The 102,477-nt window shown below is 41.7% G+C and overlaps 3 protein-coding genes across 4 annotated transcripts; 1 reads left to right on the forward strand and 2 right to left on the reverse strand.

Annotated features, from left to right (window-relative positions):
• Positions 1–22,699: 22,699 nt before the first annotated feature.
• On the reverse strand, positions 22,700–34,879 carry LOC132151554 (gastrula zinc finger protein XlCGF57.1-like). Its single transcript, XM_059559741.1, has 3 exons — positions 34,861–34,879; positions 34,379–34,535; positions 22,700–24,318 (listed from the first exon to the last, which is right to left on the reverse strand). The coding sequence occupies exons 2-3, from the start codon at positions 34,482–34,484 to the stop codon at positions 22,700–22,702; spliced, it is 1,725 nt and encodes a 574-aa protein (XP_059415724.1). The 5' UTR covers positions 34,485–34,535; positions 34,861–34,879.
• Positions 34,880–44,786: 9,907 nt separating this feature from the next.
• Positions 44,787–66,126, reverse strand: LOC132138742 (gastrula zinc finger protein XlCGF8.2DB-like). Of its 2 annotated transcripts, none has more exons than XM_059547704.1 (3): positions 65,978–66,126; positions 65,664–65,820; positions 44,787–45,922 (listed from the first exon to the last, which is right to left on the reverse strand). In XM_059547704.1, exons 2-3 carry the CDS (start codon positions 65,767–65,769, stop codon positions 44,928–44,930), a joined length of 1,101 nt encoding a protein of 366 aa, XP_059403687.1. In that variant the 5' UTR covers positions 65,770–65,820; positions 65,978–66,126; the 3' UTR covers positions 44,787–44,927. The 2 variants fall into 2 exon arrangements, with proteins under 2 accessions (XP_059403687.1, XP_059403696.1); XM_059547713.1 differs by having other exon boundaries at positions 65,897–65,994.
• A 21,464-nt stretch (positions 66,127–87,590) lies between these two features.
• LOC132153643 (gastrula zinc finger protein XlCGF52.1-like) lies at positions 87,591–93,596 on the forward strand. The gene is made up of 3 exons (XM_059562698.1): positions 87,591–87,723; positions 92,229–93,425; positions 93,562–93,596. Exons 1-3 carry the CDS (start codon positions 87,639–87,641, stop codon positions 93,594–93,596), a joined length of 1,317 nt encoding a protein of 438 aa, XP_059418681.1. The 5' UTR covers positions 87,591–87,638.
• The last annotated feature ends 8,881 nt before the right edge of the window (positions 93,597–102,477 follow it).

Raw genomic sequence — 102,477 nt, forward strand, 5'->3', positions numbered from 1 at the left:
ACAGGACATCGACCTCAAATGTTGCAAAAGCAGAACTGTTAAAATCATCAAGGACTCCATCCACCCCAGTAACCATATTTTCACTTTGCTGCCATCTGGTAAGTGCTTCCGTAGCCTGATGGCAAAAACTGAGAGACTCAGGCCATCCTTAAAAATTTCTTGTATGCCGTAACCCGACCGACCCTGTCAATTTAAGACAGACTCAATTTATTTTATTTTTTTGCTTTTAGTCCGACCGACTTGCCAATTGTACATTTGCGTTAAGACCGACCAATTTATTTTTACTCTTCAAACAACTAATACAAAAGCAATAAAATAATATTATATTTAAGTATTGTAAATATATAAATTTCCTAGGCCTACATACAAACGAAGACTATCTTCTTTAATAAAAAAAACCCTGTGACGTCATCTATGTTTACACTATTGGTTAATGGATGTCACACTATGGCCTGTGCGTTCGCTTCGTCTCATTCTCATTCACTGTCAGAGTCAACGGTTCACGCTTGGTAATGATGGCTGCGGCTGCAATAAACAAAATGTTCGCTGTCACTGTTCAAAGTCATACGGGTTCGGGCACCATAATAAATCAAAAAAATGCATTAAAACAGCTCGACACCGCTTTAACTTGGCACGAAGTTATGGAAAAACTGTGCCCAGATCTTTTCCCGACCCTTCTCCCGTCTAGTCTAAAACCGTGTCCATGTCGACTGTCACTTTATGTGCGAAAATCTATTGCACGAATCGATTGGACCAACCAACACAAGTTTCGAAAACGAAAATAGGAAATTGATTTTAACGACCTTCTCTCGGAGCGCGTCCAGGTTTTTTTTTTTTTTGGAGCGCGTCCAGTTTTTTTTTTTTTTTATGCGTCACACAGCAACTGCAGCTTCGGAAACACACGCATAACAGCAAATACTACTTCTGCACAATGTTTCTCTTTTTACGACAGAAATGTGAATTCTGCCGGTATTCAGACAGTCCCATGCATACAGATACAGATTCGGGCTAGAATCGCCTAGGGCTGTCAAAATAGCTGAAAAACTAAATTTGAAGTTTTTACTTAAATATGATCAAAATTAAAATTGTATTCTAATTTAAAATGCATAATTTCAGTTAGGGTGAAGAAAAGCTTTTTGCTTCTCTTCTGAGGCCTCAAGATAGCGCATCGAGCTAAATATTACTGCACGTTTATTCAAAGCATTAGAATTAATGACTGTGAAAATACAAAATAATATATATATAATAATGTTTATGAACCAATTATTATTAATTAAGTTGCTTAAAGAACTATAAACAAAACAGTGTCATGTATACATGCATTGTTAAAGAGTAACTAAACCCTAAACCAACTTTTTTTAGTTAATGAGCTGTAAGAATGGGGCTTTATTAGTGCTGTTCATTGATTCGAGTAATTTATGACATTGGAGTATAAAGTGTTTTATTTCTACAATATATGGTGTAAAAACGTCTGAGTGCTGCCCTCTTCAGGTTGAACAGTGGCTATTGCAGTTGATTTTTCCTATTGGATGTTTGCTGTGGCAGGTGAAGTAAGCGGTGGCAGGTGACGTATGCAGTTTCCAACTCACCACGCCCCTCGGTACGAGCTACCACACCCTTGACAGTATAAAACCATCTTGTTCCGTCAAAATCACTGTAGTGAGTCAGGAGTTGGAATTGCGAGTATTGAAAACGACCAGATAGAGTATCATAGCATCTATTTAGCATACCATTTAAATAGTTATTTATATTATTTTGTGTAGTCTATGTAGTTAATTAGCATAGTTGTTATTATAATGTTAGTATTGTTAGAAACATAGTTAGTTAGTAGCATAGTATTGCATCAGTTAGGATAGCTTCAAGTAAGCGTAGATTTATTTACAGTGGTCAGGATGGTACGTGCTGGTTACTGGTTGCAACAGCATGGACTGTATAGTTTTCCAGCAGACTTGAAAATTAGGCGCTGGAAGACCGCAAGTTCCTGCCTAGAGCTAAAGTGTGCAAACTGCATTTTACACAGGATTGCTTCTCCAACGCAATGGAGGTGGAAATGGGCTTCTCTACACAGCTCACGCTGAAAAGCTATGCGGTGCGGGAGTTAAGACTGCAGTTTGAGCCAGCGGCTCGAATTAATATGGCTCAGGCCACAGACACCTCGACATCCTCCACTTCAGGTGAAGGGGGGGAGAAAAGTCCTCTACTTCAAATGATAGCTCTGTTGCAAAGCTACTTGTGTCACTACAGTAACTCTCCATTTTAGCGACTCTGACAGCAGCTGTCAATCAATCAGTCACGGCGGGTCTCAGGTTCACGCCCCACACGCTCAGCCCCGCCCTCGGTTCATCCCCTCTATCTCCGCTGTGCTCTGCCCACTTTTCAGCATTTTTTAAAATATTGCCAGTGGGTGGAGTCAAGATCTGACCAGGGGTTTAGTTACCCTTTAAATAAATCAAAAGGGTAGAAAACCAGTCACACAGAATAATATTTTTTCATTTAAAAACACGAGATGCAGTGGGATGGGGAACAAAAACCCAACAAAGTCTTGAGATATTTTTAGAAAATTAAATTAAATACATTAATTTTGTGTGACATTAATGTCTTTTTAAGCATGCCTAAAATTTGAATGCAATGTTTTTGCAGTCGAATGTGGGTTTTTAATTTAAATTAGACAAATATTCAAAATTAAAATATTTTTTGACAGCCCTAGGATTGCTTATGCGATTTTTTGTTGTTGTTGACATTTATAATCGTAAACACAGACATGTTGAAGCCTGCAGTAAATGTTTTGCATTATGGCAGTCCACTCTGCTTATTGTTTTTCAAAAATGTTGCACTCTGGCTTGTCATTGTGCACGTAACTTCACGCCAATAAATCATCAGAAATATTGGTCTTTACATTCGTCCTGCCTTATTTAGACATGCAAAATCGATTTTACAATCGATTCGATGAACACTTGTCACTCAAATCAAACGGGATTTTTTTTTACAAAAGTGCCGACCCAAGAAAGCAAAGTAAACGGTAGGTTGTATTTGTAGGTTGCATTGATACCTAGCGATACTGGTAACTGTACCTCATTTTTTTTCTTCTCACCTGAAAGTCATGAAATAAACATGTTTTTGACAAAGATTTTAATTTATTTGTGGTCTATATAGGGCACAGACTAAATACTTGGGGTTTCAGGTCTGACGACATCACGCGGGCGTGGTTTCATCGCAAGGTCAAGGAGCATGCGCAGTTCACACGCTCTATGTGAAGCCCGCGAAGTTGTTAGTATTCTAAGGTTTGTTTAATTTTCTCTGATTTTAAATATGACTGATCTGCCATCTGATGTTAAATATTAAAAACCGCGAAGGAGTACTTTTAATGAGTTAAAGTTTGACTCAGGTTTGGTGTGTGTGTGTGCTTGGTGTCTCAGGTTTTGTGTGTGTGTGTGTGCTTGGTGTCTCGGGTTTGGTGTGTGTGTGTGTGTGTGTGTGTGTGCGCTTGGTGTCTCGGGTTTGGTGTGTGTGTGTGTGCGCTTGGTGTCTCGGGTGTGTGTGCGTGGGCTTGGTGTCAGGGGTTTGGTGTGTGTGCGCTTGGTGTCTCGGTTTTGTGTGTGTGTGTGCGCTTGGTGTCACGGGTTTGGTGTGTGTGTGTGTGTGCGCTTGGTGTCTCGGGTTTTGTGTGTGTGTGCGCTTGGTGTCTGGGGTTTGGTGTGTGTGTGCGCTTGGTGTCTCGGGTTTTGTGTGTGTGTGCGCTTGGTGTCTGGGGTTTGGTGTGTGTGTGCGCTTGGTGTCTCGGGTTTGGTGTGTGTGTGTGTGTGCTTGGTGTCTCGGGTGTGTGTGTGTGCGCTTGGTGTCTCGGGTTTGGTGTGTGTGTGTGTGTGCGCTTGGTGTCTCGGGTGTGTGTGTGTGTGCGCTTGGTGTCTCGGGTGTGTGTGCGTGGGCTTGGTGTCAGGGGTTTGGTGTGTGTGTGTGTGTGTGTGCGCTTGGTGTCTCGGGTTTGGTGTGTGTGTGTGCGCTTGGTGTCACGGGTTTGGTGTGTGTGTGTGCGCTTGGTGTCTCGGGTTTTGTGTGTGTGCGCTTGCTGTTACGGGTTTGGTGTGTGTGTGTGTGCTTGGTGTCTCGGGTTTGGTGTGTGTGTGTGTGTGTGTGCTTGGTGTCTCGGGTTTGGTGTGTGTGTGTGTGTGTGTGTGTGTGTGTGTGTGTGCGCTTGGTGTCACGGGTTTGGTGTGTGTGTGTGTGCTTGGTGTCACGGGTTTGGTGTGTGTGTGTGTCCTTGTTGTCTCGGGTTTGGTGTGTGTGTGTGTGTGTGTGCATGCGCTTGGTGTCTCGGGTTTGGTGTGTGTGTGTGTGCGCTTGGTGTCTCGGGTGTGGTGTGTGTGTGTGTGCGCTTGGTGTCTCGGGTGTGTGTGTGTGCGTGGGCTTGGTGTCAGGGGTTTGGTGTGTGTGTGTGCGCTTGGTGTCTCGGTTTTGTGTGTGTGTGTGTGTGTGTGTGCGCTTGGTTGTACAGGTTTGGTGTGTGTGTGTGTGTGTGTGCGCTTGATGTCTCGGGTTTTGTGTGTGTGTGCGCTTGCTGTCACGGGTTTGGTGTGTGTGTGTGTGTGTGTGCTTGGTGTCTCGGGTTTGGTGTGTGTGTGTGTGTGTGCGCTTGGTGTCACGGGTTTGGTGTGTGTGTGTGCGCTTGGTGTCACGGGTTTGGTGTGTGTGTGTGTGTGCTTGGTGTCTCAGGTTTGGTGTGTGTGTGTGCGCTTGGTGTCACGGGTTTGGTGTGTGTGTGTGTGTGCTTGGTGTCACGGGTTTGGTGTGTGTGTGTGCGCTTGGTGTCACGGGTTTGGTGTGTGTGTGCTTGGTGTCACGGGTTTGGTGTGTGTGTGTGTGTGCTTGGTGTCACGGGTTTGGTGTGTGTCTGTGCGCTTGGTGTCACGGGTTTGGTGTGTGTGTGTGTGTGCTTGGTGTCTCGGGTTTGGTGTGTGTGTGTGCTTGGTGTCTCGGGTTTGGTGTGTGTGTGTGTGTATGTGTATATATACATAATTTTTTTTCAGGATTCACAGATGAATAGAAAGTTCAAAAGTACATCATTTATTTGAAATAGAAAGCTTCTGTAAAACTTAATTACAGTTCGAAGGTTTGGGGTCATTAAGTTTTTTTTTTTTAAATGAATGATACATTAAATAGATCAAAACTGACAGTAAGGACGTTACAAAATATTTAAATTTAAAATGTTTTTCTTTTGAACTTTCTACTCATCAATTTTTATATACAAAATTGTTAGTGTGTATATGTATATATATATATATATATATATATATATATATATAATGAGAGAGGGAGAGACACAGACACCAAAATACTGTTGTGAATGTGAATATGCATCTACAGTAGCTGTAACATTGTTTCACATTGGAAATGTTTGGTACCACAATGAGGGTTTAACAGCATAAAATCAGTTCTAATGCTGATCCAGGGCAGGGTGCTAACACTGCTTGTAAATTGCAAATTTAAACCATTGCTTTACCCGGGCGTTAAAATGGCAGTAAACCAGAGTTAATCACAGTGTGAAAAGCCCTAAAAAGGTTAAATTAAGACAAGTTGTGGCCGTGCAGTCTTACCAGTAATACAAAAGCCCCACAACTGTTTCCATCTTCTTGCAATGCAGAGCAAAGACTACCATTTCCCCAGAATCCTTGCAATACCTGTGTCTTCCTGGACCTCACAGCCATATACTTCCTAAGAACAATTAATGGAATACATTAAATAATTTACCAAGTCAAAATTAGCATTTCTAATGTTTCCTGATCAATTTGGCCTAGTTCAACTTAAAGGATTAGTTCACCCCAAAATTAAAATGATTTTATTAATTACTCACCCTCATATCATTCCAAACCGGCAATATCTTTGTTTATACAGAACACAAATAAAGATATTTTTTATGGAATACAGTTTCTGTCCCTCCATAGACAATAAGGGTACTACCACGGTCAAGGCACAGAAAGGTAGTAAGAACATAGTTAAAACATTCCATGTGACATCAGTGGTAATCACAGTAATGTTCCGAAGCTACGAGAAAAAATTTTGTGCATAAAGAAAACAAAAACTACTTCATTCAGAATTTTTTTCACACACACAAGTTATACTACATTTATATAATGTCATATAACGTGCACACACACACACATACACCATCAATGCTGAAAGGTATATCCAAGTTCTAGAACAACATATGCTCCCATCCAGACGTCATCTCTTTCAGGGAAGACCTTGCATTTTCCAATGCCAGACCACATACTGCATCAATTACAACATCATGGCTGCGTAGAAGAAGGATCCAGGTACTGAAATGGCCAGCTGCAGTCCAGATCTTACACCCATAGAAAACATTTGGCTCATCATAAAGAGGAAGATGTGACAAAGAAGACCTAAGACAGTTAAGCAACTAAAAGCCTGTATTAGACAAGAATGGGACAACATTCCTATTCCTAAACTTGAGCAGCTTGTCTCCTCAGTCCCCAGACGTTTGCAGACTGTTAAAAAAGAAGAGGGGATGCCACACAGTGGTAAACATGGCCTTGTCCCAACTTTTTTGAGATGTGTTGATGACATGAAATTTAAAATCAACTTATTCTTCCCTTAAAATTATACATTTTCTCAGTTTAAACATATGTCATCTATGTTGTATTCTGAATACAATATTGCAATTTTAAACTTCCACATCATTACATTGTTTTTATTCACAATTTGTACAGTGTCCCAACTTTTTTGGAATCGGGTTTACAGACAGACAGACGTATACGTATATACACACATATACACATACATACATACATAACAGAACAAACTGAGACCGACTCAATCCAGAAGAACTTAATTCTTAATCAACTTAATTAAATCTGCATTTGGTGACCATCCTTTGCATTTAAAGCAGCTTTTGCCCTCGTTGCACTTGAGCAGAGTTTCTCAGGTAGCTTTTCTAGTCAGCAGCACTGCACCAAGCGGGTTTTGGGTGAACTATCTCTTTTAGATAACGTCTAAATAACAATATAATGGCAGACAAAAACAGGCAAAATCAAATTCTATTAGAGTGAAATATGTAAAGTATGATACTACACCAAAAAAAAGTACAGTAACATTACTTAAGAGTTTGAGGATTCTAGGTCTTACCTCCACATATCTATGTAGATATCATTATTTCCTGAAAGCGAGTCCATTATGGATACTTCCATCTTTGGAACATCTGCTACCAAAAGTACCCAGTGATTGCCTCTCACATGGATTGGAAGGAAAATCCATTTCATTTGAGAGAACACCACCTTAAAATAAAAAGGACATCAAGAAAAAGACACATACTGACAAGAAAATACTTTCTGTGCTCGAAATGCCTTACCATCATACTCCTTACTATTTCTGCAGTATTGAGTATATATATTGTGCATAGTATGCACATTTTCTCTATCTCTATCTATAAATGTAACACTTTTATATGTACATAAATACATGTTACTGTAAACTACAAACTACAAACTGTCATGCTGTGCATCTAAAGACAATATCGTTAGCAGGACATAAATTGTACCTCTAATCCCTACGGCACGTTTCTGATAAAGTCAAGTGATGTATATCTTTATAGAGTTTCAAAGATATTAAATAATAAGAAGAATATAAATACAATATTGAAATTATGCAAGCAGAATTCAATTCTGCTGTAAAGCAGAAAAAAGATATGGAGTGTCTATTTACTTTAAGTGCAAGTAGCCCAATTTCTGTAGCCCAATATCTGTAGTTTAGAGAAAAACCCGAACAACATGAGTAAGCAATTTTCTTTTACCAAAATCTAATGAAAAGGAATGCATATTTCTTCTAAGTTCAGCTTAAAAACTAGTTACTACTACCAGTGCTAATGTGTAAAACAAACATGGTAAGATATGCACTAATCATAATCACCTTTTCAAACATCCAGGAGTCAAATCTGTCACACTCCCAAAGTAGAGGCATGTAGGTAGAAATATTGAAACAGTGATATCCAGTGTTGGTTTTGGTGTTGTTTTCGAGCTTCAAAATGTCCAAATATGCATTTATCACCTGTGACAAACCACAAAGAATCTTAGTTTTGAAGATTTTACTAAGCTTATCCCTCCCTGATATGAAACATTGAACCTATCATGACACCTAATTCTACCTTATCATTTAACCAGTGAGGATGTTTCAGAGTTTCAAGATCACAGCTCCCTAACACCTGTCCACACACAGACAATCTACCTCCACTGTCTACCTCAACACTCTCATGCTTGTTCAGCCTCTGTCAAATAACACCACATTTTTAAATTTCACGTGCAGTAACACCTAAATTAGTTACATACCCATAGTTACAGTATAAGTGTATAACATTTACCTATTACTCACCTGGCAAATCTATTGTAGCACAGTCTGTCAGCGAGTTTTCTTTCAAAGAACCAGACTGGTCACCCTTATCACCTGCAACTAAATAATCTGCAATGGATGACATCTTTTAAATTGGACACAGACAATAACTGTACCCTCAATGATCTTACCACCGTTTCTTTTCTCAATTTTTCTTCTTTTGGTCCTCAACATTCTTCTTTTCTGGGTTGGGAGTACACGAAGTTTCAGCTTCACATCATCTTTCTTGCTTAGAAGTGGTAGAGCATCTTCCTTTAGAACAGAGCATTTTATCTTTCCTGCAAGCGCACACACACACACACACACCAAACCCGAGACACCAAGCGTACACACACCAAACCCGAGACACCAAGCGCGCACACACACACCAAACCCGAGACACCAAGCGTACACACACACCAAACCCGAGACACCAAGCGTACACACACACCAAACCCGAGACACCAAGCGTACACACACACCAAACCCGAGACACCAAGCGCACACACACACACACCCGAGACACCAAACGCACACAAACACCAAACCCGAGACACCAAGCGTACACACACACCAAACCCGAGACACCAAGCGCGCACACACACACCAAACCCGAGACACCAAGCGCACAGACACCAAACCAGAGACACCAAGCGCACACACACACACACCCGAGACACCAAACGCACACAAACACACACACACACACACACCAAACCCGAGACACCAAGCGCGCACACACACACACAAACACCAAACCCGAGACACCAAGCACACACACACACCAAACCCGAGACACCAAGCGCGCACACACACACCAAACCCGAGACACCAAGCGCACACACACACACACACACACACACCAAACCCGAGACACCAAGCACACACACACACCAAACCCGAGACACCAAGCGCGCACACACACCAAACCCGAGACACCAAGCGCACACACACACACACACAAACACCAAACTTGAGACACCAAGCGCACACACACAAACACCAAACCCGAGACACCAAGCGCGCACACTAGGGCTGCAACTAACGATTATTTTGATAATCGATTAATCTGTCGATTATTTTTACGATTAATCGATTAATCGGTTTATGTACTTATATTTTAGTTTTTTTCCATTTTTTCCCCAAGTAAATTATTAATAAATGGTCTTTATCATTCAGCATAGATTTAAGAGATTTTAACCATTTTGCACTGTCATATCCTCATCAAAAATATACCTGGAGTTGTTTTATTGTGTTAGTAATCCTTTGTCAAACTCTTCTGCAATCAGAACACTGACCCATACTCTAGCTAATTTCACAAGGAGATTTCAAATGGAGATTTCACCATGGCAGTCCTTAGAGCTCCTAAAGTAGTTTAACATCCCGAACAAAGCTTATTAAGGAATCTTTCAGAACATATTTTCACGAAGAATAAGGATAAAACAGAATAAAATTGCAGTGCATTGTATTTTATTATTTACTGGGAAAAAGCTTTATAGCTTTTGCTGTGAAATTGTAAACAATCCTTCAAAAAAGTGCCAATGGCATGAAACCTGAATGGAACTCACAATTTAAAGTAAAATCCATCAGAAGGTTGTCCAGAAAAAAAAAATAGGACACACACAAAAAACCTGCTGTGTGAAAAAGAGCAGTGAATACTTAGAAAAAAAGTGCATTTCAAATATCTACATTTACCTCTCTCATTCAGTCATAATTAGGCTGCACGACTGAATTTTGAACTGGTAAACGACAAACTGATCACAGAACATGTTAGTAAAGCTTTAAATGTTAACTGTTAAAAAGCAATGTTATCAGCTTTTATGACTAAACATTTGCAAACAACATTGTACTGGAGAATCTACACAAATGAAAGTCTTAGGGGCCGTTCACAAATCGCGCCTAAAAACGCGTGGAAAACGCTAGGCGCACCGCTTTCTCCTTCTTTCCAAAGCACTCGTGCAGTTGCGCCCCTGAGGCGTCTGCCTTTGCTAAGCAACCATGATGTGCTCTCTCCTTGAAGACGCGGAAATTTCAGCAAAGGATAAATGGATTTGCAGCTCAAAAATCGCTTGCAGTAGCTCTGCTACTAAATTTATTTCAAAATGGAAATCCATATACAACTATGATCAGCTGTTCCTTTCATCTTGACTGAGCTTTTAACGTTGTTACGGGAAAGGATGAAGCTGATTGGTTAGTTCTTGTCACATGACCCGCGGTGCGGTTGCTACATTCTGAAAAGTTGAAATGTTTTTAACTCGATGCGGCGCGGTGTTGGAAATAACGAACTTGAGCGCGCAAAGTGCGATATGTGAACGTCCCCTTAAACAGTGCAGTAGTGCAGAGTTTACAGGTTACTCTTCTTTTTTAAAGGCTCAATGTAAAGTACTCCCACATCACGCTGAATGCTGCAGACATAGACATCATATGATGTCTATGGCTGCAGAGACACTGTTTGGGAAGCACGTGACATAAAACAAGCCAAGCAATTGGCTATTCGTTACTTCACCTGTTGTACTGGCTGAGTAAAACCTACGGTGGCTCATTACTGCCACACTTTGGTCACCGCAGATTTGAAATATGCACGAAATGAGCCGCTTACGGCAAATAAAAGTTATTTAGCAACGAATCGATGACTAAATTAGTTGACAACTATTTTAATAATCGATTTTAATCGATTAAATCGATTCGTTGTTTCAGCTCTAGCGCACACACACACACCAAACCCGAGAGACCAAGCGCACACACGCCAAACCCGAGACACCAAGCGCACACACACACACACACCAAACCCGAGACACCAAGCGCACACACACACACACACCAAACCCGAGACACCAAGCGCACACACACACAAACACCAAACCCGAGACACCAAGCGCACACACACACCAAACCCGAGACACCAAGCGCACACACACACACAAACACCAAACCCGAGACACCAAGCGCACACACACAAACACCAAACCCGAGACACCAAGCGCACACACACAAACACCAAACCCGAGACACCAAGCGCACACACACAAACACCAAACCCGAGACACCAAGCGCACACACACAAACACCAAACCCGAGACACCAAGCGCACACACACACACCAAACCCGAGACACCAAGCGCACACACACACACACCAAACCCGAGACACCAAGCGCACACACACACACACCAAACCCGAGACACCAAGCGCACACACACAAACACCAAACCCGAGACACCAAGCGCACACACACAAACACCAAACCCGAGACACCAAGCGCACACACACAAACACCAAACCCGAGACACCAAGCGCACACACACAAACACCAAACCCGAGACACCAAGCGCACACACACACACCAAACCCGAGACACCAAGCGCACACACACACCAAACCCGAGACACCAAGCAAGCACACACCAAACCCGAGACACCAAGCACACACATACACATACCAAACCCGAGACACCAAGCGCACACACACGCACACACCAAACCCGAGACACCAAGCGCACACACACACACCAAACCCGAGACACCAAGCAAGCACACACCAAACCCGAGACACCAAGCACACACACGCACACACCAAACTCGAGACACCAAGCGCGCACACACACACCAAACCAGAGACACCAAGCGCGCGCACGCACACACACACACCAAACCCGAGACACCAAGCGCGCGCACGCACACACACACCAAACCCGAGACACCAAGCACACACACACCAAACCCGAGACACCAAGCACGCACACACCAAACCCGAGTCAAACTTTAACTCATTAAAAGTAGCCTACTCCTTCGCGGTTTTAATATTTAACATCAGATCAGTCATATTTAAAATTATCAGAGAAAATTAAACAAACCTTAGAATACTAACAACATCGCCGCTTCGCGGGCTTCACATAGAGCGCGTGAACTGCGCATGCTCCTTGACCTTGCGATGAAACCACGCCCGCGTGATGTCATCAGACCTGAAACCCCAAGTATTTAGTCTGTGCCGTCTATATAGCCTGCATCAAAATGAGGTTTGCAATTATGCGCCCAAAGGCATGGGTTGAAGAACCAGTCAGTGACGTTACAATATGCTAATTTGTTTAAATTCATACCTACGTCATCACCATCACCAAATTTTCCATTTATTTTTTACATTGGAACTTGAAAAAAATAAATAGACCAACCTACCAACACTTTTATTTTTTTTAACTGTTACTGCAAACCAAAATATTTTTACGGATGGCCTGGAGGAGTTTCTTTCACCTGGCCAGCAGGCTCCTAAACTCAAAACCAGCCTCTTAACATCTTCATGTCTCCACTAAATATTCACTTTATCAGTAAGATCTTCATCATTCACTACCTCACATCGACATACTGACAGTGTCAACCTGTTTGTACAGTTGCCTCTTTTAATTGTGTGACGAATACAAATCTTGAAGAAATGTTCCACAATACAAGCATTTTAAATGGTACTTCACGCATTAAATTAATTGATGCCAATATTTTTGTCATCACCTGTTTAAGGCAAACAAAAGTCATTGAATGCACTTTTAAGAATGTTTACATTAGGTAAAAATAAACCAATTTATTTACACTGTGCTGGATTTATTTGCTACTAAAGATAGGCCTATGCCATGATTTTATATAAATTTCAGCATAACAGATTGTCTGTTCATGGTACAGAATATAATGTAAATCTACAGAACTTTCTGTTTTAAAGTTTAGAGAAATATCCACAAATTTAACAAAAAATGTCCTGGTAATTTTCTGCCAGTACATTATTATTATTATTTTTTCAACAGTGTGGATTATCTTTGCTAATTTTGTTTAATGAATTCTACTACTGGAACCTGTTGTTTATACAGCTTGTAGAATAAATAAATATTATGAAATTCCTGATCTTATGTTTTAGAAAACCAAATAGGAGCAATAGTCTGGAAACATACGCATTTTTCCATACTGAGCTTTATTGCCTTAAATATTACTGGGTCTGGTTTGAAATGTTAGATTAACTCCAACCCCGGTCAATAAAATCAGTCAAAAATATCTGTTTTGTCTGGCATTCAAACAAGCAGTCAGCAGTTATCTAATACCCAAAACCTGTTAACATTAAGACTTGTTCCCAGGACGTCTCGGTAACGTCCGTAACCCTCGTTCCCTGATGGAGGGAACAGAGACGTTATGTCGAACGACATATGGGGTCTCACTTGGGAGGCCAATCATCTCTGAGTTTAAGAGAAAACGCCAATGAAAATTGGCTAGTGGATTTAACATACCTGAGCCACTCCCCGTGCCAACGGGTATAAATAGGGCGACAGGTGCATCCACTCATTAGGTTTTACGCTGAGGAGCCGAGAACGTGTCCCGGCAACAGCGACCTTTTCAAGGTTGTGGCATGGGGACATAATGTCTCCGTTCCCTCCATCAGGGAACGAGGGTTACGTACGTAACCGAGACGTTCTCTATCTGTCGGTCACTACGAGTTATGTCGAACGACATATGGGGTCCTATGGAAAACGCCACAACCTGAACACCCTCACAACCTTGTGGCGCTGCAATTGTCGACAAGCCCTGGCGTGCCACAAAAGCTACGCTTAAGGTCGTAACCTTCCCAAAGCCCCAGCGCAAATTCACTGATCTTGGTACCGAAGGGGCCAAAGGGTGAGTACATCGCTGCTGGAGAAGGCCGCGCTGCTGTTCCGCCCACATAAAGTTAATGGAAGGGATTTCAACCTTTCAGAGAAAGATTGCATCAAATCTTCCCTATTTGTTCTTTCAGCTTGGCAAGACAATGGGGAAGCGAGCCTTAGGAAAGGGTCACTACGGAGACCACATCCTGCCCTTAAGGAGGTGATATGTGGAGATACTGATATGGACTGACCCAGGGGGCAGTACTACATAGGGAAGGAGTCTCTGAGGCAGGTCCTACCTTAGAGTAGGGATGGAACAGCTGCCAGAAGAGACTGACAGAACGGGTCTGTCAAGGGAAGACACGGGTTTGCCAAGAGGGAAACCTTACCATGGAAAAATACACATATGGGATAACCCGTAGGGAATCAAGCCATATGGACACCTAGCCCAGTACAGGGGCCGACCGGAGCTCCGGGCATGCTAACACCAGTACTGGGCCTGGCGACAAACTGCTCCGCCAAGTCTGACTGCCGAGGGTGCTGGAGAATGCTCGACCAGGGTACGCCAACCGGGGAACTCTACTGGGAGAAGAAAGGCGCTCACATCCCCATGTTAGGAGGAATGGCACCACAAGCTCGACACCCAGCCAGCCCTTCCCGCCAATAACCTGTTACCCAAAACACGGGAAGAAACTGGCTCTACACGGAGGTTGTAAAACCTCGCAAAGGTGTTGGGTGTCACCCAGCCCGCAGCTCGACAGATGTCTGCCAGAGAGGCGCCGTGCGCCAGCACATAGGAGGAGGCCACACTCCATGTGGAGTGGGCCCTTACCCCCAGGGGGCACGGCTCGCCTTGGGAATGGTATGCCAAGGCGATGGCATCCACTATCCAAGTGGGCCTATCTCCGCTTGGAGACAGCCTTCCCCTTCTGCTGACCTCCAAAGCAGACCAGGAGCTGCTCAGAGCTTCTGAAGCTCTGGGTGCGGTCCACGTATATGCGAAGCGCTCTTAGCGGACACAGCAACAGCAAGGCTGGATCTGCCTCCTCCAGGGGCAGCGCTTGCAGGTTCACCACCTGGTCTCGGAAGGGAGTGGTGGGAACCTTGGGCACGTATCCCGGCCGGGGTCTCAGGACAACGTGAGAGTAGGCCGGCCCGAACACAAGGCACTCTTCACTTACCGAAAATGCTTGGAGGTCCCCGACCCTCTTGATGGAAGTGAGCGCGATCAGGAGCGCTGTCTTGAGAGACAGAAACTTAAGCTCGACTGAATCCAGCGGCTCAAAGAGACCCCTCTGAAGTCCTGTCAGGACAATAGCAAGGTCCCAGGAGGGAATCAGGGGTGTCCTAGGAGGATGTAACCTTCTGGCACCCCTCAGGAACCTAATGATCAGGTCATGCCTCCCCAGGGACCGGCCGTCCACTGCATCGTGATGGGCTGCAATGGCAGCCACACACACTTTCAGGGTGGAGGGTGACAGCCCACGCTCCAACCTTTCTTGCAGGAAAGACAGCACGACTCTGACCGGGCATCTCCGGGGGTCTTCTCGGTGAGAAGATCACCAATTCGTGAACAGACTCCACTTCAGAGCATAGGCCTGCCTCGTAGAGGGGGCTCTAGCCTGAGTAATAGTGTCTACCACCGCTGGGGGCAGATCACTTAGGTCTGCCGCGTCCCGTCCAGAAGCCACATGTGGAGGTTCCAAAGATCTGGACGCGGGTGCCAAATGGTGCCAAGCCCCTGAGAGAGAAGGTCCCTTGCACCAGGGAGGGGCTGTCACGAGGAGCATGAGTTCCGAAAACCAGGTCCGGGTGGGCCAGTAAGGCGCAACCAACAGGACCTGTTCCTCGTCCTCCCTGACCTTGCACAGCATCTGTGCATCTGCGCAGCTCCTGCATCAACCTCGGGTTGGTTCTACCCTCGTGCATTTGTTAAAGTTTTGGCTTGGTGAGTTTGCAGGATAGCCATGGCATGCAGAGCAGAGGCAGCTCGGCCCGCCGCACTGTAAGCCTTGGCAGCGAGAGCGGCCGACAGCTTACAGGCCTTGGGTGAGAGGCGCGGACTATTCCTCCCAATGGCGGCGTTTTGCAGACACAAGTGCACCGCAATCGCACTCTCCTGCTGGGGAATGTCGACGCACCCCTAGCTGCCGTGCCATCGAGGGTAGTGAGGACGGAGGAACGAAATGAGCTGCGTCCAGCCATAAAAACGGGCCATCCACGACTACATCACTTCCCCATGCACATCCGGGAAGAAAGGAACCAGAGCAAAACGCGGTTGTGAGCCGCGCTCTACACCGAGAACCAATCAAACAGCCATGAGCATTCAGGGCTGGGCGGTGCATACACCTCCATCCTGATGCTCACAGCTGCCCGGGCAAGCATGGCTGTCAACTCTGGGTCCAATTCGGCAGTGGCGACAACACCCGAGGGGGGCAGCCCAGACGAATCTTCATCCACAGAGGTCAACAGCCCATCCCCGATGCTGGAATCGACATCTGATCCCCGGCGGCAAACTGAATGACCCGTTGGGACTGCCATAAGACAGCCCAGCAAAATCACCCAGCAGCCGCAAGGGACAAACACTGCGGAAGGGGTAAGAGGTCTGTGGGGCGTGGCCCGGCGGAGAAGCTCTCACTGTCACCTTCAAATCTCCCAGAGCACTAGCCGGCGATCCTCTGCTCGTGGCAGAGAAACCGGAACGGGTAGTGACAGAGGGGTCTGCTCCTTTCCCTTTAAGAAAGGAGAGACGCGATCACAGCGTTGCCATGGTCACACACGCAGTGTGTGCATGAACCGATCGTGGCCGTTGTCAGAGAACAGGAAACGACCGCATCCAGAAGGATGTGGACGAAACGGCGTCTTTAAAAAGACACGAATCGTCTGTGATTTGCTCTTTTAGGAAATCTGCTCTCTTAGTTGAAGCGCCCAGGGGAATCGCTGAAAGGGACACCACTGTTTGCGCCGTACCGCCAACCAGAACAGCTTCCCGACACAGCAGATGAATGGCTTTGTGGAGTATAACAGCTTTCATATAACCACTCGGCTCCGAAGCAAAAATCTAATGAGTGGATGCACCTGTCGCCCTATTTATACCCGTTGGCATGGGGAGTGGCTCAGGTATGTTAAATCCACTAGCCAATTTTCATTGGTGTTTTCTCTTAAACTCAGAGATGATTGGCCTCCCAAGTGAGTCCCCATATGTCGTTCGACATAACCCGTAGTGACCGACAGATAGGGAACTGTCTTTATCAGTCAGAAAGTTGATTATGAAAAGGCAGACAAGGGCAGAATCAAGTAAGGAAGTAATGATGATAAAAATGACCAGCAAAAATAAAAAGAGTGTCATTATACCAAAAGCCGTAGCAAAGGTAAATTACTGCTTTAGCTTTAACAGTGACGATAAAGGGGTCATATGATTCGATTTCAAGTTTTCCTTTCTCTTTGGAGTGTTACAAGCTCTTGGTTTAAAAAGATCTTTAAAAACACAGACTAAAGTATCAAATCCAAAGAGATATTCTTTATAAACGTTAAGACTTGTCCACACCCCCCTAAAGCAACTCGTTCTAACACGCCCCACATCTCTACTTCACTGTGTGGGAAGAACAGCATAACACCGCCCAAATGTTCACGCAAAGAAAGGCTGTAACCGCTGCCATGTCGTACAGATGCTGTGTGTTTCACTGTGAACAGTACTGCCAACTTCGCTGTGTTTCCACTGTCGGGCTAAAAGCGGGCGTGTGGAGTGGTTCTGAACAAAGGCAGAGTTTCCCAAGAGGGTCTGGCCGCAGGCTCGCACTTGCACTCTCAGACTTGCATTCTCAGACTTGCACTCTCAGACACTTGCAGTTCCGCTAGTGACATCACTTGCAGTCTTCATTTTTTATTTTTGTTGAATTTTTTTATTACATTTGTTTGAATTTCCCAACATTTTATAACAGTAGCCAGGAGGCAAAGACAAGAAAAAATAAACTAAATTACATTGTCACTTGCAATCTCTACTTGCACTCTCCGCTACCTGTGACGTCAATTGCAATCAACACAAATCGTGCATGTTGCCAATGGAGACAAGAAACGGTGGTGGTGATTAAACGATTAAACTTAATTTAGTACTATAACGTACAGGGTCCTGCAAGAAAAAGACAAGACTGGCAAATCCGTGGCTAGAACACCAGAATATGAATGCTGGCGCAAAGTCTCACGCTAAGCGTAGAAAAAAACATTTAACATAGCTTAATATATTAAGATGCTATTAAATTATCAAATTAAATATACAGTTCATTAATATAATAAATATGTATATAATATTTTCCTCACATACCGCAAAATGTGGCATAAAGGACTAAGATGATGAAGGCCAAACTCAATATGCTTCTCTACATTATTAAAATACATAACTAATATGTACAGGCAAGCACGTGAGCCCAGAATAAGCGCAACATGCAAAGTTCCGCATTAAACATTTTTCCATATAGAACTGTCTACAGCTCATTAATATCACTGTCTTTGTCCATTAACCTACATTATGTGTTTTATTTATAATGATTTTCTATAGGAGGAAAACGTTTAATGTACAATTTAACGCACTGCGTTCTGTACTTTCAAGACAGGACATCGAGCAACGGAACCCCCAAACCACCTCACAGCACTGCCGGTTCTCTCACGGATACGTTTAATAAATTCACCCTTCGGGGAACTTACCCTCCTTCTCGTGTAGTGTTCTACTTCATCCTGCCACACTGGTGGAGAATGCGGGCAACACAGTGAAGTGGACACCGACGACCCTACCCCTCACTGCGTGCAACAATTGGTTTAGATTTCTTTGTTTGTTTTTCCCTCACGGTCTCTACCTGACAAATCTTCTCTGGCTCCCCAGGTGGCGCTCCTCCCCCGACGATAAAAGAGCTGCTAAAACATCTCACCAAAGTGAGCATCCACCAGCAACAAATCATGGAATACATGGCCTCCCGGCAGGGGGAAACCGGCCAGGAGTTTGCCGCGCTCCGCCTGACCACAGCCCCGCAAACTCCGCTACCTGACCCCCGTGTCCAAGCAACCCAGCTGCTGCCCAGGATGACCGCCCATGATGACGTGAATGTACCTTCAGATGTTTGAGACCGTTGCTTTGAGGGAGGAGTGGCCCAAAGAAGATTGGGCCCACATCATTGCACCCCTGCTCACGGGAGAGGCTCAGCGTGTGTACTTCGTGCTCCCCCACGGAGCTAAGCACCTCCTACGAGGACATATGAAAGGAGATCCTGAGACGAATGAGGTTGTCACCAATCAGCGCCGCCCAACTGTTCATGAGTGGACCTTCGACCCATGGCAGCCACCTCGGGCCCAAGCCGCTAGCCTCTCTCGTCTGGGTCAACACTGGTTGCTGGCCGGGGGTCCCACCGTACATCAGGTTGTGGAGCGCATCCAAGACCAAGCTCTTGTCCGGCAGTGGCCCTACCGTGTCCTGGAGGCTCGGCGACATGCCATCTAGGAAGAGGTATAGGAGATGCTGAGGTTAAGGGTGATCGAAACATCGCACAGCCCATGGTCCTGCCCCATCTTCATGGTCCTGGAGCTCGACGACACCCTACGCTTCTGTAACGACTTCCGCCGCCTGAAAGAGGTCTCCAAGTTTGATTGCTATCTGATGACCTGCGTCAACGAGCTGCTGGACTGGTTGGGAAGGGCCCGGTTCATATCCACTCTTGACCTCTCCAAGGGCTACTGGCAAGTCCCACTGACGGAACAGGCGAAACCTAAGACGGCCTTCTCCACCCCAAGCGGCCACTGGCAGTTCCGGGTCCTTTCCTTCGGCCTCCACGGGGCCCCAGCCACCTTCCAACGGCTCATGGACGTCCTCCCTCGGCCGCACCAGGCCTATGTGGCGGCCTACCTTGACGGCGTTGTGATCCACTCGGAGACCTGGGAGGACCATCTAGAGCGGCTCCGGAAGTGTCATCTGGCCCTAGCCGAAGCCAAGTATTTGGGATATCAGGTGGGTCGCGGCCTGATCCGACCTCAGGAGAAGAAGGCGACAGCTATCCTCCCGCGGCCCACCTCTAAAACACAGGTACAGGCCTTTTTGGGGTTGGTGGGATATTATCGCTGCTTCATCCCTAACTTCTCCTCCTTAGCTTCTCCCCTGACAGACATGACCAGGAAGGGGCAGCTGGAGAAAGTCGTGTAGAACTCCGGAACAGAAGCAGCGTTTCTCAAGATCAAGGCCGCCCTGATGACGGAAACAGTCCTCCCTGCCCCCGACTTTAACCACCCCTTCCTGTTGTAAACCGACGCGTCCGACACTGGGTTGGGAGCCGTTTTGTCGCAGGGTCACGACAGTGAGGAACACCCGTTATTACCTCCTCGACCGCCACTTCACCCTCCTCACGGACCAGTGGATGGCCCGGGCAAAGGAGACCATCGCCAGGGTGACACGGTGGTTCCTGGCGCTCCAGGACTTTAGCTTCACCCTACAACATCGGGCGGGGACGGCCAACGCTGACGGAGTCTCCCGCCTGTGGTCAGCTTTCGCAGGTCTGTCAGGCTCCACTCCCCACCCTCCCCCGATCTCCCCACTGCTCCAGAGGTATAGGAAGACGCTTAGGGAGGGAGTGCGACACGTGTCTCGAGCACTCATCAGCGTCACTCAACATTTTCTCAATATGTTGAGAAATTCAAACAAAAAGTAATAAAAATAATTGACAAAATAAAAAATAAAGACTGCAAGTGACGTCGCTAGCAGAAGCACAAGTGTCTTAGAGAGCAAGTCTGAGAATGCAAGTCTGAGAGTGCAAGTGCAAGTCTGCAGCCAGACCCTTCTTGAGTTTCTTTGCGTCCGCGATAAATATAGAAATTATCATTCATTCTAAATGTGATGTATATAGATTACTGTGAGTTCAAATAAACAGAAACAGACTCGACTGAAGAGCAGACTGTTCATAACGCTTTATTTCTGTGTGACTAATTTTCAGTCCTGATGCTTCGTCATGACTAGAGCTTATCGTAACATTTACGTCACACGCTTGAGGTATTCAGCCAATCATAATGTACCAGATAGCTGGCCAATCGGAGCACACCTCACTTTTCACTCGCTTGTGAAAATCAGCGTGGTTCAGGAGACAACAGTCTACAGTATGAGGAAAATAATTTTTTTTAACCTTAAACTACATAAACATTTCATTACACCAAATACACAAACTAATGTTCTTTTGATCAACCTCGTATGATCCCTTTAAAAACCTTCAATGGAGACATTCTCTTATCTCTTACTTAAACTTATATTCCTTGAAACCGCTCAACACAAGATCATAATGGAGGAAGAAAAATAACAATAGCAATAATTTTTTAAAAATATTTATAAAATATACAAACACCAAAAATGACAATAAATTCATGAATATAAGAAAGAAAATAAAACACAAATGTAGGGTGGCTCTCCTGAAGCCATGCACACACACACACAGGTAGGGCTGACATGATAATCGATAAATCAATGATATTTAGCATGACAAAAAAAATGAGCTCGATAATATTTTCAGCCGCGATAATTGTTTTCTATTTTTATTTAAATAATGTAGCATGTCATGATGTGGTATGTGGTTAGTCTGGAGCGCAGCCTGTGGTCAGCCCGCGGTAGAAAACACCCTCTGCGATGGCACAGATGTCCCGGGAATAAAGAGAGAATGTCTCGCTAGAGTGACCAGCTTTGGGAAGTGCCTTTCATTTGCGTCGCAAGCGATACAGCATTGTACTTGCTATTGTACTTCATTTTAATACCACGTAACATATTTTGCAAGTAACTTCGTTGCCCTTTTTGTCGAAATTGGCCTTCTTTTTTGCTCGCTTCATTTGGCTTGCTCAGCTTAATACGTCTGTAGACGTACGCGCGCTGTTTTCTCCATTCCAAAGTGCTCATGCAGTTGCCCTCCTGACGCGTCTGTCATTGCTAAGCATCCATCTGCTGCGATATCCATTACAGAAAGGACATTTCAGTAATGGATTTCCACCACCGAAAAACCCTTGCTGTAACTCTGCGACAAGATTTATTTACGGAGAAGAGTAAAAAACTCTGCAGTTCAAAAACAACGGGTATTTTCACCCTGAAGGAAGCTGATTGAGTTGGTTCTTGTCAAATGAGCTGGTGCGCTCTTGCGTCATTCTGAAAAGTTGAGATGTTTTTAACTAGAGCGCGCATACCGCATTTAAAAAAACGAAATTGAGCACACAAAAAGTGATATGTAAACGGCCCCTTTATCGAGCTCCTTCATCGGTCAAATGTTTACTTTCGGTTAACGGTTAAACAGTCAATATAAGCATCCCTAACTGGCATATAAACATAATATAACATACAAAATTAAGTAATTTTAAGCCACACAAAGTCAACATGTTGGTATTTCCCCCTCTGAAACTGCCATAAAATAAAGGTTTATTGATCTTTGAAAAGGTGTACCTGCATTTTTATGCCATTATCATTATATTAGTTGAAATTAGTCTTAGAATGACAATAATATAGTTTATCGCAATAATTTCTTGGACAATTTATCGTTCAGCAAAATTTGTTATCATGACAGGCCTACACACAGGTTGCTACAAAGACTCCTCAGAGCACCAGATCTGAACATGTTTTATTCGTATGACTGAGTAGAGAAGATAATCGGATGAAACTCTTTTCACAGAACTGTCAGTGATAGGGCTTTTAGCTAGTGTGAACACTCATGTCTTTTCAGGTGAACACTTGTAAGGTTTTTCTCTGGTGTGAACAGTCTGGTGCCGTTTCAGTACATAAAGGCTAAAAAAACTCTTTCCGCACTCAGAGCAAGTATGGTCCTTCACACCGCTGTGTCTTTTCAGGTGTATTTTTAAACAATTCAGATGTCTAAAGCTCTTTGCACACAAATAACACACGTAAGGCCTCTCCTCTGAATGGGTTTTCATGTGGTGCCTCAGGTTATCTGGCCTAAAAAACCTTTTACTGCACTGGTCACAGTTATAGATCCTGTCTCTAGAATGATGGAGCAGATGTACTTTGAAAACACTTAAGTTTCTGTAACTCTTCCCGCACTGTGCACAGGTGTGCAGGTTTTGTCCTGTGTGGATCTTTATATGATCATTAAGTCGCTGTTTTCGTGTGAAACTCTGCCCGCAGTGATCACACGAGTGCGGTTTCTCTCCGGTGTGGATTCTCATGTGTTGATCGAGGCGGTGTTTTTGTCTGAATCTCTTTCCACACTGACTGCATGTGTGCGGTTTTTCTTCAGTGGTTTCACTCTCTCCAGCGTGGATTCTCATGTGTGTATTGAGGTTTCCTTTATGTCTGAACTTCCTCCCGCACTGATCACACATGAATGGCATCTCTCCGGTGTGGATTTTCATGTGAATATTCAGGTTTCCTGTATTTCTGAACTTCTTCCCACAGTGAACACATGTGTGTGGCTTCTCTCCAGTGTGGATTTTCATGTGATCATTCAGGTTTCCTGTATTTCTGAATTTCTTCCCACAGAGATCACATGTGTGTGGGTTCTCTTCAGTGTGGTTTCTCCTGTGTTGATCGAGGAGGTGTTTTTGTCTGAATCTCTTTCCACACTGACTGCATGTGTGCGGTTTATCTTCACTCTCTCCAGCGTGGATTCTCATGTGTGCATTGAGGTTTCCTTTATGTATGAACTTCCTCCCGCACTGATCACACATGAATGGCATCTCTCCGGTGTGGATTTTCATGTGAATATTCAGGTTTCCTGTATTTCTGAACTTCTTCCCACAGTGATGACATGAGTGTGGCTTCTCGTCAGTGTGGATTTTCATGTGTTGATTGAGGCGGTGTTTTTGTCTGAATCTCTTTCCACACTGACTGCATGTGTGCGGTTTTTCTTCAGTGGTTTCACTCTCTCCAGTGTGGATTCTCATGTGTGTATTGAGGTTTCCTTTATGTCTGAATTTCCTTCCGCACTGATCACACGTGTACGGCATCTCTCCGGTGTGGATTTTCATGTGAATATTCAGGTTTCCTTTATTTCTGAACTTATTCCCACACTGATCACATGAGTGTGGCTTCTCGTCAGTGTGGATTTTCTTGTGACTGGCAAGGTTTGCTTTTTTATTGAAAGTTTTCTCGCAGAGATCACATGCGTGTGGCTTCATTCCACTTTCAAATTTTATGTGAAGATTAAGACTTTCTTTGGATGTGAAAATCTCTCCACACTGAGGGCAAATGAAACATATTTCGGGTCTTGTTTCCCACGAGGGACTCAAGGATGTTTCATCAGTTTCGATGTCATGATGTTTCTTCCCTTCTTCAATCACTTCATTTATCTCCTTAATCTCTTCCATCAGGTCTAAATGAAATAAAACAATAATAATTTTCATTAAATCATTCAAAATGCCAAAAAGACCAAATATAAAGGGAAAATGGGAACGCTGACACATTAGCAATAAGTATGATCATTTTGATGAATTAATTTGAACACTGTATGCTGATCATTGGATTATTATTTATAATAACATTACAAACCCGATTCCAAAAAAGTTGGGACACTGTACAAATTGTGAGTAAAAAAGGAATGGAATAATTTACAAATCTGAGACATTTTGAGACATTTTGAAATGTCATGCCAAATATTGGCTCATTTTGGATTTCATGAGAGCTACACATTCCAAAAAACTTGGGAGAGGTAACAATGAGAGGCCGGAAAAGTTAAATGTACATATTAAGGAACAGCTGGAAGACCAATTTGCAACTTATTAGGTCAATTGACAACATGATGGGGTATAAAAAGAGTCTCTCAGAGTGGCAGTGTCTCTCAGAAGTCAAGATGGGCAGAAGATCACCAATTCCCCCAATAAAAATAGTGGAGCAATATCATAAAGGAGTTTCTCAGAGAAAAATTGCAAAGAGTTTGAAGTTATCATCATCTACAGTCCATAATATCATCCAAAGATTCAGAGAATCTGGAACAATCTCTGTGCGTTAAGGGTCAAGGCCGGAAAACACGAATTCCAAGGGAAGTGGCCTAATGGTTAGAGAATCGGAGTCGCAATCGAAGGGTTGTGAGTTTGAGTCTCAGGCCGGCAGGAATTGTAGGTGGGGGAAGCGATGTACAGTGCTCTCTACACCTTCAATACTACGACTTAGGCCGTTGAGCAAGGCATTGAACCCCCAACTGCTCCGCGGGCGCCACAGCATAAATGGCTGCCCACTGCTCCGGGTGTGTGTTCACGTTGTGTGTGTGTTCACTGCTGTGTGTGTGCACCTTGGATGGGTTAAAAAGCAGAGCATGAATTCTGAGTATGGGTCACCATACTTGGCCGTATGTCACTTCACGGGGCATCCAGTAAGGTTTTGAAGTGAAGTGATATTCAGGCCTTTAGACGGCACTGCATCACATACAGGAATGTTACTGTAATGGAAATCACAACATGGGCTCAGGAATACCGTTGCCGTTGTTGGCTAAAACTCTGTAGGTAAAAAAAGAAGCCATATCTAAACATGATCCAGAAGCACAGGCGTTTTCTCTGGGCCAAGGCTCATTTAAAATGGACTGTGGCAAAGTGGAAAACTGTTCTGTGGTCAGACGAATCAAAACTTGAAGTTCTTTTAGAAAAACTGGGACACCATGTCATCCGGACTTAAAGACAACCCAAGTTGTTATCAGCACTCAGTTCAGAAGCATCTCTGATGGTATGGGGTTGCATGAGTGCGTGTGGCATGGGCAGATTACACATCTGGAAAGGCACCATCAATGCTGAAAGGTATATCCAAGTCTCTTTCAGGGAAGACCTTGCATTTTCCAACATGACAAATGCCAGACCACATACTGCATCAATTACAACATCATGGATGCGTAGAAGAATCCAGGTACTGAAATGGCCAGCCTGCAGTCCAGATCTTTCACCCATAGAAAACATTTGGTGCATCATAAAGAGAAAGATGTGACAAAGAAGACCTAAGACAGTTGAGCAACTAGAAGCCTGTATTAGACAAGAATGGGACAACATTCCTATTCCTAAACTTGAGCAACTTGTCTCCTCAGTCCCCAGACGTTTGCAGACTGTTAAAAAAGAAGAGGGGATGCCACACAGTGGTAAACATGGCCTTGTCCCAACTTTTTTGAGATGTGTTATCTTATTTCCCCATAAAAATGATACATTTTCTTAGTTTAAACATTTGATATATCATCTATGTTGTATTCTGAATAAAATATTGAAATTTGAAACTTCAAATGTTTTTATTCACAATTTGTACAGTGTCCCAACTTTTATGGAATTGGGTTTGTATTTGCCCTGAAGCTCCAGTACAGAAGAGTTTAATCAATCAATTATTGACCAAGAACATGAAAACGGTGTTTAGAACAGGAAGCATATAGAGCAAACACCATCAGCTAGGACTGCAATTAATCAAAAAACTTTAGATTTCAATTTCTAACAATTATGAAAATACAATAACTGAGATAAAACAATTAATAATTAATTAGAATTAGAATTTTTAAGGGTGGGATTCGTGGGATATGTCTCATGACATTCATCTTTATATGATGGAATCACATTCATGAAAACCAAAAGAAGAAAGCTTTTCAGGGATTTTCAACAGGCTTAAACTGTAAAAGATGCAAGATATCTAGTGCATTTGTCACAGGGAGGAAAATTTTACAGCAATTAATAAACACCTTATTGATAACATGGTAAGGGGTGTAAAATTAAATTAAATTAAAATTGCTTTTCCTAGGCAGACATGACAAATTGGTCTAATATATGTATAAGATTGCTCAAAAAGGACATAATGACATAAATTAAAAGCAAATAGAGCTGAAACAACGAATCGATTTAATCGATTAAAATCGATTATTAAAATAGTTGTCAACTAATTTAGTCATCGATTCGTTGCTAAATAATTTATTTGCCGTAAGCGGCTCATTTCGTGCATATTTCAGATCTGCGGTGACCAAAGTGTGGCAGTAATGAGCCACCGGAGGATTTACTCAGCCAGTACAACAGGAGAAGTAGCGAATAGCCAATAGCTGGCCTCGTTTTATGTCACGTGCTTCCCGAACGGCGTCTCTGCAGCATTCAGCAGGATGTGGGAGTACTTTATTTTGAGCCTTCAAAAAAGAAGATTAACCTGTAAACTCTGCACTACTGAACTGTTTAAGGGACCGGTCACATATCGCGTCTTTTGCGCGCTCATGTTCATTATTTCCAATGTAGGCGCGCAGTATGCGCGCTCATAATGGAAGCGACGCGGTCGCGACGCACCCGTTTTTCCAGGCGCGTGCACACCGCATCGAGTTAAAAACATTTCAACTTTTCAGAATGCAGCAAGCGCACCGCGGGTCATGTGACAAGAACTAAATAATCAGCTTCATCCTTTCCCGTAACAACGTTAAAAGCTCAGCCAAGATGAAGGAAACGCTGATCATAGCTGTATATGGATTCCCATTTTGAAATAAATTTAGTAGCAGAGCTACTGCAAGCGATTTTTAGAGCTGCAAATCCATTTATCCTTTGCTGAAATTTCCGCGTCTTCAAGGAGAGAGCACGTCATGGTTGCTTAGCAAAGGCAGACGCCTCAGGGGCGCTTCTGCACGAGCGCTTTGGAAAGGAGGAGAAAGCGATGCGCACAGTCTATGGGTGCGCCTAGCGTTTTAGGCGCGATATGTGAACGGCCCCTAAGACTTTTATTTGTGCAGATTGTCCAGTACAATGTTGTTTGCAAATTTTTAGTTGTAAAAGCTGATAACATTGCTTTTTAACAGTTAACATTTAAAGCTTTACAAACATGTTCTGTGATCAGTTTGTCGTTTACCAGTTCATGATTCAGTCGTGCAGCCTAATTATGACTGAATGAGAGAGGTAAATGTTTAAAGATATTTGAAATGCACTTTTTTTTTTCTAAGTATTCACTGCTCTTTTTCACACAGCAGGTTTTTTGTGTGTCCGTTTTTTCTGGACAACCTTCTGATGGATTTTACTTTAAATTGTGAGTTCCATTCAGGTTTCATGCCATTGGCACTTTATTCGAAGGATTGTTTACAATTTCACAGCATAAGCTATAAAGGTGTTTCCCAGTAAAAAATAAAATACAACGCACTGCAATCTTATTCTGTTTTATCCTTATTCTTCGTGAAAATATGTTCTGAAAGATTCCTTAATAAGCTTTGTTCGGGATGTTAAACTACTTTAGGAGGTCTAAGGACTGCCATGGTGAAAACATTATTTGAAATCTCCTTGTGAAATTTGCTAGAGTATGGGTCAGTGTTTTGATTGCAGAAGAGTTTGACAAGGGATCACTTACACATAATAAAACAACTCCAGGTATATTTGTGATGAGGATTTGACAATGCAAAATTATTAAAATCTCTTAAAAATCTATGCTGAATGATAAAGACCCTTTATTAATAATTTACTTTGGGGGAAAAATGGAAAAAACTAAAATATAAGTACATAAACCGATTAATCGATTAATCGTAAAAATAATCGACAGATTAATCGATTATCAAAATAATCGTTAGTTGCAGCCCTAAAAGCAAATAACATTTTGAATCCTAAACCAGTAACACTACAGTTCTGTAGTCTAATCTGAAGGGTGAACTCAAAAGACATAAATCACACAACGAAGTCATTTATGAAGATTAGAATCCACTGTAAAAAAAAAAGAAAAAAAAAAGTGATTTTGCCATCATATAGACAACATTTAAAGCATAAACTCTTTATTACCACATTCAGTGTTATGGAAAAGTATCATGACAGAAATTAAAAGCAACAATTTGAAACCAGAAATGCATCACGTAACTGTGAGAGTAAATAATAATTATAATTAAAAATATATAATAAGTACTATGCACCCATTTGTAAGGAAGGTTGTAAATTAACGAATTACTCTATCCAACGCTGTCACGTCACTGGACAAAAGAACGAACAGCCCGAAAGATGAACCAATCAATTCTCTTTCCGGCTCAGACTGACACAGGTGAATTACTACTAGCAGAACAGAACCTGGGCATTTTTGGGGACTTCCAATAATGGCGGAGCAGCGCTCAGTCGCAACCACAGAGCGGCTTGCTTAATAACAGTCTTTTTGCCTCCCAACTTGGCTTTTAACTACGTTGGAACTACATTATTGTTGTCTGTAAAATTTTTACACCACATTATGTCAGAACAAAACCAAAATAGGAAACAGAAACATAAAGGCAGAGCTGAGAGCTGAAGCTAAGGGACCACGACTACGTCGTTAGCCAAAAAGAGAACAACGGCGGGAAAATGGAAGTTGATGACGATGACCCCTTAACGGATTCGGAGGTTGTAACCCGGGTTGAGAGCCCCTCTTCCAGCCCTGCTTTAAAGGTAAAAAGGAAAGAAAAAAGCGACTTGTCTCTAGAGATTGTTCAGGCTAACATCCTGGCTGCAGTTAACCAGCGAGCTGATAATCTGGAACTGATGGTAAGAGACAAGTCAGGCATCGAAGAGCTAAAAACTTCCATTAATTTTGCCTTCGCTGAAACTGAAAATCTGAAAAATGAAAACAAAAAAGTTATCTGAGCTCTGCAGCAGTCATGAAAAAACTATAAAAAACATGGAAATTCGGCTGACTGAGACTGAAAGATACAGGCGGAGATGGGCTTTAAGGCTATATGGGCTACCAGAGGAAAGGGAGGAAAATGTTAAAAGAAAGGCAATAGACATTTGTCAGCAAATAGCCCCTAACCAAAATATGAATCAAGCCATCGATGGCGTGCACCGAATTGGAAGGAGGGATGCCAGTAACACACACCCTCGCTCCGTGATTATCCTCTTTGCCTTCCGCACAGCGAGGGATTAAGTCTGGAAAAATGCACGAAACTACACTTTTCTGAGGGAGAAGAGGCTTCGTTTCGGAGAGGATCTCACTCAGGCTGACAAGAAGACCCGAGAAAGGCTGTGGCCCCGCATTGAAGAAGCGGGGAAACAAGGAAAGCGAGCTTTTTTCAGAGGAACCCGTGCCTTCATTGAGGGTGTGGAGATCCTTTAAATTGTTTCCTGCTGAACCACACTAAGAATTTGTTGAAAACTTTGATCTCGTGCCTTCTCTGTCTGTTGCTACTTTAGAGGTTCAGGTTACGTTTATGTCTCTTATAGGCTACCTATGGTGGATGGCTATATCTGCATATATGGTTAATCTCCATCCTCTCTCAGGGTTTTGTAATATAATATTTATATTTTATATTAACCCAGTTAGTCATTTGGAAAGAACAGAAGCACTCTGTATTTACTTTAAATGTTCCAAACTCACTTTAAAGAGGCAGAAGCTGTTATTGCTTAGGTTGTTTTTTCTCTCATAAAGAGAATTGTTCTTTAACGGTTGATGAAATTACTTTCTTTAAATGCCAGAGGACTACAAAACATTGTTAAAAGAAAAGCCATCCTTATTTTTTGTAAGGACTACTATGCTGATATTATTTTCATCCAAGAAACTCATTCATGTAAAGAGGACGAAAAGTTATGGAAGAGTCAATGGGGAGAGGACATTTGGTTGACTCACGGATCCAAGCACTCAGAAGGGGTTGCTATCCTCACTCATAAATTTAAAGGAAAGGTTCTTAATACCATAAAGGATACTGATGGTCACTGGATGGTTATTATAACATGTTTGGAAGATGCATTTTTTATTTTGGTCAACATCTATGGGTACTGCTCACATTCACAAAATTCAAAGTTATTGGAAGAGTTGGACTCTGTATTAAATGAGTTGATGTCTAAATATCCTGTAGCTAAAGTAATTTTGAGCAGTGATTTTAATATGGTTATGGATAACCAATTGGACAGGTACCCACCAAAACATACTCCAAATTCAAAAAAGTTAATTGACTTTACAAATAGGCTGGATCTAATTGATATATGGAGGAAAAAAAATACGTTGTTGAAAACATACACTTGGAGCAATAATAACCACAAGTTACAATCCAGGATAGATTTTTGGTTGATTTCGGCCGATTTAGAGCCTCCCATTGAGTCATGCACTGCTTCTCCGGCTGTTCTAACAGACCATAAGGCCATTTCTTTAGCTATTCAGGTTAGCAAGGAACAAAGAGGGAGATTTGCTAGCGGTTACTGGAAATTAGCTGGAAAAGGAGCTTTTGTAAGGTCGCGTAGGAATTGGATGGAGCAAGGTGAGAAAAACAGTAGATATTTCTTTAACATGGAAAAAAGAAGAAATGAAATTAATTCTATAAGAAAACTTGACATTGGAGAAAAGATTAGCGATGACACTAAAGAGATATCAAACTATGTAAGTGCTTTTTATGAAAAACTTTACTCAAAAGATATTCATCTCAAAGACCCAAAAGAAGTCTTAAGCTTGATTGACTCTACTAACTGTGTGGATGCAGAATATAATGAAATATGCTGTCAGGATATAACTCTTGAGGAGATTATATGGGGAATAACTCATTTTAAAAAAAACAATAAATCACCAGGCTGTGATGGTCTGACCTCGGAGATTTGTATAAATGTTTCTCTGAGTCACTAGGCAAATTTCTTCTGGCTGTCTTCAAAGAATCTCTTGATAGAGGGGAGCTTCCTCCTTCTCTGAGGCAAGGTGTCATAACACTTATCCCAAAACCTCACAAAGACTCTTTTATTAATTGAAAATTGGCGTCCCATTACATTGCTAAATAATGACTATAAGATTCTAGCATCTATCTTAGCAAAACGTCTCAAATCTAAATTACACACTTTAATTGATGAATGCCAGTCTGGTTTCATGAAAAATCGTCACATAGCCAATAACATTCGCCTAGTTTTACATCTGATTGAATACAAAGACTTCTTAGATGATGAACACCTTATTTTATTCTTAGACTTTCAAAAACACTTCGACACAGTAAGCCACAAATTTATTTTTGACACCTTAAACTTTTTAATTTCGGTAAGAATTTTATTAATGCTGTGAAAACTCTGTACATGGGAGGAAACAGCTGTGTTAAATTGGCTAATGGAACCTCACCCAGATTTTACAGAAACAAAGGTATCCCCCACGGCTGTCCTACTTCACCTCTTCTATTTTTGATTGTAGCTCAAATTCTCTGTGATTTAATTCACAAGAGTTCATTCAAAGGAATAACATTAAATGAAAGGAGAAATAAAAATTTCACAGCTGGCCGATGACACAACCTTGTTTCTAAAAAATGACTCCCAAATTGGAGTTGCACTAAATGTCTTAAACCAATTTTCTGAAAGCTCAGGCTTGAATCTAAATCTTTCAAAATGTGAGCTCTTTTCTCTGAAAAATAAACATTCGGGTCAAATATATGGCATAAATATAAATAATTTAGTAACATATCTTGGAATAAAAATAGGTCAATCAAAAGTTGATGACAGAAAGTAATATCTCTTTACTACACAACTTTATTAATAAAAAGTTTGACTCCTGGCTTGCACGAGATTTATCTACGTATGGCAGGGTTCTTCTTTCTAAAGCAGAAGGTCTCTCACGAGTAGCATATTTATTCTCTTCAATTGAAATACCTAAGTTACAATGTGCCATTCTAGACAAACTATTGTATAACTTTATATGGAGGAAGAAACACCATAAAATTAGGGAAAACATCTTGACTAATAAAATTGAAGAGGGAGGTTTATCGGTAATTGACTTCTCACTCTTCAATGAGATATTAAAAATAAATTGGATTAAAAGATTTTTTGAAAAATCCCAACAGTTTATGGAATATTGTGCCAAACTTTATTTTTGAAAAACTTACATTCTTGCTTCAATGCCCATACTCCATCAAAAGAGTGCCAGTAAAACTATCCAACTTCCATAAACAGGCTCTAACTTGTTGGTCTCTTCTATACAAACACAATTTCTCCCCTCACAAATGTTCTATATGGAACAACATGAACATCATATATAGAAACAAGACTCTCTTTATAGAAAACTGGTTTAAACATGATATTCTACTGGTATCCCAATTATTAAATAACTCAAATCAAATTTTAACTTATGACGACTTCACCCATAAATTTAATTTCCAGCCCCCAAGAAAAGAATTTGATATTGTAACCAAAGCTATACCCCAAGGGATCATCACCCTACTTAGAAATGAGACAGTTTTGGATCAATTTAATAAATCTTTCTCCAGCAATGGTTTCAATAAATGGTCTATCGTTTCTAGACAGAAAATTTAACAACAAAGTAATAAAAACCTTTTATGTGCAAAATCTATCCCTGCCTCCAGATACAAATGGCCCCCCTTGTATGAAAATATTAATTGGAATAGAGCATGGAATAACCCACATACATTTTTAATTGTGAAAGAAATATCATTTAAAATTCTTCACCATTATTACCCCGTAACAAAATTATCTGTAAATCCATCCCTACTGTAGACGAAAAATGCAGTTTTTGCTTTATGGAAACAGAAACGCTACACCATTTATTCTATATTTGTTCATATAGCTCTTCCCTGTGGAATGATATAAAAGGTTTTAATAATTTGGCTCAAATATACATTTATCTAATTTTGATATTTTCTTTTACTTTTCTGACTCAAACTCCTCTTCACAATATTTAGTCAACTTGATAATTTTGCTTGGAAATTTTTTATTCATAAATCCAAGTTTATGAAAAACAAACCTCTTTTTAGTGTTTTTAAAATTGACTTAAATTATATTGAATGTATTTCTGGATTAGAGGGTAAATCAGCATCAAAATGTGTGAAATAGTTATCTGGGTTAACTATATAATTTAACTGATATCTAATGTTTTATACTCTGGCAATGCACTTTTGTTGTTAATTATGTTTATGTTTAATTTGTTATATTGATATGTATTTATCTACTGGCTATGTATTTTTTTTTTACTTTTATTTTTTATACGTTATGAAGATATGTTCTGACAAACTGTAACAATTGTATTTGACTATAAAAAAAAGAACAGAACCTATACTGCGCATGCGCGACTGAACGAATCACTCCCCGAGACGACTCGTTCTTCCCGAGTCACATTAAAGATTCGGTCTAAATGAACGAATCGCTCAAGAACGACACATCACTACTTCCATCAGCGCTGCTGCAGCAAAACACACACTGCTGCTCACATCAAACATTTTTATCAGAGTATTATGACCAGTACTCAATTTGACCCTGTTCTGGAAAATGTTTGAGTTTCAATTTTTGCATCCTGGAAGATTGTTTTGAAACATCTGGCATGTACAGTGCATTAGATCGTAACAGTGAGCGCTGTGCGGGTCATTAAAAACAACATTAATATTATGTGCTTGTACGGTGTCTTTTGCGACGGCGTCGAAAGCGTCTTATTATATCATTATATTGCAGCTCTATCATATAATCTGACTCCTCACTCCTTCAGTTTAACTGTGTTTCACACACATCTGATGAACTGTTTGAGGAAACACAAACACAAACCTATCTTTTCTTCGATGACCTCCTGCTTGATCCTGCAGGACTCTGCTTCTGCTTCATTCATGATCTCTGTGTGATCTTCAGGAGATGAAAACACTCCAGCGTTCATTCATTCATCAGTCAGAGACTGAGAAGCACACACACACCGAGGGATACACACCTGTCAGAGGGAGAAGAATCATTTACACCTGTTTGAACTCACGTGTCGCGCATACACAGCACTTAGACAGCATTACTTCTCCTCACAGATCACTCTTTCGATCAAGAGACATACACACGAACACAGAAGTCTGACTGAATGTAACAGTGTTGCTCACATCGCTGCTACACGATTATTCCGGTCAGCAGACACACACACACACACACACACACACACACACACACACACACACACACATTTAGCAGTGCACCACACGAACGAGCACGTGAAGAACTGCTTTAACGAGCGAACTCTGTTAACTGTATGAAGTGTGTTTACCGTCAACCGCTTCTCACCTCAGAAGAGAGCCGAGGCGCGACGCGAGGTCCTTCTTCTTCTTCTTCTGTTGTTTAAATGGCGGTTGGCAAACCAACTAAAGGTGCATTGTCCGCCACCTACTGGATTGGAGTATGGAGCACTACTTGGTTGAATATACTTGGTGCAAAAAAAAATATTATTATTAATAATGATGATAATAATAATAATAATAAGAAAAATAATAATAATTTATATTCTTTTTACCAGTCCTGTATCCTTTAAAAATGTAAATAATTTCTTGTGTATTATATAATTTGGTCCTTCTCCTAATGTTTCCTTAAGTGAATAATTTCTTACACCCCTATTTAGTGCCTGGACTAATTCAAGTCTTTCTCTATTGTATGCTTTACATTCTAGTAATATATGATTTACTGTTTCTGGATATCCACATTTTTCGCAATTACCAGTTTCAGGTTAACTATGTTATATAAACTTTGATTTAGTGTTGTATGCCCAATATGTAATCTTGTCATTAGCACATCCCTTTTTCTGTTATTAACAGTTGTTCTTTCCACCCCCACATTTCTTTGTATACTATACAGATGTCTTCCTCTTATTTCATTGTCCCATATCCTCTGCCACCTCTTTTTCACTTCAGTCCCAATCAGCCCCTTAATTTCAGCTTTACTCATCTGTACTCTTATATTGATCTCAGGACCTTTCAATGACTCCTTTGCCTTCCTCATTCCCCTTAACTCCGACATGGGCTGGTACCCAAGATCAAGTATACTTCGTGCGTCTGCACACTGTCTGCATTATGTCCTTACGGTGCGCGTACACGAGGTGAACGATGAGACAGCAGCTACTGCGTGTCGAGCTCGTCCGCCTTTGAAAGTTGTGTAGACACGGCTGTGTGCGCGGCGAGATGGACTTTTATTTGAATGTGGATTTTTATTTTAAATAAGACGAATATTCGAAATTCTATTTTTTTTTGACAGCCCTAGAATCGTCTATGCGATTTTTTGTTGTTGTTGACATTTCGAATCGTAAACACAGCCATGTTGAAGCCTGCAGTAAATGTTTTGCATTATGGCAGTCCCACGAAAATGTTGCACTCTGGTTTGTCATTGTGCACGTAACTTCACGCCAATAAATCATCAGAAATATTGGTCTTTACATTCGTCCTGCTTGTTGTCCGTGGATTTACCTATATTTGGTGTTATTTGCCGTATAAAACTTATTTAGACATGCAAAATCAATTTTACCATCGATTCAATGAACACTTGTCACTCAAATCAAACAGGATTTTTTTTTTTTTTTTTACAAAAGTGACAACCCAAGAAAGCCAAGTAAACGGTCTCTCATTTGTAGGTTGCATTGATACCTAGCGGTGGATGCAAGTAAAACAGTATAACAGTACCTCATTTTATTTCTTCTCACCTGAAATTAATGCAATAAACATGTTTTTGACAAAGATTTGAATTTGTTTGTGGTCTATATAGCCTGCATCAAAATGAGGTTTGCAATTATGCGCCCGAAGGCACGGGTTGAAGATACAGTCAGTGACATCACAATATGCTAATTTGTTTAAAATCATACCTACATCACCATCACCAAAATGTTCTTTTTTTTTTACATTGGAACTTGAAAAAAAAAAAATATATAGACCGACCTACCGACCCTTAAAAAAAAAAAAAACTACTGCTACCGCAAACCAAAATATTTTTAAGGATGGCCTGGAGGAGTTTCTTTCCCCAGGCCATCAGGCTCCTAAACTCAAAACCAGCCCCTTAACATCTTCATGTCTCCACTTAATATGCCAAGCTACGAAGTCCTTACCAGGTCAAGAAAATATGATCATATTACCCCAATTTTACAGTCTCTGCACTGGCTACCTATGAATTTCCGTATCTGTTACAAATTATCATTACTTACCTATAAGGCCCTAAATGGTCTAGCTCCTGCGTACCTAACTAGCCTTCTACCACGCTACAACCCATCACGCTTCCTAAGGTCACAAAACGCTGGACTTTTGGTAGTTCCTAGGATAGCAAAGTCCACTAAAGGAGGTAGAGCTTTTTCACATTTGGCTCCCAAACTCTGGAATAGCCTTCCTTATAATGTTCGGGGTTCAGACACACTCTCTCTGTTTAAATCTAGATTAAAAACGCATCTCTTTCGCCAAGCATTCAAATAATGTATCTCTTAAATTGTGAGTGTAGTTGCATCTGATCAAATGTGCATTCTTATTCTTTAGCTTGGGTTAAACTAATTAACTTTACTCTGTTGGATCAGCAGCTATGCTAATGATGTCTCTATATGTGTCTCTGTTTCTGCTGGGATCTTCATCCCGTGGTAACTAGGATTTACACAAGCTTCAGTCTGGATGGAGAACACCTGAGAAGAGATGATGCTGACCCTCAGAGGACCTCAGATGATGCTAACCCTGAAACAACAACAGAACTAACAAATATTGCTATAAGTGTGACTGCATCATATAATAATTACTAATTATTAATAATATTAATAATGTTCATCATCTGACTACGACTTGTATACATTTTTCTACAAATCCTGTCAAATGTGCACAAACTGACAGTCACCACTTATAAGCTGTTACTAAATATTGTAGAAACATAATTTTCTGTAAAGTTGCTTTGTAGCGATTTAAATTGTAAAAAGCGCTATACAAATAAACTTAAATTGAATTGAATTCACTTTATCAGTAAGATCTTAAATGATACTTTACACATTACATTAATTGATGCCAATATTTTTGTCGTCACCTGTTAAAGAAAAACAAAAGTCATTGAATGCACTTTAAAGAATGTTTACATGAGGTAAAAATAAACCAATTTATTTACACTGTGCTGGATTTATTACTTATTTATTATTTATTACTACTAAAGATAGGCCTATGCCATGATTTTATATAAATTTTTTGTTCATGTTAAAATTGTCTGTTCATGGTACAGAATATAATGTAAATCTACAGAACTTTCTGTTTTAAAGTTTAGAGAAATATCCACAAATTTTACAGAAAATGTCCTGGTAATTTTCTGCCAGTACATTATTATTGTTATTTTTCAACAGTGTGGATTATCTTTGCTAATTTTGTTAAATGAAGTCTACTACTGGAACCTGTTGTTTATACAGCTTGTAGAATAAATAAATATTATGAAATTCCTGATCTTATGTTTTAGAAAACCGAATAGGAGCAATAGTCTGGAAACATAAGCATTTTTCCATACTAAGCTTGCCTTACATATTACTGGGTCTGGTTTGAAATGTTAGATTAACTCCAACCCCGGTCAATGAAATCAGTCAAAAATATCTGTTTTGTCTGGCATTCAAACAAGCAGTCACCAGTTGTCTAATACCCAAAACCTGTTAACATTAAGACTTGTTCCCAGAACTGTCTTTATCAGTCAGAAAGTTGACTGTGAAGAGGCAGACAAGGGCAGAATCAGGTAAGGAAGTAATGATGATAAAAATGACCAGCAAAAATCCAACAAGTGTTATTATACCACAAGCCGTAGCAAAGGCAAATTACTTCTTGACAATTTCAAGTTTTACTTTCTCTTTGGAGTGTTACAAGCTCTTGGTTCAAAAAGAAGATCTTTAAAAACACAAAGACTTAAGTATCAAATCCAAAGAGATATTCTTTATAAACGTTAAGACTTGTCCACACCCACCTAAAGCAACTCGTTCTAACACGCCCCACATCTCTACTTCACTGTGTGAGAAGATTAGCATAACACCGCCCAAATGTTCACGCAAAGAAAGGCTGTAACCGCTGCCATGTCATATAGACGCTGTGTGTTTCACTGTGAACAGTACTGCCAACTTCTTTCAGTAGCCATGTTTCCACTGTCGGGCTAAAAGCGGGCGTGTGGAGTGGTTCTGAACAAAGGCAGAGTTTCCCAAGAGGGTCTGGCCGCAGGCTCGCACTTGCACTCTCAGACTTGCATTCTCAGACTTGCACTCTCAGACACTTGCAGTTCCGCTAGTGACATCACTTGCAGTCTTCATTTTTTATTTTGTTGAATTTTTTTATTACATTTGTTTGAATTTCCCAACATTTTATACCAGTAGCCAGGTGGCAAAGACAAGAAGAAATAAACTAAATTACATTGTCACTTGCAATCTCTACTTGCACTCTCTGCTACCTGTGACGTCAATTGCAATCAACACAAATCGTGCATGTTGCCAATGGAGACAAGACGCTGTGGTGGTGATTAAATAATTAAAACTAATTTAGTACTATAACGTACAGGGTCTTGCAAGAAAAAGACAAGACTGGCAAATCCGTGGCCAGAACAGCAGAATATGAACGCTTGCGCAGTCTCTCGCTAAGCGTAGAAAAAAAACATTTAACATGGCTTAATATATTAAGATGCTATTAAATTATCAAATTAAATATACAGTTCATTAATATAATAAATATGTACAAAGTATTTTCCTCACATACCGCAAAATGTAGCATAATGGACTAAGATGATAAAGGCAAAACTCAATATGCTTCTCTACATTATTAAAATACATAACTAATATGTACAGGCAAGCACGTGAGCCCAGAATAAGCGCAACATGCAAAGTTTCGCGTTAAACATTTTTCCATATAGAACTGTCTACAACTCATTAATATCACTATCTTTGTCCATTAACCTACATTACGTGTTTTATTTATAATGATTTTCTATAGGAGGAAAACGTTTAATGTACAATTTAACGCACTGCGTTCTGTACTCGTCTGCTTGCCTGTACGGAGTTGATCCTTTTAAAATCACTTAATGCATTTCATAATGCATGTTAATATTTGCTGGTCTGTATATACTGTGACAAGTGCCCTGAGCGCCCTTCAGTGTCGCCCTGGCAACGGCGCAGACACACCTGCGCCTACTCATCACGGGTTGAGTGGCCACATCTGCGTGTCATCAGCCGCTCCACATATAAACCTCACAAGCCGGCACAGAGGTGAGAGATGTCTCCACGAGAATCGGCTAACATTGTCTTTTCCTTTTGCCATAGAAAGCAGCGTGTGACCGCCAGCCCCAACGTCACAGGAGAGCACCGACCCACACTGCACTAGAGCACTTTCAAGACAGGACGCCGAGTACCGAACACCCAAACCACCTAATAGCACCGCCAGTTTTCTCACAGATACGTTTAATAAATTCACCCTTCGGGGAACTTACCCTTCCTCTCGTGTCGTGTTCTACTTCACCCTGCCACACTGGTGGAGAATGCGGGCAACACAGTGAAGTTAACACCGACGACCCTACCCCTCACCGCGTGCAACAAGTCAATTGGTTTGGATTTCTTTGTTTGTTTGTTTTTTCCCTCACGGTCTCTACCTGACAAATCTTCTCTGGTTCCCCAAGTGGCACTCCTCCCCCGACGATGGAAGAACTGCTAAAACATCTCACCAAAGTGAGCATCCGCCAGCAACAAATCATGGAATACATGGCCTCCCGGCAGGGGGAAACCGACCAAGAGTTGGCCGCGCTCCGCCTGACCACAGCCCCGCAAACTCCGCTACCTGACCCCCGTGTCCAAGCAACCCAGCTGCTGCCCAGGATGACCGCCCATGATGACGTGAATGTACCTTCAGATGTTTGAGACCGTTGCTACGAGGGAGGAGTGGCCTAAAGAAGATTGGGCCCACATCATTGCACCCCTGCTCACGGGAGAGGCTCAGTGTGTGTACTTCATGCTCCCCCACGGAGCTAAGCACCTCCTACGAGGACCTACGAAAGGAGATCCTGGGACAGATGAGGTTGTCACCAATCAACGCCGCCCAACTGTTCAACGAGTGGACCTTCGACCCATGGCAGCCACCCCGGGCCCAAACCGCTAGCCTCTCTCGTCTGGGTCAACACTGGTTGCTGGCCGGGGGTCCCACCGTACACCAAGTAGCGGAGTGCATCCAAGACCAATCTCCCCATTACCTGTGTGCACGTCCACTCACCACCGGGAACCATCGTCCGGCAGTGGCCCTACCGTGTCCCGGAGGCTCGGCAACATGCCATAGAGGAGGAGGTACAGGAGATGCTGAGGTTAAGGGTGATCAAACCATCGCGCAGCCCGTGGTCCTGCCCCATCGTCGAGGTTTCCAGAGCTCGACGGCACCCTACGCTTCTGTAATGACTTCCGCTGCCTGAACGAGGTCTCCGAGTTTGATTGCTATCTGATGCCCTGCGTTGACGAGCTGCTGGATCAGTTGGGAAGGGCCCGGTTCATATCCACTCTTGACCTCTCCAAGGGCTACTGGCAAGTCCAACTGACGGAACAGGCGAAACCTAAGACGGCCTTCTCCACCCCAAGCGGCCACTGGCAGTACCGGGTCCTTCCCTTCGGCCTCCACGGGGCCCCAGTCACCTTCCAACGGCTCATGGACGTCCTCCCTCGGCCGCACCAGGCCTATGTGGCGGCCTACCTTGACGACGTCGTGATCCACTCTGAGACCTGGGAGGACCATCTAGAGCGGCTCCGGAAGTGTCATCTGGCCCTAACCGAAGCCAAGTATTTGGGATATCAGGTGGGTCGCGGCCTGATCCGACCTCAGGAGAAGAAGGTGACAGCTATCCTCCCGCGGCCCACCTCTAAAACACAGGTACGGGCCTTTTTGGGGTTGGAGGGATATTATCGCTAACTCCTCCTCCTTAGCTTCTCCCCTGACAGACGTGACCAGGAAGGGGCAGCTGGAGAAAGTCATGTGGAACTCCAGAACAGAAGCAGTGTTTCTCAAGATCAAGGCAGCCCTGACGACGGAACCGGTCCTCCGTGCCCCCGACTTCAACCGCCCCTTCCTGTTGCAAACCGGCGCGTCCGACACCGGGTTGGGAGCCGGGTTTTTGTCGCAGGGTTACGACGGTGAGGAACACCCGGTGATGTTCATCAGTCGAAAGCTGACCCCCGCAGAACAGCAGTTCGCCACCGTAGAGAGGGAAGCGTTGGCCATCAAGTGGGCAGTCCTGGAGCTCCGTTATTACCTCCTCGGCCGCCACTTCACCCTCCTCACGGACCAAGCTCCCCTGCAGTGTATGTCCCAGGCAAAGGAGACCAACGCCAGGGTGACACGTTGTTCCTGGCGCTCCAGGACTTTAGCTTGACCCTACAACATCGGGCGGGGACGGCCAACGCCGACGGACTCTCCCGCCAGCTTTCGCAGGTCTGTCAGGCTCCACTCCGCACCCTCCCCCGATCTCCCCACTGCTCCAGAGGTATAGGAAGATGCTTAGGGAGGGAGTGTGACACGTGTCTCGAGCGCTCATCAGCGTCACCCTGGCAACAGCGCAGACACACCTGCACCTACTCATCACGGGGTGAGCGGCCACATCTGCGAGTCATCAGCCGCTTCACATATAAACCTCGCAAGTTGTTGTAAAATGTTGAGAAATTCAAACAAAAAGTAATAAAAAAAATTAACAAAATAAAAAATAAAGACTGCAAGTGACGTCGCTAGCAGAAGTACAAGTGTCTTAGAGAGCAAGTCTGAGAGTGCAAGTGCAAGTCTGCAGCCAGACCCTTCTCAAGTTTCTTTGCGTCCGCGATAAATATAGAAATTATCATTCTTTCTAAATGTGATGTATATAGATTACTGTGAGTTCAAATAAACAGAAACAGACTCGACTGAAGAGCAGACTGTTCATAACGCTTTATTTCTGTGTGACTAATTTTCAGTCCTGATGCTTCGTCATGACTAGAGCTTATCGTAACATTTACGTCACACGCTTGAGGTATTCAGCCAATCACAATGCATCAGATAGCTGGCCAATCGGAGCACACCTCACTTTTCACTCGCTTGTGAAAATCAGCGTGGTTCAGGAGAAAACCGTCTACAGTATGAGGAAAATAATTTTTTTTAACCTTAAACATTTCATTACACCAAATACACAAACTAATGTTATTTTTATCAGCATCGTATGATCCCTTTAAACACCTTCAATGGAGACATTCTCTTATCTCTTACTTAAACTTATATTCCTTGAAACCGCTCAACACAAGATCATAATGGAGGAAGAAAAATAACAAAATAGCAATAATTTTGTAAAATAATTATAAAATATACAAACACCAAAAATGACAATAAATGCATGAATATAAGAAAGAAAATAAAACACAAATGTAGGGTGGCTCTCCTGAAGCCATGCACACACACACAGGTAGGGCTGACACGATAGTCAATAAATCAATTAATCGCATGACAAAAGAAATGAGCTCGATAATATTTTCGGCCGCGATAATTGTTTTCTATTTTTATTTAAATAATGTAGCATGTCATGATGTGGTATGTGGTTAGTCTGGAGCGCAGCCTGTTGTCAGCCCGCGGTAGAAAACACCCTCTGCGATGGCACAGATGTCCCGAGAATAAAGAGAGAACGTCTCGCTAGAGTGACCAGCTTTGGGAAGTGCCTTTCATTTGCATCGCAAGCGATACAGCATTGTACTTGCACAACTATTGTACTTCATTTTAATACCACGTAACATATTTTGCAAGTAACTTCGTTGCCCTTTCTGTCGAAATTGGCCTTCTTTCGCTCGCTTCATTTGGCTTGCTCAGCTAAATACGTCTGTAGACGTATGCGCGCGCGTCATTTTCTCCATTCCAAAGTGCTCGTGCAGTTGCCCTCCTGACGCGTCTGTCATTGCTAAGCATCCATCTGCTGCGATATCCATTACAGAAAGGACATTTCAGTAATGGATTTCCACCTCCGAAAAACCCTTGCTGTAACTCTCCGACAAGATTTATTTATGAAGAAGAGTAAAAAACTCTGCAGTGTTTTGGTGCACCCCGTTTTTCACAAACAACAGGTATTTTCACCCTGAAGGAAGCTGATTGAGTTGGTTCTTGTCACATGAGCTGGTGCGCTCTTGCGTCATTCTGAAAAGTTGAGATGTTTTTAACTAGAGCGCGCATACAGCATTTGAAAAAACAAAATTGAGCACACAAAAAGACGTGATATGTAAACGGCCCCTTTATCGAGCTCCTTCATCGGTCAAATGTTTACTTTCGGTTAACGGTTAAACAGTCAATTTAAGCATCCCTAACTGGCATATAAACATAATATAACATACAAAATTAAGTAATATTAAGCCACACAAAGTCAACATGTTGGTATTTCTTGCTCTGAAACTGCCATTAAATAAAGGTTTATTCTTTGAAAAGGTGTACCTGCATTTTTATGCCATTATCATTATATTAGTTGAAACTAGTCTTAGAACGACGATATTATAGTTTATCGCAATAATTTCTTGGACAATTTATAGTTCAGCAAAATTTGTTATCATGACAGGCCTACACACAGGTTGCTACAAAGACTCCTCAGAGCATCAGATCTGAACATGTTTTATTCGTATGACTGAGTAGAGAAGATAATCAGATGAAACTCTTCACAGGACTGTCAGTGATAGGGCTTCTAGCTAGTGTGGACACTCTCATGTCTTTTCAGGTTTCCTAAAATACTGAATCTCTTGTCACAGTGTGAACACTGGTAAGGTTTTTCTCTGGTGTGAACGGTCTGGTTCCGTTTCAGTGCATAAAGGTTAAAATAAGTCTTTCCGCACTCAGAGCAAGTATGGTCCTTCACACCGCTGTGTCTTTTCTGGTGTGTTTTTAAACAATTCAGATGTCTAAAGCTCTTTGCACACAAATAACACACGTAAGGCCTCTCCTCTGAATGGGTTTTCATGTGCTCCCTCAGGTTATCTGGCCTAAAAAACCTTTTACTGCACTGGTCACAGTTATAGATCCTGTCTCTGGAATGATGGAGCAGATGTACTTTGAAAACACTTAAGTTTCTGTAACTCTTCCCGCACTGTGCACAGGTGTGCAGGTTTTGTCCCGTGTGGATCTTTATGTGATCATTAAGTCGCTGTTTTCGTGTGAACTTCTTCCCGCAGTGATCACACGAGTGCGGTTTCTCTCCGGTGTGGATTCTCATGTGTTGATCGAGGCGGTGTTTTTGTCTGAATCTCTTTCCACACTGACTGCATGTGTGCGGTTTTTCTTCAGTGGTTTCACTCTCTCCAGCGTGGATTCTCATGTGTGTATTGAGGTTTCCTTTATGTCTGAACTTCCTCCCGCACTGATCACACGTGTACGGCATCTCTCCGGTGTGGATTTTCATGTGAATATTCAGGTTTCCTGTTTTTCTGAACTTCTTCCCACAGTGAACACGTGTGTGGCTTCTCTCCAGTGTGGATTTTCATGTGATCATTCAGGTTTCCTGTATTTCTGAACTTCTTCCCGCAGTGATCACACGAGTGCGGTTTCTCTCCGGTGTGGATTCTCATGTGTTGATCGAGGAGGTGTTTTTGTCTGAATCTCTTTCCACACTGACTGCACGTGTGCGGTTTATCGTCATTCTCTCCAGCGTGGATTCTCATGTGTGCATTGAGGTTTCCTTTATGTCTGAACTTCCTCCCGCACTGATCACACGTGTACGGCATCTCTCCGGTGTGGATTTTCATGTGAATATTCAGGTTTCCTGTATTTCTGAACTTCTTCCCACAGTGATGACATGAGTGTGGCTTCTCGTCAGTGTGGATTTTCATGTGTTGATTGAGGCGGTGTTTTTGTCTGAATCTCTTTCCACACTGACTGCATGTGTGCGGTTTATCTTCAGTGGTTTCACTCTCTTCAGTGTGGATTCTCATGTGTGTATTGAGGTTTCCTTTATGTCTGAATTTCCTTCCGCACTGATCACACGTGTACGGCATCTCTCCGGTGTGGATTTTCATGTGAATATTCAGGTTTCCTTTATTTCTGAACTTATTCCCGCACTGATCACATGAGTGTGGCTTCTCGTCAGTGTGGATTTTCTTGTGACTGGCAAGGTTTGCTTTTTTATTGAAAGTTTTCTCGCAGAGATCACATGCGTGTGGCTTCATTCCACTTTCAAATTTTATGTGAAGATTAAGACTTTCTTTGGATGTGAAAATCTCTCCACACTGAGGGCAAATGAAACATATTTCGGGTCTTGTTTCCCACGAGGGACTCAAGGATGTTTCATCAGTTTCGATGTCATGATGTTTCTTCCCTTCTTCAATCACTTCATTTATCTCCTTGATCTCTTCCATCAGGTCTAACTGAAATAAAACAATAATAATTTTCTTTAAATCATTTAAAATGCCAAAAAGACCAAATATAAAGGGAAAATGGGAACACTGACACATTAGCAATAAGTATGATCATTTTGATGAATTAATTTGAACACTGTATTCTGATCATTGGATTATTATTTTTAATAACATTACAAACCCGATTCCAAAAAAGTTGGGACACTGTACAAAATCTGAGCAAAAAAGGAATGGAATAATTTACAAATCTCATAAACTTATATTTTATTCACAATAGAATATGGATAACATATCAAATGTTGAAAGGGAGACATTTTGAAATGTCATGCCAAATATTGGCTCATTTTGGATTTCATGAGAGCTACACATTACAAAAAAGTCGGGAGAGGTAACAATAAGAGGCCGGAAAAGTTAAATGTACATATAAGGAACAGCTGGAGGACCAATTTGCAACTTATTAGGTCAATTGACAACATGATTGGGTACAAGAAGAGCCTCTCAGAGTGGCAGTGTCTCTCAGAAGTCAAGATGGGCAGAGGAGGATCACCAATTCCCCCAATGCTGTGGTGAAAAATAGTGGAGCAATATCAGAAAGGAGTTTCTCAGAGAAAAATTGAAAAGAGTTTGAAGTTATCATCATCTACAGTGCATAATATCATCCAAAGATTCAGAGAATCTGGAACAATCTCTGTGCGTTAAGGGTCAAGGCCGGAAAACACGAATTCCAAGGGAAGTGGCCTAATGGTTAGAGAGTCGTACTCGCAATTGAAGGGTTGTTAGTTTGAGTCTCGGGCCGGCAGGAATTGTAGGTGGGGGGAGTGCATGTACAGTGCTCTCTACACCTTCAATACCATGACTTAGGTGCCGTTGAGCAAGGCACTGAACCCCCAACTGCTCCCCGGGCGCCGCAGCATAAATGGCTGCCCACTGCTCTGGGTGTGTGTTCACTGCTGTGTGTGTGCACCTTGGATGGGTTAAAAAGCAGAGCACGAATTCTGAGTAGGGGTCACCATACTTTGCCGTATGTCACTTCACTTCACTTCAAAACCTTACTGGATGCCCATGATGTTCAGGCCTTTAGACGGCACTGCATCACATACAGGAATGCTACTGTAATGGAAATCACAACACAGGCTCAGGAATACTTCCAGATAACATTGTCGGTGAACACAATCCATCGTGTCATTCACTGTTGCCGGCTAAAACTCTGTAGGTAAAAAAAGAAGCCATATTTAAACATGATCCAGAACCAGAGGCGTTTTTTCTGGGCCAAGGCTCATTTAAAATGGACTGTGACAAAGTGGTTCCACACTCCTCGAGAGAGGATGGACTCTTCACCACTCTGGAGTTGCCCATGGTGCGAGGCGGCGGGCTGGTGTGGGTTTGCTTATAGCCCCCCAGCTCAGCTGCCATGTGTTGGAGTTTACCCCGGTGAACGAGAGGGTCGCTTCCCTGCGCCTTCGGGTCGGGGATAGGTCTCTCACTGTCGTTTGTGCCTACGGGCCGAACGGCAGTGCAGAGTACCCGGCCTTCTTGGAGTCTCTGGGAGGGGTGCTGGAAAGTGCTCCGACTGGGGACTCCGTTGTTTTACTGGGGGACTTCAACGCCCACTTGGGCAAAAACAGTGACACCTGGAGGGGCGTGATTGGGAGGAACAGCCCCCCTGATCTGAACCCGAGCGGTGTTCAGTTATTGGACTTCTGTGCTAGTTACAGCTTGTCCATAACGAACACCATGTTCAAGCATAAGGGTGTCCATCAGTACACCCTAGGCCGTAGGTCCATGATTGACTTTGTGGTTGTTTCATCCGACCTCCGGCCATATGTCTTGGACACTCGGGTGAAGAGAAGGGTGGAGCTGTCAACTGATCACCACTGGTGGTGAGTTGGATCCGATGGCGGGGGAGGAAGCTGGACAGACTCGGCAGACCCAAACGTACTGTGAGGGTCTGCTGGGAACATTTGGCCGAGTCTCCTGTCAGAGAGATCTTTAACTCCCACCTCCGGCAGAGCTTCGACCGGATCCCTAAGGGAGGCTGGAGATATTGAGTCCGAGTGGACCATGTTCTCCACCTCCATTGTCGAAGCAGCTGCTCGCAGCTGTGGCCGTAAGGTCTGCGGTGCCTGTCGAGGCGGCAATCCCCGAACCCGGTGGTGGACACCGGAAGTAAGGGATGCCGTCAAGCTGAAGAAGGAGTCCTATCGGGCCTGGTTGGCTTGTGGGACTCCTGAGGCAGCTGACAGGTACCGGCAGGCCAAGCGGACTGCAGCCCGGGTGGTTGTGGAGGCAAAAACTCGGGCCTGGGAGGAGTTCGGTGAGGCCATGGAATAGGACTATCGGTCCGGCGCCTCAGGAGAGGGAAGCAGTGCCCTACCAACGCTGTTTACAGTAGAGGTGGGGAGCTGTTGACCTCAACTGGGGATGTCGTTGGACGGTGGAAGGAATACTTCGAGGATCTCCTCAATCCCGCTGTCACGTCTTCCATTGAGGAAGCAGAGGCTGAGGGCTCAGATGTGGACTCGTCCATCACCCAAGCTGAAGTCACCGAGGTAGTCAAGAAACTCCTCGGTGGCAAGGCACCGGGGGTGGATGAGATCTGCCCTGAGTACCTCAAGTCTCTGGATGTTGTGGGGCTGTCTTGGCTGACACGCCTCTGCAGCATCGCTTGGTAGTCGGGGACGGTGCCTCTGGGATGGCAGACCGGGGTGGTGGTCCCTCTTTTTAAGAAGGGGGACCGGAGGGTGTGTTCCAACTACAGGGGATCACACTTCTCAGCCTCCCTGGGAAAGTCTATGCCAGGGTACTGGAGAGGAGAATCCGGCCGATAGTAGAACCCCGGATTCAGGAGGAACAGTGTGGTTTTCGTACAGCCGTGGAACACTGGACCAGCTCTATACCCTCTACAGGGTGCTGGAGGGTACATGGGAGTTTGCCCAACCAGTCCACATGTGCTTTGTGGATTTGGAGAAGGCATTCGACTGTGTCCCTCGCGGCGGCCTGTGGAGGGTGCTCCGGGAGTATGGGGTCCGGGGCCCTTTGGTAAGGGCTATCCGGTCCCTGTACGACCGGAGCAGGAGCTTGGTTCGTATTGCCAGCAGTAAGTCAGACTTGTTCCCGGTGCGTGTTGGACTCCGGCAGGGCTGCCCTTTGTCGCCGGTTCGGTTCATGATTTTTATGGACAGAATTTTTAGGCGCAGCCAGGGGCCGGAGGGGGTCAGGTTTGGTGACAACACGATTTCATCTCTGCTCTTTGCAGATGATGTTGTCGTGTTGGCCTCATCAAGCCAGGACCTTCAGCATGCACTGGGACGGTTTGCAGCCGAGTGTGAAGCGGCTGGGATGACAATCAGCACCTCCAAATCCGTGGCCATGGTCCTCAGTCGGAAAAGGGTGGCTTGCCCACTTCAGGTTGGTGGAGAGTTCCTGCCTCAAGTGGAGGAGTTTAAGTATCTTGGGGTCTTGTTCACGAGTGAGGGAAGGATGGTTGACAGACGGATCGGTGCAGCTTCTGCAGTAATGCGGTCGATGTACCGGTCTGTCGTGGTGAAGAAAGAGCTGAGCCGCAAGGCGAAGCTCTCGATTTACCGGTCAATCTACGTTCCTACTCTCACCTATGGTCATGAGCTTTGGGTCATGACCGAACGGACAAGATCCCGGATACAGGCGGCCGAAATGAGCTTTCTCCGCAGGGTGGCTGGGCGATCCCTTAGAGATAGGGTGAGAAGCTCAGTCACCCGGGAGGAGCTCAGAGTAGAGCCGCTGCTCCTCCACATCGAGAGGGGTCAGCTGAGGTGGCTCAGGCACCTGTTCCGGATGCCTCCTGGACGCCTTCCCGGGAAGGTGTTCCGGGCGCGTCCCACTGGGAGGAGACCCCGGGGAAGACCTAGGACACGCTGGAGAGACTATGTCTCCCGGCTGGCCTGGGAACGCCTCGGTGTCCCCCCAGAAGAGCTGGAGGAAGTGTCTAGGGAGAGGGAAGTCTGGGGTTCTCTGCTTAGACTGCTGCCCCTGCGACCCGGCCCCGGATAAGCGGAAGAAGATGGATGGATGGATGTGGCAAAGTGGAAAACTGTTCTGTGGTCAGACGAATCAAAACTTGAAGTTCTTTTAGAAAAAAATGGGACACCATGTCATCTGGACTAAAGAGGACAAGGACAACCCAAGTTGTTATCAGCGCTCAGTTCAGAAGCCTGCATCTCTGATGGTATGGGGTTGCATGAGTGCATGTGGCATGGGCAGCTTACACATCTAGAAAGGCACCATCTCGCTGAAAGGAATATCCAAGTTCTAGAACAACATATTCTCCCATCCAGACGTCATCTCTTTCAGGGAAGACCTTGCATTTTCCAACATGACAATGCCAGACCACATACTGCATCAATTACAACATCATGGCTGCGTAGAAGGAGGATCCGGGTACTAAAATGGCCAGCCTGCAGTCCAGATCTTTCACCCATAGAAAACATTTGGTGCATCATAAAGAGGAAGATGTGACAAAGAAGACCTAAGACAGTTGAGCAACTAAAAGCCTGTATTAGACAAGAATGGGACAACATTCCTATTCCTAAACTTGAGCAACTTGTCTCCTCAGTCCCCAGACGATTGGAGACTGTTATAAAAAGAAGAGGGGATGCCACACAGTGGTAAACATGGCCTTGTCCCAACTTTTTTGAGATGTGTTATCTTATTTCCCCATAAAAATGATACATTTTCTTAGTTTAAACATTTGATATATCATCTATGTTGTATTCTGAATAAAATATTGAAATTTGAAACTTCAAATGTTTTTATTCACAATTTGTACAGTGTCCCAACTTTTATGGAATTGGGTTTGTATTTGCCCTGAAGCTCCAGTACAGAAGAGTTTAATCAATCAATTATTGACCAAGAACATGAAAACGGTGTTTAGAACAGGAAGCATATAGAGCAAACACCATCAGCTAGGACTGCAATTAATCAATTAATCAAAAAACTTTAGATTTCAATTTCTAACAATTATGAAAATACAATAACTGAGATAAAACAATTAATAATTAATTAGAATTAGAATTTTTAAGGGTGGGATTCGTGGGATATGTCTCATGACATTCATCTTTATATGATGGAATCACATTCATGAAAACCAAAAGAAGAAAGCTTTTCAGGGATTTTCAACAGGCTTAAACTGTAAAAGATGCAAGATATCTAGTGCATTTGTCACAGGGAGGAAAATTTTACAGCAATTAATAAACACCTTATTGATAACATGGTAAGGGGTGGAGATTCGAAAGAATGATTACTTTTATCTGTATGACCAAAAATGAATTGGGTTAAAATCCTGTTGAGTTAAAAGTTACCCAACAGTTGAGTTAATTATTTATATTAATTAACATCAGTATTTTTATATAAAATTACTTAATACAACCATATTTTGAAACTACTTTGTTGTAAATTACAGATTTTATTTTAATATGCAAATAACACATTTACAAATATATTTTAAAATATTTTATTTAAATGTACAAGAATGTGTAAAAAAACTGACATTTTCAAGATGTACAAATCTGTCAATTCGTATTCATATCAAAACAAACAAATGTGCAAATACAGTTCACAGCTATGGCCTAATGGTTAGAGAGTTGGACCTGTAACCCGAAAGTCGCAGGTTTAAGTCTCAGTTCTGGCAGGAGTTGTAGGTGGGAGGGAGTGAATGAACACCGCTCTCTTCCACCCTCTAATACTCATGGCTGAAGTGCCCTTGAGCAAGGCACTGAACCCCCAGTTGCTCCCCAGGTGCTGGATATATAGCTGCCCACTGCTCTGGGTGTGTGTTCACTTCTCACTGCTGTGTGTGTGCACTAATGCAGAGCACCAATTCCGAATATGGGCTACCACACTTGGCAAATGTTACGACTTTCAAATAAAATGAACATAACATATAATAATAAAAAAACAAATATTAATCATAAAATCAAGTAATAATGATTAAAAAATATACTAGCTGCTAGACCTATTGATGATCAATAAAATAAAAGTTTTTCACTGATTACTAAATACAAAGTTTTTAAGGAGGAAACAGTGTGAAGAAGGAACTATTAAACACTGTGGGTTACAAAAACTCTCAAATGGGAGCAGAGGGCTTTGGGTAGTAGATTTCATATACAAAGAAAAGTTTGAAACAGATCGACTGCTTGTAGTATCGTCTTCTGTTCCATCGCCTCCCCGTTTAAAGTAATAAAAACTTGGGAGGAGTTTTCCTTGTCACCAAGCACCAGGACATGTGGATTCTGGCTTGTCTCGTGATTCAAGTGCAGCACTAATTAGTGCCAACCTTAAAAGAATAATAAAAAAAAAAAAAGTACAGTTAACATGCATTGTGATGATATTTCATTGATACACTCACTTTACAAATTAGTGAATATGAATGAGTTAAAAGTTACAGCGAATTTAAATTGGTTAAAGTGATAATTCACACAAGAATAAAAAATTGTCAATTTTTTTTTTGTACAACGTGTGTCTTATACAAAATAAATAAAGATGATTTGATTACACAGGGCACTGTAATTTTAAGTGTTGCTTTTACTTACAGGTTGAATGTCAATGAAGGACCGCTTCATTTCTGTGTATGATGTGCACACCAATTTTCCATTTGTGTGGTATGGTGCAGATGGCAGGAAGGGTTTTAAAGACAATTTCTGCATGAAGGCCTTTAAATTACAAAAGTACAGAGAAAGCACAAGTAAAAAACACTAAGCTTACAGTTTAAATTTTTTCAGTCTTTGTGGGGATCTATTATCATTTGCACTAAGAGACAGACTAAACCAGTTTTCACTCCCTCCAGAAAATTTGTGGCAATATTTGCGGCTAATGTGAGTAAATTTTACCACCCTTTACCCTTTAACTGATTTGGACTTGCAGGGAGGAACAAAAGTACATTGTAAATGAAAGGAAGCTTTGTTGGACGGAATGCAATAATACACTTATTTCACCTCATTTGTCTTTTTTCATAATTTTAGGAAGTCATAAGTCTAAGTAAAATGAAAACCTTATGTATCATTATTTAAATGGGTTACTTACCTTGAAATGTTTCAATTAACAGGCAGAAATTCTATTGTTGCATTTTTTCCTTTACGAAAAAGTCCATTGTCTAAAACATAAGTATAAACACATTTAAAAAACATGTCAATCAATTAAGCTTCATAAGGGAAATTGCTGTAATTATAGGGTATTCTGATAGATGCATAACAATATTCAATATGAATAAACCATAAAAACACTATTACTGTACAACTGTACTGCGTTTGAGCTCCGTCACTATATTCTTATTATCGACTATTTTTAACTTAAAAATCAATTTTATACACCATCGTTTCCGTTTATATAACGTGTGAATATATCCTCTATTGTATTCTACAAAAAAAACAATCAGAGCGCCTCGCTATCACTAGTTTTATTTTGATCTCCCGGGTCCGCTATTAGCTTATAGCCCATTAGCTTCAGCGGCGTGGTTGCTGCTAACTGCGCTTACATTGCTAATACTCTATTCACACACATTACCACTGCTGTACTCACTGTTACTTGCTTTAATGGCGGATGTATCTCTACCTTTGATTGCAGGTGGGGACACGCTCGAGCTGCATTCTGTGCAGCTTGAGGCCGTGGGGAAGCAGATTCGCGACCTGGAGGAAAGGCAGGCCCAGCTGAGAGAGCGGAGAGCTGCGCTGGAATCATCCCGGGCTGACGCTCACAAGTCCGGGGTAAGTATACAGCGTGCTGCTAACAGTCCCACCACGTCTACTCTGTGTGTTTCTGTGCACAGGCCCGGTGCACCCAGGACGCGATCTTCCCAGATGTCCTTCACTCCGACGCCGGGACACCACGGACCCTGGGTGCATCCACAGCGGAGGACGCGAGGCGGGCCCCGGGCGACGACTTCTCCTCCTCCTGCCTTCGACATCTCCATCCGGAACCGATTCGCTCCCCTCCGCGAGACAGGACGCGACGCTGTGATCATCGGAGACTCCATCGTCTGACACATCCGTGCTACGTTAGCCGAAGGTAAAGTGCACAATCATTGTTTGCCTGGTGCTCGTGTTCTCGATGTTTCTGCGCAGATACCCGCGATCCTGAAGGCCGACGAGAGCCCCAGAGCGGTCGTGCTCCACGCCGGGGTTAACGACACCACGCTGCGGCAGACGGAGACGCTGAAGAGGGACTTCAGCAGCCTGATCGAGACGGTTCGCAGCATGACGCCCGCGGCGACAATCGTCGTGTCAGGACCACTGCCCACGTATCGACGAGGACAAGAAAGGTTCAGTAGACTTTTTGCTTTAAATGAATGGTTTTTGTCATGGTGTAAATAACAGAAACTGCTATTTGTTAATAACTGGAATCTTTTCTGGGAGCGTCCTAGGCTGTTTCGCGCTGATGGCTTACACCCCAGCAGAGTCGGAGCGGAGCTGCTCTCTGACAACATCTCCAGGACACTTGGCTCCATGTGACTAGTAAGACAATTCTCAAATAACTATTATGATGACTTTTGTTCCACCCGCTTAAATGATAAAAGTACTTGCGCTGTACAATCTATTAAGCCTGTGTCTGTTCCCCGAATAGTGAGGTCAAAATATAAATATAAGGTAGGATCTAGAAAAAATCTTATTGGGATTAAACCAGAAACATGTAAAGTAAATGAACAAAAACTATTTTTAAAGTTTGGGCTCATAAATATTAGATCACTCACACCCAAAGCAGTTATTGTAAATGAAATGATCACAGATAATAGTTTTGATGTACTCTGCTTGACTGAAACCTGGCTAAAACCAAATGATTATTTTGGTCTAAATGAGTCTACTCCACCAAACTACTGTTATAAGCATGAGCCCCGTCAGACTGGTCGTGGCGGAGGTGTTGCAACAATATATAGTGATATTCTCAATGTTACCCAGAAAACCGGATACAGGTTTAACTCTTTTGAAATACTTCTGTTAAATGTTACACTGTCAGACATGCAAAAGAAGTCTAATGTATCTCTTGCTCTGGCTACTGTGTATAGACCACCAGGGCCGTATACAGAATTCCTAAAAGAATTTGCAGATTTCCTCTCAGACCTTCTAGTTACAGTTGATAAGGCGCTAATCATGGGAGATTTTAATATTCACGTTGATAATACAAATGATACATTAGGACTTGCGTTTACTGACCTAATAAACTCCTTTGGAGTCAAGCAAAATGTCACCGGGCCCACTCATCGTTTTAATCATACACTAGATCTAATTATATCACATGGAATCGATCTTACTGCTATAGATATTGTACCCCAATGTGATGATATTACAGACCATTTCCTTGTATCGTGCATGCTGCGTATAACTGATATTAACTATATGTCTCAGCGTTACCGTCTGGGCAGAACTATTGTTCCAGCCACCAAAGAAAGATTCGCAAATAACCTGCCTGATCTATCTCAACTGCTATTTGTACCCAAAAATACACATTAGACGAAATGACTGACAACATGGGCACTATTTTCTCTAATACATTAGAAACTGTTGCCCCCATCAAATTGAAAAAGGTTAGAGAAAAACGTACTGTGCCATGGTATAACAGTAATACTCACTCTCTCAAGAAAGAAACTCGTAGTCTTGAACGCAAATGGAGAAAAACTAACTTGGAAGTTTTTAGAATTGCATGGAAAAACAGTATGTCCAGGTATAGACAGGCTCTAAAAACTGCTAGGGCAGAGCATATCCACAAACTCATTGAAAATAACCAAAACAAGGTTTTTATTTAGCACAGTGGCTAAATTAACAAATTACCAGACGCCAAATGATTCAAATATTCCACCAACGTTAAATAGTAATGACTTTATGAATTTCTTCACTGATAAAATAGATAACATTAGAAATACAATAGCGAATGTAGATTTTACAGCGTCTAACACTTCAGTTTCATCCATCGCACCCAAAGATAAACTGCAGTTCTTTACAACTATAGGACAGGAAGAGCTAAATAAACTTATCACTGTATCTAAACCAACAACATGTTTATTAGATCCTGTACCCACTAAATTACTGAAAGAGTTGTTACCTGTAGCCGAAGAACCGCTTCTCAATATCATTAACTCGTCGTTATCTTTAGGTCACGTCCCAAAACCATTCAAGCCGGCGGTTATCAAGCCTCTTATTAAGAAACCAAAACTAGATCCTATTGTACTGGCAAATTATAGGCCTATTTAAAATCTTCCATTTATGTCTAAAATTTTAGAAAAAGTTGTGTCTGCTCAATTGAACTCCTTCCTGCATAAAAATTATCTGTATGAAGAATTTCATAGCCCCACCATAGCACAGAAACTGCACTTGTTAAAATTACAAATGACCTGCTTCTTGCATCAGATCAAGGCTGCATCTTATTTCTAGTCTTACTTGATCTTAGTGCTGCGTTCGACACCATAGATCATGACATACTCATAGATCGATTACAAAACTATACAGGCATTCAAGGGCAGGCTCTAAGATGGTTTAGATCCTACCTGTCCGATCGCTACCATTTTGTTTACTTAAATGGGGTGTCATCTCATTTATCATCAGTAAAATATGGAGTGCCACAAGGATCCGTCCTAGGTCCCCTTCTATTTTCAATATACATGTTGCCCCTTGGTAATATTATTAGAAAATACGGAATTAGCTTCCACTGTTATGCTGATGATACTCAGCTATATATCTTAACGAGACCAGATGAAACTTCTCAATTATCTAAGCTGACAGAGTGTGTTAAAAATGTAAAAGATTGGATGACAAATAATTTTATCCAATTAAATTCGGATAAGACAGAGATATTAATTATTGGACCAAAAAACACTACACAGAATCTTGTAGATTACAATCTGCAACTAGACGGATGTACTGTTACTTCCTCTACAGTCAGAAATCTGGGTGTTATATTAATCAGCAATTTGTCTTTTGAAAATCATATTTCCAATGTTACAAAAACTGCATTCTTCCATCTTAAAAACATTGCCAAGCTACGAAACATGTTATCTGTTTCTGATGCAGAAAAACTAGTTCATGCATTCATGACCTCTAGACTGGACTATTGTAATGCACTTCTAGGTGGTTGTCCTGCTTCGTCAATAAACAAGCTACAGATAGTCCAAAATGCAGCAGCTAGAGTCCTTACGAGGTCAAGAAAATATGATCATATTACCCCAATTTTACAGTCTCTGCACTGGCATCCTATTAAGTTCCGTATCAGTTACAAATTATCATTACTTACCTATAAGGCCCTAAATGGTTTAGCTCCTGCGCACCTAACTAGCCTTCTACCACGCTACAATCCTTCACGCACCCTAAGGTCACAAAACGCTGAACTTTTGGTAGTTCCTAGGATAGCAAAGTCCACTAAAGGAGGTAGAGCTTTCTCTCATTTGGCTCCCAAACTCTGGAATAGCCTTCCTGATAATGTTCGGGGTTCAGACACACTCTCTCTGTTTAAATCTAGATTAAAAATGCATCTCTTTCGCCAAGCATTCGAATAATGTATCTCTTAAATTGTGAGAGTAGTTGCATCTGATCAAATGTGCATTTTTATTCATTAGCTTGGGTTAAACTAATTTTACTTTGTTGGATCAGCAGCTATGCTAATGATGTCTCTATTTTGTTTGTAACTAGGATTTACACAAGCTCCAGTCTGGATGCAGAACACCTGAGAAGAGATGATGCTGACCCTCAGAGGACCTCAGATGATGCTAACCCTGAATCAACAAACAGAACTAACAATTATTGCTACATGTGTGACTGCATCATACAACCCGAATTCCGGAAAAGTTGGGACGTTTTTTAAATTTTAATAAAATGAAAACTAAAGGAATTTCAAATCACATGAGCCAATATTTTATTCACAATAGAACATAGATAACGTAGCAAATGTTTAAACTGAGAAATTTTACACTTTTATCCACTTAATTAGCTCATTTAAAATTTAATGCCTGCTACAGGTCTCAAAAAAGTTGGCACGGGGGCAACAAATGGCTAAAAAAGCAAGCAGTTTTGAAAAGACTCAGCTGGGAGAACATCTAGTGATTAATTAAGTTAATTGATATCAGGTCTGTAACATGATTAGCTATAAAAGCTTTGTCTTAGAGAAGCAGAGTCTCTCAGAAGTAAAGATGGGCAGAGGCTCTCCAATCTGTGAAAGACTGCGTAAAAAAATTGTGGAAAACTTTAAAAACAATGTTCCTCAACGTCAAATTGCAAAGGCTTTGCAAATCTCATCATCTACAGTGCATAACATCATCAAAAGATTCAGAGAAACTGGAGAAATCTCTGTGCGTAAGGGACAAGGCCGGAGACCTTTATTGGATGCCCATGGTCTTCGGGCTCTCAGACGACACTGCATCACTCATCGGCATGATTGTGTCAATGACATTACTAAATGGGCCCAGGAATACTTTCAGAAACCACTGTCGGTAAACACAATCCGCCGTGCCATCAGCAGATGCCAACTAAAGCTCTATCATGCAAAAAGGAAGCCATATGTGAACATGGTCCAGAAGCGCCGTCGTGTCCTGTGGGCCAAGGCTCATTTAAAATGGACTATTTCAAAGTGGAATAGTGTTTTATGGTCAGACGAGTCCAAATTTGACATTCTTGTAGGAAATCACGGAAGCCGTGTCCTCCGGGCTAAAGAGGAGGGAGACCTTCCAGCATGTTATCAGCGTTCAGTTCAAAAGCCAGCATCTCTGATGGTATGGGGGTGCATAAGTGCATACGGTATGGGCAGCTTGCATGTTTTGGAAGGCTCTGTGAATGCTGAAAGGTATATAAAGGTTTTAGAGCAACATATGCTTCCCTCCAAACAACGTCTATTTCAGGGAAGGCCTTGTTTATTTCAGCAGGACAATGCAAAACCACATACTGCAGCTATAACAACAGCATGGCTTCGTCGTAGAAGAGTCCGGGTGCTAACCTGGCCTGCCTGCAGTCCAGATCTTTCACCTATAGAGAACATTTGGCGCATCATTAAACGAAAAATACGTCAAAGACGACCACGAACTCTTCAGCAGCTGGAAATCTATATAAGGCAAGAATGGGACCAAATTCCAACAGCAAAACTCCAGCAACTCATAGCCTCAATGCCCAGACGTCTTCAAACTGTTTTAAAAAGAAAAGGAGATGCTACACCATGGTAAACATGCCCCGTCCCAACTATTTTGAGACCTGTAGCAGAAATCAAAATTGAAATGAGCTCATTTTGTGCATAAAATTGTAAACTTTCTCAGTTTAAACATTTGCTATGTTATCTATGTTCTATTGTGAATAAAATATTGGCTCATGTGATTTGAAAGTCTTTTAGTTTTCATTTTATTAAAATTTAAAAAACGTCCCAACTTTTCCGGAATTCGGGTTGTATAATAATTATTAATTAATAATATTAATGTTCATCTTCTAGCTGATTATGTCTTGTATAAATTTTTTCTAAAAATCCTGTCAAACGTGCACAAACTGACAGCCACCACTATGGAATGATATTGCGGACATTATTCAAAAGGCATTGCAAATTGTATTTGCAATTGCGTTTTCAATTTGTGGACGCATAAAATGTGACATAATCCAAACGCAAATGCAAATCGCGCATTACCGTTTTCATTTTCGATTAAGTGAACGCACGGTGTCTGCCAAATTTAAAATGGAAATGAAAAGTCCGTTTGCAATTGTGTTTTCCATATCTTACGAGCTATGAGCCTGTCATATTTAAATAGCAATATTAATTACCACATTTGCCTTTTCACTCTCTCTGCACTGTGCATGTAAACTGCCAAAACTCAAATGGAATCGCAATACCTTTTGCATTTGAATTTCCAACGTCTACACGGAAACCTGTCAATCAAGTGACAGGGGTGGGGCCATTTTATTGGGCGTGTTTGCATTGGGAACTGAAGATCGTACTAAAATGTACCATGTTTTTACTAGGGTAAATATAAGTTAACGATAGTGTTTATAATTAAGCCACAGTAGCCACAAATGTACAGTTGTCTGAGATGTTATGAAATGTTCCTTAATATCATGAACCATAAAATGTAGTCAGTGTTCTGCTATTGTTTATTTTCATAATAGGTAAAACACAGGCCACACGTTAAGATGGTCACAGATCTGGAGCTGATTCAGTGTAGCTTGGTAGCTCAGTGGTTAGTGACTGTCATCTCTAATGGCATGCCATCTTTTAGCGCGTGTTCGAAACCCGGGCCAACCCAGGCGTTCTTTATTTTTTTGTTTATCCTACTAACTTCACATTGAATTATGTCACATTTTATGCGTCCACAAATTGAAAAAGCAATTGCAAATACAATTTGCAATGCCTTTTGAATAATGTCCGCAATATCATTCCATACACCACCATAAGCTACTACTAAATATTTTAGAAACATAATTTTCTGTAAAGTTGCTTTGTAACAATTTGTATTGTAAAAAGCGCTATACAAATAAACATGAATTGAATTGAATTAATTAGTGCTGGTGCACTAAGACGAATATTGCTTTTGTTTTACGCTCCCCTCTTGAAGGTTGGTTGTAGGTGTAACGTTATGTAAATTTGGGGCACTGGTATAAATTTCCGCTGAAAAAGCGGATTGCCTCACGACTGCACTCTTTTCTTTCATCTAGGTTTTGAACTTTTATAACAGAAAATTGCATATTCTCACGGACAGTGTTGGGAAGGTTACTTTGGAAATGTAATAGGTTACAGATTACAAGTTACCTTGTTTAAAATGTAATAGTAGTGTAACTTTTTCAATTACTTTATTAAAGTAATGTAACTAATTACTTTTGAGTACTTTTTGATTACTTTTATAAATTTGTGAAAATTAAAGAATAATAAATTAAAGCATATACATTAACTTAAATACAGTTATCTAATAAGCATGTGACGTATTCTGTGTAATAAACTCCTGAAATATTGGTGTTTTTTTTAAACTGCTGTCTCTTTGTATATGATGATAGTTTTCTCAAAATAAGTAAAATGCACATGAAGTGACACAGAGCAGTTTTAGGAATTATGAGGAATATTGAGGCGTCACAGGTTGAAAACACTGCGAGCTTCAGTAGGCATGTGTAGTAAATGAAACCATGTCTTTGCAGGAGGGGCGGACTGGGAAAAAAATTCAGACTGGAAAATTCAAACTCATACAAACCAGTTCATGGACAAAACTATTTTTTGTTTGGACCTGACATAAAAAAAAAGGTTTAAATCTTTAGTTTAGGGACATGCTAAATAATTAAAAGTTCTCTCCTGAACTGCACCTTCACTTCCATTTTTCTCTTCAGTCTCTTTATTTTGCCCTGTTATCCATCTCTCTCATGACTTTAATACTCAAGATTGAACAAAACTATACTTTACAATACAATACTCTACAATACTACAATATCTTTATAGAAAAATCCTAATACTGTACACGAGTCATGTTTTTCCCTTACAAAAGTTAAACATGCTTTTATTAGCCTATATAAAAGTAAAATAACCTTGTTTTTTTTTGCAAATGGATTTGTATTTATTTTTAAATAAATACATTTGTAAAATAATTTTACATTTTTGGTTACCACAATTAAACATTAGTAACCATTTTCTCTGGATTTATAGTTAAATATTAAAATGTTAATTTTCGTAAGGGTTTGTTTTGTTGTCTGTTGTAGCTCCCCCTAAACCTATAAAAAAAAAATTGGATTGTTTTTCAGCTAAATTACTACTGTAACATTACAACAGATAATAATGATGTCCTTTATATAGTATTTTGAGTGATGACTGATGAGCAACGTGCTGCTGCTTGATTAATTAAATAAAAAAACAAAGACAAAAAAGCATCTTTACAGATGAAACTGACCTGAAACCCTGAACAGGAGTTCGCTTCTCTGCTCCAGCAGTCCACTGCTCCAGTCTCTCTCTCTCTGTCTCTCTCTCTCTCTCTCTCTCTCTCTTTCTCTCTCGCATTGATTACTCTGAGTCTGATCCAAACCGTTTGGCGGTGGCGCGGAGAGCGCGCAAGTCATGACTAACACTTCATGACTTATTAGAGATTTAATTATCAAATGGCGGATTCACAAATGATCGCTTTAGTAAATTCGGCAGGCAATTATACAATAATGATATTAAATAGCGGGCCAAATCGGCTGCCAGGCCACCGGGAATTGTCCCGGATCTCCCGGTGTCCAGTCCGCGCCTGATTTCCACAGACACGCAGAACGTGCAAGTCATATATTGCATTTGTGGGGCTTAATATTCTAAGTGAAGTGAAGTGACATTCAGCCAAGTATGGTGACCCATACTCAGAATTTGTTCAAGGTTCGATGCCTTGCTCAAGGGCACCTAAGTCGTGGTATTGAAGGTGGAGAGAGAACTGTACATGCACTCCCCCCACCCACAATTCCTGCCGGCCCGAGACTCAAACTCACAACCTTTCGATTGGGAGTCCGACTCTCTAACCATTAGGCCACGACTTCCCACAAGACAGTAGTCCATGTCATGTTTTGATTCAAGTGTACTGACCTACTTTTGATTTAGTCATCCAAAATGTGGGATATTCCGTCCGTTTTTATGACTGGATTCTACGAACCAGACTGTATTTCCGCTTCCCGTAAATTATTAGGGCGGTATGTCTCAGAATAGTCAGTGCAATTTGGGAAAGAAATCAGTTAAATCTGTATGTGGATGTGTGTAAATATTCAAATGTAATCCCCTTTGTAATCGTTAAAAATTTAATAAGTAACTGTAATTTAATTACTCATTTTTTCTTAGTAACTGTAACTAATTACAGTTACAATAATTTTGTAATTAAATTACGTAACGCCGTTACATGTAACTAGTTACTCCCCAACACTGCTCACGGAGTCTGTTGTCTGTCGCATGACTGATGTGTGAGCTCAGCTCGCTCGAGCAGCTTCTTTCACTGGTCGGATACGATAAATGGTCCGTACGGCCATTTAACCCAACGGTTAGGTTAAAAAAACAACCCAACGTGTTTTACTGTGTACAAACATCTTTTAGATGAACAGCTATATTTGCTTGGAGACACAGCTGTCCTGGAGCATCCCAGAACATCCCAGATTGTTAATTAAATTAACAATCAATTAATCAAACTTAATGCTACTAAATTCGTCTGCAACTGTATTATTATTATTATGTGCGAAAGCCACTTAAAAAAAGCTTTCTTTTCTTCCTCTTAAAGGTGTTTAGTCTGAATAAAATGCTTGTAGCAGGATTATAAAATGAATAGATGTGACTAAGATCATTTGATAAAATAAAGGGAGCGCGCCGTCTGTCTGAGGTCATTTACTTTGTTGACTGTTTCCCCATCAAGGAGAATGCTCTTTAAATGGTTTTGTGGTGCTCATTGTTGTATTTTAAAACACAATTGCAATGTGTTCAAATAAAACTATAGTATTAAAAATAAAATGATCCCCAACGTAACTGTGACGCTTGTGACTGTGCTGCGCAGTCAGTGAACGGCTTCCATCTAGTGATGGGAAGTTCGGATCATTTTACCGACTCGGGACTTTTGAGTCTCGTTCAGCAAAATGAACGAATCTATTTTCGAGTAACTTCGTTCACTTACGTACTTACGCAAACGGTGATCACACTACAAAAAATACAAAAGATAGACGATAGTATCGTGTATCGACGATAGTCAGAGATAGACATACGCAGATTTCTCCATCGATAATCAAGACGATATTAGGCTCAATCTCCTATTAATGTATTAGATTATAATAATAATAATAACTACTACTTTTATTTTTATTAGGCAGCTAATTATAATTCGGTTATCAAACGGCCCAGCTATTTCACTTCAGCACCGCATTTCACACACACACACACACACACAGCGAGCGCAGGAGGATTAGAGCCTGTAGTCACTGAAGTTGTCCACTTTGACTCTGATAACTCGTTAAATCCATGAAATGAAAGAGACAGAAAATGAGGAGTTGGTGTCCCACACAGTTAATGACTGATACACGACAACTCGCTCTTCTCAAACATGAGAGATTAACTCTTTCTTGGAGTTACAAATAAGTAAAGACTAAATAATTAACAAGGCGGCAGAGTGAACTTGTCATCCATAGTGGTTCTCACGTAGTCCTTCTCTTAAAGACTGATCACTTAACTTATAACACACACTATGTGGTGATGTTGTAGATGGACTTGCGAATCACTATGGATGATAAGTTCGCTCTGCAGCCTTGTTATTATTTTCATGCACACCCCACTATAATGTGATGCATGCAAAATACATCGTTTTGGCCGTCACAAAGTACGACAAGAACAAAGAGTGTCTCTCTTGCTCCACCCATGCACAATAATATTGTGTTTCGTCGATCTCACGGGCTGCTGATATGACGATTTGATAAATTACCATTTCGCCCAACACTAGTCCGAGCCGGAAAGAGAATTGATTAGTTCATCTTTCGGGTCCTCGAGTCGAGTCATTCATTAATCACCAGACCCATGCGCTATTTCTGACATTTTCTGTCACTGTGTTTTTGTTACTGTTTCTTCAAGATCTGTGGTGTGTTATTTATTTATATATATTATAAAACCATGGTATAAATAAAATATTGATCCTTTTTTGACTGTCTATCAGTAAATAAACACTAGGCTATATAATAATACAAGCCTACAATACAAAGTATTTATAGCCTAGTTTTTTCAATTTTAAAAATGTAAAATTAAATAAATAAATTAAAATTGCTTTTCCTAGGCAGACATGACAAATTGGTCTAATATATGTATAAGAAGATTGCTCAAAAAGGACATAATGACATAAATTAAAAGCAAATAACATTTTGAATCCTAAACCAGTAACACTACAGTTCTGTAGTCTAATCTGAAGGGTGAACTCAAAAGACATAAATCACACAACGAAGTCATTTATGAAGATTAGAATCCACTGTAAAAAAAAAGAAAAAAAAAAGTCATTTTGCCATCATATAGACAACATTTAAAGCATAAACTTTTTATTACCACATTCAGTGTTATGGAAAAGTATCATGACATAAATTAAAAGCAACAATTTTAAACCAGAATGCATCACGTAACTGTAAGAGTAAATAATAATTATAATAAAAATATATAATAAGTACTATGCACCCATTTGTAAGGAAGGTTGTAAATTAACGAATTACTCTATCCAACGCTGTCACGTCACTGGACAAAAGAACGAACAGCCCGAAAGATGAACCAATCAATTCTCTTTCCAGCTCAGACTGACACAGGTGGGCTACTACTAGCAGAACAGAGCCTATACTGCGCATGCGCGACTGAACGAATCACTCCCCGAGACGACTCGTTCTTCCCGAGTCACATTAAAGATTCGGTCTAAATGAACGAATCGCTCAAGAACGACACATCACTACTTCCATCAGCGCTGCTGCAGCAAAACACACACTGCTGCTCACATCAAACATTTTTATCAGAGTATTATGACCAGTACTCAATTTGACCCTGTTCTGGAAAATGTTTGAGTTTCAATTTTTGCATCCTGGAAGATTGTTTTGAAACATCTGGCATGTACAGTGCATTAGATCGTAACAGTGAGCGCTGTGCGGGTCATTAAAAACAACATTAATATTATGTGCTTGTACGGTGTCTTTTGCGACGGCGTCGAAAGCGTCTTATTATATCATTATATTGCAGCTCTATCATATAATCTGACTCCTCACTCCTTCAGTTTAACTGTGTTTCACACACATCTGATGAACTGTTTGAGGAAACACAAACACAAACCTATCTTTTCTTCGATGACCTCCTGCTTGATCCTGCAGGACTCTGCTTCTGCTTCATTCATGATCTCTGTGTGATCTTCAGGAGATGAAAACACTCCAGCGTTCATTCATTCATCAGTCAGAGACTGAGAAGCACACACACACCGAGGGATACACACCTGTCAGAGGGAGAAGAATCATTTACACCTGTTTGAACTCACGTGTCGCGCATACACAGCACTTAGACAGCATTACTTCTCCTCACAGATCACTCTTTCGATCAAGAGACATACACACGAACACAGAAGTCTGACTGAATGTAACAGTGTTGCTCACATCGCCGCTACACGATTATTCCGGTCAGCAGACAGACACACACACACACACACACACACACATTTAGCAGTGCACCACACGAACGACCCCGTGAAGAACGGCTGTAACGAGCGAACTCTGTTAACTGTATGAAGTATGTTTACCGTCAACCGCTTGAAGAGAGCCGAGGCGCGCGTGGTGACGTCATCGGCGAGAGTTCTTCTTCTTCTCCTTCTTCTGTTGTTTAAATGGCGGTTGGCAAACCAACTAAAGGTGCATTGTCCGCCACCTACTGGATTGGAGTATGGAGCACTACTTGGATGAATATACTTGGTGCAAAAAAAATATATTATTATTAATAATGATAATAATAATAATTAAAAAAAAAAATTATATCTTTTTTTACCAGTCCTGTATCCTTTAAAAATTTAAATAATTTCACGTGTATTATATAATTTGTTCCTTCTCCTAATATTTCCTTAAGTGAATAATTTCTTACACCCCTATCCTTTAGTGCCTGGACTAATTCAAGTCTTTCTACAGTAGAAAAAACTACAGCTAGTCCAAAATGCTGCAGCAAGAGTTCTTACTAGAAACAGGAAGTATGACCATATTAGCCCGGTCCTGTCAACACTGCACTGGCTCCCTATCAAGCATCGCATAGATTTTAAAATATTGCTTATTACCTATAAAGCTCTGAATGGTTTAGCACCTCAGTATTTGAATGAGCTCCTTTTACATTATAGTCTTCTACGTCCGCTACGTTCTCAAAACTCAGGCAATTTGATAATACCTAGAATATCAAAATCAACTGCGGGCGGCAGATCCTTTTGCTATTTGGCGCCTAAACTCTGGAATAACCTACCTAACATTGTTCGGTAGACAGACACACTCTTGCAGTTTAAATCTAGATTAAAGACCCATCTCTTTAACCTGGCTTACACATAACATACTAATGTGCTTTTAATATCCAAAATTCGTTAAAGGATTTTTAGGCTGCATTAATTAGGTAAACCGGAACCGGAAACACTTCCCATAACAACCTATGTACTTGCTACATCATTAGAAGAATGGCATCTACGCTAATATTAGTCTGTTTCTCTCTTATTCTGAGGTCACCATGGCCACCAGATCCAGTCTGTGTCCAGATCAGAGGGTCACTGCAGTCACCCGGATCCAGTACGTATCCAGACCAGATGGTGGATCAGCACCTAGAAAGGACCTCTACTGCCCTGAAAGACAGCGGAGACCAGGACAACTAGAGCCCCAGATACCGATCCCCTGTAAAGACCTTGTCTCAGAGGAGCACCAGGACAAGACCACAGGAAACAGATGATTCTTCTGCACAATCTGACTTTGCTGCAGCCTGGAATTGTACTACTGGTTTCGTCTGGTCAGAGGAGAACTGGCCCCCCAACTGAGCCTGGTTTCTCCCAAGGTTTTTTTCTCCATTCTGTCACCGATGGAGTTTCGGTTCCTTGCCGCTGTCGCCTCTGGCTTGCTTAGTTGGGGTCACTTCATCTACAGCGATACCGTTGACTTGATTGCAAATAAATGCACAGACACTATTTAACTGAACAGAGATGACATCACTGAATTCAATGATGAACTGCCTTTAACTATCATTTGGCATTATTGACACTGTTTTCCTAATGAATGTTGTTCAGTTGCTTTGACGCAATGTATTTTGTTTAAAGTGCTATATAAATAAAGGTGACTTGACTTTCTCTATTGTATGCTTTACATTCTAGTAATATATGATTTACTGTTTCTGGATATCCACATTTTTCGCAATTACCAGTTTCAGGTTAACTATGTTATATAAACTTTGATTTAGTGTTGTATGCAAAATATGTAATCTTGTCATTAGCACATCCCTTTTCCTGTTGTGCCTTTACAGTTGTTCTTTCCACCCCCACATTTCTTTGTATACTATACAGATGTCTTCCTCTTATTTCATTGTCCCATATCCTCTGCCACCTCTTTTTCACTTCAGTCCCAATCAGCCCCTTAATTTCAGCTTTACTCATCTGTACTCTTATATTGATCTCAGGACCTTTCAATGACTCCTTTGCCAGTTTGTCAGCTTCCTCATTCCCCTTAACTCCGACATGGGCTGGTACCCACAAAAAACTCACCTTTACGCCTAAGTGCTTTATGCTATATAACTTCTGTAAAGTTTCATTTAAAATATCTTGTCTTGCTAAAGATGTTCCACTTTCTAAACTTTGCAGAGCTGATAATGAGTCTGTACATATTGCACTACAATTAGGCTGCTTTTCTTCTATCCATTGTAAGGCCAATGATATAGCTATCAGTTCTGTTGTAAAAACAAATATATGATCTGTTGCTCTTTTTAGTATTTTAATATTGTACTGAGGAATATACACTCCAGTGGCTGCTCTACCTGTTTCTGGATCTTTTGATCCATCTGTGAATATTTGAGTCGTGTCGCTGTATGCTTGATTAATATATTGTTGGACGATTACTTTTAATGGCAAAACTAGTTCGTTCTTATGTATCTCCTTATGTATTAATAGGTCTATTTCTGGCATTGGGTATTACAACAGAAGGAGCTACCTCTATCTCAGTTATACCTGTTTCTTGTGCCTCCTTATTTTCTACCCAGCCAAAATGATTTATATATCCATATTCATACTCCCAACAGGTTTCCAGTACCTTTTTAACTGGATGTCTTTCATCATGTCCTTTACATTGATCCAATATCTCATTCTTAACTTTCTCCTACGAACTTCTAGTGGCATTTCCCCCATCTCTACTTGAATAGATGATACTGGAGATGTTCTAAATACTCCACAACTGGATCCTTAGGGCTTGAGTCTGAATTACCTCGATCTTTTTGAGCCATGTTTCTGATGCAGAGCAGTATATCAGACTACCATAATATATTGCCAGTCTTATTAATGAGCTATATATTCTTCTAAAAGACTGTCTACTTGCACCCCACTCAACCCCATCCAAGAACCCTCATTACATTTATTCCTTTTTTACATTTATGTATTAGCTTTTGAATGTGAATACCAAATGTTAATTTAGAGTCCAACCACATACCTAAAAATTTTAACATTTTAACTTGTTCCAATTCATGACCATACATTTTTATATTTACTCTAATACTTTTTTTTTTCAAATTACCTGCGTTTTTGCAATTGAGAACCAGAAACCCCACTCATTTGCCCAGTTTTCTACCTTATTTACTGCCCCCTGCAGACTTTTTACTACAAATAACTAATTTCTTCCCCTTTTCCATAGTGCACCATCATCTGCGTACAGTGACCTCCCTATTCCTGTGTCAATTTGTGTATAAATATCATTAATCATAATGTTAAAAATATTGGACTACATACGCTACCTTGGGGAGTTACATTTTCTATAGTATATATTTGTGAATATGTTGTCCCAATTCTAACTTGTATTGTCCTATTCAATAAGAAATCCTTGATCCAATCATACATATTTCCAGTAATTCCCATTTTATCAAGTTTCATTAATAAACCCTCTTTCCATAACATATCGTATGCCTTCTCAATATCGAAGAACACTCAGACTACTACCTCTTTATTTACTTGAGCCTTCCTTATTGCTGCCTCCAGACTAACTACAGAATCCATAGTACTATGCCCCTTCCTAAAACCACTCTGGTACTGTGAAAATAACCCCTTTTTCTCAATAAAATATACTAACCTTGACATTACCATTCTCTCTATAAGCTTACATAGGTTTGATGTCAGTGCTATTGGCCTATAGCTGCTTGGTTGAGCTTTGTCTTTCCCTGGCTTAGCAATTGGCACTATGACCCCATGTTTCCACTCAGAAGAAGTTTCCCTGTTTCCCATACTTTATGAAACAATCCTAAAATGATCTTTAATGATTTTTCTGTTAATATTTTTTACCAACTATGCCTCTATTACACTACCTGAATGCCCTCTTTTTTCTAAAATTTTTGGATTTCCTCTAATTCATTGTCTTTTATATCTTCTCATTTCCTCAGGAATAGTATCATTACTATGCACATTCATAAATGTTTCTGCTAATACTTCTACTTTTTCTTTATCTGAAACTGCTGATTTTTCTTTATCTGTTAAAACTGGTATGCTACTATATCTCTGAATTCCACTCATCTTTCTAATCATCCCCCATATTTCGTTAATTTCAGTATCTTCACCAATACTTTCACAAAATTCCCTCCAATATTTTCTCTTTGCTACTCTTATTACACGCCTCACTTTTGCTTGTGCTTTTTTATAGTTTATTAAATCATTAAAATTAAAACTTTTTCTTACTTTCCAAAGAGCTTTATTTCTTATACAAACTGCATCACTGCATTCCTCATTCCACCAAGGAACCACCTTTTTTCTATTCCCTGATTTATTTTTCCTTTTGTTTCTACCGCTGCTCTCCGTATTGCTTTACAAATATTCGTATTCAGCTTATCTACATCCTCTCTTTGTGATGAATAATCAGAGGATGCAAGATGCAAGTTAACAGGTTTAATAATAATAATGAAAGTCAGAGTGAAGACACAGGCCGGGGACAAACAATCAGGTGGTAGTGGTGAAGCAGGGACGAGATGGCGATCCGGTGGTGGTGCGGTGAAGAGAAACCCAGGAACCGTGGAACATCCAGACGACACGAGGAACTGACGAAATCCAAACGACACGAAGAGCTGACGAAATCCAACGTAGAACTGGGCTTGACAAGACACAAGAACAGGACGCACACCATGGAACAACCACAACGATCTGACAATGAGAGAGGGAATTACTGGCATATAAAGGGAGGTGAAATCAACGACAGCTGGTGACACTAAGCAACACAACGAGTAACCACACCCACACAGACACCTCAGTGTGAGACAGCCGATTCATGAACCATGACAGTACCCCTCCCCTTAGGAACGCCTCCTGGTGTTCCCAGACAACCTTACCTGTCAATTGTAATCATCGATAAGGGAGTGATCCAGAATGTCCCTAGCAGGAACCCAACTTCTCTCCTCCGGACCGTAACCCTCCCAGTCCACCAAGTACTGAAATCCGTGTCCCCTCCGTCTCGAATCCAGAATGCGGTTTACCAAATACGTGGGTTCCCCATCTACGAGTCGCGGCGGGGCGGGGGGGGACCGGGGCATGTGGATTAATGGGAGATTAAAACACGGGCTTGATTTTAGATACATGGAGCTGTTGGCTCCAGGATGAAGGATTTTTGGCAACCAGACATCGCAACATTCTCTCGAGATCCTGATTGGCTCGCTCAGACTGACCATTGCTCTAGGGATGATAGCCCGAAGACAGACTGACCGTGGACCCCAGTAATTTACAAAATTCTTGCCAAAATTTGGATACGAATTGGGAACCCCTGTCAGGGACTACGTCCATCGGGAGGCCATGTAATCGAAAGACATGATCTATGACTGTGACCGCTGTCTCCTTGGCTGAAGGTAATTTGGGCACGGGGATGAAATGTGCCGCCTTCGAAAACCGGTCCACTACGGTTAAAACAACCGTCATGTCATTAGAGGGAGGGAGGGCGGTGACAAAATCTAGAGCGATATGGGACCAGGGTCTCGAAGGGACAGGCAGCGGTTGAAGTAACCCATCTAGGGGTCATTTAGATGTCTTACCAGTGGCACAGACTGAACAAGCCAAAACAAAATCGTGAATGTCGCGAGCCATAAGTGGCCACCAGAATCGTTGCTTAACTAGAAAACTAGTGCGAGTCACTCCTGGATGACAAGCCACGTTGGAACAATGACCCCATCGAATAACGTCGAAACGTAACCCCTCCGGCACAAACAAACGACTCGGCGGGCAACCAGGCGGAGGCGTTACCCCTTCTAAGGCTGTCTTGACCTTCGATTCGATCTCCCATACCAGAGTGGAGATGACAACTTTCTCAGGTAAAATACACTCGGGAGTGACCGGGCGTTCGGATTGATCAAAAATACGAGATAAAGAGTCAGGTTTGATGTTCTTAGACCCCGGGCGGTACGAGAAAGCAAAATCAAAACGTCCGAAAAAAAGAGCCCACCGAGCCTGCCTGGAGTTGAGACTTTTAGCTGATCTGATGTATTCAAGATTCTTATGGTCGGTCCAAGCGATAAAAGGTACCCCAGAACCCTCTAACCAATGATGCCACTCCTCCAACGCTAACTTAACTGCCAACAACTCTCTGTTACCAATGTCATAATTACGTTTGGCAGGCGATAATCAATGAGAAAGAAACGCGCAGGGATGCATCTTGTCGTCTGAGGAAGCGCGTTGTGAAAGTACTGCTCCTACTCCCACCTCCGACGCGTCGACCTCCACCACAAGTGTTCGACCAACTGAACGTCGTTCGGGGGGAGGTCAAGGCAGTCAGTGAAGTTGCGAATGAAACGCCGGTAAAAATTGGCGAATCCCAGAAACCGCTGTAGGGCCTTACGGGAATCTGGACTTGGCCAATTTACCACAGCCTTAACCTTGTCAGGGTCCATGCACACTCCCTCAGAAGAGATGATGTACCCTAGGAAGGGAACAGACTGTGCATGAAACGAGCATTTCTCCGCCTTGACAAAAAGCCCATTCTCGAAGAGTCTCTGGAGCACTCGTCTGACGTGTTGAGCGTGTTCCTGGAGAGACAAAGAGAAAATCAATATATCATCCAGGTAAACATATGTGAATTGATCTACCATCTCTCTCAACATGTCATTCACGAGTGCCTGGAAAACCGCTGGGCTGTTGGAAAGCCTGAAGGGCATAACCAAATATTCAAAGTGCCCCCTGGGGGTATTAAAAGCGGTTTTCCATTCATCCCCCTTCCTGATGTGAACCAAATGATATGCATTGCGTAAGTCCAGTTTCGTGAAAATGGATGCTCCCTGCAACCTCTCCAAATCTGAAGACATCAACGGCAAAGGATAAGAATTCTTTACCGTGATATTGTTCAGCTCTCGGTAGTCAATGCAAGGTCGCAGAGAACCATCCTTTTTTCCAACGAAAAAGAACCCCGCCCCCGCAGGAGAAGAGGAAGGCTGGATGAACCCAGAGGCCAGAGAATCAGAAATATATTTCTCCATGGCCTCCCTCTCAGGAACAGAAAGAGAGTAAAGTTTGCCCTTAGGCAGAGTCTTACCTGGCAGAAGATCTATCGCACAGTCATAGGAACGATGCGGAGGGGGAGAAGCAGCACGGGACTTACTGAACACTTCCTTCAGGTCGAGGTACTCCGCGGGCACGTTAGACAAATCCGCTGCCTTACTCTGAAACACAGAACCAGACACAGAGGGACAGGCAGACACTAAACCAGATTCATGACAGTGGTTACTCCATGTGGAAATTGTGTTAGTGCACCAGTCGACCCGGGGGTTGTGTTTAAAGAGCCACGGGTGTCCCAAAACCACTGGTGCAAGTGGTGAGTCCATGAGGAGAAATGAGAGGGTTTCAGTGTGATTGCCAGAAGTGATGATGGTGATACTTTCGGTGGAGTGAGTGATCCGGGGAAGTTCTTGTCCATTGAGTGCGTTGACGGTGATCTGGTGCGAGAGGGGAGTGATGGGGATCTGCAGTTGAGCCGCCAATCTAAAATCCATGAAATTACCCTCCGCTCCCGAATCCAGAAGTGCATTGGTGCACTGCGCAGAAGTCTGCCATCTCAGTCTTACCGGGAGGAGGGTCGATGATGGGGATGAGGGCTTCTCGGCGGAGATCCCACCCGATACTAGCCTCATACTTACTACCGGGCCTGCTCTTTTACCGGACAGGAGTGGATGAAGTGGCCTGCCCGGCCGCAATATAGGCAAAGTCCTTAGGATCTCCGCCTCTCTCTCTCCTCCCGGGAAAGCAAAGCTCTCCCCACCTACATGGGCTCATGATCGAATGCGGGGCTGAGCGCGCTCGCACCCTCGGTCTGGTGGTTTTCTGAGCTGGGCTGTGGACGGCTGGGACGCGTCAGCCAGGTTACGCGATTAAGACGCGCGTCCACTCTCAGGGCGAGTTCTATCAGTCCGTTCAGTGTCTCTGGTAAATCCATGGCGTAAATCTCCTTATAAACGCGGTCAGCCAGCCCATGCAGGAACATATCCCACTGCGCTTCCTCGTTCCAACGGCACTCTGTGGCCAGGGTGCGGAACCGAATGGAAAGATCCGCCACCGAGCCTTCTCCCTGTCGCAGTTTGGCGAGTAATCTGGCCGCCTCCTTACCCGCCACTGCCCGATCGAAAACTCTCCTCATCTCCTCAGAGAGTGCCTGGAACGAGGTGCAGCAGTTGTGTTCATTCTCCCACACCGCCGTTCCCCAAAGCACTGCTCTTCCTGACAGCAGGGTGAGTACAAACGCTACCTTTGTCTGTTCGCTCTGAAAAGTACGTGGTTGTAAAGCAAAATGCATGGAACATCTTGTGAGGAATGCTCTACAAAATTCAGGCTCACCGGAATATCCTTCTGGTGTGGGTAGGCGTGGCTCTGGTCCTTCCGCTGCTGCCGGCGCTGATGGTGGGGGAACGGGCAGCGTGGGGAGCGCAGTGGGAGTCCGTAGAAGCTGTACCTGTTGGGTGAGCTCGGACACCTGCTTCACGAGTGCTTGTACCGCTCGACCTGTGCCTGAGATATTTTCTTCCTGTTGGTCCATACGTGAGATACTGTGAGCGATGAAATCCTTGAGCTGTGAAGTGCTTGCTGCATCCATGTCTGGTCAGATCGTTCTGTGATGAATAATGAGAGGATGCAAGATGCAAGTTAACAGGTTTAATAATAATAAGGAAAGTCAGAGTGAAGACACAGGCCGGGGACAAACAATCAGGTGGTGGTGGTGAAGCAGGGACAAGATGGCGATCCGGTAGTGGTGCGGTGAAGAGCGTGAAGAGAAACCCAGGAACCGTGGAACATCCAGACGACACGAGGAACTGACGAAATCCAAATGACACGAAGAGCTGATGAAATCCAACGTAGAACTGGGCTTGACAAGACACATGAACAGAATGCACACCAGGGAACAACCACAACGATCTGACAATGAGAGAGGGAATTACTGGCATATAAAGGGAGGTGAAATCAACGACAGCTGGTGACACTAATCAACACAACGAGTAACCACACCCACACAATTACACTCACACAGACACCTCAGTGTGAGACAGCCGATTCATGAACCGTGACAGTCTTACACCCAAAATACCCTCCAAATAATCTTCAAAAATCTCCTTAAATTGCTCCCAATTTGCATTTTTAAATGCCCATCTTTGTATTCTCACTATCTTTTCTTTTTGAATATCTATTCCTATTTTACATAATATTGGAAAATGGTCGCTTTCTATATTGTTGGGAGTTATTACTTCCCAAGTACTTTTCCTTGCTAAACTATCTGATACCAAAGTTAAATCTATAGCTGACATCTTTCCACTTCCAATATCGATTCTAATTCCCGACCCATCATTTATATACACTAATCCTCTTAAATCTAACATTTCTTCCACTACCAATCCATTATGATTATTTTCACTCCCCCACAATGTATTATGAGAATTAAAATCTCCACACCATACCATCTTTTGTTTACCTTTCTCATCTATTTTTTCCAAATCTCTAATATTTAGTTTCTTACCTGGATTAAAAATGTAATATTTTTATACTTTCAGATCCTTCCCATATTTCAACTACCATAACCTCATGTAACTGATTAATCTCTAGAATCCTTTATCCTATATCTTGTTTTAGGAAAGTTACTAACCCTCCTCCATTTCCACCTGGTCTGTCTCTACGTATTGCAATATATCCTAGTACTGTAAAATTAAGACATGTTTTCAACCAAGACTCCTGAACACATATTATATCTGGGCATCGTTCTTGTTTTAATATAAAGTTCTTAAACTCCTGTCCATTTACAATCAAACTTCTTGCGTTCCATTGCAATATTTGTAATACCATTATGAACCACCACATGTTGTCTCAGTGTTACTCAGTGATACCTGTACTATCAGTTTTTCATTTATCATTCTCACACTGATTCCCTCTATTTCCAAATACTTTTCTGCTGCTCTCACTATGATTTTAATTCTTTCTGTTCGACTTTCCGTTTGTGCAGAGCAATTTACCACTTCAACTATAAATGCTACAAAAGACACTTTATCAATCTCCAGTGGATCCTTCTCAGTCTCTTTTATGCCTTTGTTCATTCTATGAGGTTCAAAATTCTCAATTTTGTTTTTGTTTCCTGTTCCACTTTCTTCAAGGCCTCAGCATATGTTAACCCATCTTCCACTCTTACATTTTGTACTTTCAAGACCTTTTGTCTCGCTTGACATCCTCCGTACCCTGCGCTGTGCTCTCCCCCACAGTTACAACATTTGGGATTTACTCCTTGTTCGCATTTACCGTAATCATGCTCTCCTCCACATCTGGCACATCTTTGTTTCCCTCTACACACTGCTGCAACATGACCAAATCTTTGACATTTAAAACATCTTAACAGGGGAGGTACATAGGGTCTAACCATGTAGCTCATGTATCCTAAATATACCCTTTCAGGCAATTTATCCTCATCAAAATGAATCATCACAGATAAACTATCCTTCCTTTCTTTGTCTTTGACATACTGAAGTCTTCTTACTTTCCTTCACTTCTGCTCCAGAGATATTCTTTTTGATTCTTTCTGTTGTCATGTCAATCGGGATTCTTGTTATTACCCCTCTTACCCAATTTTTCTCTTCGGGAATTGAACTTACTACTTTTTCCCCAATAACATCTTCATTCCTAGTGCCTTTTTTTGTTTCTTGTTATCTTTACAAAATAATAACAATTTACCACCCCTTAACATTTTTGCATTAACAATCGGCCCTATCTCGTCATTAATCGCTTTAGTTAATTTCAGCGGATTTATTGCAGATTCAGATACGAATTGTATCATTACCTTGTATTCCTCCTTTCTTCTCCTTAACTGATGTCTTCCCTCTTCACTATCAGAATCTGAAATCTGACCCCAGTTTGACTTTCTTTTATCGATTTTCAACTACCTTCTATTAATTTCCTCCATTCTCCACGCCTACCACTTCTTCCTCCATTTCTGGATCGCTTCCGGAATCACCATGCGCACTCCACTCTCAATCCAGCTGTTGCCAACCAACCCCAGTCCTTCTTCTTCTTCGTGGTTATTGGCGCTTCGCGTTCTTTTTCAGAGCATTACCGCCATCTACTGAAGGCAATGAATCAGACACTTAAATCCTCACTATAGTGTCTAGTTGGGAGTCGTGCCCTCCATGTTGCTGCATGTTTCAGCTCCTCCATGAAAAGCCCAGTTCCCTTCCACACAGGGTAATTATTAATAAAATAATAATAATAATAAAACCCTTACCTATATTTTATGTATTAACTTGGTTGCCTTCAGAAATTGTAATAATATACTATATCCTCCTACCAGATTCAGAATATCCTCTAATGTTACCCGTTGATCACCTTCCTTCTGCATTTCTCCAATTAATGTCTTTCTTTCTTCTTCATATTTACTAGAGTCTATAATTACATGTTGCACTGTTTCTCTTACTCCACACCTGTCACACATATCATTAGGATGTTTTCCTATTAGATGCATTGTTGAGTTAAGACCTGTATGCCCTAATCTCAATCTTGATATAATACAACACTCTTTCTTTTTCACACTTGAACTCCTTTCCCTTCATACCAATGGTTGAATTGAATGAAGCACTTTTCATCGTCTTTGGACGCATCTGTATAAACCTGTACATACTGATCATATTTACTCCTTAAATACTCTTTTGTAAATTCTGCTTCTGATATTTCCTGACCTTTCTCTTTTCTTTGTTCCAGGAAGAACAGATCTATGGTTGCGGTAACATTCAGATCGGACTCACTCCTAATGTTACCACTGGGATCACACTATACCCATTTAATTGCATATCTTCTACCAACTCATTCATGACCCACTCAAAACTATTACATTTCCTTTACCCATGTTCCCAAGATGACTCGAGTATACTTTTTGTCGGGTGGTCCTCCTTCTGACCCTTTAAATTTGCCCAATATGTCAAAATCAGTTGTCGTCTCCTCATCTCCACCTGTAACACTGGGACTGGAGAGGACGGGTAAGCCCCACAACATATTCTCAGAGTATATTCTCTGTACTCTTTCTAGCCTTTCCAGCTGTGACTTAGCCGCGGACCCATATACCTGACATCCATAATCAATTATTGCTCTTATCATTGTTGTATAGATCGTTTTAATGCCAGTCTATCCGCCCCCCATTCCCGTCCTGATATACATCTCATTACATTTATAATTCTCTTACATTTTTCCTCCATTTTACTTATATGTGTACTCCATGCAACTTTGGTATCAAACCACATTCCTAAGAATTTTCTCTATTGAGAATTTAAAACCCCATTTATATGACCACCTTTAACCTCGTTTAATGCCAACTGCATTTTATTAAAGATAAAATCCAGGTTCCTACCTCGAATCCACAGAGCTCCGTCATCTGCAAACAATGATTTATTTATATTTCTATCTATAGACACAAAGACATCATTAATCATAATAATAAATAGCAAAGGACTTATAACACTTCCCTGAGGAGTGCAATTTTCAATTTTTCCTTCTCTTGATACACAATCCCCAATCCTAACTTTAAAGTCCAGTGCTGCTTAGTCTCAGCTTCACTGCATGTAGTACATAATCCTGACTGATGTTTCTCTATTGTGAATAATGAATGATTTAAACCAGAATCTCCAACTCAAAGTTGAGTACCGTATTTTCCGGACTATAAGTCGCACTTTTTTTCATAGTGTGGCTGGTGCTGCGACTTATAGTCAGGTGCGACTTATTTATCAAAATTAATTTGACATGAACCGAGAGAAATAAACCAAGAGAAAACATTACCGTCTTCAGCTGCGAGAGGGCGCTCTATGCTGCTCAGTGCTCCTGTAGTCTACACTAAGCAGCATAGAGCGCCCCCTCGCGGCTGTAGACGGTAATGTTTTCTCTTGGATCTTGGTTCTAAATGAATGCGACTTATAGTCCAGTGCGACTTATGTTTTTCCCTCATCATGGCGTATTTTTGGACTGATGCGACTTATACTCAGGTGTGACTTATAGTCCGAAAAATACGGTAATTATTATGTATTCTTTTCTATTGTTAACGCATATTCTCGCTTTGACATCTTGTTTTTGAATATTGTATATATGTGTCTGTCCTATAAATCCTTGTCCCACATTTCTTGCCACTTTTCATGTGTTCTTTAATTCTTCCTTTTATTTCTACTTTGCTCAGTGAAATTTGTACCTCCGCGTTCACAAAATTCAATGCTTGTTTGGCCAGTTTATCGACGATTTAATTTCCTAATACTCCAACATGTGCAGGTACCCAGATGAACCTCAGGACTTAACCCATTTCCTGAATCCTAAGCAGATTTAGAAGTACTTCATAGATTAAATCCTTATAGACACAGTTACAGCTGGTGTAATTATGATAAATGCAAGTTAATAATATTAAAATACATCAACTAATGAACAGCAACTACTTACCCAGTCAGTTATCACCACTTTAATCCCCACAGACATGGCACTAATTGCTCAGGTCATCTAAAATAACCAATTCAAGTAAGAAGATGTAGTGAGAAGACTTCATGATGTAGAAGTACATTATGTCAATCAGAGTACACTATGCATTGCAAAATGTACCATAGTTAAATCCAATTAGCAGGAGAAGTTCTGCTAAACTAATTTAAGCAGACTGTAAAGACAATAAATAAAAATGTAACTAATTCATTTTGATGCTTCTCTAAAATACTTTGCAAATAGTTAGTAAAAAAAAACAATTTTTAAAATGTTATGCTTATCTTATGCTTATAACGCCTGCATTTATTTAATCAAAATACAGCACAAATACAGTAATATTGTGAAATATTACAACTTAAAATAATGGTTTTCTATTTTAATATACTACAACTTATTTTTGTGATGCAAAGCTGAATTTTTATCAGCCATTACTAGTCTTCAGTGACACATGATCCTTTAGAAATCAGTCTTATGTGTCACGGGCACGGAACATCACTGGTTCTTCTCTGTTGTTTGTTATGGTCCTGTCATTTTCTGCAGTCCGCCATTTGGGCTAGAGAACACAGGAGCCACCATACCACACAAGTCGAGTGTCTTCACTTGACTTTCACAACTGTACTGTTTCACGGTGTTCAAAAAGTCCAGATGTGGAGACAAGTGATGCAGCCACTTTGGAGATGGTAGGTGAGGGTGGCACAGATCCAGATACGGAGACAGGTGTATGCAGCCACTTTGGAGATGGTAGGTGAGGGTGGCACAGATCCAGATGCGGAGACAGGTGATGCAGCCACTTTGGAGACGGTAGGTGAGGGTTGCACACAGGTGATGCAGCCACTTTGGAGATGGTAGGTGAGGGTGGCACAGATCAGAATGCGGAGACAGGTGATGAAGCCATAGTGCCTTACAGAAAGTTATTGAGTTTTTTCTAAATTTCAGATTGCGTGCGACTGCTGCGATCGATGGTACCACCAATCATGTGTCCGGGTGACATCAAAAGTTCATTTTCTGTGTTATGCCTGTAAACTTTAAACAGTTTGTTTGTATACCCTTGTTATTTCAGGGTTTTTTGTGTGTATTTTTGACTATTCAAACAATGGATAGTATTGTACATAAAAAAAATATTGTATTTGTGGAAATTTATCATTTTTTCCTTTTCTGTGATTTATGGTAAAAGTTTGTACTTTTATACGCTCAGGTATTAGCCTCCTGAATAGCAGAGCTGTCTGTATAAATCAAACTAAACTTTAATAGAATAACATTTTGCATTGAACAGTATTACTGGTGTAGGTGTGTCAAACCCATTTTAGAAATCATTTGAGTATTTAGAGAGAAGAAATGGGGGGGGGGGGGGGGTATAATCCAGGCAGGTGGGTAAAAACAGGCCTGCCTTAATAATACCCCCTAAATCTAACGCTACATGATCCTTTTCAGAACACCTAGGCACAGGAACAGTGTATTCCCACAGGCCATTTCTGTTTTGAACAGTTAAATGCCTCCCAAGGCATATGCCTGTAAGTGCAATACTCCCAGTCTCCCACTGTTTAGTGCACTACTTTTTAAACTCATTTGATATTTATTTATATTATTTCTAATACTGTAAATGTGTTCATAATCTTTAAATGTTCATTATGACTAAAACTAACTGTGTCTTTATATTTTGATATTTTAATCTTATCATTGTATTACTGTGTTTCTTGTTGCATTTGTCTATGTGCACTGGAAGCTTCAGTACCGAGAAAAATTCCTTGTGTGTGCAAGCATACTTGGCAATAAAGCTCATTCTGATTCTGATTCATGCAATATATATTTTTATTTTTATTGTAGTTCATTAATTTATTGGAATATTATACATGTTTCGGTTTAAGTGGCATTACCCATTATTGGGTTCTACTTTGGAACATAAAGTTATATTACTGTGATATGTGCTAATATTAATTTCCACTAACACGGCAAGAAAGACAGTTACAGAACATCGTGTCTACTTCATGTACAATTTTAACAGATGTCAGATCTAAGAAAATATACATGTAAAATACTATAATGTTGTACATTTTAACATCATTACAAGAGTACATGTTTTATTATAACAAAAGAAGGTTCGTATTGATAAACTGAATTTATTTTGCATAAAGCATAACACTTAATGTAAAATTCAGCCAATACATAGGCCTACGGGGTTTGCATTTACACAGAAAAAAAGAAGAAAAATACAATTGGAAAAAAGATGCCATCGACACGTTATCAAGAGAGATTTGCAACGGACATGCCATTCTCGTTTACGATTGGGGTTGAAAAGCAATTAATTACGTTTCTGATTTTACACTGCCATCTACAGGAAAATACATATATTTTCGTCAAATTGAACGTTTTGTAGTTGGGATCAGTGAAGCATTTGGCCGAAATTTTCCTGTTTTAACTGCCATCTTGTGTCTGAGCTGGTGTCGAGAAGGACTTTAATTCTGCTCTGGCGGCGTGACGTCATAAGACTGCGCGCGCTCCGCATCTGTTGTGATTAGGCTCAAGATTCTGTGTTTGTAAGTATTTAAACAGTTTTAACTGATAAAACCCGTTCAGTCAATTATATAGTTTGTATAATTATATATCCAAACTATATATATATATATATATATATATATATATATGTCAAGCGATGCGCGTTTAGTTATCTGCTAATTAATGTAACAGTGTTTTATCTAACATTGATAGACGTTATGTGTGAGTAAACGCATTCACAGATGAGTAACAAGAAAGAGCGTCTCGTTTCGCTCCCCGTGTCTGAATCAGTTCATCATAAACGCAGTTAGACCACTAATGAGTAGTGACGGAGAAAATGAGCTTTTTGAGACTTGGTTGAATCGGTTTCTTCTGAAATTATTCAGTGATTCGATTGAATCGGCTGCTTCTCAAATGATTCAGTGATTCGAATCTCCGCTCGCTGATGTCACCTGCTGCTCAGAACTGTGAATGAAGCGAGAACAAACACACGTGGACCGTAACTAATATATTAACCATTGATTTACTATAAAAAAAAAGAAAAAACCCTGGTACTGCAGCTAAAGCATTGTGACCACAAATTAACCATGAGTTTGCTACACTAACCATAGTTTAACCATGGTGTTTGTAGAAACATTGTGGTTATGAAAATAGTAATATGCAAAAAAGACATGGTTTCCACACTTACTAGAATAAAACAATTATTAATTTTGAATGAAAACTGTTTCAAACCAGCTGAAAATGTTCTCATGCAAGTGCAATTTATTGTAAATAATCTGCAAACTCTGATTCAGAATTTTATACAGAGACAATTGGAAATAAAAAGTAAAGCACACAAGTTTGTGCACTAATTAGGACCAGAGACACAAGCACCATATAAAAGCATCTTTATCGAGACAATAAAAAAATAAAAAGTCATCAGCACTCAGGCTGGGAGGCCAAGGCCTAACCCACAAATTAACAAACAATAGATGGCCAGAGTCGGGTTTGAGACATTGAAGAGCGCAGCCAAGTCTTTAGGCGTCTCAAGGCACTGAAGCTCCTCTCTGCTTCAGCAGATGAGGCAGGAACAACGAGCAACAAATGCAGAAGTGCTTTAACCTGACTGAAGAGACCTCGGGAACCATGTTCCTCATGATTTCTGTCAATTCCGAGCAGGTCTTGTAGGTCTCCTCTGTGGCTTTCATAAATTTGGCATGTAACAGATGTAACCAGATCAGTTGCACTGGTGTAGACGGTGATTCGTCTTCTTCGTTTCGTTGGCTCTGAAAGTGTTTTTTCACACAGTCAACTGCACTTAACATGCCTCCAACTGTTTTCCCTCTCCCCTGCAGTGAAGTGTTCAGGCCCTCTAACCCCATCATCACCTCTTTTACCAGAAGCAGGCCAAGGACTGTGGTGCCCTTTTTGAACTGCTCATGAAGGCCATTAGCTCTAGAAGCTGTTTCAGATGTGTCGGACGAAGCCATCTCTTCCAATGCAGCCAGGACTGCCTCAAATTGACCAAGGATGGCGTCAATAGCTGGGGTGCACACTGACCATCGTGTTGGGCACAAAGGTTTGAGTGTGATGTAGGAACCACTTGTGGACTTTGCAACAGACTTGAAAATGTTCTTAAATTTGCCTGATTGTCCAAACAAGCACCCCAACTCATGGGTCCACTGCAATGCATCCCTCACAATCGGTGTGGTTGAGCAAGCTGCTTGCGTGACCAGGTTGATGCAGTAGTCTTGACATATTGCTCACCTGTGGTGGAAGAAGCTTCGTAGAGGCCAATAGCCGCATTTCCACTGTCGGGCCAGTGCAAGCCAGGGCTTAAAGCGGGCCAGGCGGGGCTAATAGTCTCGGGCCAGTAGCACCGAGGCCAGTATAGTGCAGCATTTCCACAGTCGAGCCTGAAGCTCCGCTGCGCTTCACTAAAACCCGTCCTTTACACGCCTCTCCGGAACATCATCACGCAACCCCATAATTTCACCAACAAAGAGAAGTTATCAGAAATGAAGAAATAAGTAACTGGAACATGCGCGATCACAAAACGAACACGATAAAAGCAGCCGTTTGTTTGCATGCTTTGGTAATTATTCAAATTCAAAAGCATCGAAGTTTTACTACAGAAGTGATACATTGATCATAAATTAATTTATCATGACTCTATTTTTATTTATTTTTAACGCTTATGAAAATAGCTAGTCTGTTTCTGTTTATTTGTAGTCACAGTAGCCTATACATCACATTTAGAATGAATGCTAATATCTCTATTTTTATAAAAGCTCCTAAACATAAAACATTATTATATTTTTATAATAGGCCACGTGGAGCTAAACTCTCGACTGCAGTGTTGTGTGTTTTTCTGCTCGAGTGTAGCTCAAAACCCTCCACAGCCCATTTCCAGTTCCTAAAGCCTGCTTTGTGCTTTTATTGCACCAAGGCCTTTTCAAAGCAAACATCTTCACTAGCCAAAGCAGGCCTACTGTTAAATCATAATGTAACATTGATTAGATGGACTGATTAACTAGCTAGCCAGCTAGAATAGCTAGTTTTACAAACATATTAAGATAAGTGTCTCTTTCTTATTGCTGGATTTTACAGTAGGCCTCCATAATAAGATAATCACTTACAGTACAGCGCTGTTTGCTAAAGCAGTTTCTAATGTCTCCTCCCTTCTTCCTCTTGGACATTGTGCAGTTGGTGTAAATTAGGCTACTGCAGTCAGTCACACCGGTGTGATTAAAATGGTCAGGGCATGATGTGATCAACTGCTGAATTCAAATGTGCTTTCGCGCGTTGGCTGGCGCTCAGCCAGTGACAGAGGCACTCAAAGCTGTCATATTTCACATCTTTTCAGTGTTTTCAACCACATAATGTTTATTTTAGGTTTCAGACATATAAGTACTAAAAAAAACAATACATTTAGAGTTTGTTAAATACGCACTGTCAAAGGAAGAGGCAATAATAATCCTTTCCATTATAATTAGACACGTTTTGTTCATATCAGATACACATTGTGTAAGTAACTTTAAAGTTTATTCTTCTCCCAGTTCACCAGCCTCTTTTATGTATTTCGGGAGAAGTGGATGAAGTCACGTGTTGTAAGTCCAACAGATCCGATTCTCTGAACTGCGTCTGCGGCACAAACTAAGATGGCAGTGCCCATCACGCATACAGCTCAACTAACGTGATCGTTATAAAGATGTTTAAACAACAAAACACTTCTACTTGCAGTTATTTGACAATCGGAATATCAGTTATTTCATGCCATATCTAACAAATATGTGAATATTTTGAATAAAAAAGGAAAAATTACGTAAGAGCAGATCATCATTCATTCAGCTCTGTTGTTGCTACGGTGTCACGTGACAAGCAATGATGCGTCACCATGGAAACCATAAAGTGACACATTCTAAATAATGGTTACATATAAATGACAACAAAATATTAACTGTTTGTATAACGTTTATGAATTTAGCTCTTTTATGAATTTGCAGTGCTAATTTTGAGTGTTTTTGTCTAATCAGGTGATTTAACTGATTTAACACACCCTTAGTACTAAACCAGTGCCGACTCCCTTACTAGTGTGCTGACTACTGAACTAATATGCTGATTCCCTTACTAGTGTGCTGACTACTGAATTAGTTTGGGTTTATTTTGCTCTCTATTCATTGTTCTCTTCATCTTAAACAGAGAAAGTCCTACTGAAGAGACTGAGATCCTCGTGACACATACTGAACTAGTGTGCAGACTACTGAACTAGGGATTGACTACTGAACTAGGGAGCTGAATACTGAACTAGAGTGCTGATGGAGAGTTTTAGTTTGGGCTTATTTTGCTCTCTCTTCATTGTTCTCTTCATCTTAAACAGAGAAAGTCCTGTTGAAGTTAATGAGATCCTTGTGACACACTGATACTGAACTAGTGTACTGACTACTGAACTGGTGTGCTGACTCCTTTACTAGTGTGCTGACTACTGAACTGGTGAGCTGACTACTGAACTAGTGTGCTGACTACTGAACTGGTGTGCTGACTACTGAACTGGTGTGCTGACTACTGAACTGGTGTGCTGACTACTGAACTGGTGTGCTGACTACTGAACTGGTGTGCTGACTACTGAACTAGTGTGCTGACTCCCTTACTACTGTGCTGACTAATGAACTGGTGAGCTGACTACTGAACTGGTGTGCTGACTACTGAACTGGTGCGCTGACTACTGAACTGGTGTGCTGACTACTGAACTGGTGTGCTGACTACTGAACTAGTGCGCTGACTACTGAACTGGTGTGCTGACTACTGAACTAGTGTGCTGACTCCCTTACTACTGTGCTGACTAATGAACTGGTGAGCTGACTACTGAACTAGTGTGCTGACTACTGAACTGGTGTGCTGACTACTGAACTAGTGTGCTGACTACTGAACTAGTGTGCTGACTAATGAACTGGTGTGCTGACTACTGAACTAGTGTGCTGACTCCCTTACTACTGTGCTGACTAAAGAACTGGTGAGCTGACTACTGAACTAGTGTGCTGACTACTGAACTGGTGTGCTGACTCCCTTATTACTGTGCTGACTAATGAACTGGTGCGCTGACTACTGAACTAGGGAGCGGACTACTGAACTAGGGTGCTGACAGAGATATTTAGTTAGGACTAATTTTGCTCTGTTCATATTTCTCTCTTAATCTTAAACAGAGAAAGTCCTACTGAAGAGATTAAGATCCTCGTGACACTGATACTGAACTAGTGTGCTGACTACTGAACTAGGGTGCTGACGGAGAGATTTAGTTGGGGCTTATTTTATCTTAAACAAAGAAAGTCCTACTGAAGACCGATATCCTCTTGATACACATACTGAATTAGGGAGCTGACTACTGAACTGGTGCGCTGACTACTGAACTGGTGCGCTGACTACTGAACTGGTGCGCTGACTACTGAACTAGGGAGCGGACTACTGAACTAGGGTGCTGACTACTGAACTGGTGCGCTGACTACTGAACTAGGGAGCAGTCTACTGAACTAGGGTGCTGACAGAGATATTTAGTTGGGGCTTATTTTTGCTCCGTTCATATTTATCTCTATCTTAAACAGAGAAAGTCCTACTGAAGAGACTGAGATCCTTGTGACACTGATACTGAACTAGTGTGCTGACTACTGAACTAGTGTGCTGACTACTGAACTAGGGAGCTGACTAATGAACTGGTGTGCTGACCACTGAACTAGGGAGCTGACTACTGAACTAGAGTGCTGATGGAGAGTTTTAGTTTGGGCTTATTTTGCACTCTCTTCATTGTTCTCTTCATCTTAAACAGAGAAAGTCCTGCTGAAGTGACTGCGATCCTCGTGACACACTGATACTGAACTAGGGAACGGACTACTGAACTAGGGTGCTGACAGAGATATTTAGTTGGGGCTTATTTTTGCTCTGTTCATATTTCTCTCTGTCTGCTACTACTGAACTAGAGAGCTGACGACTGAACTTGTGTGCAGACTACTGAACTAGTGTGTTGCCTACTGAACTAGGGAGCTGATGGAGAGATTTAGTTTGGATTTAATTTGCTCTCTGCTCATTGTTCTCTTCAACTTAAACAGAAAGTCCTGCTGAAGCGATTGAGATCCTCGTGACACACTGATATAAAGATGGCGTTTATTAAAGAGGAGAGTGAAGACTTCAGGATTGAAGAAGTGTTCAGTCTGAAACAAGAAGAGACTGAGGAACAAACAGGTTGGTTTCTTTCGAGATGAACTCACTCATTTGAAAACAGATGTTTGCAGACTGTTATAAAGAGGAGAGGGGATGCCACACAGTGCATCCCTTCTTGATCTGTTGCAATATTTTCAAACAGTTTGAAACAAATAAAATTATCCACCTTAACAGATGCAGGCAATACAGAAGTTAAAAAGAGAAGTGCTGGCACTGGACTGTTTTCAACTCCATCTTTTTTCAATAGCAACCCAGGGGGAAGTGTCAATTGTGATTTCTGTTTTATAATCCTCCTGCCAATAAACAAGGGCCCTCGCATTCGCTGCCCAGTTATAATGCAAAAGGCATGGTAGCCCTAGCCCACCTTTCTCTTTTGTTTTTTGTAAATATATTTTTGATATTCTTTAAGCTTTAAATCCCCAGATGAAAGGCAGGGTTATAGAATCTAATAATAAAATAAAAAGCTTTTGTCCAAAAAAATCAGTACATTTTGAAAGAGATGAAAGAATCTAAGCAGAGACCTTTTTAACAGTGTTTAGAAGGCCTATCATAGACAGGATGAAACCTCCATTTGCTGATGTCTATCTTTAGATCCTCCAATTTCTTAATTAATTTAGGGTTTTTGGGCAGAACAAGTCTTGTCTGTGATTTTGAAATGAAGATTCTGTAGGAACTTCATCATCAAGTTCAGCACTTAAAGACATGAATACACTCTTCTGCCAATTAATTGTACATCCAGAGACTGTACCAAAAGATTTTATAAGATCTAACAGTAAAGGTATCACAGACTCAATAGATGGATGGTTTCTAATACTGATCGTGAGGGGTTCGATCGCAACCGCAAAAGTCGAAGGGCTAAGGGGATCCTTGACATGACCCACGCTGTAATAAAAATGACTTGGATTTTTCTTGATTTGTGAGTACTGCAGAGGCTGGGTGAGCATGTAGTGTTGTAATCCATGACACAAAAAGACTGTCAAACCCACATTCTTCGATAACCTTCAGCATATAAGGCCATTCCAGCTGATCGAAAGCTTTCTCTGCATCTAAACACAGAGCAGTTACTTTAGAACCTTTCTTGTACTTATGGTACATTTATGTTCATTAATCTCCTGACATTAAAAAATGATAATCTATCAGGAACAAAACCAGTTTGATACATATGTATAATAGATGAGAGGTATTTATTTAACCTATTGGCTAATGTGAGCCAACTTTTTAGTATACTTTTTTATATAATTCAATACCAAAACTGTCTGGCCCTGCCGTCTTGCCATTAGGAAAGGACGTTATAGCATCAACAATCTCTGAAATAGTAATGTCAGAGTTTAAGGCCTCACAAGCAACATTACTCAGTTTAGGAAGATTCAAAGGATCCTGCCAATAAGAGATGTCCTCTCTTGCTCTTGATGCCTATAATTGTTTGTAATATACTCTAAAGCGATCATTTATACCTTTAGGAACCACAAGTATGTCCCCTGTTTCTGAGTTAATTTTGTGTATGGCTTAATTAGCTTGTAAACACCTCAGCTGTTGAGCTAGCAATTTATGAGGCTTATCCCCTAACTAAATATTTTTTGTCTTAGCCTTAACAATTGACCCATACCTGTCCAGATAAAATGGTTCTATTCAATGGTTATATTCATACTTTAAGTTAAGAATAGTCTGTAAGATTATTCTTAAGATTATTATAAGATAAGGGCTAGAGGAAATTCTAGAGGGTTCCAACTGAGATAATTTATCTTCTATTTCTGAAAGGCGTCTACGTTTGTCTCGTCTGGCTGAAGACTCAAAAGAGATAATATGACCCCTGATCACAGCCTTAAAAGATTCCCACTAAGTGGAGTCAGTAACTTCAGAATTATCATTGATATCTAAAAATTCTGAGATCTTTTGAGATATAAATTGACAAAATGATACATCAGAAAGTAGCGAGGGATGAAAACGCCAACAATAGGGTTAGTCTTATGGCCAAGATCAAGAACCACTGAAGTCGGAGAGTGGTCAGAAATTAAAATGTTCTGATAATCTAAGGTGATCACGTTTGATATAAGTTTGGAGACGAGCAAAAAATAATCAATTCTAGGAAAAGTTACACAGGAATGTATCAGTCTCCATATATATCAACCAGATTCATGGAGGACTTTAGACCATCAGAACTATGGAGGCAGGTTAAGGCTGACCTGTCCAAAACATTATCAAGCACACAGTTAAAATTGCCACCTACAATAACATGTTATTCAGTAAAATCAGACAATAAATTAAATATTTTAGTAAAGAAAGTAGGGTCATCAAAATTTGGTCCATACACTTTAACTGTAACATGAAATTAATATATAGAACCAGTTACCAAAATATATCGACCATTTGGATCACTACAAGTGGAAACATGTCTAAAAGGAACTATCTTGTGTATTAAGATTGCAACTCCTCTGGCCTTGCTGGAGAATGTGGACTGAAGGATATGACCAGCCCAATAAAATGAAAAAAATAAAAAAATAAACAACACACAAAAAGATCATTACCCCCGACTCCTGTCCCACTTTCCCAAACAAAGTGAGAACATGCATCCCAAAACCTCACTGAGGGGTAGCTGGACCATCAGAGCAGTGAACCTATAGCTAATAATCCCTACAGCTCTCTCTCCAGCCACATTAATAACTTTATGAACAAAAAACAGTCATAAATGTCCCAGTCTGAATTTCTGAATTACTAAGAGTCACATACCAGAGCATATAATGCCAGTAAATGTGATAGAAGATCAAATCGATCAGTCATGTTCCTCATATTCCTCGTATTGCCAGAAGACTATTGGTGGATTCCGCTTCAGTCTCGCCACTCAACTTCACGGCCTGTTCTGCCATTTCTGACGGTTACTGAGCAGAGGATTCATTTAATGCTTTATTCAACTTCTTCCCCCTTTCAACTTTGGGCTCGGTCATTAGACAGCTCTTCAACAAAAAGATTATTACATAAAAGCAATTAAAACAATGACAATTCATTTAAAATATGGAGAGGAAGCTTAGCCTAACACATCTACTCCATTCGGTACTCAATAGCCCCCTCCCCTCCCAAAAAAACGTATTAAATACTGTATAAGTTCCTAAGTTAAAGTGAAATTGTACTACCCAAATTGATTAGATATGTTTAACATGTCCCAGCAAAACCTGTAGCAAAATTATAATTTAAATGTATAGGGATTAATCGTTAACCTTAATGTTGCAAAATAAGTCTATTGCAGTGGCACAGTCACCAGCATAACAAGATGTCAGAAGCAGGATTATAAAATGAATAGATGTTATTATGATCATTTGATAAAATTAAGAGAGCGCGCCATACATCTGAGGTCATTTTATTTTGTAAAATGAATAAAGAACAGAAGATTTGTGCTTTTGTAAAATAAAGCAAACGAACAGATTGCACATTGTCATCCTATTCTTTCCGCAGAAACTAGTGGTCAATGGCGTCACCATTTAGTGACATCATTGAATGCTCTGGGAAAACGTATCGTCAGTGTCAGTCACAGCGCCTATTAATTGCTGTTGTGAATCCAGCAATTATTTAGGTTAATGTTAGGTCGTGACCATGACTCTAGATGCCATTAGAACCTAAAGCCTTCATTTATGTGTCTTTTGTTCTGGTTCGCGGGTTGGACACGAATTTCCACAAATTCAATAACATCTAGGCATCGTTTCTTTTCCTCAAACTTCAGAGTCTAACCCTCTAATTTCGCATGTCTATTTTATTATCTTTCACTTTTAATCACTGTTTTCTCGTTTCTTACTGTGGTAAACATGGGAAGGGAAATTAAAGATTTCATGAATTAAGAATTTGTTCAATTTATTAATTTGTTCCCTTATTTCAGTTAAATCATGGGTTATTTAGGGAACAAAATTAATGAAACATGGACAGTTGCCACAAATTAAGTCAAGGGAACAAATCAACAAGTTGTAGGATAGATAGCCTTTCTATCCTGTGTCCCACAGCCCTGCAAATCACACAATATGAATCAATTATATGATGAAATGATTTCTATTGCTTTCCATGCTGAAGAACTTTTGTGTTGTTTCTATTTGAATGTGCTTTTTAAAGTTTAAATCACATTAAAAGCTTAATTTGTACTTTGTGAATGAATGATGATGCCGTCACCGTCACGTGTTCTTCCTACGTGCCGCACACAACCCAACATTAAATCGGTTAACTGACCATCGACAGCTTTAATCGATTGCATCTCTTATAGACAATTAATCGATCAATCGTTGGCATCCCTAATGTGAATATATTCCAACACGAGTGGCTAAAAATGAATAGTTATCAACATAACTTATATTCAAAATGGTAAGCAAGCGCTGCTTTGTTTACATTTAGGTCCAGATGCTGCTGATGCAAGGAGACAACACCATCGGCTTATGTGGCCGCTAGTTTTTTGAAGTATCCTGGCCTTAAAAGATTTCTTGTTGCTTTTCACATCTTTTGCTTTGTGGCTTTAAACTGTGGTTCACTTGTATTTATCTTTTTTGCTTTAGATCTGCTGGTGCTGAAAGAGGAGAATCAAGATCTGAATGAAATAGAACAGACAGATCAGTATGAGAAACACCATGATTTCAAAACTGGTGAAGAAGACACACAGACTAAAACAGCGTCTGTACGAAAAAGAGCTCAGAAAACCAAATCTAACAGCTCTTTCGCCTGCCATCTCTGTGAGAAAAGTTTTGATGAAATACATCAACTTAAAATGCACATGAGATTTCACACTGGAGAGAGACCATTCCCCTGCCAACAGTGTGGAAAGAGATTCACTCAAAAAGAAGACCTTCAAAGGCACGTGCGAATTCATGCTGGAGAAAAGCCTTACACCTGTGATCAGTGTGGAAAGAGTTTCACTCAAAAAGGACACCTTATGTCACACATGAGAGTTCACACTGGAGAGAAATCTTACACATGTGATCAGTGCGGGAAGAGTTTCACACAGTCATCACACCTTAAGATACACATGAACATCCACACTAGAGAGAAACTGCACACATGTGATCAGTGCGGCAGAACATTTCTGTTGGATTCAGACCTGAAGGATCACCAGAGAGTTCATACAAAGGAGAAGGCACATTCATGTTCTGTGTGTAGAAAGAGTTTTTCACGTCTACATGATTTGAAAGTACATCAGAAAATACACATTGGTGTGAGAAAGTACATGTGCTTTGAGTGTGACAAGACTTTTATTTCAGTGAGCGGTTTAAAACGACACAAAAGGATCCACACTGGAGAGAAACCTTACAAGTTTTTACACTGTAACAAGAGATTCAGTCGGTCAGGAAGTCTGAAATCACATGAAAAGATCCATACTGGAGAGAAATCTTACACATGTGATCAGTGCGGGAAGAGTTTCACACGATCATCACACCTTAAGTCACACATGAACATCCACACTAGAGAGAAACTGCACACATGTGATCAGTGCGGCAGAACATTTCTGTGGGCTTTAAGCCTGAAAAAGCACCTGACAGTTCATACAAAGAAGAATCTACATTCATGTTCTGTGTGTGGAAAGGGTTTTTCGTTACTACAAAGTTTGAAAGAACATGAGAAAAGACACATTGTTGTGAGAAAATACTTGTGCTTTGAGTGTGACAAGACTTTTACTACAGCAAACTCTTTAAAAGTGCACCAGAGGATCCACACTGGAGAGAAACTATACAACTGTTCACACTGCGACAAGAGATTCAGTGTGTCAACATCTCTGAAAAGACATGAGAGGATTCACACTGGAGAGAAACCGTATCTCTGCACTGCATGTGGGAAGTGTTTCAGTCATACAAAAAACATTCACAGTAAGAAGATCTACAAGTCCAATGTTTTCAGCTCTGATGTCGAGCAGTAAAATATCATCTGGATAAACTGTCATTACAAGTGACATGTCAACAAAATATCATCTAATGTTTCACAGTGAATAAAGTTCATCTTCATCTTTTGATCAACTCAAAGTTGGAGCTCCTACCCAGAGAACAAGTCAAAAAGTTGTATTCTTTTATTTCATTTGCTTCATAATTGAAATTTTATCACTGCTTTCTTATGAGTTCAATATTGTTCAATTGTCTTACAATGCACAAGTATCACTTGTAGTTAGCTTTCTCTTTCATGAAGGAAAGTAGAAGTTTTTAAAAACTGGTCTTGTACAGGACACTGAAGAACAGTCTCTGGCACTCTTAAGGGAGATTGAGATTTATGTGTAAGTTTGTTCTTCACTGTTGTTTTTATAAAAAAGTTATTCTTCCAGGAAGTGCAGATGCATAGTATTCAGTCATGTAGCTTTGTAAATAATTCTTCTTTGCTTCTCTTGTAAGTAGGGAAGGTTCGTGAATCTAGTAGGTCACATCTAGTATTACAACAGTTATGAAAGTTACGAAAGACCGTAGTGTTGATCAGCTCTGTCGTGATCGGTTCTGTTTTGGTTTCAGGTTTGGAGAAATTAAGGAAATACACTTACATTTATTATTGCTGCATTAACGTTATAAAGCAAGTATCTTGCCTTACAGTTTCTAAATGCAATAATACTGAAACTTTCACTTTCCAGGCTTCGGGTGTGATAAATAAATGGAAATGACTTTAGTAGCTTAATTGTCTAATAAACTGTTTTATTCCACACATGACTGAGACTGAATGAGTATGAAGGATCAAACCTGCAAAAATTAATTGAATATAAATATAATTGAATAAATAAATAATTTCATATGTAATAAATTTTAATTAAGATTTTTTTTCCTTTATAAAATATTACTTTATTTTATTTACTCATTCTAACATTTATTTTTATTTATTCATTTCTAAATTAATTTTTTTAATCATTTTTCATTGAATTCAGTGATGTCATCTCTGTTCAGTTTAAATAGTGTCTGTGCATTTATTTGCAATCAAGTCAACGATATCGCTGTAGATGAAGTGTCCCCAACTAAGCAAGCCAGAGGCGACAGCGGCAAGGAACCGAAACTCCATCGGTGACAGAATGGAGAAAAAAACCTTGGGAGAAACCAGGCTCAGTTGGGGGGCCAGTTCTCCTCTGACCAGACAAAACCAGTAGTTCAATTCCAGGCTGCAGCAAAGTCAGATTGTGCAGAAGAATCATCTGTTTCCTGTGGTCTTGTCCTGGTGCTCCTCTGAGACAAGGTCTTTACAGGGGATCTGTATCTGGGGCCGGTTTACCTAATTAATGCAGCCTAAAAATCCTTTAACGGATTTGGATATTAAAAGCATATTAGTATGTTATGTGTAAGCCAGGTTAAAGAGATGGGTCTTTAATCTAGATTTGAACTGCAAGAGTGTGTCTGCCTCCCGAACAATGTTAGATAGGTTATTCCAGAGTTTAGGCGCCAAATAGGAAAAGGATCGGCTGCCTGCAGTTGATTTTGATTTTCTAGGTATTATCAAATTGCCTGAGTTTTGCGAACGTATGTCACGGTTGGTAAACTAATGGCAGTTCCTGTGCCATCCTCTCCTGCTGCCAACTCACCATCACCATCCGGACTGCTCACCGTCTCCCCACCATCTTGGATTGTCATCTTCCCAGTATTGTTTTGTACTCTGTTTGTTTTATTTTTTGATTAAATTGTTTAACTCGCACTTGTTTCCAGCTCCTCCTTCACCCAGTTGTCACAGAACGTTCTCACCACCATGGAATCAGCGAGCACCAACACCCTTACAGAATTTATGTACCACATTGTTAAATGCATGGATCAGCAGCAGGAGAGCATCTCTAACACCGGAGGCGCTATCCAAGCGCTGGTTGCACAGGTGTCCAAGCTCACCCGGCAGATCTATCAGCTCACTTCTCCCACTGCGCCCATCGCACCGCCTGCGCCGCCCATCCCCCGGGAGACCCCCGAGGATCACTTCCGGCCAGAGCCGCGACTTCCGGTGCCAGAAAACTACTCCAGTGAGCCAGCTTTCTGCAGAAATGTTCTAAATAAATGTTCCATGCACTTTGCCTTGCAGCCCCGCACCTTCGCCACCGAGGGATCTAAAGTGGCGTTCACGCTCACTCTACTGTCGGGCAAGGCCGCCCTATGGGGGACGGCGGTGTGGGAGAATCAACATCCATGTTGCGCCTCGTTCCACACCCTCTCGGAGGAAATGAGGAGGGTATTCGATCGAGCCATGGCCGGCAGGGAAGCCGCCCACCAGCTCTCGGACTTAGGCGGTGGAGCAATGGGATCGATTCCTGCATGGGTTGTCCGATCATGTTCAAAGGGAAATCTACCTCCTCGAGCTGCCCCCCACACTCAACGGTCTTATTGACTTAGCCTTACGAGTTGATGCCCGGATTAATCGCTGGGTCGTCACAAAAGTCCTACGCGCCACACCATCTCTCCGGACAGGGGGCGCTCGTGTCGAGAGAACGCGGCCGGTCCCGTTGACGACCACGAACCCATGCAGGTGGGTAGAGCTCGGCTGTCCCGGAGGGGGAGGGAACGGTCTGTACTGTGAAGGCTCAGGAAATTCCATCTTCTCCTGCCCGGTAAAAGAGCCAGCCCGGTAGTAAACTTGAGGCTACTATCTGGTGGGATCTCCGCTGGGAATTCCTCAACTACATCATCGACTCTCCTTCCGGTGAAACTGCGGTGGGAGAATCACACTCACGACTGCCACGCCCTTCTGGACTCCGGAGCCGAAGGTAATTTCATCGATTCACTCCTTGCACGTCATCTGAACATTCCTGTCCTGCCTGTGTCTCTTCCCATCCATGTCACCGCTTTCAACGGCTAGGAACTGCCTCATGTCACACACTACACAGAACCCTTTACTCTGCTCACCTCTGGCAATCACTGTGAAACCATATCCTTTTTCCTCATTGACTCCCCTGTAGCTCCCATTGTGTTAGGTCACCCCTGGTTAATAAGACATAATCCACGAGTGGAGTGGGGTTCCAACAGTCACATTGTGGAGTGAAAGTTGTCATGAGTCTTGTCTGGTTTCTGCTTGTCCTGTTGTCCCTGTTTCCGTCTTTCAGAAGGAGAACATGGTAATGCCAAACGTTCCCGCAGAGTATCTGGACCTGAAGGAGGTGTTCAGTAAGTCCCGTGCTGCTTCTCTTCCTCTGCATCGTCCCTACGACTGTGCCATAGACTTAGTGCCAGGTAAGTCTCCGCCTAAAGGTAAATTATACTCTCTATTCCAGAGAGGGAGGCCATGGAGAAAAACATTTCTGATTCCTTGGCATCTGGGTTCATCCGCCCTTCCTCTTCTCCAGTGGGGGCGGGATTCTTTTTTGTGGGTAAGAAGGATGGTTCTCTGTGACCTTGTATTGACTACCGAGAGCTGAACAACATTACGATAAAGAACACCTATCCATTACCACTTATGTCTTCAGCTTTTGAGAGGTTAGAGGGAGCATCCGTATTCACAAAATTGGATTTACATAATGCTTATCATTTGGTCCGCATCAGGAAGGGGGATGAATGGAGAACCGCCTTTAATACCCCCAGAGGGCACTTTGAATACTTGGTGATGCCGTTCGGGCTCTCCAACTCGCCAGGGGTTTTCCAAGCACTCGTTAATGACGTGTTGAGAGATATGGTAGATCAGTTGATATATGTTTACCTGGATGACATACTGATTTTTTCTTCATCTCTCCAGGAACACGTTCAACACGTCAGACGAGTGCTCCAGAGGTTATTTGAGAATGGGCTTTTTGTCAAGGCGGAGAAATGCATATTCCATGCACAGTCTGTTCCCTTCCTAGGGTATATCGTCTCGTCCGAGGGAATACGTATGGAACCTGACAAAGTTAAGGCTGTGATAGATTGGCCATCTCCAGATTCCCGTAAGGCCCTACAGCGGTTTCTGGGGTTCGCCAATTTCTATTGGCGTTTCATTCGCAATTTCAGCCAACTAGCCTCACCTCTGACAGCCTTGACCTGTCCCAGTACTCCGTTCAGGTGATCGGACACAGCTGAGACTGCGTTCACTAACCTCAAAGGCCGCTTCGTTTCGGCTCCCATCCTTGTGGCCCCCGATCCCACACGGCAGTCCGTGGTGGAGGTGGATGCGTCAGAAGTGGGGGTAGGAGCAGTGTTGTCCCAACGTGCTGTCTCGGACGATAAGGTACATCCTTGCGCGTTTTTTGCCATCGATTATCTCCTGCTGAACGCAATTATGACATTGGTAACAGAGAGTTTGTTGGCCGTCAAATTAGCTTTAGAGGAGTGGCGTCACTGGCTGGAAGGCTCAGGGGTACCTTTCATTGTTTGGACCGATCATAAGAATTTAGAATACATTAGAACTGCCTAAAGACTCAATTCTCAATTTATCGTACCACCCGGGATCCAAAAATGTCAAACCCGATTCTTTATCACGTCTTTTTGATCCCTCCGCCCGCCCAGTGACTCCCGAGTGTATTTTACCTGAGAAATTAATGGTCTCAGCACTCGTATGGGAGGTCGAGTCGAAGGTCAAGACGGCCTTACAAGGGGTAACGCCTCTGTCCGGTTGTCCACCGAACCGCTTATTTGTGCCGGAGAAGTTAAGGTCCGAAGTCGTCCAGTGGGGTCACTGCTCTAACATGGCTTGTCACCCAGGGATAAGTCTAACTAATGGGTTGGTTAAACAATGATTCTGGTGGCCACGTATGGCTCGTGACGTCCGCGATTTTGTTTTGGCTTGCTCAGTTTGCGCCAGTGGTAAGTCATCTAACCGACCTCCTGATGGGCTCCTCCAACCGCTGTCTGTCCCTTCGAGACCCTGGTCCCACACTGACTAGATTTTGTTACCGCCCTCCCGCCCTCTAATGGCATGACGACCGTAGTGGACCGGTTCTCGAAGGCGGCACATTTCATTCCCTTACCCAAATTACCTACAGCCAAGAAGACAGCGGTCACTGTCCTAGATCACGTCTTTCAGCTTCATGGCCTCCCGGTAGACGTGGTTTCTGACAGGGGATCTCAATTTATATCCAAATTTTGGAATGAGATTTTTAAATTGCCAGGAGCATCAGTTAGCTTGTCTTTGGGTTATCATCCCAAAAGTAACGGACAATCTGAGCGAGCCAACCGAGATTTAGAGAGGGCGTTGCGATGTTTGGTTTCCAAGAATCCTTCTTCCTGGAGTCAACAACTCTCTATGGTGGAGTACATTCACAGTTCATTACCAGTGTCAGCTACGGGCCTTTCTCCGTTTCAGTGCAGTTTAGGTTACCAGCCACCAGTCTTTCCCAGTCTGGAATCTGAAGTCGCGGTCCCCTCCGCTAACGCGTTTGTCCAGAGGTGCCACCGCACCTGGACCAGAGCCCGCGAGACTCTGCTCCAGATGAGGGAGCGCACTAAGGCCAAGGCCAATCGCCACCGGTCAAAGCCTCCCGTTTACGTCGTGGGTCAAAAGGTGTGGCTTTCTACCAGTAACATTCCTCTGCGTCCCGTATCTAATAAATTATCTCCCAAATTTATTGGCCCGTTTACTATCACCAAGATCATTAGTCCGGTGACAGTCTGCCTCAAACTACCTCCAGCGTACAGGAGGATACACCCCGCCTTTCATGTCTCCAAAATTAAACCCGTGTTTTATGCACATATTAGTCCGCCTACTCTGGTTCCCCTGCCGCCGCGTCTTGTAGATGGGGATCCAACTTATTCGGTTGGAGACGGAGGAATAAGACTCGAGACGGAGGGGATGAGGATTTCAGTACCTGGTGGACTGGGAAGGTTATGGTCCGGAGGAGAGGAGTTGGGTACCTGGTAGGGACATATTGGATCATTTCCTTATTGATGATTACAATCAGCAGGTAGGCCCTTCTGGGAACTCCAAGAGGAGTTCTTAGAGGGGGGGGGGTACTGTCACGGTTGGTAAACCATGATCTCTGGGTTTCGCACTTTGTTGTGAAGTCTGTGTCTTTCGCGTCTGCACTGATTAGTTCGTGGGCGTCTTGGTTAATAGTCATCAGCAGCAGCTATCACTCATTACACACTCCCTATATATTGGCTTGTCTCACGTCTTGTGTTAGTGAGAATGTTGTTCCATGTCGAGTAGGAGTGTAACGGTACGTGTATTCGTACCAGACCGTTTCGGTACAGGGCTTTCGGTACGGTGCACATGTGCACCGAATGACCGAATGCAATATTTTGTTTGCGGAACATATACATTTTCGTGTTTCCAAACGAACACATTAAGTGGCGGAAGTCTCCGCGTTCAGCGCGGAAGTCTCCCTGCAGCTGATTCTAAGGCCGGCGACACACTGGATGTGTGGCGTGAGCGTGGCGTTTCTGCTGCTTGACGTAGACTGTATGTCTTTACACACCAGAATCGTGCCTGACGCGGCGATGGCGCGCTGCTGCTACTGTAGGTGACATAGAGGGAGACCGCCGAGGCGCCGACAGACCAGGATCTTGTCTTCACGACAACAATATCTATACTTCATGTTGAGCATAAATATAAAGCCTACTGATAAAGGACACCGTCAACAGTATTGACGGCAAAATAGACTATGTTTGACAGGTGCAATATCCCAGTGTGTTACCAGGCTAAGGTTTTCAAAAGTGTGAAAATCACTACAACTAGGAAAAAAAACGATTGTAATTCAAACGCAGGTCCCGTCGGCATTTAAACAGACCTTTGCTTTTAATTCCGATCAGTCCAACGCTATAACGAAATCTGAGCAGGTCTAAAAACTGAATCTGTTGATGGTGCACGTTACACTTTGGAAAAGTTAAATATTTTTTTAAATATGAGCAGCCCTACAAGCTGGGATTGGTAATGCTGCACTGTAATAATAGTTATATATTTTAATTTTTCATTATATTTTATTATATGATATTGGTTTGAGACAGAGTATTTTATTTAGTGGAGAAGTTTGCAGCAGTATTTTATTTCCTATTCTTTTTTTTTATTTTATATATATTTTATTAAAAAGTATTTTAAAAAGTGTAAACATATTGTTAAAAAAAGTTTATAGTAATAAACAACCTGCAGTTTAATGTTTGCATTTATTTCCCTTACTGTACCGAAAATGAACCGTACCGTGACTTTAAAACCGAGGTACGTACCGAACCGTGATTTTTTTGCGTACCATTACACCCCTAATGTCGAGTAACTGTCGTATGCTTCTGTGTTGTTCTATGTTGGATGTTCGTGTCTTCCCCCGGAACCTCATCCACTCTTCGCACCTCCACAAGCATGACTACTTACCCTCGGCTTGATTCCCCGCATTTCCTGTGCCATCCTCTCCTGCTGCCAACTCACCATCACCATCCGGATTACTCACAGAGACAGTAAGAAATTACTCGTCATCCAGTTTTTTATATCGACTATGCATTCCATTAGTTTTTTCAAATTGGTGTGTTTCACCGGGCCGCGAAGAAATATAGAGCTGAGTATCATCAGCATAACAGTGAAAGCTAACACCATGTTTCCTGATGTTATCTCCCAAGGGTAACATATAAAGCGTGAAGAGTAGCGGCCCTAGTACTGGGCCTTGAGGTACTCCATACTGCACTTGTGATCAATATGACACATCTTCATTCACTGCTACAAACTGATGGCGGTCATATAAGTATGATTTAAACCATGCTAATGCACTTCCATTAATGCCAACAAAGTGTTCAAGTCTATGCAAAAGAATGTTGTGGTCAATTGTGTCAAACGCAGCACTAAGATCCAATAAAACTAATAGATACAACCACGATCAGATGATAAGAGCAGGTCATTTGTAACTCTGAGGAGAGCAGTCTCAGTACTATGATACGGTCTAAATCCTGACTGGAAATCCTCACATATACCATTTTTCTCTAAGAAGGAATATAATTGTGAGGATACCACCTTTTCTATTATCTTGGACAGAAAAGGGAGATTCGAGATTGGTCTATAATTAACTAATTCTTTGGGATCAAGTTGTGGTTTTTTGATGAGAGGCTTAATAACAGCCAGTTTGAAGGTTTTGGGGATATATCCTAATGACAATGAGGAATTAATAATAGTCAGAAGAGAATAATAGTCTATGACTTCTGGAAGCACCTCTTTTAGGAGCTTAGTATAGGGTCTAACATACATGTTGTTGGTTTAGATGATTTAACAAGTTTATACAATTCTTCCTCTCCTATAGTAGAGAATGAGTGGAACTGTTCCTCAGGGGGGTCTATAGTGCACTGTCTGATGCGATACTGTAGCTGACGGCTGAATGGTTACAATTTTATCTCTAATAGTATCGATTTTAGAAGTAAAGTCATTACTGCTGTGATGTTGGGAAATGTCAACACTTGTTGAGGCTTTATTTTTCATTAATTTAGCCACTGTATTGAATAAATACCTGGGGTTATGTTTGTTTTCTTCTAAAAGAGAAGAAAAGTAATCGGATATAGCAGTTTTTAATGTTTTTCTGTAGGATAGGTTACTTTCCCGCCAAGCAATACGAAATACCTCTAGTTTTGTTTTCCTCCAGCTGCGCTCCATTTTTCGGGCTGCTCTCTCTAAGAGTGAGTGAAGAGTGAAAGTGACATTCAGCCAAGTATGGTGACCCATACTCAGAATTCGTGCTCTGCATTTAACCCATCCGAAGTGCACATACACAGAGCAGTGAACACACACACACACTGTGAACACACACCTGGAGCAGTGCGAGTATGCTCATAATACCATGGTGTCATACTGGTTTCCTTAACCTTCCTTAAGCGTAAAGGAGCAACTGTTTTTAAAATGCTAGAAAAGAGAGAGTCCATAGTTTCTGTTACATAATCAAGTTGTTCTGAGGTTTTGGATATGCTAAGGAATTTGGATACATCAGGAAGATAACTTAAAAAG

Source organism: Carassius carassius, chromosome 1 (genome assembly GCF_963082965.1).
Source record: "Carassius carassius chromosome 1, fCarCar2.1, whole genome shotgun sequence".
NCBI lineage: Eukaryota > Metazoa > Chordata > Actinopteri > Cypriniformes > Cyprinidae > Carassius > Carassius carassius.

What these genes read in the sequence shown, in the direction of transcription:
- LOC132151554 (XM_059559741.1), bottom strand. Translation starts at nt 34,484, where the DNA reads ATGAACGCTGGAGTGTTTTCATCTCCTGAAGATCACACAGAGATCATG. An exon ending in GGTCATCGAAGAAAAGATAG is followed by an intron (nt 24,319 to 34,378) that starts GTTTGTGTTTGT and finishes TATTTCATTTAG; the next exon opens with ACCTGATGGAAGAGATTAAG.
- LOC132138742 (XM_059547704.1), bottom strand. Translation starts at nt 65,769, where the DNA reads ATGAACGCTGGAGTGTTTTCATCTCCTGAAGATCACACAGAGATCATG. An exon ending in GGTCATCGAAGAAAAGATAG is followed by an intron (nt 45,923 to 65,663) that starts GTTTGTGTTTGT and finishes TATTTCAGTTAG; the next exon opens with ACCTGATGGAAGAGATCAAG.
- LOC132153643 (XM_059562698.1), top strand. Translation starts at nt 87,639, where the DNA reads ATGGCGTTTATTAAAGAGGAGAGTGAAGACTTCAGGATTGAAGAAGTG. An exon ending in AGAGACTGAGGAACAAACAG is followed by an intron (nt 87,724 to 92,228) that starts GTTGGTTTCTTT and finishes TTTTTGCTTTAG; the next exon opens with ATCTGCTGGTGCTGAAAGAG. An exon ending in ACACTGCGACAAGAGATTCA is followed by an intron (nt 93,426 to 93,561) that starts GTGTGTCAACAT and finishes CAATGTTTTCAG; the next exon opens with CTCTGATGTCGAGCAGTAAA.